The 144,179-nt window shown below is 43.9% G+C and overlaps 2 protein-coding genes across 2 annotated transcripts; one reads left to right on the plus strand and one right to left on the minus strand.

The window, feature by feature from the left end:
• Window positions 1-34,121: 34,121 nt before the first annotated feature.
• On the minus strand, window positions 34,122-88,009 carry MRPS9 (mitochondrial ribosomal protein S9). Its single transcript, XM_060117106.1, has 11 exons — window positions 87,855-88,009; window positions 82,831-83,010; window positions 64,909-64,971; window positions 64,790-64,820; window positions 54,567-54,646; window positions 45,160-45,245; window positions 44,210-44,285; window positions 41,706-41,874; window positions 40,659-40,767; window positions 36,787-36,956; window positions 34,122-35,094 (listed from the first exon to the last, which is right to left on the minus strand). Exons 1-11 carry the CDS (start codon window positions 87,987-87,989, stop codon window positions 35,003-35,005), a joined length of 1,191 nt encoding a protein of 396 aa, XP_059973089.1. The 5' UTR covers window positions 87,990-88,009; the 3' UTR covers window positions 34,122-35,002.
• Window positions 88,010-92,833: 4,824 nt separating this feature from the next.
• LOC132501510 (60 kDa heat shock protein, mitochondrial-like) lies at window positions 92,834-94,584 on the plus strand. The gene has a single exon (XM_060117112.1). The coding sequence runs from the start codon at window positions 92,863-92,865 to the stop codon at window positions 94,582-94,584; it is 1,722 nt and encodes a 573-aa protein (XP_059973095.1). The 5' UTR covers window positions 92,834-92,862.
• Window positions 94,585-144,179: the final 49,595 nt, after the last annotated feature.

Consider the following 144,179-nt stretch of genomic DNA (forward strand, 5'->3'; position numbering starts at 1 on the left):
AACAACCAGAGGCATAAAGGTCCCTTAAGGAGCTAATTATTTCCCAAAGATCCAGAACTAAAAACATGGTGAAGTAATTCCTTAAGTCTTTGTTTTGGAATTGAGATTGTTTTACAGTGACAATGCCTTACTCAGAGTTGAGGCGCTGAAGTATTTTCAAGGAAAGAAATTATTTCAAAGTCATTCTCTACAGAATCACATAGACTATTTAAAACCCCATTTCCAAATTGAGTTAATGAAGTATAGTTACATTCCAATGTGTGAGAAATCTTTACGGTAATGACAACAGCTGCTCAGTGGGGTCGACAGTGTGCTTGATACGATCATTTCCTTCTTGAATTGTAGGAACAGGACACAGCGCAAACCACTACTGCCCTATTAAAAAGGAGCCCTGATATCCTGACTTTTGAGCAAGAGAAGTTTCCAAGCATATCAAGAAATGTAGAATTGTCTAGTTGTCTGTCTTGGACTAGAACACAAAACGCGGACATCCAAGGTTTGTCTCTAAGCAGTAGAAAATGAAGGGGACTTAGGTGCTTGTTTTCTGGAAGTTACTTTTCATTAGGAGGTGGTCCCTGCGCTTCTCACGCTGGGCTCCCTGACAGTCCCCATGGCTCTGGAGACGTGTGTTTATTCCAGCTGCTCCACGGTCCCTTGGACCAGGTAAAAGCCAGTGTTGAAACAGCAATTTAAACATTCTTCAGGTAGGGTGAAAAACACCCAAGGGACACTACATGCCTCCAAAGTAATGAGACTGAGAGGCACTACCCACTAAAGGGGCACTTTCTATACTTCAGATGGGGCTCATTGCCCTCTGCCCACTTGGGTGATTTTTCTACAAAGGAATCTTTTGCTCCTATTCTTGGTATTGTTTTAGTGAAAGTTTCATTTCCCTTATGTCTCCATTTACTGCTGGTATTTTCACACTCAAAAATTAAAGGAGAGAAAAATTTTAAACTCCTGATTATCTAATTTAGTGAGGCTATTACTTTATCATCATCATCATCAACATCATCATCATTACCAAGTGAGGGAGTTTTTTTTTTTTTTTTTAATTTACCAAACCGTTCCAGTACCAGAAACAGAAAAACTGAAAGCATCCCAGCCTGACTTCCCCTTTTCCTGATGGGAAAACGGAGGTAGCTAACGGACAGACGACGGACAGCCTGCCCCCGGCAGATGTGCTTACCCCTAATCTGAGGTACTCTGTCGCTTTTTCAAAGTACTACCCATGAAAAGGAAATAATCTGATAAAGTTGGCGTTACACAGGGGAGGGGAGGGGGGAGGGGGTATGAGCGACGGTCAGCGCTGGTGATGGTGGCGGATATGGTGATGGTGGTGACGGCGGTGGCTGATCGTGATGGTGACGCCGGCCCGGTCCTCTCCCGTTTCTTCATCACCGCCTGTCTTCTCTGCCTCCCGCCTCCCCGCGCGGCCTCTGCCCGGAGGAACACAGCCGACAGGATTCGCACCCAAGCCGCACGTCCACGGGCGCAAGGCTGCTGTGCCCAGCGAAGCGGCACCGCTCGGCTGGCCCCGCGCCCCTCTCGGCGCCCTCTCGGCTGCGGCCCCTCCGCGCCCCCCGCGCGCCGGCACCGCCTCGCGTGGCGCCCGCAGCCCGAGCCCCGGACGACCGGGCCGGCCCGCCCACCCGCAGGGAGCGCCCGCGACCCCGGCCCGCTCGCCGCCGAGCCCCCCGGACCGGCCACCGGTCACTTACGCCTGCGCTGGGCCCGCCGGCCGGCGGCCCCGAGACAAAGGCTGCGCGGCCGCTGCGCCGCCGGCTGCTCCCGGAGCTGCGGCTGCCGGGGACCGGGAGGAGGATGGGGCGGAGGGGACCGTGTGGGAGGGGCCGGCGCGCCGCGGTCCACCCGCTGGGGCCGCCGAGACCCGAGCCCTCCTCCCCCGCCCGCCGCCCTCCCGGGTCCTCGGCCGAAAACCTCCCCCCAGGGGCTGGGGTACCGCCCCTCGCGGGGGCGAGTGAGAGGAAGAGGATGGAGGGAGACGGAGAGAGGGCGGGGGGGGGGAGGGAGAGAGAGAGAGAGGGAGAGTGAGAGTTCTTCCTTCCTAATCACAGTCCTCTCCATCCACCCCCGCGTCCCCAGCAAGCTTCGGGAAAGGCCAGACTGCCTCACCTGGGCAACCCTGGAGACGCTCCCACCCACCCGCCTCCTTCCACCGCGCGCAGCTCTCCCAAGGATGGACGTCAGACCATTTCACGGAGAGCAAAGCCGAGGCCTGGGAGGTTAAGTGCGCCAAGACGCGGGGCCAGGAGGGGATGCTGCGGGAAGAAGGCCCCGGGCGCCAGGCCCACCTTTTACCTGTTTTCCTCCCCAAAGCCTGGCACGTGGCAGACCCGCAAGGTGGCAGGGTGGGGGCTGCGCACTCCCTCTCTGGGAGAAGTAACACTGCCGTTTGCCTCCGAGATTTACATCTTGTTATGAAGAGTAGGTTTGATTTATTTTTATTTTTAAAACTTTTTTATTGTGGCATTTAAAAGAATCAAAAGTAGAGGGAATAGTATCATGAACCCACAAGTACTCAGCTCCAGCCTGAAAGACTGTCAACATTTTCTCTTTTTCCCTTTCATCTGCTCCCCACTTCCCTATCCCTGGAGGCTAAGGACTTAAAAACAAACAAAACAAAAAAACAAAAAAAACATGGGGGACTTCCCTGGTGGTCCAGTGGTTAAGACTCCACCCACTCTGGTGGATCCCTGGTGGCGGAACTAAGATCCCACATGCCACGCAGCAGAAAAACAAAACAAACAAAACGTGATCACAATATCATTATCCCATGTTACGAAATTAAGAATAATTCCTTGATATCTTGTGACTATGATTTATTCACAGCTGATGGTTGTCATCTGCCTGGTCTGTGTTGCCTGGTTTGTGTTTAGTGCTTTACCTGTGCCGCTCAGCCTAGGTGGGCCCTGACTTCCACTAAAGCTCGTGGTAGAGGGGAGGTGAGCTGGTGGTTGCTGGCCCGCAGTCACCGATGGAGCAGGAATTGGTGAGCACTGACCCCCTCCAAGGCCCAGACACTCCTTAGTGGGCCCAAACCCCTTGAAAATTTTGATTGAAGGCCATCCTCCCAGAATAATGCACACATAGAATTTTGATTTAAATTCCAGGAGTTTCAAACCAGTTCTCACAGTCTGTCTGAGAATGGTGGAGCTGAGGCATGCCCCTCGGCCCCCGGCTTAGGGAGCATTGTTGAGAGGTGGCAGAGACAGCCAGAGTGCAGGCTCTGACTCAGACTGCCTGGCTTTGAACCCTACGTGTCTTGCTAGCCTAGTGGCCTTGGACCACTTACTTGACATCTCTGTGCCTGCTTCCTCATTGGGAAAAGATGGGGCTGTCATTCGAGGTTGTCTAGTTGGGCTGCCAGGGCGCTTTTATGCATGGACAGTGCCTGGCACAGGAAGCATGGGGAAACGCTCAGAGCATTCTCGCTTCTTGTACCCTCTGAGCGGTTAGACCCAGAAGGACCGCGGCTCCAAAGGATTCGCAGCCTTACTTGAAGCAGAGGGAAAGGGCCCATGCCTGCTTTCTGCTGCAGTAGAAGCAGCGTATACACATACATACGACAAAGACAAAGCGGCCCTTCTCTCTTTGACGGGGGTGGGAAGCGGTGGGGGGGGGTATGGATGTTTGCCTGATGGCCAACGTGGAGTTCTTAGAACTGTGCGGGTCACGTGTACCGACATGGCTCCAGGAAATGATCTTTGAGATGCTGAAAGGATGCAGTCATTCTCTATCACCCACGCCAGCCAAACTGGCCTCAGTTAATGGACTGAGACGTCCCCCAAGCCTCACCTCCTCTCCGAGGGGGCCCCTGACAGCCTCGGGCAGTGGGCAGTGTCCCCAGTCAGAGCTCCTGGCCACCGGCCTGCTTTAGTGACTAGGGCTGTGCGTCGCTGTGCGTGATGTGTCGGCCCATCTAGGCTGTAAACGTGCAGAGAGCTGCGATTGTAACGCAGGGTCTCAGCATCCCCCAAACATCTGTCCATCGTCCCTCCAGCATTGGTGCAAGGGGTATGCACAGAGACGTCAAGTAAGTGGTCCAAGGGCACTAGGCTAGCAAGACACATAGGGTTCAAAGCCAGGCAGCCTGAGTCAGAGCCTGCACCCTGGCTGTCTCTGCCACCTCTCAACAATGCTCCCTAAGCTAGGTACCTAGGGGGAAGGGACTCTCCCTGATTATGACCCCCTGGTTCAGCCTCTTCACCTCCGGGGTGCTCGGTATCCGCACTCCTGAAGTGGGAAGCACGGTCACTTCCCCCACGTGGCACTGGGCTCCAGGGACCTTCTGACGAGCGCCCACCTCTCTCTCTGCCCCGTGCTCCCCCGTTCTCTCCCACTTCCCTTCCCTTACTCCCGACTCTCTGTTTTCCTTTCCTATCTCAAAATATGGATTATATGATTTTTAAAACCGTTTGATGGAATTTGCTTGTATCAATGAAGGATGATGTAGGTGAATAAAATCAAGACTAAAGCTTTTGTTTTGTTTTGTTTTGCGGTATGTGGGCCTCCCACCGCTGCCGCCTCTCCCGTTGCAGAGCACAGGCTCCGGACACGCAGGCTCAGCGGCCATGGCTCACGGGCCCAGCCGCTCCGCGGCACGTGGGATCCTCCTGGACCGGGGCACGAACCCGTGTACCCTGCATCGGCAGGCGGACTCTCAACCACTGCGCCACCAGGGAAGCCCAAGACTAAAGCTTTTGTAGAGTGAGATGGACAAATGACAAACAGTGTCTACTTCTACTCAGGGGAGAACGACCCAACTGTAGGTATTCAAATAGAAGGGAGAATATTTGAGGGATACTCAGGCCTTATGGGTCTTCTTGGGAATAAATTTACCAAAGGACCCTGAAGTTAAGAGAAAACATAACAGAGAGTGTTACTGGCATCTACTTGCTCTTTGTGGACAATCTGACACTCTGGGCCAGCTCTAAGAAAGAACTACTACAATGACAAAGAACTTGAGTCATGGTAAAGAAATAGGGTTTGGTTTAGCTAAAGGAAGACCATATGAATGTGAAAGGACAGCTCTTGGTGATGAATGGATTTCGAGGCCCTAACAATCAACTTACAGAACATTAATAGAAGGAGAGCTGTATCTTATCTGGGCGTCCAGCTGTTGAGAAGCCTAAACTTACTGACACTAAAGATAAGCTTAGATAAAAGACCTTCAGTTCAAATGGAGACAAAAATACTTGAAAATAAGCCTAATGCTAGCAACTAAATGCAGGCAGTAAACGTATCTGTGATTCCAGCCCATCGACTGTTTTAGAGACTACAGATCATCGTGAGGAACAGCAGATTATTAACCACCAAGCGCTCTGTGCATCATGACGATGTGAGCCGCTCACTCTCCCACATCAAAGGAAATCGGTTGTCCTAACAAGGAAACTCACAGCCTAGTTGGAAACTAAGAAAATTGAGGAGATCGTAGGGGGTGAGGTGTGGTCTGCGTGGCCTCCTGTTGAATCTGGATGGGCTTGGGGCTGCTTCCACCAACAGAGAAGGGAGGGAGGGTCCATCTGTGGTCTCCTGGGACTAGATCATCAGAGGCATGTAGCTTCCATCTGAGTCGTTTGGAACACTCACCCTCCAGTGCTTCCTCTTGGGATAAGCCCACCAGGCTGGGAGAGGTCCAAGCCACATGGAGAGGTGCCCAGGTCAGTGGTCCCAGCCTTTGAGCGCCCTCAGCCAACGTACCAGACATATGAATGAAGATGGCTCCCTATGATTCCAGGGCCCAGCCTTCAAGTTCCCTCCAGTTTTCCATCCCAGACCTCAGACGTCACGGAGAAGAGATTAGTCATCCCCTCTGAGCTCTGTCCGAATTCCTGACCCAAAGAATTTGGACATAATAAAATGGTGTTTAATGCCACAGAGTTTGGGTAGTTGTTGTGTAGCAGCAGGTAACAGGAATATCAAACAATCTGCCAGATGCATGAGGCAGATTTTGCCTTCAAAGAGCTTAGTCTTAGCAGGGATGGGGGGTGGTATAAGCTGAGCAAGGTTGGGGGCTTCCAAGCTGGACCCTGCCCCTCTGGCTGCATGGCCCTGGGGAGTGATTGTCTCTGTGCTCCCTGTCCTTGTCTGTAAAATAAAGGTAACAATAGTACCTGCTTCACAGGCGAGGTGTGGAGAGAGAACATCCCTGAACCAGAGTGCAGTGAACACTGCCTTGGGGCATAATGTTGTCACGCCCCAGGCATGCGTACCTGTGACACCAGCAGGAGACAGCACTCTGGAAACCAGCCACAGCGTCAGGTGATCTCTGTGTCAAGGGAAGCAGATTCCTAGAATGGATTTGATCAGTAGGCTCTATGGTTTTTTTTTTTTTTTTTTCTTTTTGCGGTATGCGGGCCTCTCACTGTTGTGGCCTCTCCCGTTGCGGAGCACAGGCTCCGGATGCGCAGGCCCAGCGGCCATGGCTCACGGGCCCAGCCGCTCCGCGGCATATGGGATCCTCCCAGACCGGGGCACGAACCCGCATCCCCTGCATCGGCAGGCGGACTCTCAACCACTGCGCCACCAGGGAGGCCCGGCTCTATGGTTTTATAATGAGTTCACAATGGCTTCCTTGAAATCAGAGTTTTACAATCTTTTTTGGATTGTGACCCACAGTAAAAAAAATACATTTGCTATTGTGACCTAATACACACAAGTATCCACTGCTATAAAAACCACATTAAGGGACTTCCCTGGTGGTGCACTGGTTACGAGTCCACCTGCCAATGCAGGGGACACGGGTTCAAGTCCTGGCCTGGGAGGATCCTATATGCCACAGAGCAACTAAGCCCGTGCGCCACAACTACTGAGCCTGTGCTCTGGAACGTGTGAGCTACAACTACTGAGCCCTCAATGAGGAGTAGCCCCAACTCGACACAACTAGAAGGGCCTGCATGCAGCAACGAAAACCCAACGCAGCCAAAAGTAAATGAATAAATAATTAAATTAAAAAAAAGAAAATCGGAGAATATTAGAAACAATATTAAAAAAAAAACCACATCAAGATGTTCATGAAACAATACTTGCCCTTACTCTGTGCAATGCTCTCTGGTATTTTGTATTCTGTTCTATTTAATTTTGCAAAATCCACTAAATTGATTTTGTGACCTGCTAAATGGGTTGAAATTTACCATCTGAAAAGCAGTGTCTTAAATAATAATTTTTATAGTTTCCTTGTCCTAAATATTTCACTGTTTTTTCCTTTGTTCATCTAACTCATGCTCCACTTTCTGGAAGTGGCCCCCCTTCAGGACGCCCATCCACTGCCCCCCATCCTGACTGGCTCTGCTGGGTTCTGGCGGAGCCAGGGGTCTGTCCTACTTGGTGACGCCAGACCTCATGCTGTGTGCTGCCCCGCAGGCCCTGGCACCATGCTGGCACGTAGTGGGTGTCAGCAAGGATTTTTGAATTGGTCTTAGAACAGGGATACTAACTTTATTTTTCTGCTCATGTTTTATGTGTGCTAAGCACTTAGCTGGTTCTCAGATGATTTATAATTTGAGGTCATTATTTGGTGAGGATGCGATATGCCAGGGAGAAGAGACCTGGCCAGCATCCCTTTCCCGGGTATCCTAAACCAAAACGCACACAGTTCTTAGTCTTCACCCCAGTCACAATGCCATAAAGCTGTTGTCACTTTATAACCACAGGACATGGAAAATCAAATTCCAGAAAGTGCCTCACAAGTACAAATTTACACCGCCTGGTGCTGCAGACCAGCTTGGTGACTGCTTTTGGTCACTGCCCATCATAGACAATGACCCTGGCATGCGTTCTGCTACTATAGTCATTCCCCCAATGCATTGTCCTGCTCACAGGAAACAAGCAAGCAACTGCTAAGGTTTTGTTTTTTTCTATCTTGTTTTGCTTTTTCCTTCTGCAGAACCTCATGATAAAATGAGCCAGTGGAAATTTCAGAGAAACATGAATTAAGAGCCACAGATCCTTCAGGGGCATCTACATTTAGCTCACAGTGCAAAATATTTTTGTCCACTTGGGCTGCTGTGTCGGCAAAATGAGAGCGTATTTGCACAGGTGACACACCTTAATTCCACTGTATCTGTAGATAAAGGGGATTACCTTCTCTTCAAGGGGAGTCATGTGATGGAGTAAAAAGCGGTGGCCTTTGGTGGCCCACAGACGAGGGTGTTGAATCACAGCTCCAACATTCATCACCTGAGCGACTGGAAGCCAGGAGCTTCAGCTTTTTGAGCTTCAATTACCTCATCTGTAAAATGGGGATAATAATATACCTCTCAGGGTCATGGTGTTAGACAAAGGTCCATGCACACCACGGGGTCAGAAGCCGCTCCTTGTTCAGGCAGATGACACGTGTCTTGCGCCACGGCGTCCTGCCTTCCAGACCAACATGGGAGGGGCCAAGGACCGATGGCTGAGCCAAAAGCAGCCCCTGCAGGGGGGCCAGAGATGCCTCGGCCTAACTAGAAGGTCACTGGAGAGTGATCAACAGGCCCGATCAATTAACTTTTTAAAATAGCTTTATCCAAAGAAATGATTACCCAAAAGTCTGTTTAGTGGGTGTAGCAGACAGAACAATGGCTCCGTAAAGATATCTATGGTTCTAATCCCTGGCATTGTGAATACGTTCATGTTCCAAAAGGGGCTTCGCAGATGTGATTAAGTCAAGGGTCTTGAGATGGCGAGATGATCCTGGATTATCCAGGTGGCCTTACAAAAGGGAGGCCAGAGGGTCAGAGTCAGAGAAGGAGGTGTGAGGACAGACGCAGAAGTCGGCTAACGTGGGGTGACCAGAAGTGAAGTGTTGTGTGTGTGATGGTGTGAAAAGTAGGAGAGACGCGCAGGGGAAAAAGCACAGGAGGGAGGATGGGGTTCTTCTCTACTGAGAAGGAAAACTGGATTTTTCCAAGTCAGGAGGTAATTAGGTCATGAAGGTGGAGCCCTCATCATGGGATTCGTGCCCTTATGAAAAGAGACATGAGAACTTGCTTCCTCTCTGCGTCTTTGTCTCTTTCAGTCTCTCTGTCTCTGTCCCTATGTCTGTCTGTCTCTCCCCACCACGTGAGGACACGGTGAGAAGGCAGCTAGTTGTCTACAAGCCAGTGGATCTGCTGGCATCTTGATCTCAGACTTCCAGCCTCCAGACTGTGAGATATAAATATTTGTTGTTTGAACCACCCAGTCTTTGGTGTTTTTTGTCATAGCGGCCAGAACAGACTGACGCCCCCAGATAGCTCATGATGGAGGGAGATGGTGGTGGGTCTCAGCTGTGGCCCTGGGACCAAACGCAGCAGGGTGGTTTCTCCCTGACATCCTGCCTGTAAGTTCCCCTCAGGGATGCAGGTCCACTGGGACCTGAATACACAGGCAGCATGCAGCCGAGTGGGGCAAGGGGTGGACTGTGATGGGTGTGGAGATGAGCTGCCTGCTTCTTGGCAGCGCCTGTGCCCGGGGTGGGGAGCCTGGGGCGCAGACAAGCTCTGCTCGCCAGCTGCTCACGGGCCCACATCAGCTGTGAGAGCCACCTGGTGAGGTCACCCTACGAGGCAGGGCAGCCCTGCTCCGTGATGAGCAAGGCAGAGCTTGAGGGCAGGCTCCGGGCTGCTGTCCAGGGTAGCTGAGGCTCTGCGGGGCTCACACCATGTTTCAGCCTCTTTCTCTGCCCAGTCCTTTCTCCTCCCCTCATGGGTGCTCATCTCTGCAGGAGTCGGCTTGAGCTGTCATGACAACGTGCCACCACGGACCAGGGGTGCTTAACAGCAGAAACATATTCTCTCACAGTCCTGGAGGCTGGAAGTCCAAGGTGTCAGCAGAGTGGGTTTCTTCCATGGCATCTCTTCTCGGCTCACTGATGCCCACCTTCCTCCTGTGCCTTCGTGGTGTCCTCCCTCTGTGTCCTCATCCCCTTTTCTTACAAGGACACTGAGTCCTATTGGATAAGGTTCCACCCTAATAGCCTCATTTTAACTTTTTTAAAAAATTAATCTTTATTGGAGTATAGTTGCTTTACAATGCTGTGTTAGTTTCTGCTGTACAGCAAAGTGAATCAGCTCTATGTATACACATATCCCCTCTTTTTTGGATTTCCTTCCCATGTAGGTCAGCACAGAGCACCGAGTAGAGTTCCCTGTGCTCTACAGCAGGTTCTCACTAGTTATCTACCCTATACACAACAGTGCGATATGTCAGTCCCACTCTCCCAATTCATCACCCCCTTCCCCCGCACCAACTCATTTGAACTTAATCACATCTTTAAAGCTCCCGTCTCCAAATTCAGCTACACTCTGAGGGTGAGTTAGGGCTTCACCCTATGAATTTTGGGAGGACACAATTCAGCCCATAAAAATCTCTAATGAACATCTTGTACCCCGAGCTCCATAGCAGCATCTGCTTCTGGAGGATCCAGCCTGGACACCAAGCCAGCTGCCCTGGTGCCCAGTGTCAATAGGTTTAGCCTGATGGAGTCTCCCCTGTCTTCCCTTTGGTCCACTACCCTGACAATGCACCGGTCACGCCCCTGCACACGCCCTTTCACTTTCAGTGTAAAGGCTACATCCTCCTGGAGCAAACGACCACAGGTGAAGCCTTACCATCTGGACCTTAACACTAATGTCTTTTTTCTTGTTTTTTGGCTGCATTGGGTCTTTGTTGCTGTGCATGGGCTTTTCTTTAGTTGCGGCGAACGGGGGCTACTCTTCGTTGTGGTGTGCGGGCTTCTCATTGCGGTGGCTTCTCTTGTTGCGAGCACAAGCTCTAGGTGCACGGGCTTTGGTAGTTGTGGCTCGTGGGCTCGGTAGTTGTGGTTTGTGGGCTTAGTTACTCCGCGGCATGTGGGATCTTCCTGGACCACGGGTCGAACCCGTGTGCCCTGCATTGGCAGGCAGATGCTTAACCACTGCGCCAGCAGGGAAGCCCCAACACTAATGTCTTAATACTTCTTTAATGTGTCTCTCCCCTTCCGCCACCACCGCCTTAGTTAAATCCATTGTCTCCTGCCCCTGGGATTTTGTAACAGCATCGTAAGCGGCCCCGCTGTCTCCTGCCTCATCCGTGTTTAATTCACTTCCTGCAGGCGCAGTATTTGTGTGAGATTAGCTGATGTGGTTTTCCTTTCTTATAGGTGATGCAGGCTCCCCTTCCACTGAATCACTGGCATTCAGAGCTTTGGAAGGAGGCTGAAAAAAAACCTAGAACAGGGACATCTGCTCAGCTCTGCACGATCCATGAGATATTTTTAAGTCCATGGCAGGAATTTATTCGTACAAACCTGGCTGGAGCGAGAAAGAAAAGTGTTACTTGTTTTTTATTTCACTCTACGTTTCAGAATTATTTCCTTGCTCACCAAGAGGCAAGTTGAGGGTCCCGAGCCCAGAGCTGGCTTAGAACAGAGTAGCAGGCGATGAGGCTGTGAGGTAAGATTCCCCGCTGGGCGGACCCAGGGGAGCCCTCCTGGGTGGGAGGGGCCTGCAGGAGAGGGGGAGGGGCGAGCACAGGCGTGGGGACCCCGGGTAATCCCACCCACACCCACAAATGAACTTGTAGCCCGCGGGGTGGGAGGGCTCTTTCTGAGTCCCTGGGGCACACAGCCTGGTGAGCAGGGGTTCCATGATGGCAAGGGCGGCTCCCGTGTCCTGCCCATGGCACGCGGGGGAGGAGAGGGCTGAGAGGCCCGAGGCCCCGAAGAGCCTGGGCTCGGGTGAGAAGGTGTCCAGAGTGAGGGCCTCACGGGGAGGCCGAGCCAGGCTGTGAACTTGGGCGGCTGCTGCCGCCTGACGCCCAGAGCGCAGGGCAGAGAGGCCGGTCTCAGACTGGTGACCGCAGCCTGGGCCGCCCGGGACCAGAGGAGCGAGGGGCTGGTGGAGACTCAGAGGGGCGTGCGGGAACCCAGGCCCCTCCGCCCGGCCATGGGGGGTTGAGCTTCTGCTGTGCCCAGACCCCTCTCGGAGGAGAAGGGGTAAGGGGGGAGCCCTGAGAGGAGGGAAACCGCTAGAAGGGCATCTGCAACGTGGGCAGGGGCTGCCTGCTCCTTCCCTGCCTCACAGCCATTCCGTGGGGGAGAAGACGATGATGGGATCAGTTCCCAGAAACGCCCCCCGTGCCCCCTTTCCCTCCCTCTCTCTCTTTTCTTCTCCCTGTGTCTCTCTCCCTTCTTTTTCCTTCTTGTCTTTCCTTCCCCACCCCCCTCCCCGATAATTTTCGTTTGTGAAACTTGACTTGTCTCTGATACACATCCGATGATGTCACCTGCCTGCCACCACTCTCCAGTTCTCTCCTGGCGGTAAAACCCCAGCACAAACCTTTGTCACAAATAAACCTTTGCAGTTTCTAGAAGGGGAGGCGCGCGGGGCAGAAGGAAGCTGGGAAGGACCATGGTCTCTGCCACGGAGACGCTGGGTTACCGGCAGGACGAGGGTCCCGACATGGTTAGACTCCAGGTAGTGTGCGGGAGACGGAGGGCCTACGCGGAGCCAATCTCATGGCTGGACTGTGTGCACGGGCGTCTGTTCTACCTGATGAGCCCACTCTGGTGGACAGACTGCTTATAAACATAATAACTGTGATGCAAAACAGTATGGAGGTCCCTCAGAAAACCAAAAATAGGACTACCATATGATCCAGCCATCCCACTCCTGGGAATACACATGCACAAAGCTATAATTCAAAAAGATACACGCACCCCAGTGTTCACAGCAGCACTATTCACAATAGCCAAGACATGGAAACAACCTTAATGTCCATCGACAGAGGAATGAGTAAAGAAGATGTGGTCCGTATATACAATGGAATATTACTCAGCCATGAAAAGAACGAAATAATGCCACTTGCAGCAACATGGATGCAACTAGAGATGATCATACTAAGTGAAGTAAGTCAGAAAGAGAAAGACAAATACCATATGATACCACTTATATGTGGAATCTAAAATATGATAAAAATGAACTTATCTACAAAACAGAAACAGACTCACAGACACAGAGAACAGACTTGTGGCTGCCAAGAGGGAGGGGGTGGGAGAGGGATGGACTGGGAGGTTGGGGTTAGTAGGTGCAAACTATTACATTTAGGATGGATAAACAACAAGGTCCTACAGTATAGCACAGGGAACTATACTCAATGTCCTGTGGTAAACCATAATGGAAAAGAATATGAAAAAGAATGTCTATATGGGTATAACTGATTCACTCAGCTGCACAGCAGATACTGGCACAACCCTGTAAATCAACTATACTTCAATTATATATATATATAAAATATAGGGAGGACAGACTCCAGGGTGGCCCCTGTGATGCCCGCCCCCTCGGGTAGAATTTGCTCCCGAGTGTGGGTGGGACAGGAAGGAAAGACTAGATGACCGTTCTCTGGACACGTGCAAAGCAAGCATCTCGGTGGCCAAGCTCCCAGCCCAGACCTCAGCAGCACATACTGCACTTGCTCTAAGATGAAGAGTGGCACTGGGGGCGCAGAGCAACCAGGATACCCAGGAAGCGCTGGCTTCCCTCGCTGCCGGGAAGAGGGTGGGCTCAGAGGGTCTGTCTGTCTTCTGTCTGGAGTCCTGTTTCCTGTCCCCCGGGCTGTCAGTGAGCTCGGGAGTGTGGTCGGGACCCGGGGAGCAGCTCACACTTTTCCAGTTAGATGCTTATCCTGCGACTCGTTTATTTTGTCTGAAGTGAATCCCCAGAATATTAAATATACACATAATCAAATGTAAGTACAAGCCCACATTTGAAAGTCAAATATAAAGAGTTTCTCAATTTGTATCATTTTGCATTATCCAGGCTTCTGCTTTCATCCACGGGAATGAATAAATAAGAGTTGTCTGAGACCAAAATAATTTTCTGGGCAAAGAGGAATAAATGTGTTAAAATGAAGGGGAAAAAAACCCTCTGAAGATGAAAAGGTTTTCACCCAAGATGGATGTGGGAGAGATGGAATCTGCCTGTTACTTTCCATTTCAATCATCCAGACTTTTGTCATCAACATAATAATGGGGTAGCACAGAACATCCTGGAGGGAGAACCAAGGCCAAAACAGCAGCCGCCAATGAGCCCAGAGGCCTGGACACGAACCTCAGAAAACATGAGCCTCTAATCAGTTCTCCTCAAGGTCCTAATCAAATTCCTTTTTATGAAAATCAAACTTCCTTTGATAACATTAATATTTTCAGAGGAAGCCTGAGAAAGCCACCTACTTAAGACCCTAAGTTAGCTGGATATTAATTCAAATGAAGGAGATTCTGCAATCCGTTTCCTCTTTCCATTTTTAGAAAGGAGTAGACATTTTCTAGCTCAAGGAATTTTTGAAGCCTTCTAAATTGAGGAGACAAAAATTAAATTATTAGAAAACTGTTACTCTTCTGACAATTTGGTATTTCTCATCCTGGCTTATCTAAGAAGCCCTATCTGTTATTTTAAAAAACGGTTTTCTGGATAACATTTATGTAAGAATTAGTTCTATTTTAAATTACATAGGCATTTCCCCTTGTCAAATACAGTAGACGCTTTGATTAGTGAAATGAAATCAGTGGATTGAAATAGCATTTCTACATGGGCTACTTGCATTTTTGATGCTTCTCTGAACACGGGAGGGGCACTTTTTATTGTGAGATACATCCGTACAGGCATGTGCGGATGAACGGATAGTTCTAGAGGGAACACTGGGTGTAATCGCCACCGAGACCAAGAAAGAGAACTTTATCAGCACCCAAAGCCCACGCTGGGCTGGCTCCCCACCCACTCTTAGCCAATAGTCCTTCACTTGCTTTTCTTTGTGTGTGTACTTCCTGCTTAAGGATCCCCAGATACGGACAAACTCCCCCCTCTCTCCTTACGGCTCCTAGATTTTTATGTATTCCTTATTTTATAGTCATTGTTCTGTTTGATGCTTAGACTGTCCCGACTGGGACCAGAGGAAGTCCATCAACGTGGCTTCTGGGTCCTTGGGAACCCCTCCCGCCACACCTTCAGTCTTTAAAACTCACTTTCATTGCAATATTATTTACAGAAGATAAAATGCACCCACAGTAACTGTGGAGGGTGGGACGTTTCACAAAGGTGCACACCTGCGTGACCACCGCCACTCATGCAGAACCTCCATCATCCCGCAAAGGTTTCCCCTGCCACTTCAGTCAGCTCTCCACCGCAGCAGCCCCGTCAATCAGTTTCAGCTTTCTCCGATTTCATATAAATGGAGTCAGACAGCATGCGTTCTTTTATGTCTGTTAGTTTTTCACTCAGCATGATGTGTTTGAGGTTTATCCATGTTGCCGGGTGCATCTGTGATCCTTTGTTATTTCTGGGTAGCACTGCCCTGCAGGCTAGACCACAACTTGTACATCTATTCACCTGTTGATGGACATTTAGGCTGTTTCCAGTATGGGGCTAGTGAGAGTAAAGCTGCTACAAAATTTGCCCACATACAAGTCTTTGTGTGGACGTAGTTTTCATTTCTCTTGGGTAAAAACCCAGGCTGGTACCGCTTGGCCATATGGTAAATGGATGGTTAAGTTTATAAGACACTGCACAAAGCCACCCAAGGTCGCCTCGTACATTCCCTGCCTTGGTCAAAGCAGTCACTTCTCCAACAAGCACTGATTCCTTTTTAGTACAAAACAGTACTTAGAAATCAGGGTTGGGTATGGTCATGCTCACGGCTGCGGGCAGTGGCCGTGTCTGCAAGCACTGCTTCTGGTGGGTCATTTTCGGAAAAGGTGAATCCCTGTCCCAGCACTGCAGGGCAGCCGGCATCCTGGCCTCTGTGCAGCAAATACCGCTGTCACCCCTCAATCGTTGAGAAACACATACACACCCCTAAAGCAACCACACATTTTCCATCCTGGAAAGACCCACTAGTCCACACAACTTTCCACCATCAAATGCATCTGTGGTCTGCATCTACACCAATGTGCTCTTGGTTCCCTGCTGTTTCAATGGAAAAAGGGAAGTTTCTCCTGTCTGGGGTTATTTCCTCGCCTATCCTTGCTTCCCTGGCATCCACAGGGCTTCTCTCCTCCACTTTCGCCTCCTTCCCTAACATCTTCATCTCCTCCTCCACTTTCACTTCTCCCCCATGTTCAATTCCTCCCCATCTTCACTTCCCCCACCTTCACCTCCTCCCCACCTTCACTTCCTCCTGCACGTTCACTTCCTCCCCATCTTCACTTCCTCCCCCACTTTCACCTCCTCCCCATCTTCACCTCCCCCCAACTTCACTTCCTCCCCATCTTCACTTCCCCCCACCTTCACTTCCTCCCCATCTTCACTTCCCCCCACCTTCACTTCCTCCCCATCTTCACCTCCCCCCACCTTCACTTCCTCCCCATCTTCACCTCCTTCCCACCTTCACTTCCCCCATCTTCATTTCCTCCCCATCTTCACTTCCCCCCTACCTTCACTTCCTCTCCCATCTTCACTTCCCCCATCTTCACTTCCCCCCACCTTCACTTCCCATCTTCACTTCTTCCCCCATCTTCACTCCCCCCATCTTCACTTCCCCCATCTTCACTTCCTCCATCTTCACTTCCCCCCATCTTCACTTCCCCCCAACTTTACTTCCCATCTTCACTTCTTCCCCCATCTTCACTCCCCATCTTCACTTCCCCCATCTTCACTTCCTCCATCTTCACTTCCCCCCATCTTTACTTCCTCCATCTTCACTTCCTCCCCCATCTTCACTTCCTCCCCCATTCCATTGGAATTTGTACACACTCCAGCCTCCTTATCTCAGAACAAAACCAAGCCTTCGGGGCCCAGGCCCTCCTTCAGCTACACCCCTTTGGTCCTCTCTGCCTGGCCCCACCCACATCCTCACCCCACTGCACTGTGGGTTCTGTTCCCACCACCCTACCGCACCCGCTTTACTAAGGTCACCAATGACCTCATTTGCGCCAAATCCAGAGGACACCCTTCAGCTTTCACCTGACATCTCTGCACAGTGTAGATTCCCCTCTCCCTTGCCAATGGTGAGATCGGTTTTCTTCATTTGTCCTGGCTCTGGCAGGAAGTGCACAGAAGTGGTCCAGGGTTTGAGAAATGGTCCTGGGGTGACTGCCTGGAAGGGCTCCACGTGCATTTGGAAGTGTCAGCTCCAGGTTTGTTAAAACTGTAATAGAACAGAGCTGACCTACTGCATTTCTAATACCATAGGCTCCCCTGGTACATAAACTCCCTCCACTGCCATCCCAGCATCTCATGGGAAACTCTGTATTGATAAAGGGAGAAAACAGAAGGGAAAATATACAACATTTGGTTCATCTAACCTTACATTCCTCCTCAGAAACAAATACTGCCGTGCATCTATTATCAAAAGATGAAACTATTTTTGAAAAAGTACCACAGCAATTCAGTGGAGGAAGACAGTCTTTTCAACAAATGATGCTGGAGCAACTGGACACCCCCAGGCAAAACATCCAACACCCTCGACCCAACACCACACCTTATTCAATGAAAATTATATCAAAATGAATCACAGACTTAAAAAAACATAAATGTAAAAAATGTAAAATTATAAAACATTTAGGGAAAAAGAAGGTCTTTGGGATCTAGGGCTCAAAGAAGAGTTCTTAGACTCGACACTAAAAGCAGCGTCCATAAAAGGAAAACAACCTCCTCTAAATGAAAAACCTTTGCTTAGTGAAATATCCTTTTAAAAGGATGAAAACACAAGATACCAAGTGTGAGAAAATGTTAACAAACCACATATCTGATAAAGGGCTTGCAAGTGGAACATATAAAGAACTCTTAACACTCAACAGTGAAAAGCAAACAATCCAGTTAGAAAATGGGCAAAAAACATGAATGGAGACAGGACATGTCTTCACGGAAGAAGGTACACAGCTGGCAAATAAGCACATGGAAACAGGGTCACTGTCGTTTGCTATCAGAGAAACGCAAATTAAATCCACACTGAGATAACACTACATACCTGTCAGAATGGCTACAATAAAAAATGGTGAAACACCAAATGCTCTCAAGGATGCAGAGACGCTGGGCCACTTACACATGGCTGGAGGGGATGTAAAACGGTTCAGCCACCCTAGCAAACGGTTCAGTAGTTTCTTATAAAACCAGACAGGCAACGACCACGTGACCTGCAGGCTTGGACCTCTGTCTAGAGAAATGAAGACTTAGGTTCACAAGAAAACATGTACACAGACACTCGTAGCAGTTTTATTTGATCTCAAACTAGAGTAAATATATTTTAAGTTAGAGAAAACTTAGCCATATTCATCAGTGCTTGCAAAAACACTGCCTCACCCCCGCCAGCCATTTAACGAAATAAAGTGAGCAGCTTAAAATGCCTTTTACGAAATTCTTTCCTGTTTTGTAGTTGATGCAAATCAGTGGATAATCAGGAGTTCCTGTATGTTAAAAGGGGAAGTTTTCAATTTAAATTATTAATATTCCAAGGCTTTCTAACCCCTGAAATGACTTTTGAGACACAGAAGTAGAGAGAAATCCCTCCGGTTTAAATGCAGAGGCTCCGCCAGACGCGCCAAGATCCTCACGCTTCCTCCTCGACACCATCCTAATGGCTCTTGTCATACAGATGAATCATCAGAAATTACCACTCAGCTTTATTTCTTGCCTTTCTCATTAGAAAAACTCATAAACTTTACATTTTACTTATGCTAATGTTTCTAAACAAACTTTGTTATCTTATTTGCATAATATCAAAATATTGTTTGAAATCTTACATTCATTCGTCTTAGTTAATTTCAAGCTCAGAGACACATGGGCCCCAAGATGAGCTAAAACCTCCCGTGACCCCACACTCCTCCACTCCGTGAAGCCCGGGCCTCTCTGCCCCACACTTGCACACCATCGTTACTGCTCATGATGCCAACGACAGTGGGAGAAGGGTCTCCAAAGGCCAGCCTGTGCATTACTTCTTCCAGAATTAGAGATATTCTCCCCTCAATTTAGTGCTGAATCGAAGACTCATATAACTTACTATGTGCCAGGCACCTTTCTAAGCATTTACACATTAATTAATTTATTCCTTATAACCACCTTATGAAGCAAGTAGTATGGTTATCCCATTTTACAGATAGGGAACGTGAGGCCCCGGGAGGCAAATCACCTGTTCATATCACACAAATAGGTGGCAGAGACAGGACTCAGACTAAGCAGTTCAGACCTGGACCCTTAGCTAGGCCACCTCCCAGAAAGAATGGATGGATGGGGCTTCCCTGGTGGCACAGTGGTTAAGAATCTGCCTGCCAATGCAGGGGACACGGGTGCGAGCCCTGGTCGAGGAAGATCCCACGTGCCGCGGAGCAACTAAGCCTATGTGCCACAACTACTGAGCCTGTGAGCCACAACTACTGAGCCCGTGAGCCACAACTACTGAGCCAGTGCACCTAGAGACGGTGCTCTGCAACAAGAGAAGCCACCGCAATGAGAAGCCCGCGCACCGCAACGAAGAGTAGCCCCCGCTTGCCGCAACTAGAGAAAGCCTGCACACAGCAACAAAGACCCAACACAGCCAAAAATAAATAAATAAACATACTAAAAAATTTAATAATAATAATAATAAAGAATGGATGGATGGATGGAGTGATGGATGGAGGAATGGATGGATGGATGGATGGAAGAATGGATGGACAGATGGATATACAAATGATTGAATGAACTAATGAAAAAGTTTGTCCTGTGTGGCCAATAAGGTGCAAATGGGATCCGCATTGACCTGGGAGCTCCCTGGTTCTTAGGGCCTGTCTGTGGCCTCCGCATGGCAGCATCTGGCCTCAATCCCAACTTAGGACTTGCTTCTTCATGAACACTGTGATTGCCAAAGTGTAATATCAGGAATGCAGAGCTGGGAGGTGGGAAACCTGCATTCTTATGTTGGCTGCAACACCAGCCTGTGTGCCCCCAGGTACATTGGGGACCTGTTTCCCCATCTGTCAATGAGGGGGTTCAACTAGAGTAATTTCTAGTATTTAACAAGTCTATGTTGTGATCTGTCCAAGTGAAAGTCCACTGGAAAGACCAGAAGCACAGGAAGTGGGCATGAATCAAGACACTGGAGCACCCGGCAGAGGCTGAGTGTGGTCCAAGCTCCTGGCCCAAGAGACGGCTGCAGTGCCATGGAGCTGCAGCTCAGAGAGAGGGAGGAGATGAGGCCAGAGAGGAAGAGCTGAGACGGAGCCTCAAGAGCTTGCGGCACACACTGTGATGCTGCAACTCTGCAGGCAACGGGGAGAAACTGAGGGCTTTTACTGATTTATTTTGATTGTGATACATACTACATACAATTCTATCCTGCTCATTTTTACATGCACAGCTCAGTGGCATTGAGGACATTCACGTTGCTGTGCAACCATCCCCACCATCCGTCTCCAGAACTTTCTCATCTTCCCAACCTGAAACTCCGTCCGTTAAACACTCACTCCCCTCCCCCGGTCCCTGGCCTCCCACACCTACTTTGGTCTCTCTGGATTTGATGACTCCAGGGCCTCAGAGCATTTGTCTCTTTGTGACAGGCTTATTTCACTGAGCATAACATCTGTCAGGTGCACAAATGCTGAGTCACGTGTCAGAATTTCCTTCCTTTTAGAGGCTGAATAGTACTCCATTGCATGTACGGATGACATTTTGCCTATCCATTCATCTGTCGATGGACACTTGGGTCGTGACCAGCTTCTAGCTACTGGGAATAGTGCTGCTTTGAATGTGGCTGTACTCAACCTGTCTGAACGGAAGGGTTCTGAGTAGGATACTGGTTGGACCAGAGTTTTCCTTTGGAAGGATCTCCCTGGTGGTGCAGAGACGACGATGATGATGATAGCAGTGACAATTAATGGGTGCTTTCTATGTGCCAGGTACTGTCCCAAGTACTGGACGTGTACTCACTCACGTAACCCCCATTCCATCCTCACACCTGCTCCTGCGAGGAAGGTGTTCTGTCTCCACCGTACATGTGGGCAAATGGAGAGAAGTTGAAAACTCTGCCCAAAGTTATGCAGACAGCAAGAGACAGAGTCCGTAACCGCACCCGGGAAGCATGCCTGCTCACACGGACCCCAGCGCCACTCAGGACGTGCGGGGAGGGGGGGCACTGAAGGATGGTGGCCCTTTGCGGGGCATTTGGAATTATCCAGGCAGGGGCTGACAAGGGCTGTGGACTCAGGCAGCAGAGAAGGACGGTCGTGAGGGGAGAGGTTTGAGAGTCTCGGGGTGCGACGGACAAGCTCCCCGTGCGTGAGTGACCATGGATGTGAGGAAGGGGAAGGGGGCTGAAGTGGTGGACAGCCTTTGAACTTGACTGCATACTGGAGAGAGGTGTCGTCACTAAGAGAACACGGGTAAACCTGAAGGGGGGTTAGGGCAGGGGCAATGGGCAATGATTCTATTCGGCACCTGCTGAATCTGAGATGTTATGGGCATTCAGACAGAGGCAGTTATATCAGAGACACACTCAAAGGAAACACCTCGGGGGCACAGACCGGGCACCTGTTAGGGTGGGAGGGTTAGAATCTTAGAAGCAGATGGGCTTGTTCATGGGTTGTGTGTCTAGAATAAAAGGGAGAGACCGAAACCCAGGGACTGGGGAGCCTCCAAGCCGGGTAGAGGGCGCACTTGGGTTTGTAAATTTTAGAACCCACACGACAGCATGGAGCGAGGGGGTGAGGCCCCGTTGCGTTGCCCCGTGAGCCATCTGTTCTATTCGGGGGACGCCAAAGGTCAGGAGCTGGGTCAGCAAAGAGGAGAGAGAGGACACTTACAGAGAAGCGTCAGAGGGTAGAAGGAGGCGGGATACAAGGCGGTGAGAAAGTTTCCAGAGGGACGGGGTCCAGTGCCTCACAGAGACCGAATGAAAGGGGCCTGAAAGATGGCCCTGACCTCTGCAGTTAACACTACTGGTGACCTTGGCGAGAGCTGATCGGTCAAGGTGGTGGATCCGCCCTGGGCTGGGCCTGGCAGAGTGGAGTGGATGTGGGGTACCGAAAGGTGTGGACAGGCGCCAGGATGAGGGGGAGAGGGCAGGGGCTGGTGAGGGGCCCTGGGGACGGCAGGCACATCCCCACCGAGGAAAGGAACTGTGCAGACATCCCAGGCCTGGGAGGCCGGAGGACGGGGTGACCAGACAAGACTCACCCCCAGCAGAGGGGGACACCTGAGAACAGACAGGGGCAGTAGGAACGGCTGGGCGTCCACCAGGCAGAGACCCTGGAAAAGCTGGAGCTCTTGAAAAGGGAAATGCTCGGTGCTGATCTTGGCTGTGGGGCTGGCACACGCACCCCGGAAATGGCAGAGGCTCTACGGAGTCACTGGCTACCGGTATAAAGTCAATTCGTGCCATTGACTTGATAAAGTTAGTTCTGGGAATTGACCCTAAGGACAAATGAAAGAAAAAGCGAATATGCTGGTGGTACATTATTTACGGTATTATTTTTTAAAAGCACACGTGGCTAACGGTATGGAAACTAGTTAAGTAAATTGGGAAACATATGCTTGATGGATGGAATATTCTGAGGTCATTAAAATGATGATTATGAAGCCCAAAGTGGTTATATGATAGTAAATGGAAATCAGTTTTAAAATGGTATGTATGTTCTAATTACCATGATGTAAAATATCCTTTCATGTGAAAATATACATGCTAGAATTCCTAAAAATGCTACTAGCTGTTGGTTGTGGATAATGGTAAGATTACGGTGGGTTGTTTTTTTTCTGCATTTGGTAAACTCACTCTGAATGCTACAGCGCTAGTTAGAACAACAGAAAAGCAGCCTTGAATTTTCTTAGTTATCAGCCTATTGAAAAGAGAACACAGCTGAATATTTCCCCTCCATCCTCTGACAGTACGGAGGTCTATGAAGATGGAGTTGGGACGTCCCTGGTGGCGCAGTGGTTAAGAATCCGCCTGCCAATGGAGGGGACACGGGTTTGATCTCTGGTCCAGGAAGATCCCACATGCCGCGGAGCAACTAAGCCCGTGAGCCACAACTACTGAGCCTGTGCTCTAGAACCCGCGAGACACAATTAGTGAGCCCGCGTGCCGCAACTACTGAAGCCCGCGCGCCTAGAGCCCGTGCTCCATAACAAGAGAAGCCACCGCAATCAGAAGCCCGTGTACTGCAACTAGAGAGAGCCCGGCCACAGCAATGAAGACCCAATGCAGCCAAAAATAAATAAATAAAATAAATAAATTTATATTAAAAAAAAAAGATGGAGTTTATGTGATACAGAGATTCCACTGGAACCCTTGCACTCCATGGCGTGGAGGCTGAGTGTTTACGACCAGGGTGGTCCCCCTGCCCCCGCGGCAGCCTGGGTCACCCCACAGGCCACAGCGCACCTGGATGCTGTTGACAGAAACGTGCTGGCTAAACTCAGCCTGCATGTCCTGCCAGGGTGGGGAAGGCGGGGAAGGGGAGAGAGGGCCGTCCTGGCCAAGTCCGTAGCCAGCACGTGGCCCACGCAGTGCCTGTGCCACCGGGCAGGTCCCTGGGCGCCACCCACACGCTCTCATCCGCTCCCACCTCCGGCACCTCAGTCTCAGGATGGAACGCCCGTCCCAAATGCGTTGGTTTTGCTTCTCAGTCTCTTAATAGTGGTCTTCCACTATTTTGAGTTAAATTCTCTCCACTTTTTCCCTTTTTTTGTAAACTAGCATTTAGAGAGTTTATTAATACTCAAAACACTGATGTAAATGTATGTTTTGAAATAGCAACTCGCAGTCAAAGGGGAGCCAGCCTATCCCAGGGGCAGCGGCTGGAGGAGGAAGCCGGGGTGTCCGGCCTCCTGTCTGCAGGAATCTTCCTTCCCTTCCTGCAGGACACTGCTGCCAAGTCCTATGACTCGGCTTCTGGTCTTTTCCAGCAATCCACCTTTCATAAGAGGACTCAAGTTATCCTCATCACGAGAAAAATAATTTTTCTGGTAACTATGCATGGTGACAGATGTGAACCAGACTTCTTACGGTGATCATTCTGCAATACACAGGCAGACCGCGGAGATACTGTGGGCTCGGTTCCAGACCCCCGCAGTGCAGCGAATATTGCAATAAAGCGAGTCACTCAAAATTTTTGGTTTTCCAGTGCATATAAAAGTTATGTTTATGCTATACTTTACTAAGTGTAGCATTATGTCTAAAAAATGCACATACCTTAATTAGAAAATACTTTATTGCTAAAAATTGCTAACCATCACCTGAGCCTTCAGCGAGCCCGATCGTTTTGCTGCTGGAGGGTGTGGTCTCGGTGCTGATGGCTGCTTACTGGTCAGGGGGGTGGCAGCAATAAGTCTGCCACATCGACTGATGACTCTTCCTTTCATGAACGATTTCTCTGCAGCCTTCAATGCTGTTTGATAGCATCTTCCCCCCAGTAGAACTTCTTTCAAAATTGGAGTCAATCCTCTCAAACCCTGCTGCTGCGTCATCAACTAAGTTTATGGAATATTCTAAATCCTTTGTTGTCACTTGAACAATCTTCATAGCATCTTCATCAGGAGTAGATTCCAACTCAGGAAACCACTTTCTCTGTTCATCCGTAAGCAGCAACTCCTCATCCGTTATTCTCATGAGACGGCAGCAATTCAGTCACATCTGCAGGCCCCACTTGTAATTCTAGTTCTCTTACTGTTTCCACCACATCTGCAGTTACTTTCTTCACTGAGGTCTCGAACTCCTCAAAGTCGTCCATGAGGGCTGGAATCAACTTCTTCCAAACTCCTGTTAATGTTGATATTTTCACCTCTTCCCATGAATCAGGAATGTTCTTAATGGCATCTGGAATGATGAATCCTTTCCAGAAGGCTTTCAGTTGACTTTGCCAGATCCATCAGAGGAATCCCTGTCTGTGGCACCTATAGGCTTATAAATGTATTTCTTAAATGATAAGACTCGAAAGTTAAAATTACTCCCTGAGTAATTTCATGGGCTGCAGAATGGATGCTGTGTTAGCAGCCTGAAGACAACATTATTCTCATTGTCCATCTCCATCAGAGCTCTGGGGTGACCAGGTGCATTGTCAACGAGCAGTAATATTTTGAAAGGAACCTTTTTTTTTCTGAGCAGTAGTTCTCAACAGCGGGCTTAAAATATCCAGTAAAGCATGTTGTGAACAGATGTGTTGTCATACAGACTTTCTTGTTCCACTTATAGAGCACAGGCAGAGTAGATTTAGCATAATTCTTAAAGGCCCTAGGATTTTCAGAATGGTAAGTGAGCACTGGCTTCAACTTAAGGTCACCAGCTGCGTTAGCCCCTAACAAGACAGTCAGCCTGTCCTTTGAAGCTTTGAATTCAGGAACTGAGTTCTCTTCTTTAGCTATGAAAGTCCTAGATGGCATCTTTTTCCAACAGAAGGCTGTTTCATCTACACTTAAAATCTGTTATTTACTGTAGCCACCTTTATTAGTTACTTAGCTAGATCTTCTGGATAACTTGCTGCAGCTTCTACATCAGCACTTGCTGCTTCACCTTGCCCTTTTTATTTTTTATTATTTTTTAAGATCTTTTGGCCTCGCTGCGTGACATGTGGGATCTTATTTCCCCGACCAGGAATCAAACCGTGCCCCCTGAACTGGAAGCGTGGAGTCGTAACCACTGGACTGCCAGGGAAGTCCCCACCTTGTACTTTTAAGTTATGGGGGCGGCTTCTTTCCTTAAACCTCATGAATACCTGCTCGCTTCAAACTTCTCTTCTGCAGCTTCTTCACCTGTCCCAGCCTTCATAGAATTAAAGAGAGTTAGGGCCTTGCTCTGGAGTAGGCTTTGGCTTAAGGGACTGTTGTGACTGTTAAAATTTTCTAGCCAGACACTACAACTTTCTCCACATCAGCAACAGGGCTGCTTGCTTTCTTATGTCTGTGTGTGTTTACTGGGGCAGCACTTTTAATTTCCTTCAAGGACCTTTCCTCTGCATACACAACTTGGCTAACCATCTGGCACAAGAACCCTAGCTTTCAGCCTGCCTTGGCTTGCGACATGCCTTCTTCATTAAGCTTCATCATTTCAAGTTTTTGATTTAAAGTGAGAGATGCGTGAACCTCCTCTCACCTGAACACTAGAAGCCACTGTAGGGTATTAATTGGCCGAATTTCAATACTGCTGTGTGTCAGGGAGTAGGGAGGCCCGAGCAGAGGGAGAGAGATGGGGAACAGCTGGTTGGTGGACAGTCAGAACACACACACATTTATCGATTAAGCTCACCATCTTATATGGGTGTGACTCGTGGGCCGCCCAAACAATTACAATATAGTAACGTCAAAGATCACTGATCACAGATAACCCTAACGAATATAGTAATAATGAAAAAGTTTGAAATACTGCAACAATTACTAAAATGTGACAGAAATACACAGAGAACAAATGCTTTGGGAAAATGGCACCAACAGCCTTGCTCAATGCAGGGTTGCCACAAACCTTCAATTTGTATACATATATAAAAAATGCACTATCTGTGAAGCACAATAAAAGGAGGTATGCCTGGGTACAAATATCAAATCATTATGTTGTGCACCTGAAACGCATATAATAAAAGGGAATCAATTTAATAAGTGAGATCATTATAAATTCACATGTAAGCATGTGAAAACTACATCAGAATTTAGAGATTCATCTGCAATAGATAGATTTAAAAATACAATTAATACGCCTGATGTTTCCAAGGGGCATGAATCACCTGGATGAAGTTAGGGAAGAGGGCGGCAATCTCACCCCCTTCGCCTTTTCTGCATTGAGTAGCCTATTCGGTTGTAAACTACGCCACCTTGTGGTTAAACCAGGGTACTAATCGCTAGAAATCTGGACACTTCAAGGCGAAATTCACTATTTTCTGTTATAAAAGTTATGAATGAGCTTTAAAAAGTTCAAACCACACATAAAAGAAAGTAAAAAATAATTTCACTGCATAAAGATATCTAGACACAAACAGATTTTATAAGTCAAATACGGGCGTAAAGATATCTAGACACAAATACATTTTATAAGTCAAATACAGGCATGTAATACATGAATATTCTTTGATAGGAGAAATAGTTACCACTTGCTTTTTTCACTGCAAATGAATCAACGTCTCAACACAATTCAGGAATGAGAGCTAGTCCATATCTGATCACGTTAGCAGGCTGGAATAAAAACTCGGAATCCTTTCACCCAGCAATTAGGGTAACCTCTGTGGACCTCTGTTGGGGGTGTGTGTGTGTGTGTCAGAGGTTGCACACCAATGGGACCCTGAGTCCGGCCCCTGACCCCTGGGGCCCGTGGTCTCTCACTGTCCAGCACGCGTGCGCGGCCTCCCTGTGGAAGCCTCTGGCTGGTGACAGCTGCAAGGAAAGAGCCCTAAGCTCCCCTCTGCTCGAGCCGCGTGATGATGCCGCCCCTTCCGGAGGACACTTCACACCTGGAGCAGGGCTTCCCTGTGTGTGGTCCCCGGACCAGCTGCAGCCGCATCGCCTGGAACTAGCTGGAAATGCAAACTCAGCTAGAAATGCCTGCTCTAGGCCTCCTGCAGAAACTTGGGGGGCGGGGGCGGGCCCGGATGGTGTCTTAAGTCCTCCAGACGACTCTGATGTCCGTCTGAGAACCATGGTCTAGAACACTGATGAAACATCCCATTCTTTCTTATTCACTTGTCTCTCACCTCATTATTAACCTTCGAAATGTTCCCTCCACACGGGATTGGGCTACTACAGTTCAACTGATCGCCACAGGGGTTACACTATTCACTGACCTGGTAGTTACGGGTCACCTTGACAAAGTAACGGGATGGGATGACATACAGTTTACATACATCACGAGTGACTTGATCTTGGACTTAAGCTTTCAAAACCCAGGGTCTGAGCCCTCTCCAGCTCTGCTGCTTGCACTCTGGTCCCAGCCATCAGCTACGTCACCTGACTCGGTGCACCACCTCCTGCCTGAATCCCCTGCTTCACCCGAGGCCCCGAGTGCCCCCTGAACACGAGGATGGTCGGATGCACACACAGGGCGCGCCAGCCTCCGCTCAGAACGTGCGGTGATTCCTGTCTGCCGCCAGGGAAACCATGGCCTTCAAGCCCTCCCCGTCACCCCGCCCGGCTCTGCCCTGTCCTCTCACTACCCTCCTCCCTCTGCTCCAGCCACACCTGCCAGCTCCCGGGGTTTGGCTTTAGGCCAGCCCCTCGACCGGGGCCCTCTGGTGCCAAGTGTAAGATGCTTGCTCCTTGCTGCCTTCACGGCTCCCTGCAACAGCTGCCCCCCCCCGCGCTGTGCCAGTCCCAACCCCCCTTCCCTGCTCCAGGGAACCCTCCACCACGCGCAAGGCCAGCCACGTAACACTTCATCGTCCCCCCAGCCGGCACGCAAGCTTTTGTTTCTGCTCCCTAAACCTCTTCAGCACTCACCGTGGGGCTGCGTATATCAGCATCTGTTGGGAAAATGGAAGAGCGCAGGGGTATGCGAGAGACCCCGCGCCTTCGCTCTGGAAGGCGTCAGCCCGCTTTGCACCTGGAAGCTAGGCTGGAAGTGCTACCAAGGCCCCAGGCAGGGCACATCCTGAAACCCAGCCGCCTCCAGGCAGCCACGCCCAGTCCAGCCGTCCAGGAGAGAGGCGCATAGAGTAACGTGTGTGGGAAAAGAAACTTTCATTTTTTGGTTTAAAATTCGCACATCCCAGAACACGTTTCCCAAAATAAGCAAGTCTTCGCTGGCAGAGCCGTTAGACGGTGTAAAATTGCCCGCACGGGTCTTCCCTCCAGCACTGGCTACAGAAACGTCCTAAGAGAAGGCTGTCCCCTGAGCTCCATCGGGGATTCAGTGCACAGATCTCTTCCAGAAGCCCTGCCTCCTGTGACTCGCTCGGGGACCTCTGAGTTCCTGCACCAGCCTCATCTCCGACAATAACCAAAGCTCACACCTGTTCTTTCTTTCTTTCTTTCGGCCGTGCCACGCGGCACGTGGGATCTTAGTTCCCCAACCAACCAGGGATCCATGCCCCCTGCATTGGAAGTGCAGTCCTAACCACTGGACCGCCAGGGAAGTCCCCTGTATTAGTTTTCTATGGCTGCTGTAACCAACCACAAGCATAATGGCTGAAAAACAGCACGAATTTACTGCCTTACGGTTCCGTGGGTTAGAGGTCCAACCCCGAGGGTTTACCTCACTGGGTTAAAACCAGGGTACGGGCAGGCAGCGCTCCTTTCTGGCGGCCCACAGCACCTTAACATTAAGGCTAGGGTTCACTCGCCTGATTAGATTAAAAGTATAGACTATTCAATGTTTAAATTTTTTAATTTCTCTAATTTAAAGGAAATAGATTTCCTAAGCCACAAGCAAGTTGTTACTCTATTGAGCTCTGAAGTAAATCATTGAATATTCTGAAAGACTTGGTACTACGATGAAATGAGTAGTAACAGCCACACACTAGATGTCTTAGAAATACCCATCCATTCCCTCCGAGCCACTCCTGTCATCTCTCAAACCGCCCTGTGTCATGCACTCTGCCCAGCAGGACATCTCACTTCTCATCTGCATAACCCACGAGAGGGTTCCACTCTGTGGGGACAGCTAAGTTTGTAACTTAAAGATCCGCTTTGGAGTTTGGGTGGCTTATTGCAGGTCTCCAAATTCTCCCCACAAACCCTTTGAGATAAAAAAGATCTTTTGAGATCCAAAAAGATCTCTCCCAACATGACGGGGAGTCTCTGAGGCAGTATGTGGACATGAGGGCAAGATGACGGTGGTGAGCTGGCCCCTTGCCCTATGGACCCCACAGATCCCAGTGCAGGGGGTGGACAGGGAGGGAGGAGGGGGAGGGAGGGCAGGAGGGTGGTCGGCAGGGGAGACCTCAGAGGGCGATGCCGCACAGGCAGTCAGAAACGCCCATCCCATCCCACACGATGATACTGGAGCTTATGTTTAGGAAGCCTATATATAAAGACCAAAACAAGCCCACTATGCTCTTTAAGCAAGTAATTTAAAGGTAGGAACAAGAAACACAGAAACTGAAATTAAGATGACCATAAAATTTTGAATTCGTCCCATCACTGTCAGGAACTGAATGGGCATTCTCAACGAGGCGCTGTGGAGACCCTCAGGCCAGGAACGGACTTCCGGGGTTCTGTGAACCCCTGAGCGTTACAGGATGGTACTCTCGTAAACACTGTCTTTCCAGGCTGAGGGGCCTTTGTTTTCATCTAATTCCATTGCTCCAACATGGATTAGAATTTTTATATAGTTTAAATTCACATCATCTTGAAAGAGAACCAGTGCTGATGATGTACGGGAGGCCCTCTAGCTTGAACAGTATTCGTGTGCAGAGATGTTTCTACAGAAAGCCTCCAGCACCCGGGTGTCAGGCTGCAGCTGGCTGACGCTCCTGTCACCACCTGTGGGCAGCCGGCTGGGGAGAAGCCAGATCCAGGAGGGCCCTCGGAAAAGGGAACGTCAACAGGAATTCCAGCCAGGCCGGCTGAGGCCAGCCCGTCTTAGGGATGTGGGGATGCCCACGGCGCAGCTCAGACAGTAACACAGCTGGCACTGCCTTCCTGTCACTTCTTCCCTCAGTAAGACAAGGCCCCGGGGGATGTGCAGGGGGGCGGCTACCAAGAGTAACTGGGGCGCAATCTCTGAATGCTGCCCGCCGGGCAGGGCCCACGTCCTCCTCGAGGCAGTTTTGACGTGTTTGGTCGACGCTGGCAACGGAAAGTCACCAGGACCTGCTGCATCGGAAACTGCCAGGTGTCTCACCCCAGTTCTGAGTGGTTCGCGGCGCCCTGGAAAGCAGGGATCCTGCCCCCATCTTTCAGACCAGAGGGCTGAGGCTCGGTGTGGGCGGAGGGCGGTGGTCTCCGGAGCACGTGTCACTCCAGGCCTCGCAGAAGCACCCGTCCTCAGCTCCGTGTCATTACTGCTCAGTCAACACTTCTCAGCAGGACCTAATTGCCCTTCTAATTGTTTTCTGTTTGTTGTTTTTCTAATTAGAGACGCAAATTCTAAGCTTTAAGGACAAAAACTGTTGACTACTTTTTGTAACCCCCTTCCTGGGGGATCCAGAGGAGCCACCAGTAAAGACGCCATGGACTGATGGAAGAATCCAGACGCGCACGGCAGATGGGCAGGCAGACCCCACCTCCCGAGCTATCGGAACGTTTGAGCAAGAGGTCGGTAGTGGCGTCCTTTCCCCGGGGGGAGTGTTGACTCCTGAGCCTGGCGTGAGGGGGCGCTGGGCGCAGACAGCAGAATTCCCCCCGCTGCCTCTGTTGCGGGGGGGGGGCGGGGGGGGGGAACGCGCACAGACCCGCACCGCCCGCCCGCGAGCTCGGGCGGGGGAGGAACAGACGGCAGGGGAGGAAAGGGTGCTGGGGACAGCGGCTGGGCACCAGGCAGCGGAGGGGCGGCGTGGCTGGGGGGGTCTGCAGGCAGGCCTGAGCCTGGGGAGGCGGGTGGAGGCCAGCGTTCCTTAGCGGTGAGGGGCCCCGACAGCTGCGGCGGCGACCACTCTGCACAGCCCTGCAGCGACCCAGGCCCGACCATGGGGGCACAAGTCCCACCTTCAGGGACTGCCCCTGCGCCCGCTCCACCACTGCTGCCGTAGGAGCTGCCCTTGGTCCGAAGTGGCCCCAGCTCCCTAGTCTGTCGGAAGAACCCCGAGAAGTGAGAGGCCAGGTTGGGAGCCGAGCGCCCGGGAGACCTGGGGCACGGCCCCCGTCCTGCAGGATGTCCGCCCAGCCCCTCCCTCAAAGTAGGTCAGAAACCCTGAGAGCCTCCCAATAAGTCCCTGTTTTCAGTGCAAAGACAGCCCAAGTCTGGGGCTCTCGCCACCTGCCACCGACAGGTCCTCATACAGCCGAACACAACCACCTACCGACGTGCAGTGTCCGGCTCCCTTTCCTTTATCTGCGAATCGCCGTGAAACACGCCTCTCCTCTACCACCCTCCCCTTACTTCAAGGCAATACTCTGAAATGACAGAAGAAAAAATTCAGTGTAATAGTGGGGGACCCCAAGCGGGAACAGTGACGAGGGTGTCCTCTGCGGAGGAGTTTACAGGGTTCGAAACGCCATCAGGAGAGTTTGTGTGAATCTTGCATTCTCGACTTGGAGAGAAGAACCTCACACTGTGAGGCTGGCTCCCCTGCGGAGGTTTCAATCTTTCTTAGGAGAAGTACAATCAAGTCTTGGGAAAATGAAAAAGGAATAAATTTGGAGTTCTCGTGAACAGTTTTCATAGAAGATCCAAAAGTGGTCCTAACTTTTGTTAAAGCTAAAGTAGCAGTGATTTCATGAAAAGTAACAGGAATTTACCACTTTATTAAAGGGGTCTCCTCCCATCCTTTAAAGAAAAGTTCCTAGAAGGAACCTGTCTGGTTTGTATTTATAACTTGTTAAATAAATGTCTGATGAATAAAAACTGAGTAAGAAAAAGCACTAACACAGCAAGACTAGGACCCCGTATTCTGCTACTGCAGGAACAGTGCCTGAAAGGCTGAGGCCCTGTGTAAAACCCAGGTTTTATCAGGATCAGGTATGAGGAGGCCAACAGGCCAGCAAGTGACTGCCTGAAAGGCACGTGGCAGGCATGTGGCTTACTGTCGCCAGGAATCCGCTAACCCTGGGAGGGGCCCTCCCTCCAGGCAGCAAGGCCCCAAGACGTCTGGCAACACATGGTTAAAGCAGGCCTTCACTCCAAAAATCAAGGCCTTTAAGTACCTTCTGATTCTAATGAAATACCTAATTCTACCTTATGGTTCCTTTTTTTGAAATATATATTATAAATGTTATTATTTAGTTTAGAAAGCTAATGGCCTGTGCTGAAGGAAGGAATACCCTGATATGACTTGAATTGTTTTTTCCCCACATTTTGCACCTCTGTAGTAATTTATATTTTCTGAGAAATGACAGAAAAAAATTCTGACAATATTTTGCTCAGTGTTGAAGCTCAGTAGTTTTTATAGCTTAGTGCTCAAAGATTACTGTCAATTTTCAGTAATGAGTTTATGGTGTCTTAACCAAAGGCTTACAATAAGAAGAAAATCTTCTGTAGCCCACGAAGTTGGTCACCAAAGAAGGTGGCAGTATTTCTGTGAGATGATGATGATTTTTATGGCTCCTCGACTGTTAATTTGGGGGAACGGGTCACAGGCTTCCTGGTAGAGGCGTTTGACATCAACGCCCGTGCAAACACAAGGTGCTGGCCCTCCCTGATAAACACTGAGAGCTCCTCGCCGGCTGCCACCTTCCGTGGTGTGTGAGGGCTGAGCATCTGTGTCTGTGGGGCTGCTGAATCGAGTGTAGCCTGGACGTCTTAACAGATACATGGAAACACTCGGTCTACAGCACTCAGCTGCCCCACGGACAGCATCGTGTTTGTTTCTTCTGAGGAGTCAAGGCAGTGAACTGTCATTCACTTTCAAGGAAACTGCCTGCTTACACCATGACCCCCACTCCTTCCCTCGTCCAACTGAGATCCTGTGCGCTTGGGTTTAACCAAATGACAGCGGTTAGGAGGGGCTTCTTGAGGAAAATCACAACCAACACTGACAGAGGACCTGCTCTGGGCTCCGCGGCTCCTGTGGATTTTACTGAACCCTCTAACCCTGGGACAGGGGCTGCTGTGCTCCCCTCCTCACGAGCGACCCCCCAGCTGTAAGGAGGTCAGCTGCCCAAGGTCACACATAAGCCCCGGAGACTGTTCTCGAGCTCCTACATCCCGAATGGTCTTCCATTCACTTTTATCATAAAATGGTTCATAATAAACATCACACGTATCACATCTGAAAGGTATAGTAAAGCGGACACTCATGTAACCCTCCTCCCAGCCAGATAAAAGATTCTGACCAGTACCCTTGACCCCTGCTCCCATCAGGTCAGGCCCGAGATCTCACCGTGGTGTCTGCTTCGCCTGCTGGATCTAGGGCCGCACACAAGGGGTGGACTTACTGTCCTTAAAACACCCCCCAGGGCCTCCCTGGTGGCGCAAGTGGTTGAGAGTCCGCCTGCCGATGCAGGGGATACGGGTTCGTGCCCCGGTCTGGGAGGATCCCATATGCCGCGGAGCGGCTGGGCCCGTGAGCCATGGCCGCTGAGCCTGCGCGTCCGGAGCCTGTGCTCCGCAACGGGAGAGGCCACAACAGTGAGAGGCCCGCATACCGCAAAAAAAAAAAAAAAAAAAAAAAAAACACCCCCCAAACCCTCCTCAAGCCCGTGGTTCTCAGCATCATAGGGAGGGGCCCCTCTGGGCATCTTGGGAGAGCAATGGGACTACTCAGCCCAGAAAAAGTGATGCGTGTATAGAACTCTGGAACTACTTCAAGGTTTCACAGACACGCTAAGGCCAGATCCTCAGAACTAGTTCATACTGTAACTGCAAGTCTGTACCCAGCTTGGAAGGTACTATGCTAAGTCAAATAAGCCAGAAAGAGAAAGGCAAACTCGGGCGCAGTACCACTTATACGTAGAATCTTTTAAAAAAAAAGGAGTCACACTCAGAAACAGAGAGTGGAATGGTGGTTGCCAGGGGTTGCGGGGGTGGGGGGACTGGCCTGTTGTCTTCTGCAGAGACTCGGCTGGGCTCCTGACAAAGACGCTCCATGGGCTTCACTCTTCTCAACAAGCACCCTCATCCCTCAGTTTTGAAAGATATGTTGTAACAACTGCTCTCTGGGAAAAAGACAGAGTTAGGGGGAGTGAGTCCAAGTCTGTCCTGTCATTAAGTCAGCAGTGCGGCTCTGCTGGGTCAGATCTGTGGGGCTGGGCCTTTCCGTCCGCAAAAGGCGGTCTCTTGATTGGATTTTGCTGAATGCTCCTTTCGGGTCGAATATGCCAAGATTCTGAGTTATGCTTCTAAAGCTCTCTTCTGAAAAAGCTTTAAAAGTAAAGCAGCAGAACAAAGCTAAACAGTTTTAAATAATGATTTTTAGAAGGTAACCTTTACGACATTGCATTGTAGAATAAGTCAGCTCACAGCTCCAACGTCCGATGGTGCCGCTTCACCCTGGCCAGCACCTGTGTCCTGTGCGTGCGCCGCGTGCCAGGTGCACAGCGCCCCTCCTTTCCCGCCCAGACACTCAGCGCTTCTTCCAGGTGAACTTCCTGCGGGCTCCCTCCTGGCCCGGCTTCTTCCGCTCTCTGACACGGGGATCAGCAGTAAGCAGTCCCGCTGCAGCATAAAAAGAGACGCCTTTATGAACCATGGAAAGCGCAGGAAAGCAGGAGAACCGCATGAACTGGCAGCTCGGCCCACAAGCAATTCCCAGCCTCATATACAACTCATGACAGCAGTCCGCCTTCACTCTCCTAAGCTATTTTCCCAATTTCTGAGACAAACACCAGGTACATGACTTGAGTCTGCTTTTCTTCTCCTATGAGAGACATGACTCCCTTCTGGTTTTTAAACTTGTTCAACTTAAGACAAAGCTGCTCTGGTGTGCCAGTCACTACTCACTGCCAGGGAACTTGCCCGGCACACTTACTATTACAGATGTGAAAGTTTCAAGAGGGAGAAAAGAAGAACTTCCTGGGTGGCGAAGTGTATGGAAGTATACAGTAACAGTGCCGTGAATATACCGACACATAATATATGACTTATCAAACATATCTGAGAAAAGAAACTTATTTTTCTAATTTGTGTGATAATAATATTTCTTGGTACTTTGTTTCAGAATCTAAAAAAGGTTTTAGAGTTGTGTTCTCAGCACAAGGCGCTGGTTCCAGAAGAGTACAGTCAGTTTAGACTGGAAGCTCCCGGTCTCCCACCATGAGGAGTAATTACAACTTCTGAGCAATAAACGAGCCACTCTCAGCATACGACTCCGATGTGCCCAGTGGTGGTCCAGACGTGGGACGTTGGTAACTACCACAGAACACCAGTGACGAGAAAACTCTTTAGCTGTGTTTATAAATATGTAAACAGACCGGAGTTTCTCACTGTCTTTTTCACCTTTCCAACACCAGCACTTCTCTTCACTGTATGCGAGGCTTCTGTATTTTATTAAGGTACTTTCAATGGCCACACAGCAAAGGCAAAATTCACATTTTACGCTTGTCATATACCCATAGCTCTTGCATTTACTTGTACTTAGGGGGCACAGAATAACACAACGTTTTGTGTGGAATGCAAACAAGACCTGTCTAAATTCTACTTTAAATGATAAGTAATGATGCTTTATTACTTTTCAATATGCACAGAAACTCAAACTAGCGGAATTGTTAAGTGAGGTCCTATCAAATGATTTTAATGACTAGATATGAATCCTACAAAATGGTGAACTGTTTATAAGCAAATGGATTTTTAGAGGTTTAAAAAAATTAACTTGCCTAAGCTACGGGTGGCCCTATCTGCAGCGTGGGATCAGAACCCCAGCGGCGCAGTGGGAGGGCAGGGGCAGGGCCCACGTCACTTGCCCAGAGGGGCTCCTGGACCCAGAGGCACCGGGGGCCTTGCTGAGGCCACACAGCTGGTCGGCAGTGCCCGCAGTGCTTTCCTCCTTCACAAATGGTGGGGAGACACTCCTCAGCGAGAGCTGCCCCGACTGACTGTGAAATGCGGACGCAGGGCCCCAACGAACGTATTGATCGTAGAACCCTTCTCCCCCTGTGCAGAGACTCCGGAATTCACGGCTAGGTGACAGGGTCACACAGAGTAAGGGAAATAAAATCCGAACTAATATCACAGTGGAAAAGGAATCTCCAATAACTTTGGAGAGAAACACCTTAGGGGTTCCATCATTAAATCGAATAACGATTACAAATTTCTGTGATAAAACAAAAGCCGCCGCTCACGTGCTCGACACAAAATGGAGTCGGATGAAGACTCGAGGGTGACACGCCACCCCCCCACCTGAACTCGCACCTTGGCGCATCCACTCGACCTCGTCCTCGGTGACAAAGCTGCACAAGGCTCTCGCCGTCGCCAAGCGGATGGCTCCCGCCTGCGCCGCCCGCCCGCCCCCTGACACCGTGCAGGTCACGTCGTGTTCTCCAAGCCGGTCGAGGAAGTGGAAAGGGAACATCAGCTGTTCTCTAAGGCACAGCACGAGAGGTGGAGTTAAGTTCACTGCGAAGATACACAATTTTACAGGCTGCTCACATTCTGGATGTCTGTGAGACCCACACTAGATGCAGAAACACTAGCGCCTCCGACACTCAGGTGCTCTGTGTGAGCAGGCTCAGGCCTCTTTTTCTCGGGCACAACAGCACACCCCAGCTGTTTGCTGATCCTGCTTGTCTCAGGAGAATTTTGCGAGGCTTGAACATAACCTCATAAAGAAGTCTGAAAGCTGGAAGAACTCCTTTAATCCACTGAATCCAACCTCTCTGGACGCAATGATCAGATGTAATATTAATAGGTCTTCCCAAGCAACTATCAAGTGCCATTTGGGTTCACTAAGTAAAGTGTACTATGCTGTATCTGTATAAGGTTTGTGCTTGTCCTGACACCATGAGTTTTAAAATCACTGAAACCACACTCGACATTTTCCCACTGAGACACGCACTCTGCCTGCAGTTCCCTCGGCTGCAGGGTCCTGCCATGTGACACCCCACAGACCAGTCAGGCCCACTTCCCTCCACAGCCAGTGAGCACTCATGCGGTCCAGGCAGGGCCAGAACCAGAGGCTGGAGCAGGCAGACTCCCCTGGACCACCTTGTCACTCACAAACAAGGGATTGCTTTTGCCTTGGTAGCTCTTATGAATTTTACTTAGAAAAGCTGATGAACATTGAATATTGCATTTGCTTGTTTGGTCTGACACTGTAGCTTTCTGGGCCCCCCAAGTAAAGGTTATCGTCACACAGTGATGCCGAGAGGTGGATGTTCCCCCTTGGACTACACTAGCGGAGCAAGCCCAGGCTGGTGTGGATGGACACAGCAAGAGCTCGGAAGGGCAGAGTTAACTGGAACCTGTAACAATACTGCTTCAACAGGGATGCGGTTCCAACAGGAATGAAACAAGTCCTACAGTAGAAAACAGGCATGAAATGACCTAAATCTAATATTGTTTTCTTCGAACAAATGTTCCAAAGCAACCAAATAAAAAACAGGGATGTTACAAAAGGAGTACTACAGTTGACCTTTGAACAACATGGGTTTGCACTGTGCAGGCCCGCTGACACGTGGATTTTTTTCAGCAGTAAATACTACAGACCTACACCATCCACAGCGGTCGAATCCCTCAATGAGGAAACTCGATGCAAAGAGCCAACGGTAAGGTTCTACTCAGGTTCTCCACGTGCTGGGAACATCCCAACCTCCACACTGTTCAAGGGTCAACGACATGATAAATAATAGCTATATTATAAGAGCTAAAGAAAATTTAGAGGCTGATAATCTAACCCCGCCATTTCCAGCAAGGACACTGAGGTCAGTATGGAACCTAAGGAACTGTCTTTGGCACATCACAGGCCCACGCTGCCTGACACGACTGTGCAGGTGACTGACGTGAGTGGTGATGTTACTAAGTGAAGCCCTGCTCACGTACTCATTCGGGAGCTTCAACATTTATCTGTTTTAATTCCTAAAACTTTAAGATTCCCTAACAGATGCTTATATAGATTAAAAATCTGAGACTAAAATTTGGGGAAAAAATTCAGGCTCTATGAGAGCACTTGAGTCAGGGTGGTCAAGGCGAGCAAGGACCTGAGGAAGAAGAGTCTGCACAGTCAGGAAGCTGGTGCACACTCAGCACGACACTAAGTCTATAAAGAGAGAAAGCAACACCCAAAGGGTACAGTTGAAAACGATTACAAAGCTATCGGTTTTAATTAATCTGGACTCACACTAGTACATGCAAAAACAGTTACACGGCATGAAAATATTTCACAAATCTCTCCTCTCAGCGATTTCAGATGAAATCCTGAGCTAAAAGAATCAATTTTATTTTGCTCTTTGTTATACAATCAAAGTTATTTTGAAAAAAAAAATTCCTCCTTTCAATCTTCTCTGAATGCCACTCCTACGGCACCAACTGTACAGCACGTAACCTGGTACATATATAAAATCACGTACTCTTATTTTTCTGTGACTGCTTAAGATGCTAACTTGTCTCTATTACACGGTTAGTGCCATGTGAGGAATGTACTCCCTTTGTACAGGTGATCAATTAAGAGTTGCTGCACTGGCTGAGTGACAGAGCAAAGGCCTTTCCAAATCAGAAAGCACTGCTCTGTGTACCCCACTCAGCACCAGGCGCATCGCGGTAAATGTCTGCTAAGTGAACGAAAAAACACAAAATTTCTGACAACGCGAGGAAGGAACACAGCCGACACTCCCAGTGACCTGTCTGCTATGTCTGTGTAAAAATAGCCTAAAGAAAGGACCCGGGGGGCCTCCCTGGTGGCGCAGTGGTTGAGAGTCCGCCTGCCGATGCAGGGGATACGGGTTCGTGCCCCGATCTGGGAGGATCCCATATGCCGGGGAGCGGCTGGGCCCGTGAGCCATGGCCGCTGGGCCTGCGCATCCGGAGCCTGTGCTCCGCAACGGGAGAGGCCACGACAGTGAGAGGCCCGCATACCGCAAAAAGAAAAAAAAAAAGAAAAAAAAAAAAAAAAGAAAGGACCCGGGAAAGAAAAGCAAGCAGTTCAAACTGACCTTCAGGCAAGCACCTCAGAGATCATCAAGTCCAACTCCCTCCTACCATTTAGGGAGGTGACCTTTAAGCATCTTGGCTGAGTTCACACAGCTGGAAAACAGACCCAGAATCAAGATCACCCCTTCCTGGCTCGGCCGTCTTCCTACTACTGGTCAGTGGTCACCTCCCTGCTCACCTGTAAGCTCGTGAGCCACTCGTGCAGGAGGAAAGGCCGGTCCCCGAGCAGCACGGCTGCCGTTAAATCCCGACAACTACTGAAAGACAGTGAGGCGGTCTGGGCGCCTATCCCACCAAGACTAGCCTCAGGCCTCCCAATCAGATAGGGAGTTTCTTGACAACAGAAACCGTATCTCACAGAGCTCTGGTATCTTCGCAATGCTGAGAACAAGACTGGGCACACAGACAACCCTTAGCAAACGCCCGCTGAATCAGACTGAAGAGTAAGTTCTAAGGGGGCAATTTAATTGTGAGATAAAGCCAAAATTGAGACTTGCTATTAAATCATCAGGAGTTATATCTGAAAACAAATTAACAGACGGTTATTGATCAAATGCCATTCCTTACAGCAGTCGTAATGCTGAAGTTATGGGTCTCTCTGGCTTTTGGTAAGACAAATAAGAGCTTCCTTCATCGGCTTCCCCGAGAGGATGATGGCAGAATTAGTTTAATTCCTACTAAACAGAGTTAAGAGTGACACACACACACACAAATAAAATAAACGTACATTTCCTGAAGTAATTATTCCGTCCAGAAGCTTACACTGCACTGGCACGGTCCTCTTTCCTGACATAAGCATTGGGATCATAAGAGCCTTAACCCTTCTGACCCTAAACACCACTATAGGAACCAGGAGAAGATTAGGAAGAGAGGAACTAACCATGCAGAACTGCTGTGACTTGTGGATAATGACAGTGACGACTGGGAAAATCATAACCATCTCAAGAAGAGGCCTTGTACAGTGACTCAGGAACATATCTCAGATGGGCATATTTAGTGGAGTTGGGCCGTAACACCTATTTATAATTAATGTCTGTAATCATGCAGACCAATATAATCAGAAAATCATAAGCTTTAGTTGATCGTGACATATTATAAAGTACATTTTTCAAAAAGCAAAACCAAAACAAAGACCTCACCTGTCCTGAGTCACCGGAAAGTAGAGCAGGTAGTCGACCCCATTTACTTCTATCCTCCCACTTCCACGGTCATAAACAGCCACTTCTGCCTTTGCAGTCTTTCTGTTACCTTTAAAAATATAAGACATCTATTAGTGAACATCTTGAGGACCAGTGCTTTGACAGAGGCAAAACTACATTAAAATTTTCCCCTCAGAATAACAATATGTAACACTCTATATAGGAAAGTTCTATAATTATTACAAGTCAAACAAAAATAGAACAGGCAAACTACACCATAATTGACGTAATAAAGCTTACTGTGGGGTGATTTTGTTCCTTAATCCCATTTTGGAAACACTACAATGATTTTAGGTTCAACAAAGTAATTCATATTTATTTATATTATTTAAAAAATCAATTTACATAGTGTTCTTTTTAAATTAATAAGAATATATCTCAATCGTATAATTTTTAAAATATATGAATAGTATAATAAAGTATAATTGGTAGAAATAAAAGGAATCCTTAGGAAAGGTCACACTTCTTTGAAAACTAACTGAAAATGATAAAGGAACGATGTAAAACTTTTTAAAGTTGCAGATATATCATTAAATAACTCAATTCTTTGAAGTTACATCATGTCAAATGTCTCTGTACACCTACAGGAAGATGTGAGTCGAGGAACTAAAGTTTTTAACGTTTTGTAGTTTCAGCATCTGACCTGCAGATTTACCGAAAATTTTCATTTAATATAAGAAACCTTTATTTAGAAACCTAAACCTTTATAAGAAACCTATATTTTGTTGTTTCTACCAGTTGAAAATATGAAAATACAAAGTGTTAATATGATTGTGTAGGTATGTGTCCACATTTTCTTGCAACATTATAAAGCTCAGTTTTTAAAAACGCCAACAGAACCTTAATATTCGGAAATCCAGCATAGCAGCGGCAAAAATAAACAAACAAAATGAACACCAAAGGGCAAGGGCAAGTAAACATCCGGCTACTTCCCAATCCTCGGCGGGGGGGGGGGGGGGGGGTGTTCTCTCTCCACGGGCGCGTTACCTTGGCCTGTGCTGAAGGCCATACCCTTCTCGTCATACTGCAAAGGCTCAATCAGCTGTTTTTTCGATTGAATGGTTACACTCCTGCGGAACCTGCCCACAAATTCTTCTTCAGCCGTGTCACACGGCAACGCCGATAACCTTTCCAGCAGCCGAATGAACTGTGCGTACTGCAGACAATAAAAATTCATTAGGAGATGCAAGTGTAATTGCATTTGCTAAATTTTTTCTATTTTTATATACTTGATCTTTCCAATGTTGCTTTTCTTGATGAATTTTGACAGGATGACACTTCCGCAACTTCATGCTGCTTTTAAAACAGCGTGCAGATGCAGCACTTCCCCTGTGTACCTTTAGTGCTCAATCTTTTCTTTCGAGAAACAAAGAGATTTATCATTCAAAGAAAAATCCATTTCTCTGTATCAGGATTACATGAAGGTGAAATTTAAATTCATTTTCAAAAAAATACTTAGATGATCTTTAAGTATAATCTCTACTCTTTTATTAGAACTGTATCAAGAGGCGCTTCATAAATAATTTCCAGCAAGTTTCGTACAGTAAAATGGGAAGAGTCTGATTTTGAGAAAACGTACCTCTTAAACTACATTTCATAATACATTTGGCAAATGTATCTTTAGCTGTTCAAGCTGTGTTACTTTAATGTTTATGATTTCCTTTAAAACTGAACAATCAAGCTATTTAAAAATTCAAGAGATACTTGACTTAAAGGGCAACCTCTTGAAATAAATTACCCTTGCTACTCAGTGCATTTTTTTTTAATAGTTCTTGAACATGTGATTAGAAAGTAAACAACTTGGTATTAACCCCTTAAAATTAGAAGCCAGAGTAATCACTCTAAAGTGTTTATGCAGAAGGAAACAACTGATACTTGAGATCCTTAGCATGGAGTGTGAAACCCAGTTTTTGATAACCTTATTTATGTTTTGCCAACCCTAAAAATCATACTCATCTTTGTTACCACTGCCTTTACAGTGAAAATCTGCCATTAATAATCTGAAATATATAAAAATCTCACAAGTAACATTAAAAGGGCCGCTTCAATTATTGCTTCCTGTGATGTTACAATACTAGAGAAGGCAATTGTCTGAGGAAGAGTGAACTACTAGCCACCTGCAGTACCCAGCCTGGTAAAGCTCCATCACCTTCATTCACAGGCCTGTCCTTCCTCAGCTGTTCTCAGTTCCTCTGCACCGGCTGTAATACCGTCGAACACACAAGGAGGCAACTACAGGTATGACACAGCCTTGCTTATGAACTGGGATCATGGTTCAAGACATCACTGACTACCCCTGCCTTCCTCATCTTGACACCAGCCATCAGCTTCAGGATTTCTTCCAACATCCAGCTGCCCAAGGTACAAAGATACCTATATATTTGGTTGTTTTGTTTTCATAGCTGCACACCTACAACAAAGCCCTTGGGATGTTTTCAAAATGAAAACAAACAAACCTGTATTATAAAAATAAAAGCAGCCAGAAAACAAGAAACACTGAAATGATTCATTCAATGAAGAAGCAAAGAGAGGTTTTTCAGTTGGATCCAAGTGCAATGATACTGACTTGGCAGTTAGGATATTAGAAATTAATTTCAGACCTTCAACTCACCAAATGCCTGACACCTTAGTTAAGCAAATTGCAACTTTTCCAAAACATTAATTTCTTCAATATGTTAAATGAAGAAAAGAGCAATTTAAGCATATGACTTGAAATCTACACGGCAGCAAGGTACTAACAATGTTACCCACTGCCATGGAAGGAAAAAACCTTTCTTGGAATATTTGTGAAATTTTTCTATACTCTAATCTTCCAGAAATAATCTAAATTCAGAACATCAACACATTTAAAACATCAAATTTCCTGTGATAATACTGGCATGTATTAGAACATTGAGCAAAAAAAGCATCAGACTAAGACCTAAAGCAGGGGTCACCACGTTCATAGGCTGTAACATCCACTGGGGGAGCCTCTGCTGAAACTGTGGATTCCTGGGTGACACCCATGGAAATTCTGCGTGAGGTCGGAACCTGGGGAACTGCATTTTGTAACCAGCATTCCTGGTGATTCTGATACAGGTGGTTTTGCCGATTCCAAGATGAAACATACTGGCCATGTGGATACTGCATTTGGTAAGCCAGGAAGGTAACCATGCGCTTCATTTCTCTTCTACTTAACCTGTCACAGCCCCTTACACTTATCATTAGCCTGTAAAATTAGCACCCGCTTTACTGAAGGAGGTGAAAAATGACACCTGCCATGCGCCCCTGAACAAGGGGCAGAGGATGCAAGCGCACTTGTGGAGGAGGGTCTGGGGACCAGGCACCTTCCTGACCCTCCCAGGGCAGAAATCAGCTCCACATGTTTTAAAAGGAAAACCGTCTTATGAACACCTGCCTCTGAGGAACGTTACTATTAGGATCCTAAATACAGCAAATGTCTACAATCTTACGGCACAGGTCCCCTTAAATTAAAAAGATTAGTTACTCACATCTTGATCTGACAGTTTTTCCACTAACATTTCTTCCAGTTCCTCCTTAATCATCCATCTGCTGCCAATCGGGTCTCTGTTAAAATATCACATTATATTCTCTTTTAAATTAACCATACAATGAGTTATATCACAAAAGATCCCACAAGTAGTAGCGATTCTTGATTGGGAAACACATTTTTGTATTATACAGCTGTAAAATTTCATCCAAGTAAATGATTGTTGAGACACATTATTTCATTTCCTCAATCTACTTTAGAAAAGATACCCAGTCTAGCAAATGTTCCATTCGCGGAGTTAGACATGGCACCGGGGAACCCATTTGATGATATTTAAGTCACTAGATGTCTCAAAAATTAAAACTGTGCTTGCTTTTCATAATTTACTTTGAAGGGTATGTTAACGGACACAGAGTTAATCTGTCAATGGACTAAAGTAGTAATGAAATCCAAATAAAAGGCTAGGGGTGGTATTTACAACTAAAACTAGGTATATTCAAAAACTTGTGCCTTTTGCATAGGAAGAAATATGTGAATAACCAGCCCCAAATTTAAAACTGGTTGGTCAGGTCGATGGATCTAATCTATCAGTGTTTGCTAAATGGAAGCACAAACCTTCAAATACAAAACACACACACACACACACACACACACACGTATATATACGGGCATATAAATGCACAGTTACATACACAAAAATTCTAAAGAAATAATATTCAAATACAGTAAGTGCCACTTAACATACAAATCTAGAATGAATATAAAAATAACAAACTTAATACTTACACCCTCCCAAACAAAAAGAAAACCACCTATTATTTGGAATTTTAATGATTAATGCTGAAATAATGAACAAATTTTTAGGCTTTAGGTATGCCTAAAATACACCAATGATAAGTGGTATGTTTTTAGTTAATTTTCTCATATACTGTAATGCAAAAAAGAACTTACTTGGCTTTCGTTTCTTCTGAAAACAGACCTTTGGCTCGCAGCTGGTCCTGACGGTTTTCTACATCTAGTAGCTTTCCGTATGCTCCCTGTGGCAAAGAACACACACATACACTGAACCAAGAGAGACGGCGAACCATTTCCTCCCTTTATGTCTCCCCTGAGCACCTCATCTCAGAAGCGCCCTCCTCAAGTCACAGCTGCACAGCAAGGATTACTGAAAATGTTTTTTAACAATGCTACTTCTCATTCAAACTAAAGAATGGTGGAGTAATTCAATGAGAATTTAGTATCATACATAGTAACACACTTAACTTCAAATGATTTTTCAAAAACTCTATAGAAGGTTTACAACTCAGTGAGGTTAGTAAAAATGAAATAAAGTTACAAGCTATTTATTTTCCTTAAGAGTTCCACAGAGAACCAAAACTTTTCCTTAGAAAAATCATACTTTATATAGCAATATGCATTTAAACTTAGACAATTACCAGTAAAAAATTTAAACATTTATATAAGATTTGTCTTTACCATGTAGTTTGTATCTTTAAAAGTTTTCTATTAATATTTATTTTTCATTATTTGATTTCTACTGATTTACTTTCTAACAAAGTCTGTGAATGTATGTCACCTGTTAAATCATAATGCAAGTAGGAGAAAATTTACCATTTTGTAAGCACTAACCTGGCAATAAAGGTTATCAATGAAATACGATTTCCAGGAACTGAGTTTACAATAAGCAGAATAATGCAACTGTCTCCCAGTTTTTTTTTTTTGTTTTTTTTTTTTTTTTTTTTTTTTTGCAGTACGCGGGCCTCTCACTACTGTGGCCTCTCCCGTTGTGGAGCACAGGCTCCGGACATGCAGGCTCAGTGGCCATGGCTCCCGGGCCCAGCTGCTCCGCGGCATGTGGGATCTTCCCAGACTGGGACACGAACCCGTGTCCCCTGCATCGGCAAACGGACTCTCAACCACTGCGCCACCAGGGAAGCCCTCTCCCAGTTTTTTTGACTGAGCAAACTTGAGGACTCAAATCCAATCTGTGTGTATTCATTTATAATGTACACATAACCTACCATACTAATACCTAAGGAACAGACGTTTTCAAAGGATGAGCTAGAGACGATATAAACATTTTTTCTTGCTTAATCATGACACCGTCCAATACCATCAGCTCATCTCAGAAGACACAACTTGTTACTCATAGAGATGTCTATCCGTATTTAAAACAGTCTTCATAATTTCCAGTTTTGGGGACAACCTCTTGTGGGTGCTGATTAGAGCCTCATATTATATCAAAATGTTGCTGATCAAGAGTCCGCTCTAAGAACACACGTGCCCCTCTGCTATTCCCTTTGTATTTACCGGTGCTTGCATTTTATTATCTTCTTTCTGCAACCTCTTTTCAGGAATCCATTTCTCTCGAGGGGAAAAAGAATGTAGGAAGGAAGGGAGGAAAAAGGATGTAAAGACTGAGCCTTTGAGTTTCATAAATATAGATGAGAAAAGCTGAGATTATGCTCCATGGGCCAGGACTTCTTGGTGAGAAAAGGAAAAGTTCATTTCCTGTAGTTGGGAGACTCGTAAGAGTGTGTTTTGTTTTGTTTTGTTTGTTTTCAGTAAGGGGTAGTAGGATTGATTAACTTAGAAAAGAATAAGAAAAGCAGCAGCACTTAGAAACAGTAAAACTGGGCCGAGCATCTCCGACAGAACGAAACTATCATTATCAATAGTTCAGTGATTCTAAAGCTAAGTTCCCAGCAGAAGCAGACAGCAGCAGCATCTAGGCCAAGCACTAGGTTAGATATGTAAATTCTCAGGCCCCAACCCAGACTTTCCCCAGAGGAACCCCTTGGGAGGGGGGCCCAGTGATCTGTTTGAACAATGCCCGCAAGTAACGCACCCTGAAGTTTGGATCTGAACACTGGAACTCTGGGGACAAATGAGGTTAATTCAATTTTAGGGTACAGATTAACTATCTCTACAACTATACTCAAAGTATAAATCCATCACCTGTAGCAGCAGAAAAATGTATCTGACAATTCAAAACAAACTGTCTACTCTAAAGAAAGCAAGAACTAACAGAAGCCATCCACATACAGAACGTGTCCCTGCTATGCAACTTAAAACCATACAATTTGTCTCCCGAGAATTGGTAAGCCGCATTTGACTGTAGTTCGGGTACCTGAAATTCATATTTAAAGGCTAAGATAGTGAGTTGTAAGCCCAACTGAATAGTGTATCAGAAAAATTTCTATGTACCTATTTCTGGAAAGCAATTCTGAAGTGCTCTGAACAGGTAAAATAGAGGGAAAATAAAAAAACCCACAAAATGAATCCTCCCGCCTTGTACGAAGGGGACAGACGTGTGCAAGCAGCATCTCGCCGTGCACCTGCACCGCCCGCCCTGCCCCCGCCCCCGCCCCCGGAAGCCTGCTCCAGCTGGCGGTCTGTGGGAGCAGGATGGCACCAGTCTCCACGTCTCCACGCTGGGCTGCTCCAGAGCCCTGAGATTCTGAGAGTCCTGAGTCAGAGATGTTGTATCTTTCAAATCTTCCTTAAAAATATGAATCCAAGAGAATACCAACAACAGTAGTAAGACACCCTACCTGGTTATAAGGGTCTATTTAATTTTCTGGAATAACCAAGGCAACTAAAACAAAAATAATTCATCTGCTTCATAGGTTAAGTTTCAAGTCAAAATTTGGGGTGCTAAATGTGTCATCATTTTCCAGTGATTCTGAGCAATTTTTAAGTCCATCTTTTTCTTAAAACTTTCTTGCACTCTGCTACTACCTTCCAGTAGCTCCATAATAATGTATAAATATTGTAAGTAAAATCACCAGAAAAAAATGTGGAATATGAGATGGTTTACCCATGAAGAGTACACGTCAAATTTCGAACATGGTAAGTTCTATTCATTTATGGCACATGCTTTGATGGTTGTAATTCATCAAGTTATATAATGCTCTTTAAGCTCCCTCAGTACTTAGCATACTGCCTGGCCTACAGTAGTGGTCAAGAAATGATACAGGGGTGAGGTATGGCATTCAGGAGTCAAACAATCGAAAAAGTTTTACTGGTGCACTATTTCTATTTTTCTTTCTTTTCTAGATAATAAAACCACTCCTGAGATTCTAAAGATTCTATCTTGGTTAGTCAGAGACACAGTCCTCTGGGAAGTACATTCTATAGCTTCAACTCCCTGAAGAGAGATGCATTAATTTACATCAAAAAATCCTTGAGGGTATAAAATATGCCAGGAACTGTCAATATCACAGATTATCAGTGCTAGCTTCTGGTATATTGTTAAATTTCCACTTAATTTTTAAGGGACCCTAGAGAATTAGCATGACCCCACCTACACTAAGTTTATATACTGTATTTAACAGTATAATTTTCAAATATGACAGGAATAACCCAGATGTGAAATGCTGAATCATTAATCAGAGCTATGATTAATATTTCATAAAATCAAAGCAAGCCTATCTACCCCTCATGTCATCAGATTTCCATAATGTATGAATCGAATTTAGAAGGTGCCTAATTTGGAAATACCAGATGCTCAGGGTACAGAAAAGAAATGCTTTAACTAAACTCTTCCAAGAGCATGAGCAATATCATTTTTAGTCTACCAAATTCTGTTTTGGTTGTATTAACCATGTTGAAATTCCAATTTTAGGAAGGGTAAACAAACAACATTTCTTAGGAGGGTGGTATAGAAAAAGTCAACTGTATTTTGATATACAAAATATATAATAACTAACAGTAATTATCATCTTAGATACTAGTTCAATACAGAAAAGTAAGCGACTTAAAATATGTGCTTGTTGAAAAAAAATCACAGAAAATAAATTTCCTAAATAACAATCTTCTCAATTTTTTGGCTACTGGCATATACAAAACCAACTGGAATAAATATACATATAATTCATTTATCATCGTTTGTTTTCTTTCTTTTTTTTTTTGCAGTACGTGGGCCTCTCTCACTGTTGGGGCCTCTCCCGTTGTAGAGCACAGGCTCCGGACGCGCAGGCTCAGCGGCCATGGCTCACGGGCCTAGCTACTCCGTGGCATGTGGGATCTTCCCAGACCGGGGCATGAACCCGTGTCCCCTGCATCGGCAGGCGGACTCTCAACCACTGTGCCACCAGGGAAGCCCTATCATGGTTTTTATCATGCTATTTATCTGAAGTTCCAAGTGACATACTTCTATGGTAGACCCTAGCTATCACTTTGTAAATACATTATGCTATACAGCGTATACTTTGTGTAATGCTACTCAATGTAAAAAAAAGGAAATAATCTCACATATAGGTCATGTTAGACAAGTACTCTGGGAAAGTACGTACCCAGGAGTAATTAAATAGAAGTGCTTGTGACTCAGATACCATGTATTTTTACTACTGAAAGCTCCATCATATATTATAAGAACAATTTTACCATTATAAAAGAAGTAATCTGATTAAAATCAACAGAGGCAATAAGTTGAATCAGTTTTTTAAAATTAATTTTCCCAATTGTTACACTTAGAACATATAAGATACACAATGGTAATTATTCATATATCAATATGAAGAAAATGTATATTAAAGATACTTCTAGAACAGCAGTTTGTTGCTGAATTAGTTACTGAATGAACTCCTGCTGTCAAGAAAGAACTTAAAACAGCACACAGACACATGTCAGCACTGGTCTGCAGCTTTCTAAGAAGAAGCACTTTACACAGTCATAAAGTAGTTATTTCGTAATACCTCACTGTGAGAAGGGTCACTACTTTAATTCCATTTTTAAAGAGCACTGCTTCAAAAGTTTTCAATATTCACCACCCAGTGACAAGGAGGATGCATAGAATTCTGTGATACTAAAAAGTCTCCAGAACTTTTGCTTGTTGACTCTGGAACCTCCATATACTGAGGCCTCAGACCCCTCCCTGGGCTACTGTGTGAACACAGAAGGTTTAAGTCGCTTAAAATAAACTGGAGAATTTCTAAATAAGCCAGGCAAATGAATCCTGTTTATACACACATTATTAGGATTAGAATTACTTCGTACTTTTTCATATTTTAAACTTTTCCCCCCAATTCAGCAGAATAGTTTAAGTACATAATGATCTACTTACTCCTTAATTTTATACTTTTTAGGGTAAAAATTTCATCTGTGGCCATATAATTCCTTCAATTTATAGAAACACTCTGAAAATACTCCAATGTTTACTGTACAACTAGCCCTAAAATATAAATGAGGTTTCTGTAAGATGCTCAATTCCCAATATACCTTTCAGACATGCAGAACCTCATCTTAAACGTTGGGGTAGGTGAGCTGATGAAAATGTCAATAGATGCTGAATGTTTCTGACAACTTACAGTGTTTCCAATGTTTTATACAGCTTTTCCCAAGCTCTGGTTTCACGGGATGTTAAAAGGTGTTTTGGGTAGAAATAGTTCCGTGATGCAACACATCTGAGCAGCAGTGTTTCTCTACTGAAGGGCGCCACGGAGCTTTTATCACGCTAAGTGTCTCCTTATTAGTTTCCTAGTGCTGTATACAATATGCAACATTCCCAAACGAGCTTAATTTCAGAGACCCTTCCTTGAAGCTTTTATAACCAGGGTTCCTCAGAAAGCACTGTGGGAAAGGCTATATTACAGCCATGCCCTGTCTTAATGAATCATATTTTACAAAAGGATTCCCACTTCAGAGTCAAATAATCACCTCCCACAACGAGTTTAAAACAATTTTCAACTCACTTTTAGTGAGTTTCAAGATATTCAGAAACCTAGGTGTTGATAGGAGGAGTGAACGGGAATTAACATTTGTCTTAGGATTAAAGGACCTGCACAACTGCCCAGGTTGCGACCGCCCCGTTCATGAACGCAGCCCCTCTGCCGGCCCTCCCCGCCTGGTCGCCTGGGCAGCTCCAGCTGTGGCAGGCAGGGGTGCCTGGGGCAGCTGCCCAAGGGCACAGCCATCGGCCTATCCCTTAGCTGCGCAGGCAGGCTTCCTCCCCGCCCCCGGACACGCAGCTCAGCTCTTCTCTGGTGCAGCACCTGCTCCACGTCAGACGCACACATCCTCTAAAACGTCTTCCCTCTCCTTTACATTTCGGTTCAGTTGTTTCTGGAAACTCCTTTTACTCTCTCTTTCTTCTTTCTGCTCCTGAAACGCTACGCTGAAACTCTAAATCATGTCTGAGAAGTACACTAGTTCCACTGGTTACGTGGCTAATAAGGAGATGGAAAGTCATCCATTTGGGGTAAAAAAGACGGATGAGCAGGGCCATCCAGCTCGGAGCCCCCTCAGTCCTCAACGATCCTTTGAAAAACTCCGTACAGCCCTTATTTCTTCTTAAACTACCTTCCACTGTTTAAGAATTTACTTGTTAGTACTGTTTCATACTTCATTCATTACATATGTACACCCTATTCGCTATTTTGTAAAATAAATGGTTTTTATTGACCTTCCCAGGAACCTGAAGACAGGTGTACGGTTGTGGCCACAGGAAGGTGGGAATTCCAGCCAACCTGATGACGAGCCCTTAGAACGTAACACACTCACAAAGTCTGCGACCCCAGCCCCCATGGATCGGCAAGTTTCCCTTCACCTTGTGCTTTCCCAGCAGCTTCACTTCTGGGCGGGAACAACGAACCGCTTCCTTCTTCTCATCCTCCTCTTCCCTCAAAATCCTCCCTCCTTCTCCACAAAAAAAACCTGGATGGACTAACTACGGGTTAACTGGAAACAGTGTTCACTTAAGCATTACACATTACCCTTAACTGGAAGCTGCAACAGGCCCATCTTTTATTTGCTGCTATAATGTAATATACAACTTTAACATGCAAGCAGTGACGAAATACTAAAAAGCAGCTTTGATGTTAACACCGAAGATAAAAAAGGTTAAGGGACATCACAAAGACCTCTGGGCAGAACTGCAAACATGCTTAGAGCTGTGCTTTTCTGACAAAAAGCACAGCCGTGACGGCCACAGCTCACACAATCACAGCCGGTCCAGGACATGGAAAACAGTTTGCCTTAGTGTCTTTCACCCTGTCACATGGGAAGAAACTGCATCAACAAAACGAAACAGTAGCAATAATGATTCACACTTCCTGCCCACCTGCCAGTCTTTGCGGGGCTGGTTCCCTTGCTGCAGTGGGATGGCGGTGGGGGGGATCACCCTCCCACAGAATGGAAAGGACCCCTCCCCGCACCAAGAGAGGGCAGAACAAAGGAGGGAGCCAACATGTGGAGCCGTTTCAAGTTTTACCGTCTTATTTTATATGCGATCCCTGATTCACTACGAAACCACTCTTATGAGCTGAACAGTGAATATTTAGTCACATACTATTTCAGAGTAACAAACAGCACCTAGCATGATGCTGACCTGCATCATCCAGGTAATGACCACAGCTGTGAGTAATAACATCTGCTGTACATGAGGCTCAAGTGATTGGTATATATTTAGGAAAACATTTATCCTTTTTCCATATGTGTAATTACTTTAAAGTTCCGTAAGATGCATTTTTGAAAATACAAGGGTTTATTAATTACCTGAATTAACATGCTCAAGTTAAACCAAAATATCTAATTTACACGTGTCAACTGTTCTGATGAACAATGAAACGAATACCAAACCCACAGTGTTTGGGGGTCAAACTACGCAACAAATGGACAGACCTAAACTAGTAAATTTAACTAACACACAGAAGCCCAAAGAACTCTCCTATATGCAAAGCAACTATATGACGCAAAAAGAAAGACTTTATAAACTGGATGTAATTTGACATTCTAGTCGAGAGTGAGATAGTATTTTATCCACCGAGAAACCGACCAATTTCTTGAGCAATCCCTTTTAAAACTCATGAAGTTAGGCCTCTTATACAATGTGTAATTTCTTCATTATGATGGAATGCAACAAAATATCTTGCCCTTGGGTTGCTCAGTTTCAGCCAAAACAAATGCAAATGCCTTGTCAGATGACAGCTGTTTGATAAGGCTCCTCTACAAGACCCGCATGCTGTACTTTTTTCCGTGAAACTTGGGATGAAAGGCAGAAGGCAGGAAGAGAATTAATGTAGCATACAGTCTAAAGGCAATGCTACAACCGTGATTAAGTAGAAAAGTTAAAAGGCACAGATTTTCCACAGCTTCGCTGCGTGCAACCCATCCGTGTAACAAGTTGACAGGCCTAGCGTGCCAGCTCCATCATCCACTCCGACAGCTAAAACGCAGCGCTGCATCCCTTTTCAGGGGAAATTTGCGTCTGCACCATGAAGCGTTGTACATTATTTCTCAGCACTGCAGGGGGCTCGAGTCCATATGGAACCTTCACAAATATTACCACAGATCAAACCAGCGGCGTCGTGAGGCAGATTTGACATACCTATTTAAATGAGCAGCAGGGGTCCCTGGGCAGCCCCCGGCTGTGCGCAGAGCCTGGGCGGAGAGCAGAGGCCCAGCTCCATTACTCAGCAAAGACACTCTCCGCATCCATCACTCATTTCATTTCTGCCAGGGCAAGAAGCTCATTTGCCCAAGGTCAACAAAAAGTGAAAAGAAGGTTTTCCTTTTTTCCCCCAAGAAATAAATGTACCTGACAAGTAGGGATTTTGTCCTTTGGGTTTGCGGAGCACAAATAAACACCAGCCAGCTCGACAGAGTACATGTGTGCACGCAAGCCAAGCCACCCGAGAGCTGACTGTGGATGGGAAGGCCCAGGGACAACGTCTGTAACTTGTAAAACTCACATATGAATAAAATAAAACTTGACACCATGTTCTAAAAATAGTGGGTTCTGTTGTTTAAAACCGGGCAACAGCATCCAGCCTCTTGTCACAGTGACTGCGGGGAACTCCCCAGCGTGGGCATCATCAGCCAACTTACAGCTCGGAAAGAAAGTAAGACCTGTTCCCAGTACACGCAAACGCAGTTGGAAGGCAACAAGTAATAAAATCACTTCCTTTTGAGCCCAAATTCTAGACTCATACACTACACTGACCTATGAAAAGCAAAAATCGCATAGAATAACTAAACGGTAGAGAGAAGGACTTGCCTCTCCCCCAAGGTGAGCACCCCATCGCCCTGACAGCCCCTTTCCTGATTCAGGTCCCGCCTTGATGCACACCCATGCATTGATACTGAGCTGAGCATCTATCTCCCAATATGACCTCAGTTTGCAAGTAAAAGCATTTTAAGGATAAACCATTCTGACATAAATTCTCTAATGCTTACCTTTAGCAAAGATGAATTAATAAAATATAAAGCCTTTCAACATACTGCCTTGTCTCTGGAAGTCTTATTTTTTGTCCATTATGAAACACACTAGGTAAATTCTGAAGCTGAGGGAAATCTCTGCTATCATTAGTTACTTAGCTTACAGTTCATATTATTTACCATAAATGTAATATACTTACATGCATTAATGAATAATATGACTGCTTGCCAGTATAAAAGAGAAAATGAAATGGGCGGCCATCTTCTCCCCACTGGATTGCTAATAAAAACCAAATGAAAACAAATAAACAAAAATAAAAATATACAGAGACCAAATAGCTTGTATTTAATTGCAATTCATAATTCTGCAATAAGACACAATTTTAATTCTGATTAACTTTTAAATAACAAAATAGCATTAATATTTAGAATTTAGTTTGGCAGGTTTAACATGTAAATATTTAGGATATTTAATATTTCATACCCATTAATACAAAGCAACGTTTGTATCTGAAAAAACACTCCTAAATATTTCACCATGAGAATTTCTGTAATATGTTTTAAATAAACACACAAAATACCAAAGACATCTTGCTAGAACAAAAAAATTTATGTTTGGCTGTAAATACAATGCATTCCCATATTCTTAAAAAGGAAAACTGATAAAGTCAATTATGTAATAGTTAGGAAATTAGAGACAGGAATACTATAAGAAAGAAAAAAACAAAATGGATTTTTCCGTGCCCAGTTATGTTTCAACTCTGTGGTGAGACACCTCTGAGAGTTTGAAACGTTTAAAACAGAAGGGGCCCCACAAAGATGCTTTCTGTAATTCCTTTTGAAATACAGATGGTCGTTCACATCTAATAACCACCCAACAAACCGGGAAACGGAGCTGCTGCAGTAAATAAAGCAAACACCAACTCCATGTGCTCTTCCCGTATCTGTACTGAGCTGTTCCTCTGTTAACAATGTGTGAGAACTCCAAACACGAAGGCTACACTCCTCTATTACATGAGTTGTAAACTCTTTTCTCCCAGTCTGTCACTTGCCTTTAAATTTTGTTTGTGGCGTCTTTCATAATCAAGATGTTTAAAGTGTATGTGTACAGTAGACTCTGTCACGTTTCCTCTATGGCAGTGCTTCTCAACTGTTTTTTCATTATCATTCCTACTAAGGCACCTTTTCAGACACTGTTCTCCCTAATTGCCTGCCTCCCCATGAAATCTTAATACCGCAGATACACTGCATATCTGCTGATGTATTCTGTGGCCCTCTGGAGGGCCACAAACATTGTAATAGCTAAGATTTTTTCACCTCCTGTGAACCAATTTACACCACCTTGGGGGCAATATCACCCCCATTGAAAAAACGTGCTTTAAGACTTTGGGCTTTCTAAAAACTATTTTCCCATATTTGCTTCTGGAATTTTTGTATGTTTTCATGATCAGAAATTTAATCAATCTGAAATTTATGTCTGTGAGGCAGAAATCCAAACACACATTATTTTGTCCAACAAAGAGAGTCATTACTCCATTACAGTTTTTTGAATACTACACTCTTTTCTTTTAAAACATCACCTGTACAATATGTAGGGTATCTTCCTCTTCTGGGGCAACTGGATTACACACAGAACACTTTAAGTGCATACATTTAAAATGAAGACCAAAATTTCATAACAAATGGTGAAAAATGTCTAGATACAGTGCTTGGTTTGAAAAATAAAAACGCATTTTTATTCGCCAATGGCTTACTGATGAATTAAATGGTTCTCCAACACCACTTTCAAAGATTTCATGAAATCTTGTATATTTTCCAGTATTTATAACTCTACTATGCAATTTTCAGTATTTTGTGAAAGTAGTCAGAGAGTGATCAAGAAAGACAAATATCATGGTTGCAGATAAGACTCTACTGAAAAGCTTGGAGGGATTTTGGAGTTGGGTCTCATTCCATGTGTGTGAATATGTGTGTACATGATTTTATAACATGCATTTACGTGTGTGTGTATATACGTGTGTATATATAATTTCATTCAATCTAAAATGTCACGGATTTTAAGATACTCCATCACATATCTTATACAAAGAGAGAAAGAAAAAAAGCAAATGGTATGCAATATAGTTTATATCAGTTGTAAAATGAATCCTGTTTGATAAAGGTGTTAAAATTTGAAAAACTGTGTCTTAGAATTCACAAAATATGGCAAAAACAAACATATGCTGATTGTGAATAATCTGGTCCACTAGTCTGTCTGTTTGCACCATTACCACCATTTAATTAAAATCAGTTTTTTGCTGCATTTTGATACTTGGTAGGGTAACTTCCTTCATTACTCTTATTTCTTTTAAAAATTTCTCGCTGCTTCTTGTACATTTACTCTTTCAAAATAAACTTTGAAAGTTTTTTCCAAAAGTCCTTCCTACGAGGACTTTGAAATTATATTAAATTTATTAATAATTTTTAAAGTAGCAACTCTGTAATACTATCTTTCCTTACATGAAAGTGAAATCTTTTTTCCAGCTATTCAGATTAACACTTATGATCTTTAAGTTTTACAATTTTCTATATAAATCCCTTACATACTTTGGGAGTTTCATTTGCATTTTAGTTTCTGTTGCTCTTGATACTGTCCCCTCAGTTATGTGTTTTCTGTAAAATCAACTTTAATTACACAATACACTTTTTTAAAAAAAATAGACTTTATTTTTTTTTTAGAGCAGTTTTAGGTTCACAGCAAAATTGAGAGCAAGGTGCAGAGATTTCCCACATACCTCTACCACCCCCATTATCAACATCCCCACCTAATGAACCTACACCGACACATCATAATCACCCGAAGTCCCTAGTTTACATTAGGGCTCACTCCTGTGGGCACTGTATGTGTTTGTACAGATGTATAATAACATTTATCCACTGCTCTAAAAAGCCTGAGCCCTGTCTATTCCTTCCTCCCTCCCCCACGACCCCTGGCAACCACTGACCTTTTCACTGGTTCCATAGTTCTGCCTTTTCCAGAATGTCACAGAATTGGGATCATGCAGTGTGTAGCCTTTTCAGGTTGGCTTCCTTCACTTAGTAATATGCATTTAAGTTTCCTCCATGCCTTTTCAGGGTGTGATAGCACCCTTCTTTTTAGTGCTCAACAATACTCCATTATCTGGATGGACCACAGTTTAATTATCCATTCACCAACTGAAGGACATCTTGGTTACTTTCATTTTGGCAATTCTGAATAAAGCTGCTATAAACAACTGCATACAGGTTTTTGCATGGACGTAAGTTTTCAACTTACCTGGGTAAATGCCAAGAAGCAAATACCAAACTGCTGGATCACACGGAAAGAGTAGGTTTCGTTTTGTAAGAAATCACCAAACCATCCCCCGAGTGGCTGTACCATATTCCCCTGTATCCCCATCGGTAAGGAACAGGAGCCCCTGTTGCTCCACATCCCCACCAGCATTTGCTATTGTCAGAGTTCTGGATTCTGGCCATTCTAATGGGTGTGTAGTGGCATCTCATTGTTGCTTTAATTTGTATTTCCATGGAGCGTCTTTTCAAATGCTTATTTTTCATCTGCGTATGTTCTTTGGTGATGTGTCTGTTAAAGTCTTTGGCTCATTTTTAAATCGGGTGGTTGTTTTCTTATTGTTGACTTCTAAGAGTTCTTTGTATATTTTGGATAACAGTCCTTTATCAGATATGTCTTTTCCAAGTATTTTTCTACCATCCTGTGGCTTGTCTTTTCATTTTCTTGACCATGTCTTTCACAGAGCAGAAAATTTTAATTTTAATGAAATCCAGCTTATCAACTCTTTCTTTCATGGATCATGACTTTGGTGTTTTATCTAAAAAGCTATGGTGAAACCCAAGTCTTCTAGGTTATTAATTATTGATTCAGTTTCTTTAATAGGTATAGGCCTATTCACAATGTCTACTTCTTGTATAAGTATCATACTATTCCATAGTATGATTCTCCAACAGTTCATCTAGCTACCCTACTGATGAACATTTAAATTGTTTCTAATTTTTTGCTGACACAGGCTATTCGCAATTTCCAGTCTGATGAGTGATTATGATCTCTTATCCTTAATTGACAGACATTATTTCTGATCTGATATTTTCCAATGTTTACTGGCTACTTTTATTTTCTTCATTTATGAATTACCTTCTTTCCCTTTTGCCCATTTTTCTATGAGGCTGTTTTCCTTGTTAATTTTAACAATAATTTATTCTAGACATTAGACCTCTATTGTGTTTCAAATTTTCTCCAGTCTGTTGCTTGTTTTTTAAATTTACTGTATCATTTTTTTCAGGGAGAAGTTTTACATTTTGAAATAGAAAATTTATTGATCTTTGTCTTCTTTGTTTGTGACTTAAGGGCATAATATTTGTTATTTAAAAATATTGATACTTGTATGATTATCTCTCAACTGGCTACTTTATCTGATTCTATTCTAGAGTTTCAATCTCTTAATTCCAAAATCATAACATACTTTTAAGTCATGACCCAACTCTGTCATCTTCTGGATACAATCTATTTTTTAATATTCCATTAAGTGGATTAAGAAATAGGAGATTTCTGTCCACAGAAATGCAGAAGCATGTTTCCACCAATTTTTCTTTAAGGTTGCCACAAATTTAAAACAGAAAATGAGAATAATCCAACTGTACCGCTGATGAAAATTCATCCTCACCAAAACCAGTGGCAGAACAGAAGAAACCGAAATACAACACTCCAAACTAAATTAAATACCCTCAAACAACCATTTGGAGTTTTTGGAGAACACTCTGAATCAAAAGTTCAAAACTGAGAACAAATGGACAAAAAGCTCAAAGAAATGAAACAACTTGATTAAATTCAGGGGAGAAACAAAAAAGTTGAAAGAATGTGAAATGTAGACTAACTTATAAGTAACCCAAAAAAGAACAGCCTAAAAACAAAATAAAGGACATTAAAAAAAAAGTAGGGAAACAACCAAAAAAAATGAAAATGACATAAAGAAGTTAAGAGTCAGAGAGATGGTGACTGACTTGGAAGACAATCAAGGAAGGAATAACATTTATATAATTGGAGTCCCAAGGAACAAAAACAAAAAGTGGAACAGAACTAATATTCATAACTTAAAACTATTTCTGGATGTAAAGACTTGAACCTACCTATTTAAAGAGCTCATTGTCACCACTGTAATCTAACCCTCAATAATCAACTTGATGCCATATTTTCATAAAGCTACTAGATAGCTTTAGATTAAGAATCCTTAGGATCACCAGGGGGAAAGATAACTAGACTAGCACGAAACTTCTCAAAAACTACAGACAAGGCAAGGCAACGATGGAGCAGCATTTTCAAGAAACTCAAGAAAAGAAAGTATGAACCAAAGATTTTCCCCTTCCAGACAAGCTGTCCTTCAAGTATCAAGGCTAGAAAAAAACAATTTTAAAAATATAAGAACTCAGGGAATTTATATCTATGAGCCCTTTCTGAAGAATCTACTAGAAAATGAACTCCATTCAATCAAGAGATGACCAGGGAGACCTTAGCAAAGGAGTTATGGACAGCATTTAATAAGCTAATTGTAGACTTAAAACTAAAACAAAGACGAGCAAGAAGTGCACAGAAGAGAATGTTAAAAAACCACAAGTATGTATGCGTGTATGTAGGTATATATTTGTAGAGTTGAAATTCAATGTTTTTAAAATGGTTCTTGTCCACCAAAATACATAAAGGCGGAGAAAGATCACAATTTGTTTGTAACCGAGGAGACCATCACGTTACTTAGGTCATCATTACACTCCATGCCACACTGATTTCTTTGTGTGGATTTGGCCACTATGCTGTCATCAGCTGGCAGGAGGCTCACAGGATCTCTGCATGACTAGCATTTCAGCTTCACCTATACTCTGGCATGTTTTTATAAGAGTATCATTTTAACAAATTTCAGAACAATTCAGTTTGAGTGTTTCCTGTATTCAGATATCTAAATAATGATATTCTACTGTAATGCTTATATAGTTTTTAGTTTATAGTTTTGTATTTTCTAAGTGGGCACTCATAACACCTGTGCATATTAAGTGATTTATTCCTAATTTCTTGCCTTTTTTAATCATACTGGTTAAGACTTTCAAAATAAAAATGAGTACTAGAGGCAAGTGTAGGCATACTTGTCCTTTCCTGAACTTCATGCAAAGGAATCCAATGATATGTTTTTTAATCTGATGTGTTTCTGTTTCTCATGATAGTCTTTCTCAAACTAAGAAAATTTCTTTCTATTTCTAGTTTAAGAGTTTTTACCAAAAAATAAATGCTGAATTTTGTTAAATAACTTTTTATTCATCTTCGGAAATATTTTTTCCCTGACTCAGTTAACACAGAGGACTACATTAATAAATTCCTAATGTTAAACCATCCTTATATTCCTGGGGTGTGGGGGGCAGAGATCCTATTCTCTATAATGCTGTATTTGGTTTGCTATCATTTAATTTAGTAAGAATAGAGTGTAGGTTTCTTTAAGGTGAGCTTAGAAGTTTATGTTATCCTTTTTCTGCTCTGCAGCAGTTCACATAATATAAAAGTTAGAAACTTTTTCAAGGTATAACAGACCTCACCGACAAAACTTTCCGGGCTGTGTGCCTCTTTGGTTAGGTCTTTGATTACCTTTGACTTCTTCTCCAGCTTTTAGTCTAACCAGCATCGCCTAATTAAGACAATTTTGGGAACTCTGTTTTTCTCTAAACTGTGTGAGTGGGGTTTGAGCAACACTCTGGATCCACGACTGCCTGGGCCCACCTACGTCCTCTGCCTCGGCCACTTCCCAGCTATGTGCCCTGGGTAAGCTTACCCCACACATCTGAAAAATGGGGAAAACATTATCTACTTACGAAAACTGCTGTGAAGATTATGAGTTAATGCATGCAAAGCACTGAGAACTGTGCCTGGCCTGCTCTAAGTTTTAATAAATACTAGTTACTGTATTATTTAGGATATTTTTCAGATTAATAAGAATCAAGTTACCCATAACAATCTTACACTTTTAAATATCCTCTGAATATTATTATGTAAAATTATTTACGTTGTCCTCTTATGTTTTCTCTCTTTTTCCATTAACCAGACTTGCTAGAATTTGATCAATTGCACTGGCTTTTTCAAAGAGTTAGTTGGTTTTATTGTCCTACCCCTTCTTTTAAAGATCTTTACTTCATTCATCCATTTCATTCTTTTTCTGCTTTTTTTTTTTTTTTTTGCGGTACGCGGGCCTCTCGCTGTTGTAGCCTCTCCCGTTGCAGAGCGCAGGCTCAGCGGCCATGGCTCACAGGCCCAGCCGCTCCGCGGCATGTGGGATCCTCCCAGACCGGGGCACGAACCCGCATCCCCTGCATCGGCAGGCAGACTCTCAACCACTGCGCCACCAGAGAAGCCCTTTTCTGCCTTCTTGAACTGAATACTGAACAGTTCATTTATTTCTAGTCTTTCTTAATAACTAATAAATATATGTTTGCCTCTGCATAAAACACTGTCCGTATCCCATAGGGTCTAATATGAACTGTCATATACTTCTAAATAGTCTAAAATCCCAATTTTGATTTCTCTTTAACCCAAAAGTTTTATGGTTCTATCAATTTTAATTCAGAATATCTCATCTACAAAATTTCTATTTTTATAATTTGTTAGGTTTTCTCTACAACCTATTACATCATGTTCTATTAATATTCCATTGGCATCCGCATAGAAAATGTATTCTTTGTACTTGTATCTGTAACTATAAAATCATGCTGTGTTATTCAAATTCTTTACAGCCTTAGTTAACAGCTTTTGCCTTAAACATTTCAACGCTAAATGCTTGGTGCAAAAAGGTTCATGGTCGTCAAATCCACTTAACGGATATTAGGTTTTATCAATATAGATTAACATTCTTGTCTCACTGAACCATTCCCGAACCTCCCTGAATTCCATTCTGTCTGGCATTAGGTGCTACTCCTTGTTTCTGTCATCAACTGGGTACATATCTTTGTTTTTCTCAATATTTTTATCACTTACTTTAAAAAGTAGAGCAGCTTTTTTATGTTAACTCAATCTGGAAGCTTCCATCTTTTAATAAGGGAAGCGGTAGCACATTACAAGTGCCATAATCTATTCAAATCTAAAGTTCACTGATTTTTTTAACATAAAAAATCAATTTGTCCTATTTACAAAGTACAGCAAAATTGGTAGGTAGATGGCAAAAAGTACTCTGCTGATTCTAAAGGCATACTGTTTAAACACAGTTAAATATACTTAACTGAAATGTAAGAAAATCCTATCAACACTGACATATTTCCAAAATAACACACAGGCATTTTGCAGGGGCACACGGACATTTCAGTTTTTACATTCCAGCTGATAGTAGTAACAACTTTCTAATATTCAGAAGCTGGTATGATCTGAAACAAAGAACCAGTCTCAGAGGGGCAGATATACAAGAAGAGATGCAACTAGTAGAGATATACAGAACAAAGAGAGGAAGAGACATAAGTGAGAAGACTGAGAGGTTGAAAAATGGGGGGAAGAAAAGTAATTTTTTTTCCCCACTAAAAAAGGGGAAAAAATCACTATCATTACAAACATTTCCAGAAAAGCCACTAAGTGTAAGTTACTTGGGCATAGTTTTATTTCTAGAAAACTGAACTGCATCTTTAAATTTGATGTGTACTTTTATTTATTTATTTATTTATTTTATTTTATTATTATTATTTTTTTTTTCTTTTTGCGGTATGCGGGCCTCTCACTGTTGTGGCCTCTCCCGTTGCGGAGCACAGGCTCCGGATGCGCAGGCCCAGCGGCCATGGCTCACGGGCCCAGCCGCTCCGCGGCATATGGGATCCTCCCAGACCGGGGCACGAACCCGTATCCCCTGCATCGGCAGGCGGACTCTTAACCACTGCGCCACCAGGGAGGCCCGATGTGTACTTTTAATATAGCCTTCATCTATTATCTTCCCAGAAGCTATTAATTGAATTGATGTCATAGTTTACTATCAACCACATCTAAGAATTCAGAAAATATAAAAGACAATATTTATTAAAAGATTCAAAATACTTATAACAAGATTCAAAATAAAAACTATCATGTAAAGAGAAGTAGAGAAAAATGACACAACGCCTAGCTTTGAACAAAGGTGACTCAGCAAAAACATCAATGCAAAACAAATACATTTTTAATAAAAATATCTGCTCTCTCACCAATCTCTATTTATCAGCTCTGAAACACCCTAATGCTGCCTGTAAACCGAGCATCTGTGGCCAGCAGGTGACCCTCTAATGTATCCACACATTTTCACTGTTGAGTTACACACCTACTAAGGGTCAACTGTGTTTATTTCCAAACCTGTTTATTAGAATTGTACTTATTTCTGTAATTACATGAATCAAGTATTCCATAAACAGATGAAACATGGGTGGAAACAGAAAAGACAGTTGATGCTTCTATCAAAACTAAGTTGAATGCTTTAGAAAGATTCAAAGGCAAGTTACTAAAAAAAAGTCTGTTCAACTTCTGTGTAAGTCGGTAGAAATATAAAAATATTCTGCACTCAGATTCCTTAGGAAGTTTAAGTTCTTCACTCCACTGTAAGGAAATCAAAACTAAAAACCTCTGATGATGTATCTCGGGGGCGGAGGCACGCAAAAGAAACGAGGAGGAACAGATACCAAAGAAAAACCCTCTAGGGCTATAGCAAAAGACTGATGAATATAAATTTATATTTGAGTGTTTTAAAGAAATGATTTCTGGCTTTAATACTTTTTAAAGTAACTGACAATGCCCCCCCAGCTTATCCAAGAAGCTTCTAATGTAAATTAGAAAATAGTAAATATGTTATTTTCTGGTGACCTTAAAGCTTGTCCTACGTTTTCAAGATTTTAGTTTACACATTTAAAAGGTAAAGAGAAAAATCTTAAAAGAAACCAGAGAAAACAGGGGGCCAGCTAAGAATGTTGGCTAACTGCTCATCAGGAACAACGCAAGGCAAGAAACAACAGAATCACATCAATAAAGTAATAAAAGTCAAAAAAGGGGGGAGGGAATCTATATTCAGTGAAAATATGCTTACAAATTGAAGAAAACTTTTAAATTTTCAAATTAAAAAAAGTTGAATTTGTCTCCAGCAGATCTGTACCCAGCTCTTCTTCAAAAAGGCATATTAGAATGCAAATAAACTGACATTAGTATAGGCATAAACTCTAACCTGATCTAATTTTAATATTATTTAATTAAAAAGAAACAGTTTGTAAACTCCATTCATTATTAGTTATAAAGTACTCCTGACTTATTTCACGACTGCCATGACATAGGAGGGCATCTCCATAACACCTGAGTGACTGCTGATATATAACATAGCACTGTAGGAAAGAAAGAACTATCTGTTTTATTCTTGAACAAACTTACCTCTTTGTTTTGGAAAAATCTCTTCAGGATGCTGTAAAATAAATGAAAAATGCATTAGGTAATTGCTGTAACATATAAACCTGAGTGAAATTTGTAAAAATATTAATGAAGATAACTACCTTCATTATTGGCCGGGCTCGCTTCTCAAACAAACCACTGGGAAAAAGGTAAGCAATCGCTCTCTGAAAATACACACAAAGGTTAATTAACAATTGTTATAAATCAAGTTCACATTATGACTAATAGTAACTGAGTGCTTACCATGTGCCAGATATTGAACCAAGAGTTCGACATACACTATCTCACCTTGTAATCTTCTAAATGGGATAACAAAATTACCACATATACATTCCCCAAAAGAAAAAAATTTGTAACTGTCAAACTAGTTATTAACAATTTTCAAGTGTCCGCTTCAAACATGAGTGTGCTGCCACAAATGACCCTTCTCTCTCCTTTTTAAAGGGAACTGGAGGAGCCCCTGTACGAGGGCTGGGCGAGGGCCCAGGAGCATCCTCCCAGCCCCAGGTGGTAGGTAGATGTCCACATACAGAAGACTGAAAAGGGCTGGCCCTACATCCCACCCACTGTGATACCTGGATGTTTTCAGCAGCTCTTTTGAACGTTTCCTAGAACTTGGGAGAGGTTTTTAAACTACGTTTCCAAACGTGTTCTCTTCATGTCTGTTTTGCAGTGGGGACGCTCTTGACATTCTGAATGTGATGCTCCCCTGTAGGCAACTTCCCCTATTCGGCGGGTCATTCAATATCCCTGGCCCTTTCCCCAAAGTCCGTGCCAGGAACAACCCCAGTGCTTGTGACAAATCTCACTCCCACACGTGTCCAAAGGCGCTTCACCTCCTGGGAGCAGGACTGCCCCCAACTTGCGTAGGCCCCTACAGCTTCCTCCTACACCCACCCACCCACCACCCCACCCACAATTAAAAGGAAAAAAAAAGGAAAAACAAACACAGAGGCCATGGGTTTTCATCTCTGTGGGACGCAGGCAGGCGAAAAGTCAATGGCCTTGGACCCTAGCCCCGCTCTGAACTCTAAATGACCCAGCAGCTCCTGCAGACCCAATGCTGCTCTTTTAGGGCCTGTTCTCTCCATGCAGCAAACGTGCTGGACCAGGTTCTGCTCCTGGAAGTAGGGGCCTATAATTTGGGGGTATATTCAATTATATTAGGGAGCCCAGCTGTGTCTCTGGGTCAAGCGTCATTCCTTCAGCCATTTGGCAATAAAATTGACACTAAAAACAAAAACAACAACAAAAAACTTGGCTCACACATCAGAATGCTAACTTTGTGAACTTTCTTTTCTTTTTGAAAAACTAGGGACTCCTCTCCCTTCCTTCTCTGAAGAAGAAAAGGTGGACTTTTTATTTAATAAGTGATGTTGAGACAACTGATTGCCATTTGAAAAAAGATAAAACTTGATCCAAACCTCACACCATACACCAGAGTAACTCCAAATGAGCCAAACTTGGAAAATGAAACCAAACAAGTACCAGAAGACATGTATGAATTCCTTTATAACCTAGACATGGGAAAGTCCTTCTTAACTACCATCCAAAATTCAGAAGGAAAGAAAAAAAAATTGACCAATTAAACTACAGAAAAAAAAGAGAAAATATGGCTCAAATATATTCAGAATAAAAAAGGAGCAATTAAAACTATTGAGATAACACTTTTCATCTAACAGGACTAACAAAAATTCGAAAGCTTCACAGCATACTGCTGGCAAGGTTACAGAAACACCCTGATGCCTTGCTGGTGGGAGTGTACAACCTCCAGGGTTGGCAGTTTGCTAATATCTAACAAGACTACATATACGTTTCCCGCAGCAATTCCACTTCTACAAATTTACCCTGAAGATACACCCCCATGAATATAAAACAACACAGAACAGGCTGTTAATTGATTTATAAGAACACAATACTAGAAACAACCAAATTATCATACACAAGAGGTTAGTTGAATAAATGAAGGTACATCTATGCCATCAAGTACTCTATAGCTGTAGCAGAAGACTGAGAAAAGCAAGATGCAAAAGAAATATACTTAGAATGTGGTCACTGGTGTAAGAAAGAGAAACAGAAGTCAGAAAATACATACTGGAGTAGGAAAAAAATATACATAGGTTTCTTTTTGCAAACATAAACACAGTCTTTTTTAAAGCAGTTTTCTGATATGTTATTCAGAAATATCTATATTAGAATGATTAAAAAAATGCAGAATTTAAATATTTCGCTAAGTGAAGTTAAGTCAACCAGAAAACCACTGGAGGAAGGTGGTGAATGAAATACCTGACTCTGCTAGCGTTAACCTCCCTGTCAACTGTTAGGTTCTAGGATTCCTGGTGTGTGTGTGGCACTTACCAGGCACCAGAGAACATGTACGAGCAGGAAATGGCCTATATCCTCTCGAGCATCTTAAAATTGGAGGAAAATTGGCATTCACGTCTGAATTGTGGTTTGGCCCACTTGGACCAAGTTTATCAACCATGACGGATTAACAGAAATGTCACAATTAACTGAAATAAGTACTTTTTCACTTCTGAACAATCTACATGAAAAACTATTATTTACACTAAGAAACACCCAGGCGCAGTGGTTAAGAGTCCGCCTGCCAATGCAGGGGACACGGGTTTGATCCCTGGTCCAGGAAGATCCCACATGCCGTGGAGCAACTAAGCCCGAGAGCCACAACTACTGAGCCCATGTGCCACAACTACTGAAACCTTCATGCCTAGAGCCTGTGCTCGGCCACAAGAGAAGCCACTGCAATGAGAAGCCCACACACCACAACAAAGAGTAGCCCCCGCTCACCACAACTAGAGAAAGCCCGTGCATAGCAACGAAGACCCAATGCAGCCAAAAATAAATAATTAATCAAAAATAATAATAAACTAAGAAACACCCAACCTTTCATAAAAACAAAAACCAAAAATACATGTATCAGTTGGGACTCAATTAATGATTCTTCAAGAAGCTTTAAAACAGTATTACTAGCCTAACATTTTCATTTGTTTCAGGCTTAGCATTTGTTTCAAGAGATCTATTCTCAGTTGAGGAACCAGACTTTGGATGTGGCCTGTAAGTAAACACACTGGTATTCAAACATCATCAATATCCATGAACATATACCTGAAATAGACACTAAACCTTGCCTTACTCTGATTTAAGGTTGTTGCTGCCTTAATCTTTCAGTTTTACATTCACTCAGAAGAAAATCTGAGCCACAGGAATAGAAAACAAAGGGCATTTTCCTACAGTAAGCTCTAGCTTAATATTTCCTATATTAAGTTCTGGAATCTGTATGGAATTCAACTTGGCAAAGTTCTCAAGTGTTTTAAAGTAATGTCACATTTGAAAAAATTTTTAGACATATGTATAGCTTAGGTTCAATGGTTGGTTGTCACAAAAACAAAAAAAACATAACACAAAAAACCTTGCTTCTCCCAGCGAGGAAAAAAGAAGTGGAGTATACATTTAGTGACAAGTATAGAACCCTTTAGAAATGTATTAGACTACGGCATGGTTTACTTGAATCCAAAACAAAAAAAGTACTGATTAAAAAAAAGAATGTAAACTAAAGAAAAAAATTAATCCAAGTAAGTCACAGAATAAAGTAATTCTCATTTGTAAACATGTTGCTTACATCTTTGGATTTTCACTAGAATACTGGCAATTCAAGTGTTCCCTAAAATGAGGGCAAAGTATTTAACTATATTCTTAGGCTTATGTCAAAGTATAAAAGAACTGCAAACTCAATCCAGGAGAAGGAAGCACTGGGTCAGGAATGCAATCTCTATTAATTAGGTATCCCAGCTGGGCAGTGGGTTTGCAGCTGTTAACTTGATCAATGACTTACCTAAATGTCATCTCTACTGATTCGCTTATAAATTACCAGCAAGTGAGACTAATGTACAGGTGCTAATTTATTTAAACTGTTCTCTACAGTTCTACACAGCTTTATAAACTGCATCTGGCACCTAATGTTAGCTGTCAGTTGTACTTAGACATGCCTGTCCTAACGACTCTGTTCATTAGAAGTGAGCACAAATTATGAAATATTGTGAAAAATGATACATCAAATGGAATGGGCACAGCAAATCAATTAGAGAAACTTCACACAGCATATTCACACTTTGGAGAACAAAACATTCAGGTTTCGGAAGGAGGTCTATAATACCAATTAAAAAGTAATTGGTAGACTTCAGCAGTATTGTATATCAATTTGCTGGCTTTCTTCCTGAAATTCTAGAGTAACGCAGAACTTAACTTTTAATTCCCAAATAAAGACATTAGTAAATGCAAGTGCAATTCTGTATCCATAATATTTAATATAACCAAAATGTCTCCAACTTAAAATTTATAAGCTTAATTCAAAAAGGAAAATGCAAATATCAGTGGTCCTTAACCTTTCTGTGTTTACAGCATGATTCTGAGAAAAAGAATTTTGATGGTACATGTGAAAGGATGAAAAGGGTGAGCAACACTACACAGATTTGTCTACTCCAGCACAGCGGTGTGTGACAATGTCTATGGAATTCCAGGGCCCTGACCACTGGCCAGCCTTGAGCCTTGGGTCAAGATTTGAGGAAAACATTTCTGCCCACCTCTGTTACACACTATGGGGCTATTTCTTACAGTTTCCATACACACAGACTCTTCTTTTGACCAAACTATAATTGCTTTACACTGCATTACAAACTCCATTCAGCTCAATGTTCATCAGACAGACTCCTCCATGGAGTAACATACACTGTCTCAGACAACAGTACTTTTCACACACTGATCAACATCTGGAAATCACCTGGGAAAGATTTATGGCACGGGAGTTGAGAAACACGGCATTAAGATCTATTTTCAAAATATTTAGCATGCATCTGAGTACTTTCAGCAAGACACCAAACACACATACACTACACTGCTTGTCAGAGGGACCTGTCTGTCCTCCTATCAGATCTTCTGGGGGTTACCAGCAGCACCAGTGATTCACAGGGAAAGAGCAGCAGGCGGTTCCTTTCTTTTCAACATAACTTAAGAAATTAGGCAAAAATTAAACTATTTTGAAATGGTGAAAATCTATACCTAATTTCTTTTTAGTTAATTTGCTATTTCACCAACTAAGAAGGATATTTTTTCATAAAAATTTCATGCCATGATTGAGCATTAAACATTTTGCAAAAAAAAAAAAAAATCTAGCAGATACACAACGCTGTAGCTTTAATAATAAAAAGAACTTCTAAATAATGTACCTTTAAATATCAACAGTGACAAGCAGAATTATTTTTATTTGTAAACTTTACCTGTCATATTTCTTTTTCTTTCACTAATCCACTCCAGTACTCTTTTTTAAAGGCTTATTAAATTAAGGGAGCACTAGCATAAAAGATTACCTGGGTGTAATTTTCATACATAAGTTGTATACACTTCACTCAGTGAGGCCAGAGGCCAGACTTCCATTCAAGCTCAACCTTCTGGAATAAAGTTGTAAACCTAGAAATCAATGAGAAAGGCCTATGAAGAACTGAAGTAGCTACTGTAAACTCATGATTTCCTCCTGCTGAGTCCAGTGGCTCCTAGTTTTAATCCACATGCCTAACAACCTTAGCTATGCCAGAAGGCCGGCAGGCAAAGGGAGAGGCAAGAGGCAAAGACAGACACCTTGACAGGAAAGCAGACAAGGCAGAGCCAGGCCCCTCAGTACACGGACAAACACACACCACGGGGCACCGCAGTTTAACAACCACTCTAAACAGGGACATCCCAAGGCTCTCAAAGGTTAAATTATACTCTCTATATTCTACTAAGTAAGGCTGGGGAGACCGCAATTTATCTTAGAAAATGTTACCAAAAAATTTAATCTTTGAAAATGTGGAAAAAACAGACTTTGGATAAGAAACACCGTGTACAGCTTTGATTTCCTCAACAATAAATACCTACTCTGTAGGTTTTTATGAAGATTAAATGTGCGAATGTATATCAGGGTCCCAGACAGCATCTTGCACATACATATGAGGTTTTCAGTAAGTGGTGGTATTTTTCTTTTCAAATAACAATTAAAAATAAGTTTCTCTCATCTAGGAAATTCCCTTTTGTAGAATATCTAATTTCCTGATATTATTAAGAGACAAATTACAATACCTAGTTTTAATTTATATATTAAAAGTCAACATATTATAAAAAGCATTCACCATATCTAAATACATAACAGCAACCATAATGTTCTTCTGAAGATTAACTGGAAGCTTAAAATATTTTCCTGATTTTGGATATCAAATTATTTATTTTTGTCTTTAGAAATAACCAAGCATTCTGTCAGTATGGAAATGTTAAATGGGACTTAGCTATACTGTCTCTCTTTCAGATTATATACACAGCCAAACCTGTTACAAAAATAATAGTTTCAAAAACATAAATGAAAACAGGAACTATAAAATGATGAATTCCCATATATTTTCAGTGCTTTGGTAACAGTTGGCTGTCACTGTCCTCTTTTGCTTTTACATCTACTCAGATGTCAAAGAAGGTCCCCTTAATTTAATAAAATGCCAGAAGAGGTAATTGACATAAAATGTGAGACTGAGTGAAGCACATCAATCATTTGCAGGAAAGTCGAGCACAGCAGAACCAAGTCTCCCACGTCAAGGAAAAGGGATCACACTTCCACACGGGCTTTCAGACATGAGCGAGGTGAGACAACACACCACCCTACAGTACAATACAAACTCTGGCTGAAGTGGCTTCTGATAAATTAATGTTCCCAAGAGGACTGCAGATTCTCCTCCCCAACATTCTGTCTCATGAAAGCCTCGTATGACCAAGGCAATTAGAAAACTAGTGACTGATTCAAGTCATGGTAGATTTTATTTACTACAATAAAATCTGCCATAAGAACAATAACATAACGCATTAATCTCATGCTCCTTAGTTATATTCTGAGGTAGGCGAGCAGGTATTATTATTTTAGAGATGAGGAAACCTAGTGACCACGCTGTGACCTGTTAGACATTACTATGCGAGTTAGTGATGCTGCAAGGACTCTCCTAATGCCAGGTTCTGCATCTTTCTACAACGTCACTTCAACTACAACAAATTTAGCTTTTAAAAGAAGATTAATTTAACCACAAAGTTCTACATGTTCTGCATCTATATTCCTCACAAGAAATCCAGCTTCATTTTAAAACATTTTACATATTTTAAAGAAGTGATTGGATTTTTTTCATAACAATTCATGATTTCATTACTTTATTGTCTAAATCTAAGGAAGATTTTTATTATGTTCTATTAGCACAATGACACAAAATAACATCAACTTACTTTCATTACACACACACACACACACACACACACACACACATATATACACATAGAGTTTTACAGAAAAGCTGCCACCCCTCACATTTACTGTGTGATGTTAAACACATCTTCTCTGGAAAACAACTCAATATTTTAAGGAGCACAACTAAAAATATTGTTTCTACCTGACTGAATGACAGAATCTTTTAGATTTCTCTAAATAATACAAAAAGGATCCTTTAGATGAAGACACCAATGTCTGTCTGTCTTAAACCCCTTAAAGAAAAAAAATTTTAAGTATTTTAATATACGAAAAAAACTGTTTTAGATCTTCAGTATTTTTGCCTAAATGCATTCCACAGATGACTGCAGCAATCATTATTTTAGCAATTGGTTAGCAGCAAGGAAAAACCAGTTTCTAAAATTCATAAAATAACGAATGGTTTAATCTGAATACAGTGGCACTTAGTTTACCTACATGAAAATTATACAGCAAGCCTAGACTTTTAACTAGGTAATTGAATTAAATTATAGGTCATGTCTACTCTGTAAAAATTAAAACTATTTTCATGAGGATTTAACATCTTAAACTAGCATTCTGATTAAACAGCCAAACAATGAACTCACACCACTCTAAACAACATAATTCATATGTAATACTTATGTTGTGAAAATGTTCATCCCTTCAGATAGATTTACAAAACTACTGAATGATTCTGTTTCTCTCAGTGAGCTAAATATATTCCATGTACACCTAAAAAGGTAGTAAAGAGATGCTCAAAAATGCCTTAGTGGTAAAGTCAGTTAGGTAGTGGGATCCTCTTCCTGAGAACAGTTACTCAGGGACACACAGGTCACAAGGAGAGAGGGGAGGACCATTTTTAAAAGCAGACAGTAATTATGAAAAATCAAAACCAGAAATACACACAGAAATCCCAGGCCCAGAGGCCTTCACTGATGAATTCAACCAAACATTTAAAGAAGAATTAATACCAATTCTTCACGAACAATTCCAAAAATAAAAGAGAATTTCCCAACTCATTCTGTGAGACCAGTATTACCCTGATATCAAAATCACAGACATTACAAGAAAAGAAAAATACAGATAAGTATTAATTAGATGCAAAAATCCTCAGCAAAACACTAGCAAAGCAATTCCAGAAACACATAAAAAAGATGACCCACCCTGACAAAGTGGGATTTATTACAGGAACACAAGGTTGGTTTAACATCTAAGTCAATTAATGCAAAAAATAATAAATAAATAACCCATATCCTTTCAAATGTAGTTAAAATCTCTGATTCTTGTGAGTCTTAACTGACATCTAACATTTTGTTTAAAAGGGTTGGCTGTGATACCAGTTAGATGAGGCCCGGAGGAAGATGGCGGAAGAGTAAGACGCGGAGATCACCTTCCTCCCCACAGATACATCAGAAATTCATCTACACGTGGAACAACTCCTACAGAACACCTACTGAACGCTGACAGAAGACCTCAGACCCCCTAAAAGGCAAGAAACTCCCCACATACCTGGGTAGGGCAAAAGAAAAAAAGAATAAACAGAGACAATAGGATAGGGACGGTACCTGCACCAGTGGGAGGGAGCCGTGAAGGAGGGAAGGTTTCTACACACTACAAGCCCCTTCGCGGGCGGAGACTGCAGGTGGAGGAGGGGAAAAGCTTCGGAGTAGCGGAGGAGAGCACAGCAACAGGGGTGTGGAGGGCAAAGCGGAGAGATTCCGGCACAGAGGATCGGTGCCCTCAGGCACACACCAGCCCGAGAGGCTTGTCTGCTCGGCCAACGTGGCGGGCGGGGCTGGGAGCTGAGGCTTGGGTATCGGCTTTCAGTCGGAGCGCAGGGAGAGGACTGGGGCTGGCGGCAGGAAGAGAGCCTGAAGGGGTTAGTGCACCACGGCTAGCCCGGAGGGAGTCCGGGGAAAGGGTCTGGAGTTGCTGAAGAGGCAAGTCTTTTTTCACTTTCACTTTTGTTTCCTGGTGTGCGAGGAGAGGGCATTAAAAGGGCTGCTTAGGGAAGCGCCGGAAACAGGCGCGAGCCGCGGGTAAGGCGTGGACCTCGGAGACGGGCGTGGGCCGCCGCCGCCCACCGCCGCCCGCCGCCGCCGCCCACCGCCCGCCGCCGCCCGCCGCCGCCGCCGCCGCCCCCGCGGCCCGCCACCGCCGCCGCCTGCCGCCGCCCGCCGCCGCCGCAGCCGCGGGGCCTGTGTGCGAGCGCGGGTCACTGTCCGCCCCGCCTTCCGGGGGACCTGTGCACCCCGCCACTGCCGGGGTCCCGAGACCCGGGGACGGCTTTCCCGGGAAAGCGCACGGAGCGCCACGGGCTGCTGCAACGTCACGCCGGCCTCTGCCGCCGCAGGCCCGCCCCACACTGCGCGCCCCTCCCTCCCCTCTGCATGAGTGAGCCAGAGCCCCCGAATCAGCGGCTCCTTTAAACCCGTCCTGCCTGAGCGAAGAACGGACGCCCTCCGGCGACCTACGCACAGAGACGGGGCCAGGTCCAAGGCTGAGACCCGGGAGCTGTGAGAGCAGAGTCAGGGAAATCTGTGCAGCCTCGGAGGCAGCGGATTAAAGCTCCACGGTCCATTTGATGTGCCCTGCGTCTGTGGAGTGCATGAATGGACAGCGAATCATCCCAAATTGAGGAAGTGGACTTTGAGGACAAGATTTAAGACTTTCCCCCCTTTTCCTCTTTTTACAACGAATTATTCCAAAGTAAGGAGGTGGACTTAGAGAGCAAGATTTCAGACTTCTTGCCCTTTTCCTCTTTTTACAACGAATTATCCCAAATTGAGGAGGTGGGCTTGGAGAGCAAGATTTTTGATTTTTCCCCCTGCTCTCTTTTTGTGAATGTGTATGTGTAATCTTCTGTGTAAGATTCTCTCTGTATAGCTTTGCTTCCACCATATGTCCCAGGGTTCTATCGGTCCGTTTTTTTTTTTTTTCAATAATTACTTTCTAATTTTAATAACGCTACTATATTTCATACTTTATTCTATTTTACTTAACCTGCTCTTTCTTTTTTTCCTACCTTCCCTTCCTCCCTCCCTCCCTCCGCTCTTCCTTTCCTTCTTTCTTTTTCTTTCCTCCCTCCCTCCCACCCTTCTTCTTTCCACTTTCTTTTTCTTTCCTTCCTCCCTCCCTCCCTCCTGTCTTTCTTTCTTTCTTTCCTTCCTCCCTCCCTCCCTCCCTTCTTCCATTCACTCTTCCTTTTGCTTTCATTGCTCCCTCCCTCCCTCCTTTCTTTCCTTCTTTCTTTCCATCCTTCCTCACTCCCTCCCTCCTTTCTTTCTTTCTTCCTTCCTTCCTTTCTTCCCTTCTTCCTTTCTTTCCCTCTCTCTTTCTTTCTTCTACTAATTCTTTCTTTCTGCTTTTTCTCCCTGTTATTCTGAGCCGGGTGGATGAAAGGCTCTTGGTGCTGCAGCCAGGAGTCAGTGCTGTGCCTCTGAAGTGGGAGAGCCAACTTCAGGACACCGGTCCACAAGAGACCTCCCAGCTCCACATAATATCAAGCAGCGAAAATCTCCCAGAGATCTCCATCCCAACACCAGCACCCAGCTTCAGTCAACGACCAGCAAGCTACAGTGCTGGTCACCCTATGCCAAGCAACTAGCAAGGCAGGAACACAACCCCACCCATTAGCAGAGAAGCTACCTAAAAACATAATAAGGCCATAGGCACCCCAAAACACACCACCAGACGTGGACCTGTCCACCAGAAAGACAAGATCGAGCCTCAACCACCAGAACACAGGCATTAGTCCCCCCCACCAGGAAGCCTACACAACCTACTGAAACAACCTTAGCCACTGGGGTCAGACACGAAAAACAACGGGAACTACGAATCTGCAGCCTGCAAAAAGGAGACCCCAAACACAGTAACATAAGCAAAATGAGAAGACAGAAAAACACACAGCAGGTGAAGGAGCAAGATAAAAACCTACCAGACCTAACAAATGAAGAGGTAATAGGCAGTCTACCTGAAAAAGAATTCAGAATAATGATGGTAAAGATGATCCAAAATCTTGGAAATAGAATAGACAAAATGCAAGAAACAGTTAACAAGGACCTAGAAGAACTAAAGATGAATCAAGCATCGATTAAAAACACAATACATGAAATAAAAAATACTCTAGATGGGATCAATAGCAGAATAACTGAGGCAGAAGAACGGATAAGTGAGGTGGAAGATAAAATAGTGGAAATAACTGATGCAGAGCAAAATAAAGAAAAAAGAATGAAAAGAACAGAGGACAGTCTCAGAGACCTCTGGGACAACATTAAACGCACCAACATTCGAATTATAGGGGTTCCAGAAGAAGAAGAGAAAAAGAAAGGGACTGAGAAAATATTTGAAGAGATTATAGTTGAAAACTTCCCCAATATGGGAAAGGAAATAGTTAATCAAGTCCAGGAGGCACAGAGAGTCCCATACAGAATAAATCCAAGGAGAAATACACCAAGACACATATTAATCAAACTGTCAAAAATTAAACACAAAGAAATCATATTAAAAGCAGCAAGGGAAAAACAACAAATAACACACAAGGGAATCCCCATCAGGTTAACAGCTGATCTCTCAGCAGAAACTCTACAAGCCAGAAGGGAGTGGCAGGACATAATTAAAGTGATGAAGGAGAGAAACCTGCAGCCAAGATTACTCTACCCAGCAAGGCTCTCATTCAGATTTGATGGAGAAATTAAAACCTTTACAGACAAGCAAAAGCTGAGAGAGTTCAGCACCACCAAACCAGCTTTACAACAAATGCTAAAGGAACTTCTCTAGGCAAGAAACACAACAGAAGGAATATACCTACAATAACGAACCCAAAGCAATTAAGGAAATGGGAATAGGAACATACATATCAATAATTACCTTAAATGTAAATGGACTAAATGCTCCCACCAAAAGACACAGAGTGGCTGAATGGATACAAAAACAAGACCCATATATATGCTGTCTACAAGAGACCCACTTCAGACCTAAAGACACATACAGATTGAAAGTAAGGGGATGGAAAAAGATATTCCATGCAAATGGAAATCAAAAGAAAGCTGGAGTAGCAATTCTTATATCAGACAAAATAGACTTTAAAATAAAGACTATTAGAAGAGACAAAGAAGGACACTACATAATGATCAAGGGATAGATCCAAGAAGAAGATATAACAATTGTAAATATTTATGCACCCAACATAGGAGCACCTCAACACATAAGGCAAATACTAACAGCCATAAAAGGGGAAATCGACAGTAACACAATCATAGTAGGGGACTTTAACACCCCACTTTCACCAATGGACAGATCGTCCAAAATGAAAATAAATAAGGAAACACAAGCTTTAAATGATACATTAAACAAGATGGACTTAGTTGATATTTATAGGACATTTCATCCAAAAACAACAGAATACACATTTTTCTCAAGTGCTCATGGAACATTCTCCAGGATAGATCATATCTTGGGTCACAAATCAAGCCTTGGTAAATTTAAGAAAATTGAAATTGTATCAAGTATCTTTTCCGACCACAATGCTATGAGACTAGACATCAATTACAGGAAAAGATCTGTAAAAAATACAAACACATGGAGGCTAAACAATACACTACTCAATAACGAAGTGATCACTGAAGAAATCAGAGAGGAAATTAAAAAATACCTAGAAACAAATGACAATGGAGACACGACGACCCAAAACCTATGGGATGCAGCAAAAGCAGTTCTAAGGGGGAAGTTTATAGCAATACAATCCCACCTTAAGAAACAGGAAACATTTCGAGTAAACAACCTGACCCTGCACCTAAAGCAATTAGAGAAAGAAGAACAAAAAACCCCCAAAGCTAGCAGAAGGAAAGAAATCATAAAGATCAGATCAGAAATAAATGAAAAAGAAATGAAGGAAACGATAGCAAAGATCAACCAAACTAAAAGCTGGTTCTTTGAGAAGATAAACAAAATTGACAAACCATTAGCCAGACTCATCAAGAAAAGAAGGGAGAAGACTCAAATCAATAGAATTAGAAATGAAAACGGAGAAGTAACAACTGACACTGCAGAAATACAGAAGATCATGAGAGATTACTACAAGCAACTCTATGCCAATAAAATGGACAACCTGGAAGAAATGGACAAATTCTTAGAAATGCACAACCTGCCAAGACTGACTCAGGAAGAAATAGAAAATATGAATAGACCAATCACAAGCACTGAAATTGAAACTGTGATTAAAAATCTTCCATCAAACAAAAGCCCAGGACCAGATGGCTTCACAGGCGAATTCTATCAAACATTTAGAGAAGAGCTAACACCCATCCTTCTCAAACTCTTCCAAACAATTTCAGAGGAAGGAACACTCCCAAACTCATTCTACGAGGCCACCATCACCTTGATACCAAAACCAGGCAAGGATGTCACAAAGAAAGAAAACTACAGGCCAATATCACTGATGAACATAGATGCAAAAATCCTCAACAAAATACTAGCAAACAGAATCCAACAGCACATTAAAAGGATCATACACCATGATCAAGTGGGGTTTATTCCAGGAATGCAAGGATTCTTCAATATACGCAAATCAATCAATGTGATACACCATATTAACAAGTTGAAGGAGAAAAACCATATGATCATCTCAATAGATGCAGAGAAAGCTTTCGACAAAATTCAACACCCATTTATGATAAAAACCCTGCAGAAAGTAGGCATAGAGGGATCTTTCCTCAACATAATAAAGGCCATATATGACAAACCCACAGCCAACATTGTCCTCAATGGTGAGAAACTGAAACCATTTCCACTAAGATCAGGAACAAGACAAGGCTGCCCACTCTCACCACTCTTATTCAACCTAGTTTTGGAAGTTTTAGCCACAGCAATCAGAGAAGAAAAGGAAATAAAAGGAATCCAAATCGGAAAAGAAGAAGTAAAGCTGTCATTGTTTGCAGATGACATGATACTATACATAGAGAATCCTAAAGATGCTACCGAAAAACTACTAGAGCTAATCAATGAATTTGGTAAAGTAGCAGGTTACAAAATTAATGTACAGACATCTCTGGCATTCCTGTACACTAATGATGAAAAATCTGAAAATGAAATCAAGAAAACACTCCCATTTACCATTGCAACAAAAAGAATAAAATATCTAGGAATAAACCTACCTAAGGAGACAAAAGACCTGTATGCAGAAAATTATAAGACACTGATGAAAGAAATTAAAGATGATACAAACAGATGGAGAGATATACCATGCTCCTGGATTGGAAGAATCAATATTGTGAAAATGACTCTACTACCCAAAGCAATCTACAGATTCAATGCAATCCCTATCAAACTACCACTGGCATTTTTCACAGAACTAGAAGAAAAAATTTCAAAATTTGTTTGGAAAAACAAAAGACCCCGAATAGCCAAAGCAATCTTGAGAACGAAAAAAGGAGCTGGAGGAATCAGGCTCCCTGACTTCAGACTATACTACAAAGCTACAGTAATTAAGACAGTGTGGTACTGGCATAAAAACAGAAAGATAGATCAGTGGATCAGGATAGAAAGCCCAGAGATAAACCCACGCACATATGGCCAACTTATCTTTGATAAAGGAGGCAGGAATGTACAGTGGAGAAAGGACAGCCTCTTCAATAAGTGGTGCTGGGAAAACTGGACAGGGACATGTAAAAGTATGAGATTAGATCATTCCCTAACACCATACACAAAAATAAGCTCAAAATGGATTAAGGACTTAAATGTAAGGCCAGAAACTATCAAACTCTTAGAGGAAAACATAGGTAGAACACTCTATGACATAAATCACAGCAAGATCCTTTCTGACCCACCTCCTAGAGAAATGGAAATAAAAACAAAGATAAACACATGGGACCTAATGAAACTTCAAAGCTTTTGCACAGCAAAGGAAACCATAAACAAGACCAAAAGACAACCCTCAGAATGGGAGAAAATATTTGCAAATGAAGCAACTGACAAAGGATTAATCTCCAAAATTTATAAACAGCTCATGCAGCTCAATAGCAAAAAAACAAACGACCCAATCCAAAAATGGGCAGAAGACTTAAATAGGCATTTCTCCAAAGAAGATATACAGACTGCCAACAAACACATGAAAGAATGCTCAACATCATTAATCATTAGAGAAATGCAAATCAAAACTACAATGAGATATCATCTCACACCAGTCAGAATGGCCATCATCAAGAAATCTAGAAACAATAAATGCTGGAGAGGGTGTGGAGAAAAGGGAACACTCTTGCACTGCTGGTGGGAATGTGAATTGGTACAGCCACTATGGAGAACAGTATGGAGGTTCCTTAAAAAACTAAAAATAGAACTACCATATGATCCAGCAATCCCACTACTAGGCATATACCCTGAGAAAACCATAATTCAAAAAGAGACATGTACCAAAATGTTCATTGCAGCTCTATTCACAATAGCCCGGAGCTGGAAACAACCTAAGTGTCCATCATCGGATGAATGGATAAAGAAGATGTGGCACATATATACAATGGAATATTACTCAGCCATAAAAAGAAACGAAACTGAGCTATTTGTAATGAGGTGGATAGACCTAGAGTCTGTCATACAGAGTGAAGTAAGTCAGAAAGAGAAAGACAAATACCGTATGCTAACACATATATATGGAATATAAGAAAAAAAATGTCATGAAGAACCTAGGGGTAAAATGGGAATAAAGACACAGACCTACTTGAGAATGGACTTGAGGATATGGGGAGGGGGAAGGGTAAGCTGTGACAAAGCGAAAGAGAGGCATGGACATATATACACTACCAAACGTAGGGTAGATAGATAGTGGGAAGCAGCCACAGAGCACAGGGAGATCAGCTCGGTGCTTTGTGACTGCCGGGAGGGGAGGGATGGGGAGGGTGGGAGGGAGGGAGATGCATGAGGGAGGGGATGTGGGAACAGATGTATATGTATGACTGATTCACTTTGTTATAAAGCAGAAACTAATTAAAAAAAAAAAAAAAAGGGTTGGCTGTTAAGAAGTAATGCTTCATTGAATAATGTTAAAAAAAAAAACAAACAAAAATCTTCATTTGCTTCCATGATTCCCAGAACAAATTACAGGTAAAACAAGTTTGTCCTTTATGATTGACTTTGTGATCTGTTATGTCATAAACTTTTTTGGGGGTTTGTATTTGCCTCCTCAGTCCTAAGAACAACATGGAGATAGTCATCCCTATTTTAATTTAGTAAATAAAGAAAGAAAAAAAAGATAAAGAAGATAAAGAAAACGAAAAAAAAATCAAGTAATGTGATATACTACACCAATAAAAGATATCATCTCAGTAAAAGCAAAAAAAAAAAAAAAACAAAAAACAACAAAAAAGTTGACAATATCCAAAACCCCTTTATGATAATAATGCTCAGCAAACTAGGTATGGAAAGGAATCTCCAGTCCCTGATAAAGAGCATCTATAAAAACCCATAGCTAACATCATTCCCGATGGTGAAAGACGAAGTTTTCCCTAAGATCAGGAACAAGGTGAGAATGTCCACTCACTATTTCTGTTCAGCTTTCCTGGAGGTCCTAGCCAGGGAAATTAGGCAAGAAAAAGAAATAAAAGGCATTCAGATTGGAAAGAAAGAACTAAAACTATTTCTATTTGTCAGTGGCAACATTTTATATGTAGAAAATCCTAAGAAATCCACCAAAAAACTACAAAACAATTCTATTTACAATAGAATAACTTTAAAAAGCAATTAATGATCTGAAATAAACTTAAAAGAAATGCCAAACAAACTCTGAAAGCTGGAAAACATCACAATAAGAAATTAAAGAAGATCTAAGTAAACAGAAAGACATCCCATGATCACAGATCAGAAGACTTAAGATGGCAATACTCCCAAAATAGATCTAGAGATCCAACATAATCCCTATCAAAATCCTAGCTGGCTCGCTGAAGAAACTGATAACCTCATTCTAAAATTCATATGGAAATTCAAAGGGCAGAGAATAGACAAAATGACCTTGAAAAAGAAGAACAAAGTAAGAGTACTAGCACTAGGTGGAAGAGGAATAGAATTTTAACCCTACTCTCAAATCACTTAGAACATGCCCTCACTTTGAAAATTCAAATATATAGTTAGGTTGATAAAAACTCTGGGCTAGGGGCTTCCCTAGTGGCGCAGTGGTTGAGAGTCCGCCTGCTGATGCAGGGGACACGGGTTCGTGCCCCGGGCTGGGAAGATCCCACGTGCTGCGGAGCGGCTGGGCCCGTGAGCCATGGCTGCTGAGCCTACGCGTCCGGAGCCTGTGCTCCGCAACGGGAGAGGCCAAGACAGTGAGAGACCCGCATATCAGGAAAAAAAAACAAAAAAAACCATCATACCTCTGGGCTTGGGTTTACTTATGGGATTTTCCCTATAAACTTACCATTTGTTTTATCATTTTGTAAGAAAGCTGAGTTTAAGACTACATCACAGGATAAATGTTTCTAAATCGTGTATAAACATTCACAGTGGCTCCTGTGACCTGGAATCAAGGAAAAGTACCCATTTCTGGTTAAAATCTAAACCTCACTGTACCTTATAATGCTTCAAATACAGAGTAGCATCTCTCTGAAACCACAGTTCCAACTTGCAAAAGAGTAGAGTGGCATTTTTCCTTATTCTGACAGTCTGACAGCTTTCGGTATTTAAAACTCTACAACAATTACTTTTCCAACAGAGTAACTGTACTTACATCAATATCCTCTTGGGTAAAAGTTTCTGGATCTTCTCCCATCATGTTGGCTAAGTGTCTCTTTCCTATGTTGAATTCTTCAATCTGCTTTTTAATAAAATCCACTGTGTAAGTTTCACGTCTTAAGGCTGCAACATTTTTCCTTGTTGTCACAGCTGTGGTGTGCCTTAACCTTAATATCTAGGAGAAAATACAAACGGAAAGAAAAGATTTTAAATTAAACAATGATCTTACAGGCCACTGTCTCTAAATAAAACAAGACATTCAAACAACTCTCTTTTTATTATGGTACTCAATTGGCAGGAGTCTGGAGACAAGGTAAAGGCTTGTTAAGACAAGTGTTCCCTGCTAGAAAGCTTGCTTTTAAAAGCTTCTGTTTACAAAGTAGTTGAAACTACTAGCATTTCAACACATTAAAAATAATAATAATAAAAATAACTGTGAGTGATATGTTACCTCCGTGTCTGCTACAAACGGCCACGTTTGATACCGACTGGTCAATGTCGGCTGCTGTGATATTTGACACACAACAAATGAAGAGTAAAACGCCACTCCCTTAAAAAGAGGCACGTGTACATGCAGACAGAAACTAGCAAACAGAAGACACAGACCTAGTGACTTGCTTCTAAAGAACAGAATACCACTAACATGGTAGAACGTCACTTCTTAGATCGGGTTAAAAAAAGACTGTCTTCCCCCTTTTTCATCCTCTCTTGACCAACCTGAGGGAAGCAAGATGTGGTAAGCTGCCCTCCAGAGCTCCACAGGGCAAGAACTGAGGGAGGCCCCGGCCAAGAGCCAGCCCATTAGCCGGCAAGGATGTGAATCCTGCTGACACCCACACTGAGTGTGCAGGCAGCGGACTCCCACCCCCGGCCCCGAGATGACCGTAGCCACTGCCAACACCTGGGCTGCTGCCTTATGGGAGACCCTGAGCAGAAGGCCCAGTGTAACCGTGCCTGGAATCCTGACCCACAGAAACCGTGAGATAAATATCTGTGGTTGTAAGCTGATAAATTTGAGGGTAATTTGTTATTCAGCACTAAATAACGCATCATTCAGCACCCCAATTACAACAAGAAAGCAGGGTACCAGAGAGTTTGCTTACCCAGTTTCACAAGCAAGGAGAGGTGGGAACGATGGGCGTAGCTACTATCAAGCTTTCTTTAAATAAGAACTTTTTAAACTACATAAGGAAAATACAGATTTTAATATCCCAGTATTTTCCATAATTAAAGCAACGAGGGACACACTAAATCTAACCTTAAAAGGACAGGATGAGATCTCAAAGGGTGTTATGCTACCAAAGGGATTACTGCTAATAAACTGCAATTTCTAAAAGTCAAAAATTATCTGGGGGAAAACACAACTAATTTACAGACCTGTATAGTATCTGATACAAACCCCAGTCAATTTTTAAATTTGCTTTTCAAAGAGTTTTAGCAATTGCCAGTAGTTTATTAAGACCCTACTGTAAAACCAATTGGATTCTGTGATAAATATAGAACATTATAATCTCCAGGAGCCCACAAGATGAGAGATGAAAAGAACAGATCCTTAAGACAGAGACAGCAATGTTTTTACAATAAAAGCAAAATAAGCAAGGGCTAGGGCATCAAATGTTATCCATCATCCTTCTCTGGCAGACAGTGCAATTCAACAAAGGCATATTGGCTCAGTAAAAACTGAACGTTTAAGCACTAAGAAAGTGCTTAGTAGAAAATAAAGAGGACATATTGATGTTTGTAATAATAGTTTTCAAAACAGAAATTGGTCTACTGCTTTTTCTTACTATGAAAGTCATAAATATTACAGAAAGTAAATTGGCATTCCTACATAAAATTATATTGACAGGCATTAAGAATTCATGGGTAACCTTTGTATCACACCACGACTGTCAAACTGCTTATAATAAAGCCAAACTACTTTCATTTGTGACAGTTAAAAAAAAAAAATTCAAGTATCTTCACATAGCCATACACTTTCTAATCCTGTCCCACCACTCTCTCACCAATTATTATACCAATTATAATTGCTATAACCAATTATTTGTTGTTGCCAGAATCCACTAACTCTGTACATCTCTGTCCCTTGTGGACCCATTACATGTTCCTAGAACAGAATACCTCTCTTTCCTCACGTAACTCCTGACTCTCCCAACACCTCCTCTGAGAAGCTGACCACCACTCTACCCATCACAACTCATTTGTATTAGGCACTGCACTTCTGTGCTTTTCTGTATTTACCTTTGTAAATCTCACAGTACACTGTGTGTAGTTCCTTGATATTCACGGGTTTAAAACCAGAAAAATTTGGCCATTCCCAAGTAATAGTCCCTCCTCCACCCCAAATTTGGGACACTCAGATATCTGCACTTGTACTGAGGTATTAACATGAAACATGTATGCCACAATTCTGGTATGCAGGAGAAAACCTGCTGGAGGGCTTCCCAACTGAGTAGCCAGGAGCCACAGCTTAACAGAACTTGTTTCTTTTTCCTTTTGCATCAGTGCCTCTCAAACATTTCTGACTGTAACCCACAGTAACAGCTACTGCTTATATCACCCCCTAGGACACACACACACACATATATACATAAACAAAAGGCAAAAATACCCTGTATAAGATGCACTTTGATTATTATTATAATTATTCTATTCTCTCCACTCCCTTCTTTAACCTCTTATGAGATTTCGTAACTAATGGGTTATGACCCAAACTAAACAAAAAACAGGTGTAGTGTTTCAGCAACTCATAAAGTGATTAAAAACTTTGTTGTTTTACGAAACATGGCCCCTAAAAGAAATATAATGATTAATATTGGAGACGCAAGTGAAGAAATGCTAATATTTAAGACAGATAAGCTCTGTGCCAGGAAATAAGCTTTATAAATGTCTTTAGCCATGTAGAAGGAACCATTAAGGGTCTGATGGGGTCAGTTAAGGCTTTCAGTTGTATCTGAGCTGTACTGCATGCGCCAACACATGTGCTGTGGAGGTATTCAGGAATGTGGGGATTCAGCATCTCAGGACCATCCCTTGAGAGCGCTAAGGGTGGATACCGCCTAGTAATTGTTTGACTTCGATGATTTGTTTACTTCGTAGTGCCTGGCTCAAGTGAAGTGCTCAGTAAACATCCGCCATATGGGTGAAAAAAAAGAAAAGCTTTATTTATTTCAGGAGTGCTCAGGGAGGTGAAATTAAAGTAACAAAGAAAAATCATTTTTCACCCACCTTATTGAAAAAAATAATAATACCTAACGCAGGTGGAAAGAAGTGCATGCTTTTACATCAACGATGGACTGTGAACCGCTACAGCCTTTCTGGAGAACTATGTGGAAACATCTATTAAATGCCTACTGAGAAGTCCACATCCTTTGCAGCCATCACCTCACAACTGGAACTCTCTCCTACAGAAATGAAAGCATCACATAGAAGATATCTGATGTAGTGAGAATTACACCAGGATGTTTACTGAACATTTTATTAGTGGGAAGAAAAAGGAAACAAAGCAAATGCCCATCAACTGTTAAATTAACTTTGATACATTCATACCACAGAATATTATGCAGCAGTTACACACGTAATAGGTGACTTGGAGAGATTTGTGCTATACATGTAAGTTAAAGAAGCAAAAAGTAGAACGGGATCCATTTTTTGAAAGTATGCATATGCATGCATGTCTATGATTAAATGAACATCGAGAAAGACACAGAAGGATACATACGTTCAAAGGTTTCGGAGTTCCAGGGATGGCGCAGAAGTTAACAACTCTCTGTCACCTCCTCCACTTTGCGTCAACAATAAGAACATTCTGTATGCTACAGCCCCTTTTATAGGAAATTATGCGTATACAGAAAGGATACACTCAAAAGAGAGGCATGAAAAAAATAAAAACTTCCAACCTATTTTCCAGCTAAAAAATAATAAAAACAAATGTTTGATGGATAACTGGATGGATGGATTGGTTGATCTGAGTTAAAATATAAAAGAAAGAAGATTTTTTAAAAAGATGGCACTCCTTTTTCAACAGTTTTTGATCACAGTACTTGACTTCTTTACAGTATTTGGTAGTGTCAGTCACTCTCCCTCCTTGGAACACTCTTCGGTTTTCTATGCCTCCACACTGCCTGGGTTTTCCCCTACTTCTCTGGCAGGTCATTCTCAATCTCTTTGGGTGGCTCTTCTTCCTCTGCTGTTTGTCCTTCAGGGTCCGATCGCTCTGCTTAGTCCTCATTCACTACAACCCTAGATGATCTAATTCATTTCCAAGACCTCAATTACCATCTACAAGGTAACAGAGGACTTGTAAATCAGCTTTCTTCTTTAACTTGCGTATCTGTGGGTTTACTGGAAATCTCCACTTGGACATCCCAGATATAACTATTTAATAAACACAATTATATCCAAAACTAAGCTCGTTTCCTTCCCTCTCAAATCTCGTTCCTCCTACTCAGATCCCATGTCAGTAAATCGCGTCATCATCCAATCGGCTGTGAAGCTAGAATCCTGGCTTCCCACTGCCCTCAGGATTAAATTTAATTTAGAAGTTGTGATCTCCATCTCTCAGAGACAAAGTACCGGGAAAATTAAGAAAACGGAAACTGCACAGATGCAAGACACTTTAAAATTGTCACTCTCTCTCCTCTCCACTGTGCGACTTTCTGCATTAAGTCTTCGGGTCCCTGCAGGGGTCCAGTTCTCATCCACCTCCGCCCTCTGGACCGCGGGGCTCACGGGCAGGGCGGGACCCATCACCCACCCGGCCGGCGGGTCAAGGCAGGGGTCGCTCTAGTTCCGTCTCAGATAACTTCCCCCTCACTGCACCCTGAGAAAACCAGCAACAACTTCCAGGGTGGGCACCAGAAGACGATCCCACTCCTCTCTCTATCTCAGATCGCTGCTAAGCACCTAAGACCCGAGGGGCCCCGTCTGAGGGCGCGGAGACGCCAGGGAACCGCGACGGCGCCGGCTCCACATCCGCGTGCTACAGGGACCAGCACTCCCACCTCTCTCAGGCCTTACCTGGCATCCGGGACTTCTCTGCAGCTTAGAAGCCGCGGCTTTCCAGAGGCCCTGTCCCCGAGCAAAGCTAACCCGACCCCCAAGAAAGAGCCGGTACGAAACAGCTGCGCCGCAGGACACACAGAGAGCCGCCATGTTGGCTGCGGGAGGCGCGGGCAGTAGGACGAAAAGGCGGGGCTTGCGGACTGCGCAGGCGCTGATGGGCTCCGGGTCCTCGAGGCTGCCGGGAAGAGGCGCTGGAGCAGGGGGCGTGTCCCGCGGCCAGAGGCGGCTCGTCGCTGATTGGGTGTGGGAGCCCGCGGGGCGTGTCCGACCGTGCGGAAGGTAGTGGGTCCGCGTTCTGCTCTCGCGCACGTTCTGTGCGTCTTGTAGTCGGTCGCTCCCCGAGTCTCCTTGGGACGACTGCCATGTGGCTGTCTCGCCAGCCCTTCCGCCCCACGTCCAGCCTGCCCTAGCGCCGGCTTCCCTGCGCAGCCCTGTCTTCACGTTCCATCATCACCCAGCTCCTCTCCCCGCTCAGTAGGACCGAGCTCCGTGCCTCTGCTCCCAGCAGACCCCTTCCTGGCATGGGTTTTACCTCCTCCTCCCTTCCCACGTGGATCGGGGTCCAGTGTCTCCACCCTCCTCCGGAAACTGGTTGTTTCCTAAGTGTATGAAGCGCGGGCTAACCCTTAAACCTGCGAGGACAGACACTTGTCTTTGCTTGTCACCCCCTTACTGTTAGTACTAAGCCTCCCTGGAAACTCAATCAGAACGAAATAAATGGGTATGAATATAGATGAGCATGGCTTGCCTTCTGGGGCTTTTTTGCTGTTTGCTCCAGACAGTAACTCTCAGGGCGCTTTCTACGAAATACATATTACAGGATGTAGTAAGCCGCTCTTAAAGGGTTTCCAAACCATTAGATTCGAAGGATCAGTAAAATTAATACGCAAATACACACATGCATATGAAAAATCTGAGGTCAAGTCAAGCAAGTAAATGTCATCTACCATCATTATTTCATAAAACACAGAACATGTTAATGTTAAGAAGGTAGAAGTGACATAATCTTGGAATGAAGTGTGGTCCTTCAAATGGAGTGTATTTATGTGTACGCAAAGCTCGCTCTCGTTCTTTTTGTTGTTACCTTTTAGGCTAGCGAGACTTTCATCAAAAGTTGGCAAAGACCCATGAGCTAGTATTCGGGAACCAAGACTTTATAACTTATTAAAATAGATGTCTTTAAACAGCAGTTCCTATACATTGTAAAAAAAAGTTTTTAAACTTAATTGTGGAAATTTCACCAAGACAATCAAATAAGTATGTAGAAGCAGAATTTATGTAATTTTTAAAAAATGACATGTTGGAGCATATGAAAAATACATTAAGTACTGAAATTAAGATTAGGAATTGTGGAAGTTTTTTTCTCTTTTTTTTTTCTCTAAGATTCGTGTTATGATCTTTTACTAGATCACAGTAAAGCAAATGTAATACATCTCCCACCTCTAGGGGCAACCCTTGGACTGCTGCTTTGAATTTCCTGTGTAACCTTTGAGTTTGGGAAGAAATATGTAACTGTAGGTTGACACTGGCTGCATAATTTGGAGACAGAAGGAAAGATTGGAATCAGGAATGTACTGATAAACATTTAAAATATGAAAAAAATGTAATTTTACCTAACAGCTACAGCTTAGATTCATTTAATTTTTCTCTCATTTACTGAGCACCTGTCATGTCAGAGGCAACAGGCATCCTTGGTCCCATACCAGGATCATAAAATCCCAACAGTCCAACATGGTGGAGTCATGTAAATGTGAGAATTTGGTTCTAAGAGCAGCTTCTAAGGTAAATATCAGGAGAGTCAAAATGTTGGACAAACAACACCAAGTGTTGCCGAGTTGTGAGAATGCAGGAAGTGTTAGATACTGGTGGTGAGGGTGTAAATTGATATAGTTTTCCTGAAATCAATGAATCAATGATCTAAAGTTAAGATGAGCACACCCTACAATCTATTGATTACATTCCTAGGTATATATACCCTGCAGGAATTCTTGAACAGTATATCAGGATACATGTATAAAAATGTTCATAGAATCAAATTCTTTTGTAACAACACAAAAAACCTACACACATTTTTAAAGGATTCCTAGAAAGCGTCCCTGGAACTGCAGAGCTTTGTCGATCAATATGGAAAACTTCAGTCTAGAAAAAACATGAAGGCTTGATAGGTCCCCAGACAACTGAGATCTTCAGAGAACTTTGAATCAAAGATGACCAAAGAATGAAATAATGCCATTTGCAGCAACATGGATGGAATTGGAGATGATCCTACTCAGTGAAGTAAGTCAGAAGGAGAAAGACAAATACCACATGATATCACTTATACGTGGAATCTAAAGTATAACGCAGATGAACTTACCTACCAAACAGAAACGGACTCACAGACATAGAGAACAGACTTGTGGTTGCCAAATGCGGGTGGGGGCAGGATGGAGTGGGAATTTGGGGTTAACAGATGCAAACAATTATATACAGAATGTATAGCAACAAGGTCCTACTGTACAGCACAGGAAAAAAAAAAAGATGACCAAACACCGTATGCTTCAGGGAAAGTGCATAAAATGTGGATCAAGAAATCAGAGTTCCCCTCTGAGCCCTGCCACGGACTCACTCTTGACACTTGGTGGTCATTTTGCTTACAGAAAACCTGCATTTCTCATCAGTGTAACAAGGGTGTATTAGTGTCAAGGGACACTTGAGTTGTTTTCGCCTCTGGGCTTGTGAATAATGGTGCTATGAACATGAGTGTACGGTATCTGTTCAGGTCGCTGCTTTTAATTCTTTGGGGTATATACCTAGAAATGGCATTGCAGGATTCTTGGTTTTGTTTTGTTTTGTTTTGTTTTGTTTGCGGTACGTGGGCCTCTCACTGTTGTGGCCTCTCCCATTGCGGAGCACAGGCTCTGGACGCGCAGGCTTAGCGGCCATGGCTCACGGGCCCAGCCGCTCCACGGCACGTGGGATCTTCCCGGACCAGGGCACGAACCCGTGTCCCCTGCATCGGCAGGCGGACTCTCATCCACTGTGCCACCAGGGAAGCCCAGGATTCTTGTTTTTAACGTGGCCAGATTTTTAACTTAATCTACACAGGCGGTTGCCCACAAAAGATAACTTGATAATTTAAATCTACAACATAAAAAGGCTCTAGTTATATAGATCACTCCCAGCTAAACAAACAGCATACATGGAGTATGAAAATGAGTAATGTAAATTTCACTGGCGTTTAAAAATATTTAGATGAGGTAATTTTAGTACATAATTACTATATATCAAGCTTCTCTAACAGTTTAAGAACTGAATCTGTCTCAGCCCACAAGTAAATCTATTCTCCCAAAGTTCATATATTTTATCATATTGATTGAATTTTAATAAATAAGAAATAGAACAAATATCTTCTTTGGCTTTTTACCCCACTGTGTTCAGTGTGAACCCCATCCATTTACATATGCTCTTTACCTACCAGCTGTCATTTATGTCTGCTATAAGAGAGACAGCACTTAGGGAGCTGTCAGTCAATGCTGTTATGATGCTTCAGGAATCATTTCTCCCGGCTTAGTTATCAAAAATAAAACAAATTTACATGGAACATAAATGTGGATTAATCGCACGATTTGCTGTGCATTGAAAATGACTTCAAAAGCACACAAGTTCATGCGGCAGTATGTTTGGGTCAGTGTCTCCTTGACCATGTTTGCAATTACTTTGCATAGATCAAGTCATTTTTAAAGTGAATTTAGACAGTAAAGGTAGTTATCCGGGTAGGGTGGTAGAATTTTAAGTGGTTTCCCTGCTTGAAATAATAGTGTGTAGAAAATGTTCTTTGACATTATGGGTGTCTCTTTCACCCATGTCCGAGGCATGAATTTGGGCTCAATCCAGGACTCCTTTGATGGATGCTGAGTGAAGGTATAGCAGATCTAGAAAAAAGGAACTAAATGAACAAGATTTTAGCCTGGATATAGTCAAGGGTCTAGGACTTGCAGAATGAAATAAAATTGGAATCAATAAAATCACTAAGGGCATGGTTAAAAGGAACAGGCTTAATAATCAAATTCCAGAAAACTAGAACTAAAGTGAACTTCTTGAGGCATAAAAGAGACTATTTTAGGCCCGACAGAAGAAGTACCACTTTACACAGCAGGGAGGCAACTTAAAAAGCGCATTGCTCCTCAGAGGTTGATGCAGTCTGAAAATGTAAATAAGTAGCAGATTGTGATCCAGACCTGAAAAATGCGAGTGTTCTCATTCAAAAACGTACTGAAATGTTATCTTACCCTTTTGCGGAAGTAAAGCTCAGAACAAATCTCTAGAGTCTGTGTCAGAGAAAGTGTATCGATTTAGGCAGACCGTGGAGTATGATTCTAAGAAATATAAAAAGAATTGTATAAATTATACACGCATGTACACATAAACACACACATGCACATGTAAGACATTACAAAGTGTAAAGAGAATTATATAACATGGCATGAGTTGAGCTCTGTTCTAAGTTTTTTCTCATGTAATCATAACACCCCTATGAGGGAGACGCTGTTATTACCCTCTTGTGAGACATAAGGAAGGTGCCTTTTGGACGTGTTAGATGCCTTGATCCGGTCCCACAACCAGGAAAGGAGGGAGCCGGACACAACGTGCACTGGAGCACGTGCTTCTCTTTATTATGCCCAGTCCTGGGCAGGACTGGCGTCTTTACCAAAGGTGTCTTGAGAACCTCATTCTTGCCTTTCTCCATTGTACCTGCTCCCTGGTACCATTCTCTTCTGGGACCCAGTCCGCTTATCCGCCTGCTTTAGCACCAACCCACTTAACTCCGTCTGCTGCTCTCATGGTCCTCACCCATCCCACCATCTATGTAAGGACACAAGGCTACATCTGCTAGGTTGCTCTTCACTGGTCAAAAACTGGCTGCCGCACTCGTTGCCGACGGCCTGTCTTGTTGCTCTCTAGCTGTGCCGCTGCCCCAGAAATGCTTCGATTGCCTGCAGTCCTTCGCCAGAGTAGGCCAGTGTCCAGGGCACTGGCTCCTCATCTCACTCAGGCTTATGCCAAAGATGTAAACTTTGGTGCAGATGCCCAAGGCTTAATGCTTCAAGGTGTAGACCTTTTAGCTGATGCTGTAGCCGTTACTGTGGGGCCAAAGGGAAGGATGGTGATTATTGAACAGAGTTGGGGAAGTCCCAAAGTGACAAAAGATGGTGTGACTGTTGCAAAGTCCATTGACTTAAAAGATAAATATAAAAATATTGGTGCGAAACTCGTTCAAGATGTTGCCAATAACACAAACGAAGAGGCTGGGGATGGCACCACTACTGCTACTGTACTGGCACGTTCCATTGCCAAGGAAGGCTTCGAGAAGATTAGCAAAGGTGCTAATCCAGTGGAAATCAGGAGAGGTGTGATGTTAGCTGTTGATGCTGTAATTGCTGAACTTAAGAAGCAGTCTAAACCTGTGACAACCCCGGAAGAGATCGCCCAGGTTGCTACGATTTCTGCAAATGGAGACAAAGAAATCGGCAACATCATTTCTGATGCGATGATAAAGGTTGGAAGAAAGGGCGTTATCACAGTAAAGGATGGAAAAACACTGAATGATGAATTAGAAATTATTGAAGGCATGAAGTTTGATAGAGGGTGTATCTCTCCATACTTTATTAATACATCAAAAGGTCAGAAATGTGAATTCCAAGATGCCTATGTTCTGTTAAGTGAAAAGAAATTTTCTAGTGTCCAGTTCATTGTTCCTGCTCTTGAAATTGCCAATGCTCACCATAAGCCCTTGGTCATAATTGCTGAAGATGTTGATGGAGAAGCTCTAAGTACACTCGTTTTGAATAGGCTGAAAGTTGGTCTTCAGGTTGTAGCAGTCAAAGCTCCAGGTTTTGGTGACAATAGAAAGAACCAGCTTAAAGACATGGCTATTGCTACTGGTGGTGCAGTATTTGGAGAAGAAGGACTAACTCTAAATCTTGAAGATGTTCAGCCTCATGACTTAGGAAAAGTTGGAGAGGTCATTGTGACCAAAGATGATGCCATGCTCTTGAAAGGAAAAGGTGATAAGGCTCAAATTGAAAAGCGTACTCAAGAAATCATCGAGCAGTTAGATATTACAACTAGTGAATATGAAAAGGAAAAATTGAATGAACGTCTGGCAAAACTCTCAGATGGTGTTGCTGTGCTAAAGGTTGGTGGGACAAGTGATGTTGAAGTGAATGAAAAGAAAGAGAGAGTTACAGATGCCCTTAATGCTACACGAGCTGCTGTTGAAGAAGGCATTATTTTGGGAGGGGGCTGTGCCCTGCTTCGGTGCCTTCCAGCCTTGGATTCAATAACTCCAGCTAATGAAGATCAAAAAATTGGTATAGAAATTATTAAAAAAACACTCAAAATTCCTGCAATGACCATTGCTAAGAATGCAGGTGTCGAAGGATCATTGATAGTTGAGAATATTTTGCAAAGTTCTTCAGAAGTTGGTTATGATGCTATGCTTGGAGAATTTGTGAATATGGTGGAAAAAGGAATCATCGATCCAACTAAGGTTGTAAGAACTGCATTACTGGATGCTGCCGGAGTGGCCTCTCTGTTAACTACAGCAGAAGTTGTAGTCACAGAAATTCCTAAAGAAGAGAAGGATCCTGGAATGGGCGGAATGGGTGGGATGGGAAGTGGGATGGGAGGTGGCATGTTCTAATTCCTAGAATAGGGCTTTACCATCATTCATGAGCTGTGAGAGGAAGCGCGAGGCGGTGTTCCTCACCAATAATTTTGAGAGGTCAGTTGAAGGAGGTGACTGAAGAAAAGGCTGGCTGAGGTTTATGAAAATCACTATAACCATCAGTTACTGGTTTCAGTTGACAACATAGAATGGTTTACTGCTGTCATTGTCCATGCCTACAGATAATTTATTTTGTATTTTTGAATAAAGACATTTGTACATTCCTGGTAAATGAGTATAAGAGCCATGCACCTATGTACTGCTTTCAACTTAAATCACTGAGGCATTTTTACTACTATTCTGTTAAAATCAGGATTTTAGTGATTGCCATCAACAGATGAGAAGTTAAGAAGCAGCCTTTCTGTGGAGAGTAAGAATAATTGTGTACAGAGTAGAGCAATATCCAATTATGTGACAACCTTTGTGTAATAAAAATTGTTTAAAGTTAAAAAAAAAAACCTGGCTACCCTTCAGACATGTTTCCTTTGGCCTGCACAGTGATGTGTGCGTGTGTATGTCTGTGTGTGTGTGACATTTAAATGTGGATGCCTTAGGTTGATACACACCCTCCTTCATGTCCCCACCACTCTCGGTGGCCTGCTTCGGGCTGTTCCCGTGTTCACGTTACAACCCTGCCTCCTACGGAGTACACTGTGAGTGCTACACACACGCCCTGATAAATGCTTCCCCATATAAACATGAACCCCCAAACTATTCAGATTTTGTCTACTCAAAGATAGCTAGGAATGTTCAGGCTCTAGGACCCAAAGGATTTTTCCAGAAAGGCCAACCTTTCTGGACATTGAATACTTTATGATTTGGAGACATTGGATAAACCTGCCCAGCATCTCTGCTGACTCTGCCGTCCAGCTGGAAAGTGGAGTCTTGGTACTTTAGGAATTAAAGTACGAAATTAATCTACACAAAGACTATTTTATCTTTAACACCCATTATTTAGTGATACATACTTTGCAAGGCTCTGTGATAGAACTATCTGGGTATTAAGATGATACCTGTCTTTCAGGAGCTTATAAACGTACAGGGAGAAAAAGATATTTACACAAATCTGATCATTCTAAAGAGACTGTGATATAGTCATGAAAGAATCGCAAAGTAATTTGGGAGTCTGAGAAAGAAAACATTACTTCCTGTCAAATGGATCAAGATGGTTATATTTCCTAAATGTTTTATGGAGCTGCAAATCAAAATAAGGAAACCATCAAACTCATTTCTTTACCATTATGCAGAACCACTTCTAAAACTCTCTCTGAAAGCAATTAAACTACCCCTTTTATAAATCTGACAAAGTGGAATTTTCTTTCTCAATTTATCAGATCAGGTGATTAAAAATTATTCTTCAAAATCCCTAAATGACTCTCAAGCATTTGCATGCCCCCTTTCTTATTTCCACTGAAGAAACATTCCTGGCCCATTTTCCAAGTGTTTTCCGAAATAAGTATCACATCTGAAATCTGAAATTGTGTCCAATTTCACTGAGCAGATCACAGCCTAGTGAATGACTAAACTATCACATCTCTTTATGAATAAAGTTTGCTGTGATTAGATTGTAAACACCTGCATGTTGTTATTTTAACTTTAGACTCAAAAGAACATTTTATCCTGGGAAATGTAGATACCTGAAATAAGCATGTCAGTTTTCAAACGAAGCTATTAGAGTTCCATTCTTAATGGAAGAAGCTTAGAAATAGCTCTGCTTATACGGTAAATCCATGATTTCTTGTTGTTTTATTTATGTGCCTGACACTCTTTAGATATAGGTTGCTGACCTCAGGGTACACACATGTCAAATATTCATGTTCTTTATGACTTCGTATCTAATCACAGCAATGTATTTCTTTATGCAGTCAGAACTCAAGAGTTCAATTTAATAATTCAACCACTTGTGAAGTTTATAACAGGGAAGATAAAATTGACAGTACAAGTCTGCGTGACTTCCAGATTTTATTTGTTATACATTTGATCTATTGTTGGAAAGAGAAGGCAGAAGGAAAGAAACAGGATTTTGGTTTTCATCTTCTGTTTTTTGTACCTGCACAATCAGTATTGTAGAATCACACTGGGAACAGCAGTGGAGAGGGATTCCTGCTAAACCACAGGCACAAGCATTGCGTTATTAACATTGTATCAGTCTGTGCTCAGCTGTGGCTGGGATTTATTACCTGGTATTCACTAACTTACAAAATTGTGGAAGCACCATCTCCCCCGGAACTACACGGATGATGCTGAGGCTACGTTGTGCACCAGCCAAGTGGACGCCTCATGCCCTGCCAATCCAGAGCCACTGAATCCAGTTACAAATCTAAGCCTTACATGGGGTCCTCTGATTGGCAGAAGCTAAATAATATCTGGAATTCTAGATGCAAGGAGTCTTTAAATTTCCAGCTGGAGCAGTACAGGAGGGATGTAATTTGTTTAACAGTTTTGCTTGCTGCTCTATTCCTAACAGTTTTCCAAACAGTACCCAGTACCTAGAACCTGGAACATAAGTGTCTGTTGAGGAAGGAAATTGGAAGTTAAGTCATGGTTTTCGACACAACCACTCAATGGGGATGTTGCAAAGGCAGCTTAAGCATCTACAGATACCTAGATGAGATGAATTTCAAGTCTTTTTCAAATCCCTTGAGGACAGAGTCCATGTCTGTTTTGTTCACATTGTACCCCAGCTCCACTGTGCCTGGCACAATACTAGGCAATCAATAAACTCTTGTTGGTTGAATGACTGATGATGTAAAATATAAGCTGTCACTTTCTCCTATCTCCATTATTCTTCAGGGGTCAAGATCCACATATTGACTATTCTCCAGTTTTTGTTTGCTATCATGTAGATATTATATTTGATAATGTTTTCATTTGATTTCCTTTGTATATTATTTGTTGCTTTTCCCTTTCTGCTTTTAATATTTCTTCTTTGTATTTAAATTTTGATAGTTTTTTTTGTGTGTGTGTGGTATGCAGGCCTCTCACTGTTGTGGCCTCTCCCATTGCAGAGCACAGGCTCCGGACGCTCAGGCTCAGCGGCCATGGCTCACGGGCCCAGCCGCTCCGCGGCATGTGGGATCTTCCCGGACCGGGACACGAACCCACGTCCCCCGCATCGGCAGGCAGACTCCCAACCACCGCACCACCAGGGAAGCCCCTAAATTTTGATAGTTTCATTAATATGTCTCTTGGCTTGTTTCTCCTTGGATTTATCCTATATGGGACTCTCTGTGCTTCCTGGACTTGGGTGACTATTTCCTTTCCCATGTTAGGGAAGTTTTCGACTATAATCTCTTCAAATATTTTCTCAGACCCTTTCTTTTTCTCTTCTTTTTCTGGGACCCCTATAATTCGAATGTTGGTGTATTTAATGTTGTCCCAGAGGTCTCTGAGACTGTCCTCAATTCTTTTCATTCTTTTTTCTTTATTCTGCTCTGCAGCAGTTATTTCTACTATTTTATCTTCCAGGTCACTTATCTGTTCTCCTGCCTCAGTTATTCTGCTATTGATTCCTTCTAGAGTATTTTTAATTTCATTTATTGTATTGTTCATCATTGTTTGTTTGCTCTTTAGTTCTTCTAGGTCCTTGTTAAACTTTTCTTGTATTTTCTCCATTCTATTTCCGAGATTTTGGATCACCTTTGCTATCATCACTCGGAATTCTTTTTCAGGTAGACTGTCTATTTCCTCTTCATTTGTTTGGTCTGGTGGGTTTTTTTTTTTTTTTGCGGTACGCGGGCCTCTCACTGTTGTGGCCTCTCCCGTTGCGGAGCACAGGCTCCGGACGCGCGGGCTCAGTGGCCATGGCTCACGGGCCCAGCCACTCTGTGGCATGTGGGATCTTCCCGGACCGGGGCACAAACCTGTATCCCCTGCATCGGCAGGTGGACTCTCAACCACTGCACCACCAGGGAAGTCCCTTTCCTTTATTTTTATGAGAGAAAAACTAAATTTCCTAGTATTTCTTGAAGTAATCCTCTTTTGTTTTAAAAATAAATTCGCTTATTTTAAAATTTATGGCTGCATTTGGTCTTTGTTGCTGTGTGTGGGCTTTCTCTAGTTGTGGCGAGCGGGGACTACTCTTCATTGCGGTGCGTGGGCTTCTCATTGCAGTGGCTTCTCTTATTGCCGAGCACAGGGTCTAGGTGTGCAGGCTTCAGTAGTTGCAGCTCACGAGCTCAGTAGTTGTGGCTTGCAGGCTCTAGAACGCAGGCTCAGTAGTTGTGGTGCACTGGCTTAGTTGCTCCGCGGCACGTGGGATCTTCCCAGACCAGGGCTCGAACCCGTGTCCCCTGCATTGGCAGGTGGATTCTCAAGCACTGTGCCACCAGGGAAGCCCTGTTTTGTATTTTTAAAACAATAGAAATTTCCCTGTCGATTTCTGCAAAACTGTTAATAGCTTGCACCTGTTAAAAAAGGTTTAAATAAATACCAAATAGTATATTAAGGGGAAAAAGGCTGATGTTTTTGCCAAAAGCAAGGCATTTTCCCAGTAACATGTTGTCGTATTGAGGTACAGAATGTTTTGTTTTACAGATTACAAACAAAAACCACTTTAAGAAAGGCAACTACAGGGACTTCCCTGGCACTCCAGTGGTTAAGAGTCCATGCTTCCACTGCAGGGGGTGCGGGCTTGATCCTTGGTTGGGGAACTAAGATCCTGCATGCTGTACCACACAGCCAAAAGAAAAAAAAGAAAGAAAGAAAAAGGCAACTACATTCTTTGCAAGTGCCATCAACACTGAGATCATGCTCTATCCCAAAGGTTCTTAACATTGGCTGGATGTTGAAAAAGCACTGATGCCTAGTCCCGGGCCCAGAGATTCTGATTGAATGGTCTGGGGTATGACCTGGACTTTGAGATTTGTAAAAGCCCCCCAGGTGATTCTCACGAGCATGGGAATCTCTGCTCTATGCCTTTGTCCTCTCATGGCAATGAACGTGCTACTCAAAATATGACTGCTGAGACACTTTAATATTCTTCAAAGGCCAGCTCACGATTTTGGAATGAGCATTTACCCTCACTTTACAATCCCAGGCATATTGTCTAACATTCCTACCTGTATTGTACCTGTTGGGGCTTGGCCAGGTTCACTGGATCTCTTTTATTTTTCTGCCCCCATCCCCTGGCTTCTATATGCTTTTGCTTCCACCTGTTCACATCTGTGCCTTTCTTTGGAGGTCTGCCACAGGGCTGGGGAAGCCACTGTGGCCACAAGTACAGAAAGCAGGAGAAGCCTGGGAGTTCACTCTTCCTCAGGGGAGACTTAGCCAACGGCTAACTGGTGGGACAAATGAAAGCCCAGCTCTCTTGCCTCCATTTGGGATAAACTGAGGTAAAACTTACAGTCCAGTTCTCCTGCTAGGTCAGGCTGGCTCTTCTCTCCAGCACACTTAGCCTGAGATCACACTCTTGCTTCCTTTTGCCCTTTCTGTCTTGCTCCCCACCCCTACCTCATCCCTGGTTGGTTCCCCCTGGGAGCACTTCCCGAAAAAATCATTCACACATACATTCTCGTCTCAGGATCTGCTTCTGGGAACCCAATGAAGTCACAGCTCCTTGGTGGCCCCATAGAGTAACTATCGGTACAAGAACGTGAGTTAAGAAATGAAAGAGAAAATAACACAGTGAAACATTAATTGGAAGAAAACGAATAAACGTATTCAGCAATGCTTGAAGAAGGCACAGGGTCACCAAAGAGGACTTCCTATTTTTAATCTTCATTTGAAAGTTAAAAGATTATTCTGTGTGTTTTTAAAAACTACCCAGAGATATCATGCCATGAGTGATATTTCCATCTCTTAAGGGACAGCAGCAACAGCAAACTAGTTTCATATATTTGATCATCAGTATCACATTTGCAGAGATGGGTGGGTATATGTGTTCTGCCAGGATGACTTAACCAGGCAGACTTGTGCAAACGGACACATCCTGATTAGATCCTTTGGCTACTGGCATGGAACAAATTATGACATGCCCATGCAGGAACATGGTTCCGTGAAAATTCAGAGCAGACAGGGTTTTTCTTCCATTCTTGGAAAGAAAATACTGGGTTACTTTTAAGTAAGTCATGGTGGTTCAAGAATCATTTTTGGACCACTTGAGAATGGAAAGACAGAGTGGATTCAATCCAATTTCAGACACATGAGGCTCCAGAAAGCACTGCTATAACAGACACTCATTTTTGCTCTTAAGGCTGCAACCTTGGCAAAGAAGCAAATGCTAGATCAAGGTCAAAAGTGACCCGAAGCTTCTCTTAAGCAGTCATTTCTCTAGCCTGGAATTGAGGCCAGAGCAGCATGAAAGCAGCTCCTTTCTGAACACACGGATTCTGAGGCTGAAGAAAAGGCTTCATTTTCCAGAGCTGTCAGTCTGATGCCTTTTTTGACAATGAGATTTACTAAAGAATTTTATAGAGAAAAAAAAAAGGAGAGAAATTAAGCAAAATGTCCAGATGTCATCTGTTAAAAATGTTTTATTGAGACAATAAACAAATAACATCAACAAGTACTAAAATTTTAATTAAAATATGATTTACAGTGCTGCTCTATACCACTAGAAGCATTCTTATTGTTGGGAAATAAGATTGCACTGCTTTGTGTCCTTAGGACACGCAAACATCACATCTGACTTTGCGGGTCTCCCCCAAGTCGTGTGATCTCATAATGTCTTTTCCACACCCATGAGCATGAAAATGTTCTATAACACTTGAAAACACAATGGCAGTATCAATCCTTTTCTTTCATGGCTGGCTACATCACTAAATAGATGTATATTATGTTCTCTTGCCTTCTGCTCAGAAAAATTTAAGTATTGCATTTCTGTCAATTCATTGATTGAAGAGCTTCCCCCTCAGAATGTTGACAGCTGCTTCCAATGTTTATGAAATAACTTGGGTAACAGCTGCCAGTAGATTGGCTAAAGAAGATCTGGAACCATGTAATTAGCATTCATCAAATGTGCACATTTCCTTTGAAAAACCTCTTCAGCCCAAAGTTGACTATCAGGAAGCTGATGATTCTTGTCAAGTTCAGAACAGGTCTTGCTAATGCTTAACTCTGCATTAGCTGATTTTACATGGAGCCTATTAATATAGTTACTATTGAATAAGTTAATATCGAATGCTATTTGTAACGAATACTGCTTTAATTTTTGTCCTTTAGCCAGCAAACATCCATGTGAGAACCGTCTCTTAATGATATAATGCACTGATTAGTCCGTTGTACTTGAGTGGATGTAATTCCTAGATTTAAAGTGGAAATAAACCCAGTCACCTAATTAATTACCCTTATGGACATACAAATATTCTTTGCAAGAAACAACATGGATATGTATTGTAGTCACTGCTGTGTTAAGGAGTGCATTAAAATCCTTGAAGTAAACACCAAAATATCAACGGTGGATGTTTAGTGTGGCATGCCTGTGAGAGATTTTTCCTTCTTCCTGTACATTGCAAATATTTTATTTGCACAAGCAATTCCTATATAATTGAAAAAATGAACTTTCTATTAAAATGCTTTGAGTGCTTAAAGGAAGCTACAAGGGTACCTTCACAGCCAAAGGGAACACTAGTCTTACTTAACTATATTGAAAGGACCTGGATTTAGAAAGAACTTCCCCAGGGACTATGTTCTTATAGCTATAGGAACAGATACTACAATGTTTGCAACATATACATAGCAGTGCCTATAAAAGGACTAGCATCCTACAAAGAATGAGGACACATAGGCTCATGTTAAAAAATAAATCAAAAATAAATATTTGATTAGTAATATGACTACAGATCTAAATGTCCCTAGAGCAAAGCTTATGCTATCTAGAGGACGGATACTGCTTTTAAACCCTTTCCTGAAAGCACATCCACACCTGTGCGTTTGTTCATATGGTCAGCCTATCAGGTATTCGTTCCTGATCTATTTCAATCTTCCAGGGTTCATTTCGAATGTTGCTTCTCCCCTGACCTCGCCCCTCATTCCAGGAAGACGGCTGCATTCTCCTCCTTGACCCTACTTCTTTTTTTTTTTTTGCTGTACGCGGGCCTCTCACTGCTGTGGCCTCTCCCGTTGCGGAGCACAGGCTCCGGACACACAGGCTCCGCGGCCATGGCTCGCGGGCCCAGCCGCTCCGCGGCATGTGGGATCTTCCGGGATCGGGGCACGAACCCGTGTCCCCTGCATCGGCAGGCGGACTCTCAACCACTGCGCCACCAGGGAAGCCCCTTGACCCTACTTCTGCTCTTTGACCTTCTCTAACACACTGACTTGCCTCTGGCTTCACCTGTCTTCTGGACTGGGAGCGTACCTCTCCTCTCGCCAAGTCCGTTCTCAAGGGAGAGATTTCACAGGCAAAATCAGCCTCCTTCATCACCCACCACAATGTGCTATAATCTTTTTAATTTTCATGCGTGATGCATGTATTTATTTTAATTTTTTACCCAAAGATAGTGACTAATAATTCTCTTTTTCTACAGTTTTGTTGAGGTATAATTGACATACATAAACTGCACATATTTAAAGCATGCATTTGATAAAATTTAACACATATGTCCATCTGTGAAACCATCACCACTATCACAATAATGAACAGTTCTATAATGACCAAAAGTTTCCTTGTGCTCTTTTTTTTTTTTTTTTTTTCTTTTTTTGCGGTATGTGGGCCTCTCACTGCTGTGGCCTCTCCCGTTGCGGAGCACAGGCTCCGGATGCGCAGGCCCAGCGGCCATGGCTCACGGGCCCAGCCGCTCCGCGGCATATGGGATCCCCCCAGACTGGGGCACGAACCCGTATCCCCTGCATCGGCAGGCGGACTCCTAACCACTTGCGCCACCAGGGAGGCCCCCCTTGTGCTCTTTTGTCACCCCTCCATCTAGCCCTGGCCCCAGGCAACCACGGAGCCGTTTTCTGTCCTTATGGATGATTTTGAATTTTCTAGAATTTTGTATAGATGGAATTATGTTGTATGTACCCTTTTGTTCCAAGGCAAGGTCCTGGTTGCTTTAATCCAGACAACTATCTAAAAATTCATCCATACACTTTTATATCAATAGTTCATTTGTTTTTATTTCTGAGTAACATTTCTTGGTATAGGTTAATCATAATTGATCTATCCATTCTCTAGTTAATGGGCACTTGGGTTGTTTCCAGTTTTTGGTCATTATGAATAAAGCTGCTATGAACACACGTGCAAGTTCTTGGGCAGACATGTGCTTTCATTTCCCCTCATTAGATAAACACCTAAGAGTGGAATGGCCTGGTTGTATGGTAGATGTACATTTAACTGTTTAAGAAACTGTCAAACTGTTTTCCAAAGTAGTGGTGACATTTTATACCTTTACCAGCAGTGCGTGAGATTTGCTGTGGAACTTTGCCAACACATGGTATAGTCCATCCTTTTAGTTTTAGCTGTTCTAGTGGGTATGTAGGGGTGCCTCATGGATTTAATTTGCAATTTCCCAATAACTAATGATGTTGAACATCTTTTTATGTGCTTATTTGCCATCTGTATATCTTCTTTGCCTAAGTATCTGTTCAATCTCTGTCCTGTTTAAATAATTGGTTTATCTTCTTATTCTTGAGTTGTAAGAGTTCTTTATACTTACAGGTCTTTATACATACATACAAGTCCTTTATACATGCAAGAATATGTTTGCAAATAATTTCTTCTAGTATGTGGCTTGCCTTTTCATTTTCTTAACATTGTCTTTTGAAGAGCAAAAGTTTTAACTTTGGATGAGGTCCCATTGTTTTTATTTTTCTTTTTATAGTTCATGCGTTCAATGTCACATTTAAGAACTCTTTGTTGAATCCAAGGTCACGAAGTTTTCTCTTATTTTTTTACTCCGGATGTTTTTGGGTTTTGTGCTTTTATGTATATACACGATCCATTTAAAGTCATTTTTATGTGGTGTGAAGTAAAGCTTGAGGTTATTTTTTGCATATCACTATCTAGTTGTTCTAGCACTGTTTGGAGAAAAGATTATCCTTTCCCTGATGAATTACCTTGACACTTGTGTTGAAAATTAATTTACCATGTATGTGTACGTCTATTCCTAGAATTTATTCCATTGATCTGTTTGTCTAACATCAATACCACACTATTTTGATTACTGTGGCTTAATTATTATAAAGCTGAAACCGTTTAAGTCCATCATCTTTGTTCTTCTTTCAATATCACATTCTAGGGCCCATGCATTTCCATATAAATTTTAAAATGAACTTTTTCTTTCTTTTTTTTTTAAATGAACTTTTTCAATTTCTACAACCAGTAGAAATGTTGACCATTTCATTGATTCTATAGATCAATGAAGTTTTTATTTATATCTTAATAATATTAACTATTTTGATCTATGAACAAAATATATTTTCTCATTAATTTAGGTATTCTTTGATTTCTCTAAGTGCACAGGCTTTAAAATCTCCCCCCCCCCACCTTGGAAATCTGGATGTCTTTCATTTCTTTTTCTTGAGTTACTTCATTGATTAGAACCTCACGTATGATACTGAATAGACGAGTTGATAGTGGACATTCTTGAATAGTTTCTGATATTGGGGGGAAGCACTTCATCATTCACAGTGTTAGCTGTAGGCTGTTCACAGATGTGTTGTATCAGGTTGAAGGAGTTCCCTTCTACCTCTAGATTGCAGAGAGTTTATCAGGAATGGGTGTGGATTCTTTCAAATCCTTTTCCTGCCTATGTGGAAATGTTCATATAACTTTCCATTCTCGTTGGATAGTATGGTAAATTACATTGACTTTTGACTTTTCAACCATCCTTGTTTTCCTGGGATAAAGGCCAGTTGGTCAAGAGATAGATAGGAAATTGTATTCGATTTTCTCAAAAATTGTGAAGAAGTTTTGACTCTGTGATCGTGAAGGATATTGATCTGTAATTTTCTTGTGATGTCTTTGTCTGGCTTTGGTATCAAGGTAATCCTGGCCTCATAGAATGAGGTGATAAGTATTCCTTCTTCTGTAGTTTCTGGAAGAAGTCATTTTAAATTGGTGTTATTTTGTCCCTAAATGTTTGGAAATTTTTGCCAAAATTTAAGCCACCTGGGCCTGGAGTTTTTAACTACAAATGTAATTTCTTTAGTAGAGAAAGAAATCATCCTTGGTATTGTTTATTTGTTTACATTTGTCTTCTGTCTTTTTGTCCTGATCAATCTGGCTAAAGATTTATCAATTTAATCAAAGAGCTCTCTTTGGCCTCTGGGTTAGGTATTGGTTACACTTTGCATTGAACAGTGTGATTGCATGGCAACTGATGGTGCTATTTCTGAAGTCAGGGGGTTAGGGAAGTTAGAGATCTCCCCTCAGACCTCATCCCAGTTTCTAACTGTATCCCTCTTATTATTTTGTGTGCCCTCTTCTGAAGAAATTTGGACAAATTCCTTTTGAATGGGTCTAAAAGAAATATAAGTGGTATTGCACACAAAAAAGTTTAGGCCTCCACACAAGATTGCCCTTACTTTTGATACCAGCTGCAAGTGTGGGAGTTTCCAAAACCATCCTCAGGTTTGATAATTCACTGAAAAGATTCACAGACCTCACCCAAAGCTTATACTCACAGTTAATTTACTACAGATTAAAATCAACCAAGGGAAAAAGCAGCATATAGGGCAGAGTCCAGGAAAAGTAGCAAACACAGAGCTTCTGTTATCTTCTCCCCATGGGTCAGGGGGCATTGTTTTCCAGCATCCATGAGAAACAGTATGTGAACAGCTTTGCCAACCAGAGGTACCAACAGAGCTTCAGTGTCCAGAGTCTTTATTAGGTCTTCATCACAAGGCATGGCTGATTGAATACCCATGTGGTTGACCCCACTCTTCAGGTCAACTGATACTGGGTGGCTGCAATCCAGAAGGAGGGAAGTAAAGATTTGAGAAGGAGGGGTAGATAAAAGGGATGCTGGTTGGATGGTAAAATCTGGGCTCTGCTTGGGATACAAAGACTTATTAAAGTCCACAGTGGCAGTATCATATAAATGGAATGATGCAATATGTAACATTTTGAGGGTTTTTTTCTTTCTTTCTTTTTTTTTTTAACTCAGCATAATTCCCTGGAGATTCATTCAATTTGTTTGTTCCTTGCTACTGCTGCATAGTACTCTGTGGACGGATGTTTATCTCTCACCACGGATGGTCATCTGGGTTGTTTCCAGTTTTCAGCTATTATGCTATGAACATCTGTGTACATATTTTTGAGTGGATATGAGTTTTCATTTCCCAGGAGTGTGATTACTGGTTGTATTAGTTGCAGGTTTAGTTTTATAGGAAACTGCCAAATTGTTTTCCAGAGCACCTGGACCATTTCACATCCTCACCAGCCATATATGAGTGATTCAGTTTCTCTGTATCCTCACCAGCATTTGGCATTAACACTATTGTTTATTTTAGCCACTCTGATAGGTGTGTAATAGTATTTCATTGTGATTTTAATTTGCATTTCCCTGATGACTGACAGATTTGAACAGTATTCCGTGTGTTTATTTGTCATCTCTGTCAAATGTTCATGTATTTCACCTATTTTCAAATAGGATATTTTTTCATGATGAATTTTGAGACTTATTTATATATTCCAGATATAAGTTGGCTATGTGGTTTTCAAATCTTTACTCCTATTATGTAGCTTGTCTTTTTATCTTCTTAATGGGGTCCTTAGAGCAAATGTTTCTAATTTTGTTGAGGTCTAATATATTAAATTTTCCTTTCGCAGATCACAGTTTTGGTGTCAAGTATAAAAAGTTGAAGATTTTGTCCTATGTTATCTTTTTTCTCAAAGCTTTATGGTTTTACTTTTCACATTTAAATCTGTGATTTATTTGTATCTCTTTCTAAAGATAAGTAGAATTGATGTTGAGTGAAGCCCAGCCCACCACTGGTCCTGCGAGTAGCACGTATTGGGTGTCATCCTATAATGTCTTCTTCCTCTTACGGCCTGGTTCTCTGACATATAGGACTGATGTGATGTCAGAAAACCTATAGCTCCTAGGAATATTTTCAAAATGACTAAGCTCAGAAATAGTTCACTGTCTCTGAGAGTCAGGTGATTCTTTGATTCTTTTAAAATTGCAGTTTTAGGACACCAAAAGCAAACGTTGAGCCAAAGTGGGTAGCACACCAGGGCATCCCATTTGGATGCAATACCTAAACCGCCCCCAGCCACTGCCTCACACTCTAACTCAGGAGCTCTGCCTGAAAGCAGAGGAACAGCTTCAGGCTGAGGACCAGATTCCTCAAATATGCCATCCTCGCTACAATAACCACCTTTGAAATTTTGAGTTAATTGAAAACCGGAGTCTTCTGCACGGAAGCTAAGGAAATGGAGCGCCAGCCTTTCCTCTCCTCTGAGCTCTGCTCTCCATTGCACCCGAAATCCGACGGAGCAGGAAGCAGAGTGTGGTGAGTCAGGGTTTGGGGGGAGGGGGGAGCAAAGTCTTCCTGGTCCTTTCCTAGGAGAGCCTTGTGCTCTCTGGTCCTGGCAGTGTTAAAACGTAGTCTTTATTTTGTGAGGCATTTCTGTTGATTCTTTGGAGATTCTTATTACTGGGGACCCTTAATCTGTAGTTCTTTCAACCCAGGAGAATGCTTTCCTTTTGGTTTAATCTGTAGAACAGACTAGAGTTAATTTTTTGTTGGCCAGCATACCTTATCTAGAGAAACCTTTGGATGATCACAATTAATCTTGTCTCCTTAAGGGAGATACAGCAGTTGCCGATATAATCACCTGTGGCAGATACGAACCTGTTAGAAACAGTCTCCCTCCAATGGAGAGGATGACTGAGGAGAGGGAATCACTGTAAGGGAGCTGGGCTGGGGCACCCCTGCTTTTTCTGATAGTGCTTGTAACAGTTATCTACTGCCAGGTACTAAGCTACCCCAAACTTAGGCAATTTGGGCAGAGCTCATTGGAGTACCCTCTGGGTCGTTCCCAGTCTGGCTTTTCTTGGCAAGGCTCACTCACATGTCTGGGGCCTCAGCTGGGAAGGCTGAGACAGCTGGGCCTCTCTCCATGTGGTGTTTCATCGTCCAGCAAGCCAGCCTGGGCTTGTCCACATGGTGGCAAAATTGTTCCTAGCGGCAGGAGAACAAGCAGCAAGGCACCTTGACACTGGGCTTGGAACACACACAACGCATTTCCACTGCCTTCTATTCTGCAAAGCAAGTCACAAACATCCCAAATTTAAGGGAGGAGAAATAGGCTCCACCTCTTGGTGAGTGGAGTTACAAATAATATGTGGCTACATTTAGTAATTGACCACAGTGCTTTAAGACATAAATGCATTTTTGTCAATTTCCTAAGCCAACAAGCTACTTAACAGAAGACAGAGGATCAGCCAACAGCCAAACCAGTCCACATAAGAGGTCATCAACATCACCTCTTTGACCACTTACAACCAAGAATGCCCAGATAATGACACTGCTGCTTTGGATGAGGAGAGTGAGAATAGAAAGATGGGCGATTAAATGCCACTTATATCTTTTCTTTTCAGTTCACAATATCAAATAATAAATAGGCCTTTTGTTTCCTTTCATAAGTACAGTATTCTAAAACTGTTTCACTTGAGCTCTGGAGAAGTGAAATAAGCTTTCTATAAACCCAAGCTGTTAGCAAGGACATTTTTTTGTGATAAAGTTTAAGTCCAAGTTCAACTACACATAGTGAATGCCAGGTGCTGTAATGCTTCACAGTTATGTGACACTCCAAGCGGGTAGAGGGGGCGTGTGTAGCATGATTACCATCTCCCATCCATGTTGTTTGAAATTTTTGAAATTCGTTGCCACAAAATCATTGTGCTTGAGTTTAAGAATATATTTGAGTTTTCCCTGGCCTTGCATCCACAGCAAGTGACATTTTGAAAAATGTACTGAAATGGATTAACCTAACCTTCATGTGTACCAGTGAAGGTTCAATGCAAAACAATCAGTATGACAAACATTTCAGCCTATTAGCCTAAGTATTTAGGGTTGTTTATTTTGAAATGTTTTCAGGGTTTCAAGAACATAAACATATCAGCTGGAAAAGATACATTTCTACCCATTTCCATCCACCCACTCATATGGAAAAGCCAGTATATTTTTATAGCTCAAAAAATCAGTTATTTTCCCAGGCAAATACACGGGTGGAATTTTCAAGGCATTCAATGTTACACCTGTGAATTGGAGAACAGAATCAGGCTCTTTGTGTCTCAGGAAGGGAAAAGCATCAAGGACCGAATACCTCTTGGCTTTGGCACAAAGACACTATTTACTATGATATGTGCTTACATTATAGATGTGAACCAGCATTTAGGCATGTAGCCAATATATAATCACTGACATTATGGCTGAAAGAGCCATATAATGTGGTATAATGTCATGATGGAAACTTGACCCTTTCCGCCTAGATTTTGGTACCCTACTGACTGAATATTGCCTATGCTAACTTCTCTGGGTAGATGACAGAATTGTGCAAATTGTTAAAAAAAAAACACAGCAAGGGCAAGCTTTACTCTTTCGGCTACTACTACTACACTACACTACTTCGGTAGTGATTTTAGAAGAGAACTGTTCAAATAGCTACACTGTTACTTGCTGAGTTCATAAAGTGTTTGAACATACCTCTTGTTGACCACTGTTTCTCCAACTTCTTTTGGGCTGTCTCATACTCTCCAGAATGAACAGAATGCTTTCAACACTGCAGATGCTGAACTACCGTTATCCATTTTCCTTTAAGTAGCATGATATTCTTTAGGTGAGCAATTCTTATTTTCCCAGGAAGATTTTTGTGAGTAGTGAATAGAAAGTCACTTATTTTTTTTTTCTTTTTTTTCTTTTCTTTTTCCCCCTTTCTTTTTTTACTTTCTTTTCCTTTTCTTTCTTTTCTTTCTTTCTTTGTTTTTTTTCTTTGTAAAGTATTAAGGTGCAAAGGGAAAAAACGTGGGCTTTGCTGTCAGATGCAATAATCCACCACGACCACTTTCTAGCTAGTTAGTTACAAACCTCCTTGAACTCAGTTTCAAGGTCCGCATAATCAGGGCAATAGCCCCAGCTATGCAGGTGGTTAGTGATAATGAGCAACATGGTATGTAAATTTCTGAGCAGATTGTAGGTATGTTATAAATAGTCAAAATTATCATTGTACTTTGCATAGTCAGGACATGTCTGTATTTATGTCTGTGGTTCATCTTTTAGTTATGCATGTTGAAATGTTCTTTTATTATATAAAACATTTCGTTTATACATCGACCTGGTTCCCGTATTCTTTTAGGCACATTTTATTACTATTCCTGATAACAGCTTAACCAGCAGTGTTTACATCAATTGGGCAAGAAGTGGATTCTGGGGGGACTGAGCTCTGAGGCACAGCTGGTCTGCACCCTGTGGTGTGTCATGGGGAAAGCACTGCCTTCCAGGGAGGACACTTGTACTTTTGTTCTTAAAATGAAAACCTCTAGTTGATAATATTTACCTTGACCAGCCCACACAGTAGTATAGGATAAACTATGACCGCTTTTTAAAATGTTAGTACTTAAAATGTGATCTTAAATTAGTTTTAAAATGCTGTTTTTAAGAATTTAAAAATGATACTTTAAAATATTATTATTTTAAATACCTCATATAAGTGGAATCATGCAGTCTTTGTCTTTTTGTAACTGCTTATTTCATTTAGCATAATGTCCTCAAAGTTCACCTGTATTGTCACCTGTAGCAGGATTCCCTTCTTTTTTAAAGCTGATAGTATTCCACTGTATGTATAGTCCGCATTTCTTTATCTATTCATCCATCAGGCAATATTTAGGTTGTATCCACACGTTAATTTTTATGAATAGTGCTGCAATGAACAGGGGAGTGCTAACAATCTTTTTGAGATCCTGATTTCCATATTTGGGGGATAAATACCCAGAAATGAGATTGCTGGATTATATGAAAATGTTCTTTTTAATTTTTTGAGAGCCCCCCCATACTATTTTCCATGGCAGCTGCAGCATTTTACACTCCTACCAACAGTGTACAAGGTTCCAATCTCTCCACGTCTTCCCCAATACTTAACATTCAGTTTCACCAGCTCGAACTGTGATCCCTGCCCCTCCCCCAGCGCTGCTCCAGTTCCCCTCTTCCCTGCCTTTCCAGAGCTCAGACCGAAAAACAGGGAGTCATCCTTGCCTTCTTGTCTCACACCCCGTATCCAACGCATCAGGAAATCCCACTGAGTCTACCTTACACATACGCCTGGAATGTACCCACTTCTCACCACCTCCCAGCCTGGTTCAAGACACTCTCTTATCTCACCTGGATTGTTGCAATAACCTCCCGGAGGGCTCTGCCTGCTTCCACTCTTGCTGCCTTGAAGTTCCAGTTGGCCTGCGTCATTCTACCCAAAACCTGCTGATGGCTCCCATCTCGCTCAGAGTAAAAGGAAAGTCTACAGTGACCTGCACAGGCCCTGCAGGACCTGCCCCCCTTCCCCACCCCCCAGTTCACTTACCTCCCTCTCACCTCACCTCCTGCCAGGTTCCCCTGCTCACTCTGCTCCAGTCACATTCACTCCTTTCTGCTTTTTCTCCAATATGGCAAAGACGCTCCCACGTAGGGCCTTCCCCCTTTGTCCTCCCTCTTTCTGTGGCCCCCTACCCTCCTCAAAATATTTGCAAATGTCCTTCTCACTGAGACTTCCCTCCACCACATTGTTTCCATTGCAGCCCCCAACATTATCCTCCTTCTCCACTTCTTTCTTCTCCAAAGACTTATCTCCTTCTTATCAATTCTGTTCTCATCTGTTTTGCTCATGGCCTGTCTCATGTAGAGCAGGAGGCTTGTAAATGTACATGATTTTCTCCCCACTGCTGTATCCTTAGTGCGTAGAACTAAGACCCTCCATGAATAGATGAGTGGATGGATCAGTGAATGGAAGCATGCATTTCCATTGACTAGAGTGACAGCTCTTCCTCATGCAGACGAGGGATAAGTATGTAACTGTGCTCTTGAAAACGCTTCCAATGTTAAAAAAAATTTAAGTCAGAATCTCTACAATGATTATTGCTGTAAATAGTACACTACAGCTTAAAATGTAAAGTAAATATTATTTTCATCAGAAAGAAAGCTGGTTATTTGTGTGAAGGCCTTGCTCACCTAGGTGTTGAAGGGTAATTAACAAGGCACATCCCGTGTGTCTGTGGCGCTTGAAAGGCAAGAAGTTGGATTTTTTTGTTTAATTTATTTAATTAATTTATTTTTGGCTGCATTGGGTCTTCGTTGCTGCATGTGGGCTTTCTCTACTTGTGGCAAGCAGAGGCTACTCTTTGTTGTGGTGTGCGGGCTTCTCACTGTGGTGGCTTCTCTTGTTGCGGAGCATGGGCTCTAGGCACGTGGGCTTCAGTAGTTGTGGCACGCAGGCTCAGTTGTTGTGGCTCACGGCTTTAGAGCACAGGCTCAGTAGTTGTGGAGCACGGGCTCAGCTGCTCTGCAGCATGTGGGATCTTCCCGGAGCAGGGCTTGAACCTGTGTCCCCTGCATTGGCAGGCGGATTCCCAACCACTGTGCCACCAGGGAAGCCCAAGAAGTCGGATTTTTGAGTCTATGGCTTGATGGTATGGATTTGTCATTCTTCTCCACTGCTCACCAAATGAAGAGTGAACTGAAACATTTTTTACAACAATTCCTTGCATTGAAGAAGTTTTAAAATGTAGAAAGAAACGTGTCTTCATTTTTCAAAGCTCTGCATAGTGGGGAATTCTTAATTTTTATGTTAACTTGAGCTCAGAATGGAATTTCAAGGATGCCATGCGGGTTGCAGGCAATGTGTTCTGGTGGAAAGGAATTTTTGTTTGTTTGCATTGTTTTTTTCCCCTTCTGTCTTTGCCAGTAATTGGCTCCGTAGTTTCAACGAACTCCCATCATGTTTCTGTTTTCAGGCTGCAAAACAGGAAGGAGAGAAATTACTGCCCTTTTATAACAATGCTGTCATGTTTTATAAACAAATGTTGGGAAAGGTAAAAATACTTTAAAATGTGAGGAAGAAATTTACAAGTTCGTGTAAAGTGCTATTTGTTCGTGTAAAGTGCTATTATGTATTCAACGTGAGCAGAGAGGTAGTGTTTAGGCCTAATAGTGTGAACCGGTGATTAAAGATTTCCCCAGGGAATTGCTCCACCAGGTGCAACCCTTGTCCACCTTGAAGGCCAGATCCACCTCTGTACTTGCACACTCTAAAAACTTTGTTATACAAATGCAAGGTACTATATTGTTACTAAATTAGGTATTCTTTTTACTTTAGAAGAACTCCTTGCTAGTCTGATGGGCCTGAAATTTACAAAGCACTTTCTAATATGTTAATCTGTGCTTGAGAGGATCAAGGGTTTTAATGAATCTACTGGTCTGAATTATATGTCAGCATTTTTAACGATGAAATTTGCACGTGTGTTGGATGTTGTTCTAATGCAATTGAGGCAGGAGATAGATGGCTCCAGGCTGAGCAGCTGAAGTTCATCCCCTGTGGACAGACCCTCCAAAACAGCAGGAGGGAGGAGAAGCTGAGTCCTGCCCATGTAAGAGGTAGAAGACCACATATTTCTCCTTCTCGAGGTCAAGGAGACCTTCCCGACTACACATGCACAGAAAAGCTCCTCGGAGGTCAAAAGGGAGAGGGCACCACCTCAGAGTAGGTGATGCCAACCTACCCATAGGCCTCTTGGCTGGAATCCATCCTGGCTGAAGGATGCATGTACACACAGGGGAGGACCCTGAGATAAACCAAATACAGACTCAGAACCAGGCAAAGCAAGATGACTGGCCAAAGGAAACCCGGAAGAAATGCCCCATATAAGTGATTCAAATTTACCACGAAGGCGCGGGACTCTCTTTCTGAGCACGACCCTGTGAGTCTATTCACACATACTGTACTCTTTTTCCTCCTAATAAACACTTTACTTGTTTCACTACTTTCTGTCTTTGTGGGAACTCTTTTCTGCAAAGCCAAAGTGCCAGGGCCTTGTCACTGACCACGGGTCTAGTAGCTAGGATTCTGTGCTCTCACTGCCCTGGCCTGACCTCAGTCTCTGGCTGGAATCAAAATCCTGCTTTGGGGCTTCCCTGGTGGCGCAGTGGTTGAGAGGCCGCATGCTGATGCTGGGGACACGGGTTCGTGCCCCGGTCCGGGAATATCCCACATGCCACGGAGCAGCTGGGCCCGTAAGCCCGCGCGTCTGGAGCCTGTGCTCTGCAGCGGGAGAGGCCACAACAGTGAGAAGCCCGCGTACCACATACACACACACAAAAAATCCTGCTTCAAGCTGCTGTATGCTGAGGCCACCCGAGACCACAGTGGTATTTCCATTTCCATATTTTACACAAGAATCTACAAGATTGGGATTTGCCCAAGGTCACATAGCTGGTAGTTGACAGAAAGGAGATTCTGATGCCGAGCAGGGCCCTGTGGGGCTCCCGGGCATGGAGGCCTCTTTGTCCCCCGTTTCTTGTCGGCAAGACTCCAGCCTCCATGACCTTCCCTGAGTTCCAAAGGGCAGATTCGAACAGCTGCTAATCCAGGGAGGAGCAGCCAGGAAACCACCTGAGACAAGATTAAAGGGACCAGAGAAGCCCATCAAGATTAGGAGACCCACCACCTGAGACCCTGCACACACCCCAGTCTTGTCAGCAACCCCACCCTTTTGAAACTTTGCAGAAGAAAGAAGAATGCGAGATTGTTACAGCCTTGATCCTGATCACATACCTCCGACCTTGAGTCTTGACTATATAACCTCTCCCTATTCCCCAGGGAGGGGGCCACCGTTCTTGAGGCGCTAGCCTACTGTGTTCCCTCTTTGCCCGGCAAAGAAATAAAGCCATTCTTCCTTTTCCTCCATAACTCTGTCTCCGTATTTCTGTTTGCCATTGGTGCACAGAGAGCCAGGATTCTGGCAACAATTCCAAATTAGATATCTTGACTCCTTCCCATTCTGTCGCTATTACTCACTGCGCGGATGGTCCAGGTGGCTGGCCATGGGACATGTTTACAGTTCTAGTCGCCCCGATTAGTATTATTCCATTGGGTTTTTTTTCTCATCAGCAATTAAATATTTCAAGAAAGGAAACCCAGTGGACTCAAGGTTCACTCATGGGTGTTCTTGAAAAACCACCTCTTCAAACCCTTCAAGAGAAATGAACCTAGATTTTATTTTACAAAGGTACCAATTCCAACTCAAATGTTTTAAAAGCACCTCGTGATTGTTAATAGAAAACATGATTATACTGTCAATGCTCTGATACTGTGTATCTTCAAATCCCCCACTGCTGACAGATCACAGGCACTCAATCACTGTTTTTGAAGGTACAAAGGCAGTATTTCTGTATTCGTTATTGGCACAGATGTATGTGTTCAGTGCGTTTGCCTATATTGTTAGTTATCTTCACGTAGGTGTGTATGTCGCCTTCCTTCCTTGAGGGCAGGACCACTGTCCTGTTCTTGTTTCCTGTTCTATCCTGCAAGCAACACCCACTTTCGGCATCCCCAAACCTTCAGTAGAGAATATTACACACAGCAGTTTTGGAGAGTAAAGGAGGAGGGGGCTGCATCTCTGAGGGAAGAGGTTCGGAGGGTGTTGTGGGGCCACGAGATGTGCACAAGTGAGAAGGAGAGGTAGGGAATTACACCCTTCCTTTCTCCAGAATCCTAGCCCTTAGGAGAGAGCCCTGGGTGTCTCACCATATATGAGATGGGGGTGATAGTCATCTTATTCACTTATTAAAGGACAAGGTGACCCTACTGGGCTGGAAGACTTGACTTCATTCAGGCTACATATTGGCCACTGCTTATTTGCGGTTATAACCCTTTTATAGGCAGCGTGACTAGTTCCGGAAACCCTCCTGCCCATTCGCGTTGCCTTCTACCTCAGCGCTTGTCACACACCTGTCGTATGACTTGGCTCTGGGTCCTTCTGCTCATTTACCTGGAAACTATGTCCTTCCCAGGGGAACCAGACCTAAACGACTTTTGAATAAACTGTAATGGAAAAGAATATGAGGAGAATATATATATGTATAACTGAGTCACTGCCATAAAGCGGAAATTAACACAACATTGTAACTCAACTATACTTCAATAAAATTAAAAAAAAAAGACAAAGGAAATCTTGTTTTGCTTTCACTTTGACTTGGCCCAAGGGTGAGTGGTGGACGTGGTGGCTAGTTTATCATGGCCCCCTGGGTTCAACGGGTGTCTGGCTCCACCCTTAAGGGCCGTTTTTTGGGGGTTTTTTTAAAGGGCCAGTTTTAAATGATGACTAAACAACATGAGAGCAAAACTCCTGGGTCTCAATATTCTGACATATTTTAGAAATGGGTAGGAAATTTAAATCCTCAGTAAAGGGAATGAACAAGAGGATTCTGAACCGTGGAGGCCTGTTTTACACTGACAGCAGCAGGCTGTTTTTCCCTCCTCATTCTTTTTTCTCTCTCTCTCTCCTTTTCTCCTTCTCATTTACCTAGTAATAAGAAAAACTGATGTCGATAAAAATTTTCCTCTATCTCATCTGATTGATCAGTATGTGTTCTCTCCTGATCAGTGAGTCTTGTGGGGTTTTTGCTGCAAAAACCTTTTTCCCATCAGTTTGTTCTAAAATGCTGCATTCTCCTGAGCTTAGGCCAGGATAGGGGTATTTTTCCAGTTTACATAGGCAGAGAAGTAGCGCTGATCTCATTTCGACAGTAAACAATTGATAACTTCAGAAGTACCTCTTTAAATCAAGACTCCTCCTAATAAAACATCCTTTAAAAATTCTTTTCAATTGCAGAATGGGGAATTAGCCAGCCTCTGTACCACTCAGGCCTATCCTGGGCTCAGCTCTGAAACACCACCTTTCTCCCCGCCAAATGCACAGAACTGGGGACGCAGGTGCATGGATGTGGCCAAGGTGTTTGCTCAGAGGTGAGAAGCCATGGACCCTGCCTTCAACGCAGTGTGGAACCAGATGACCTGGGAAGGACCTCGGATTTCCTCTCTGCTCCTGTTTCCTGCATGGAGCTCACCAGAGTACAACGAGAGTAAATAGCTTTGAAACTGAGGTGCTTACGGAAGTAAGTTCCAAGTGTGATGCCCCACGTGGAGTATATTTCCTAGAAAAGAAAGCCCAACTGCCTACCATTGGCCAGAGTGAAGAGCCCCAGCCTTTCTGTTGTGGCCGCACCAAATATTTCCATTTCCTGGTGGTTTAACGGTGGTGTATTCTTTCCGTTTCTAGGGCTGACGAATTCCGCCGCCGTCTTTGCTGCCTGCAGGATGGGGACCACAGCAGATTTCTCACAGGGGACAATTACCGTGAGTATGGGACTGTGTTCCGTTTAAGACAGAGTCTGACTGTGGTCAGAAGAGAAAAGCACACTTGATTCTTGTTGGAGGGATTGTTATTAGCTTAATACTAGTTAATAGTGAAGTGTGAGCTCTTCCTACACTATTAATCTATAAAGCCTTAAACTTGGGCTCCTTGAACTCTTTTTTTCGGACGTATAGTCACCCTGCCACTCAGAGAATCGGAGAAATTGTCATTGTTGTTAAGGTAAAGAAGGCTCTCTTGGGTATATGCGGTATATATATATATATATATATATATATATATATTTGGCTATGTTGGGTCTTCATTGCTGCGCGCAGGCTTTCTCTAGTTGCAGCGAGCAGGGGCTACTCTTCGTTGCGGTGCGTGGGCTTCTCATTGCGGTGGCTTCTCTTGTTGCGGAGCACCGGCTCTAGGCGCATGGGCTCAGTAGTTGCAGCACGCGGGCTCAGTAGTTGTGGCTCACGGGGCTTAGTTGCTCCGTGGCACGTGGGATCTTCCCAGACCAGGGCTCGAACCCGTGTCCCCTGCATTGGCAGGCGGATTCTTAACCACTGCGCCACCAGGGAAGCCCTATGCAGTATTTTTTTGTTATGTGTGTGTGTGTGTAAATGTAATCCTTCCTCATCTAGTGTAAAATATTTTCCATGGCATCTATGTAAGGCCCACAGCCCTTAATTTTAAAATATTGTGGCATATTTTAGTGGAGTCTAACAATGAGATCAGTTTCTTGCTGAAAATCAGAATTTCTTGCTGAAAATCAGAAAGGAAACCTTCCCTTTATTCCAGCACCCACTGGAATGCATGGTGCACGTGGCAACGGCCGGGTCTGTTTGGTGTCCCAGAATCGTGCTGGCTTTTTGAATAAGTGAACATAGACCCCAGCTTAAAATGCCTAAGCTTTTCTCAATTCAGGGGTAAAATTCTGGTCCTCTGACCAGTGTCTGGCTGCCTGGGTTCAGACACCACCCATAGACCACAGGTGTGATGGGAAGTAAAATTTTTCATGACTCCAAGAGGTTGCTCTGGAGATTGAACAAGGAAAAGAACTTAAAAACAAACAAACCCATTTCCCCTTTATTTATAGAAACTAGTGTTAGAGGAACCCTGGCTAAGGGCAAACGCTCAGTTGAGGGGTTTTCCAAGTGGTGTTAAAGGGTAGAAGCCAGAAGAGTGGGCTGATAATTGGGCAGACCACCGTAATAAAATTTGGGATGTGGAAAAGCAGGTCTGGTGCTTAGTTTGGGGTCCACGTGAGAGCAAAGCTCACCTGAGGCAGAGAATCAGTTAGGATGACTTTAGTGTCAGCAACCAGCAACCAGTGAGGAGAGGGAAAGTGCCTGAGAGGGAAGGTGGATTGAAAAGGTACCAACAAGTTGGGCCCAAAGGGATGAACTTGGCTTTCTCCATGTCAGGGGATGACACACCTTTGAGGACAGCTTTGTCAGTGGGTGTTATGGCCCCACTAATTCATCCAGTGGACACTAATTCAGCACCTACTGCATGCCAGGCTCCACGTTAGGCACCAAGACAAGAACCTTACCTTCCTAGGACTTACCTTGTAGTGGGGAGCAGGACATTGACTAAATACATGCACTTGGGTTGTGAGTTTTGATTAGAATCAGGAAGGAAATGGACACGGGGAGCTTCTCTGAATTGGGGAAAAGGGTAGGACAAAGGAATCTTTCCTGAGGAAGTGACGTCTGAGCTCAGGCCTGAAGAATGAGTAAGAGCAACTTGTGCAAGTCATGGAAGAAGGAACTCTTCAGAGAGATGGGTGTGGGGAAGAGCGTCCGGTGAGCGGCTGGAGCACAGCAAGTGGGCAGGGAGGATGCCAGATAGGGTCCTCAGGTTGCAGGGGGATGAGGTCACATGGGGCTTGTAAGTTCTGCTAAAATTCTGTGATTTCAGTCTATGTGAAATGGAAACTTCCAAAAGCTTTTTAAGAAGGGAGGGGCATGATCCAGCTTGAGTTTCTAAAAGCTTCCTCTGCTCTCTAAGGAGAATGCTTGGAAGGGACAAGAATAGGATGGGGTGACAGGCAGAGATGACGCTATAAGGACGGGGGTGGGGCTGAGGAGACAGGGTGATGGCTTAGGCTTAGGGCTACACACGTGTTCCTGCACGTCTGCCCTCACCTTGATTTAACTTCCTGCAGCACCTCTGCTCCGGGATTGCAATAGGGAAGAACTTTTTTACTCTGTTATGAGTTAATCACTAAAGGGATGTTGCCTATAAGCTTAAATTGCACACAATGGCCCATCTCGGACCCCTGCCTCCGAGAGATTAAGGTAAATGAGCATTCAGCTAAAATACCTGTGTTTAGCTCCCAGGAAACCTCCTGAGCAGGCCCACCTGTGAAAGACTGCAGGAGGGAGAAATTAACACCTCCCTTCCGGAGGCTGACCGGAAACAGGAAGTGCTTGGCTTTAAGCCCGCCCCTTTTGATATAAAAGGAGCCTGAATTCTGACTCAGCAAGATGGTTCTTTGGGTGTTTAGTGTGCTGTCTCGCTCTGCTGGCTTTCCAGATGAAGTCACTCTTCTTTGCCCCAGCAACTCGCCTCTCAGTTTATTAGCCTGTCGTGTGGCGAGCAGTACAAGTTGGACTTGTTAACAAATTTTGAAGAAGCCACCCAGGAGCCTTGCTGCTCGTGGCCTGCCAGCCCTGGTTGGGGAATTCTGGGCTAAGACCCTAGCAGCTGCCGGGACCCCGTGTCCTGAGGGTCTGCCCTTCAGAGTTCTCTGAAGCAGCACCGGCCGCCCCAGCACTTGGCCTTGGAAGGAAGGAATCGACGTTTGCGAGCCGACGGCCTCCATACGGTAGGGTAAGTGACTCCGGTGTGTACAGCCGGGAACTTTATTCCTCTCTGTTTGGGGCTTTTTCTCTGAAATAAGCCAGTTTGTTTCGTATTGGAGTGGGGTGTACCCTGTTGGAGAGAGGAAAGAGTTGTTGGACTTTCACCGATTTGTGAACTGGTTCGTTTGCTTCTCTGAAGGCTAGCACCTGTATGCGCTGTTTGTGTTTTATCTTGAATTTCTGTCTCCAAAAATGGGGAATGTTTACCACCAACTAAAGATTCTAAAGAATATTCATCGCCCCCGTTCAGTAGGAAATAGCCAGGGCAGTCTTTGTCCCTTTTCCCACAAGATTGTGGACTGGACGTTGACAGTGGGTTATGGTAATGGGGCAGAACCTCTGTATCCTGTTACCAGTTAATCACTAAAGCGATGCTGCCTAGAAGCTTAAATTCTCCATAACGGCCCATCTCTGGGACCCCTGCCTCTCAGGTAATGAGCATTAAGCTAAAATACCTGTGTTTAGCTCCCAGGAAACCTCCTGAGCAGGCCCACCTGCGAATGACTGCTGGAGGGAGGAATTAACACCTCCCCTCCGGAGTCTGAGGGGAACCAGGAAGTGCTTGGCTTTAGTCCCTCCCGTTTTAGTATAAAAGGAGCCTGAATTCTAACTCAGCAAGATGCTTCTTGAGGGCACGAGTCCACCATCTTCTCAGTCTGCTGGCTTTCTGGATAAAGTCACTACTCCTTTAACAGGTTCTGGAGGATGCAATATGCCAACCACCCACATGCTGAGTAGAGGAGAGACGACAGGCCCTGGTCCATCATCTGGGTGGCCAGTGAGTAAAGAGTTTCCTTCCTTTGTGCTGAGCCATTGCCCATGGGGATCACTGCCCTCTGGCCCACATTCCTTTTAGAACAGACGCACACAGAGAATGCCTTTGGATGGTGGATCCTTTCCACTGAGCACTGCTTGAGCTGCTTCTTGGCTTATTACACCTTTTTACCCATCACCTTTCCAGGAACCACCCACCGTTCACACCATTTTGCAGGCTAGCAGGTGTGTGTGTGGTTTCCCAGTGCCCAGAGTTTGCCCCCCAAATTCCACAGTAAGAACTTGGAGTTCAAGGCAGGGAGAAGACAGAGCAGGGCTGTGAAAATACCCTCTAATAGTAGGAGAAATGTAAATGAAAAACACCAGGAGATGCCTTTTATAGCATCTACATTATTACACTAACAGAAGTAAATTGTATTTTGATTGTGGCCGGTTGAAAACCACATCCTACACGTATGAGGTATATTATCAGGCTAATCAGTTGCTGATCCCAGGACAATTTCATCCCAGTGTGTACTGGGAGAGTGCAAATAACAGAGTTTATTCCATTCTTCTTAGTAATTTAAATGTCACTTTGTTAAATGAATTTGAAGACAGATTTGCATTACTTGAATGCAGTGTTTCCAATAATAATGTAACACTTTTTTTCTTCCGGTACGAAGGGAATGGCTTCATATAAAAAGTAAGTGGTTAAGTTCAAAACATTTTCCCACAGGAGTGTCTTTTCGTGCTATGATTTTTAAATTTTGGGAGGGTTTCTGGTGTCAGCTTTAAAGTCTCTGTATATGTGCCAATGACTAAGCTATTGTCTCTCAACCTACTTGTACGTGTGTTATTTTATGATCCCAGGGCTGGGACTCTGCAAAGCAGACTTGAGCTTTGCGGGCTGCTTCCCTGATAGACGCTGCCAGCAGGGGGTGCTTTGGAGGCGGAAGGGGGATGGCTCCCCTCCGCAGCCCGGCCTGCCTCTTCATTCAGGCAGCTAGGGTTCATCCAAGTAGTGGCAGTTGAATGTGGTTTGTCCAGCGCTCACAGAACCTGCTTTATCTCACCCCATCAGAGATGCAGCTGGGTTCCAGCTCAGCGGAGTCTCTTCTTTAAGCTCCCACATTTACGTCGTCTCAACCTCCAGTCCTGCAGTTGTTCCCTTCATGATATCTTAGTGTCCCTTTTTGCCTTTTCAGTTGCTCAATATCTAGGTAATGGTCGAATTATCTCCGTTAAATAGCCGATGTGGTTTCGGTGTCCTGGCGGTGCGGCCACTGCGAGGGACTGACCTCTGCAGGGCTTCCAGATCTCAGCCTCTTTCTGAGTTCAAGGCTGCGTTGATCAGGCTCGGGGTAGCTGGGATGTAAGCACCACAGTCCCATGAGTTGGAGGTGTACTTGCCCGCGGGGGGCCTCTGGTCCTGTCCGACTTTGCTTTACACTGAACAGGCTGACAAAGTCCACGCAATAGAAGCATTGGGGGCATGATAGAAATAGAAGCCATACAAGTAGCATTTGCCGATTTTTCCAGCTGGATGCTGCTGAGTATTCTTACATAGGAGAATAAAGAGATTTCTTTTCCTAAAGGGAGCTGCTAACAGAAAAGAAATTTAAGCTCTGGGTCTGAGGGACTGTGGCTCAAAGCCCTAAGATGGCTTTTAGAAGCTGTTGTGCTTCTTGTAGCCAGAGTTGCACCCTGGGACTCGGGGACTATTCTCAGCTGTAAAGTCTTCTTCTTCTTCATCTGTAAACACTCTGACAGCAGAGTGAGAAGAGGAGCTTATAAAAAACCACCTGAGGAAAAGAATCTGAGAAAGAATGGTTAGTGTATACGTATAACTGAATCACTTTGCTGCATACCTGAAACTAACACGACATTGTAAATCCACTAGACTTCGATATAAAATAAAAAATTAAAATCAATGACAACTTCTTAAATAAGTGATTAGTCTAAATAAAGAGATGTGGGTTAAAACAACAACAACAACAAAAAACACCTGACCTGCAGCAAGGAGGTGGGGTCAGAAAACCATGATTTCTGTTTCTGGCTCTACTATTTATACACTGGGTGATCATGGGCCAGGCATATCCCAGCTTCCTCATCTCAAAGCACACAAAGGTGACTCCTGCCCCGGATGGCGGTTTTGAGAATTAAACGAGATCACATTTGTAAAGAGGTGGGCCAGGGCTTGCACCCCATAAGTGGCGGTCTCCAGCCAGCATCCGCTCCCCTCCCCTCAGCCCTCACTGGGCTGACCCCTCCTCAAGACAAAGCCACCAGGCTGGGGCGAGGAGGGGTGCTGACTCGCCGTGTGAGAGGATTCCCGGTGGTCCTTGGCTTGCAGGGTGTAGCTTTGCCCCCTTCCCCAGTCACACATCCACACGGTCCTGTAACGGACAGAACCAAGACCTTCGTGTCACATCTTACAGAGCGCGTTTCACGTCCCACCTGGCTTGTGACACTTACGCATTTCTTTGCTTCCCCTGAGATGTGAGGAAGCTACAGGGCAGTGCGGCAGAGAATTTAATCAGCCCGAGCTTCCCCCTCCAGGCAGCCCTGACCGCCCTCTTCATGTGGGCTGAGACTCTGTGCTTTGGGACCATGGCACCTTCTCTGGGCATTTCAGAGATCTCCACGCCTCCCATGCATCCTTGGTGTCACCTGGAAACAGGTCATTCCCTCCTGCTCTGGTCCACAGAGTCCCTGAGCCAGTGTTTTAAAGAAAACTCAGATCAACTCCCTCTCCTGCTTAAAGCCTTCAATGACTCCCACTGTCTGTAAGATAGTAGTTAAGCTTCCGTCTAATCTTCAGAGGTGTCCCCACCATCGGTTGCATCTCTGGCAGCCATGCCCTTGTGTCGTTGACCCTGAGCTGACAGCAAGCCTTTCAAGGCTCAGACATGAGAATCTTTGCAGCTTTGGTCTTGTTCTCTTGGAACACCCACTCTGGCGGAAGACAGCTGCCACGTGAAAAGTCCAGCCACCCGACGCCACCGTCCTGTGGGGATGGCAGAGGTAGCCGCGTGGCAGGGCCCTGAGGCCACATGGAGAGGAAGGGAGACCACCCCGTGACCCTGCCAGGCCTTCAGGGGACTCCAGCCCCTGCTGCCTACTGACTGCCATGCATGAGGGACCCAGGGAGAAGAGCAGAAACCCCTGAAGCTGGAGCAGCAGGGCTGGGCAGCATCTCTCTCTGTGATGTCTGAGGGCTGCATCACGTGCTCTCCAGGTGGGCTGCCTTGGGCTTCCTCCAAACACGGAGTCAGCATCCGAGAGCAAGCCACCTAAGAGACCAGAAGTGAAGCTGCCCGTTCCTGAAGGCTTGGAAGCGGGCACAGGGTCACTTCTGCCATATTCTATTGGTCAAGCTGTCCCAGAGCCCAGGCTCCAGGGTTGGGGACACAGATCTCCTCTCTCGATAGGAGACATCTCCAAGGATTCAGGGGCCACGTTTATAAACTGCTATAGTCTGATAGCTGGCCACAGATTATTTCTGTTTCTCTCAGGTGCAAAATATACTTGCTGCTCCCCTCTTGCACACACTCCTACCATTGCAGGCATCACACCCTTTTAATTAATTGTTTACGTGTATGCCTGCCCTCGAACTTCCTTCAACAGAGACAGGGTGTCTCATTCTTCTCTGGATCCCTCATGGCTGATAGGCTTATGACCCCGCATATAACATATATCCAGTAAAGGCTGAACCACCGTAAATTACACTGTAGACACGTACAGTAAATGGATTGTAACCAACATAAATTTAGAAAGGAGAATATCAGCTAATGGTTGGATTAAATACTGTATTTAATTACATATTTCCCAGATAGATCTCTCCCTCTTTTCAATTCATTATGATCACCTTGAAAATTAAAAGTAAGTCTGAAAAAATTTGGAAGTAGAAATGGAACTAGCAGAAGGCTTAAGTCTTGCTAGGTGAGCAAATAATTATATTAATATTCATTATCTTGTCCCACCTGCTCATGTTTCGTCTTTATTTTTGCCTCCCTTTTCTGCTGAGCTGGGCCAGGGTGACAGCAAGAGTCAGAAAGGCCCACCCCCTGGTATGACCTTAACCACCAGCTTCTACATCACTCTTCATCCCTCATCAGAAGTATAGATTTGGGAGTAGCACACTACTATATATAAAATAGATAAACAACAAGGACCTACTGTAGAGCACAGGGAACTCTACTCAATATTTTGTAATAACCTATAGTGGAAAAGAATATGAAAAAGAATATATAGGAATTCCCTGGCAGTCCAGCGGTTAAGACTCCACACTTCCACTGCAGGGGGTTAGGGTTCGATCCCTGGTCAGGGAAGCTCCGCGTGCCACACGGTGAGGCCAAAAGAAAATTACTAAAAAAAAAAAAAAGTATATATAAACACACACACACACACACATATAACTGAATCACTTTGCTGTACACCTGACACACAACATTGTAAAGCAACTATACTTCAGTAAAAAATAAAAAATTCAGGCAGAAAAAAAGGAGTACTTTGACCTCACACGTAGGAGGTGCAAACGAAGGCAGAAGGTCAGTCTTGGCCCTCAGCCATCATGGACAAGGGGGAGGGAAGGGATATGGGGAGTAGAAGGAGCGGGGAAACTTTGGTTTAGGTTAAACAAAGCAAAACACAACCCGGGAGACATCCCACTGGCACTGGGTTTTTCCTAAACTGGCAGCAAAGGGGACTCAGCAGGGAGTTTTGAAACCTGGATGTTGTGATGCCAGCCTCATATTTATAACCTGGAGGGGGCATCCCACCTCAGTCCGTCCAAGCGGGACCTGGTACAGGGTGGTGTTCCAGGAGATGGCTCCTGCAGGGAGGCAAGGGTCCAGCGATGAGGACCCAGGGAGAGCCAAGGGAGAAAACCGTTCATTCATTCATTCTCTTACGAACAGGTATTTACGTGCAGCCCACTGTGTGCCAGGCTCAGGAATAGGATGGAGCAAAGACAGCCAGGCTTCCCATGCCTGGAGAACTTGCCTGGCAGTGAGGGGCACTTGATGAGGGTTTTAGTTAAAACCCACACACTGCTTGTGTTGTGGTGAGTTCTGCAGAGGAAACCCGCCAGAGCTCTCAGGGAGCTAAGTGGATGGGGCAGTGTTTTAGGCAAGGTGGTCGAGGAGAACCCTCCTGAGGAGGGACCACGTGAGATGGGGGAGGAGATGCAGCCTGCAGGCCCACAAGCTGCAGGAACCCCATGGTTTCCAGGGGCGGACGGAGATGGGCTGGGCCACACCCTGCAGCCCTTGTGAGCCAGGTTGGAGAATGTGGGGTTTCATTTTAGGTGCCATGGGAAATCACTAAAGGGTTTTTTTTTTTTTTAAATTGGACTAGAGTTGACTTACAATGTTGTGTTAGTTTCAGGTGTACAGCACAGTGATTCAGTTATACATATATTCATTCTTTTTCAGATTCTTTTTGCATAGCGGTTATCACAGAATATTTCCTGTGCTATATAATAGGTCCTTGTTGGTTCTCTATCTTATACATAGTAGTGTGTGTATGTTCATCCCAAGCTCCTGACTTATCCCTCCCCCCACGTTTCCCCTTTGGTGACCATAAGTTTGTTTTCGATATCTGTAAGTCTGTTTCTGTTTTGCTAATAAGTTCATTTGTGTCATTTTTAAAAATTAAATTCCACATATAAGTGATATCGTATGGTATTTGTCTTTCTCTGTCTGACTTACTTCACTTAGTGTGATAATCTCTAGGTCCATCCATGTTGCTGCAAATGGCATTGTTTCATTCTTTTTTATGGCTGAGTAATATTCCATTGTATATATATACCACATCTTCTTTATCCATTCCTCTGCCGATGGACATTTAGGTTGCTTCCATGTCTTGGCTATTGTAAATAGTGCTGCTATGAACATTTTGGTGCATGTATCTTTTCTAAGTAGAGTTTTCTCCAGATATATGCCCAGGAGTGGGATTGCTGGATCACATGGTAATTCTATTTTTAGTATTTTAAGGAACTTCTGTACTGTTCTCCATAGTGGTTGTACGCTAAAGGTGTTTAAACTGGGGAGTAAAATAATTATGCTTTAGGAATATCCGCCCGATGCCACGTGGAGTATAGAACCATCAGACTACTGCAGGGTCTTGAGAGGATAGATGCTTAGACACAAAGGTGGCGATGGGGATGGACTGGAGTGGATGTCTGGGAGTTGCATTCTGGCAGCAGGACCAACAGGACCGACTGAGAGATGGTTGGGGTGAGAGAGGGCGAGAGAGGGCTGAGGAAGACGTTCAGATTTCTTCAGAACTGGGTGGTCCTTCACAAGAGCCAGTTCAGGTGGGATAATCTTAAAATGCCGACAGACCTCCAAATGGAAATGTCAAGTCCGCAGTTGGATATGTGAGCCTGGAGCACAGAGGACAGTTCTGGAGATGCTATAGCACAGAGACGCAACCACGTGAGAGCACGGTGCTCACAGATGAGAGCACGTGGCCGAGGATGGGAGAGACCTCAGGACCAAGGGTGAGGCTGCCGATATTGGAGACAGTACAGAGGAGAAGACAATGACCGTGGTGAGTTTAGTCCACGTATCAGTCAGAATCCTGTCTGACGGCAGATTTAGGGCTGGGAAAGCGAGCAGAGCTTCATAAAGTGATTCTTTACAAAGATGTAGGTGAGGTTTAGGAAAAGCAATGAGGGATGCAGTTTTCACACCTGCAGTGAAGGGGGAGCCACTGCTGTGTGTGTGTGTGTGTGTGTGTGTGTGTGTGTGTGAGTGATGGGGCGGATGGGCTCGTGGAAAGCATGAGTGTGAGTGGCTGAATGGAGTGAGCTGTCTGATGGGAGTTGTGGTCATCGTGGGAGACACGGGCTTGGCCAGGAAGATGTTCCTTCACCCTCTGCCCTCCAGCCACGGTCCTCTACTGGCTGAGCCCTCAGGAGCCAGAGAACGATGGAGCCGGGGATGCAGTACCTAGAGGTCAGCCTCCCTGATCACCGGGCAGGTTGAAGGCTGAGGATCTGGAGGGACGAATGGAAGTTTCCCAGCCCAGACCGCACCGGATGCTGTCACGTCTGCAGGATTTTCACAGGCCGATCCCACGTGTGTTCTTTACCATAAAGACTCGGGGTCAAAAACACTACCTGCTCTTCTTGAGGCCCAGGACCTCGTGACAGAAAGGCACCCACGGTGTTGAGGTCTGTGCCTGCAAAGGCAGTCCTCTGGGAAGCGGGCAAGGGAAAAAAAGAGGGGGGGACTCATACTTTCAAAGACACTAAAGAGACATATCAGCTAGTTGCAACTTGGACCTGTTTCCATCCTGATCGAAACAAAGTAAGTTTTAATAAAAATTATGAGACCATGTGGAAAATTTTAATGATGCTTGGGAATTTGATAGTGTAAAGGAATTTTTGTTAACTTTGCTGCATGTATTTATTGTTATTATCTTTCAGGGACATATTTTGAAATACTTATGGACAAAATTATGTGATGTCCAGCATTTGCTTTCAAATACCCTGGTGCGGGTTGAGGGCTGATGAGTGAGTGGGGTACAGATTTTTGGCCTTGTGTAGATAATCACTGACGCTGGGTGACGGGTACAGGGGGGCTCATCACACTTCTTTTTCTACTTTTGTATATATTTGACTATTTCCATGGTAAAAACTTATACTTAGAAAAAAGAAATATTCTCCTACAAATATTCTTCCATCTACTGTCAGCAGGGCAGATGCATTGCAAGTGTGTTTTTTTTCTTAATAGCATCTGCAGGTCTGAATTTATGAATTGGCTGGCCTGAAAAAGGTGCAGTCCATCTAACAGTACTTTCTTTGTAGGAATTACTTGATTGTTGTGTAGATTTCATCATTTCCCCCCTCCCTTTTTTCATAGATTCATTCATTTGTTAAATAAATAGCTATTGAGCCTTTCCTATGTTCCAGTTAAGTACTTACCCCTAGGAATACAGGAGTGAGGCAACAGGCAAGGGCTGAGCCCTCTTAAAATCTATAGCTCTCGAGTAAGGAGGGCACCGCAGGGTCCAGGGTTGTGCTGGGAAGTTCAGGCTCCATCACTCTCCTGAAATAGGTCCATGATGTCTCTTCCTATCCAGAACTCAATCTCGACTCAATTGCCAGGTAGAAATGGACCATCAGATCTGAGCTTGCCCAAGTCACATCTCCAATGATGATCAGACAGGGGAGAATATAAAAACGTCCTTTTACAGTTCATCCTGAAACAGATGTTTTCCCACTCATTTCCCCTCACCAGACGCAGAAGGTTAACTCCTATCACATAAGAAAAGTTGCATCTTCTGCTAAAAGTTGTATCACTTGCTAATGTGCCAGGTAGTTTTAACAATCTGGTCACAGCGAGACCTGGAAATTCAATTACCAGCTTGTATCCTGTGGAAAGAGAACAGAACTGGGTATACAGAGCTTTCTGTTGAGAAACAAAGTACAGGCAAAATCAAAATGCCTTCTATATTTAAAATGGATAACCACCAAGGACCTACTGTATAGCACAGGGAACTCTCTCAATATTCTGGAACAACCTAAATGGGAAAAGAATTTGAAAAAGAATAGATACACGTATGTGTATAACTGAATCACTTTGCTGTACATCTGAAATTAACACAACATGGTTAACAACTATACTCCAATATAATAAAGTTTTCTAAAATGCCAGGCTCTACAACCTTTATGCTTGTGACAATGGATATTTCCATTAAGGTTCTGTGTCCAGTGTCACACACATATTCAAGCCTTTACTGCCAGATTAAGCACCTTTTCTTCCCTCTAGACTAGAGACTACAGTTTTTTTTTCTTGAGTACATAACTTTCTCTCTGCTCTTTTTCTCCCCACCCGGCCATCTCTCCCCATGCAGAGCCATCTATCAGGAAGTTTTGGTAGGAAAGCCTTGTGAATTTGGGAGACAAGGGTCTTCAGATACAGAAACCACAGGAGAGAAGGGGTTGGGGTGATGAAATTGAAGGGAGCTCATCAACAGCAAGAGAGCAAACGTCCAACCTGTTCCTTTTTCCTTCCACTCTCCGCCCTTCCCAGACCTCAAATGTCCAAAGCCTGGAGTGTCCGTTCATGGGCTTATCTGCACCCTGAGGTTTGAGATATATGTGTGTCCCAGGGCTTCATGTTGTTCAGCGGATTCAATAGAGAAAATAACTTTTAAAATACTTTTCTGTCTAAACAGTTCATGAGCCCTGGGGTGGGCGTCTAGGGAGTGTGCCTGGGGATAACCTGGATGGCACAGGCATGCAAATGACAACAGATTGTCACCCACATGGCCACATTCCCCTCCAGGAAGGTTTTTTACCACTGAGCAGGTTTAAATCACTTTTATTTGTAGTTACATACTGTGTAGAGAAAACTTGTATTTGGCCATTTGACTAGAAAGAGGAGTATCGGGGACATTGATACTGCAAAATAATTATTGATAAGAAGCACAAAATGGCAACGAGTCTGCAAATTCTTCTCAGCAGTATCTGAACTGATCTGCAGGTACCTCCTGTTACACCTGACTGTGTTACTAGTGCTTCAAAATTTAATGTTAAAAACATAAAATATATGAAATTTGGCTTTTACTTCACCAGGAATTAAACACATAAAACTATTTCTACAGTCAACGTGTTATTTGCAAAGTTTTTACAAATATTAGTGTGAAATGTTCTCCCTTATTTGTCATTGAGGGAAAAAAAAGCAAAGATTATAAAAACAAGTCAGTTAATTTTTTAAGAGCAATATGCAAGATTTCTAAATACCGGGCCATGAAATGAATTTTTAATATAAATGACACAGTAATGTGTGGTTAAATTTCAACCTGCATTTTAATATCCATTCAGTCTCCAAGGATGAGAAAATATACCATTTTAAAATTAATTCAATCAATTCTAAAATTGTTAACTTAAAGTGAATGAAATATCCTGTGTCATCTATATCTTGGTAAGATGAAGATGTGATGTTTTATAGGTAATAATTAAAGATTGTAAAATATGAACCAGAAGATATGGTTTTAAAAACAGTGATATAAAATAATTTTTACTTAAAAGTCACAAAGCAGTGAAATTATTTGCGGAAACGACTAAGAGCACACAAGGGGTTATTTATTACGATCACAAGACTTTGCAATAAAAAAGAAAAAGGCCTCTGCTTGGTACGATCCCCACTGAGTGCCCCTCCTCCAGGTCTTTCCTGGGGGTCTGAAGATCTCAGGGCATCGGGCACGCCACAGAACTGACTGATCACCAGGGGTGGCTTAGCCGCTGCTGCTTGGAGCTGGCTTTCTGGCCCTCTCGGTGCTCCAGGCATGGCTGAGCAGAAAACCTGTCCTCCTGAGAGATTCTGGGAAGGACGCAGGGTACACGTGGGACTCAGAGGCTCTGCTCGGCTTTGTGGGGAGTGGGCTTTGCACCACGATGAGCCCAGAGGTCAAGCAGGGCCATCAGGCTGCAAAATGGAATCAAGAATGACTTTCTCTGTTGATGAAAAATAACTCGCAGAATGAGTAGGGGAGACACATCGCTTTCAAAATGAATAAAGTGACCTTAGTGAAAGAACCGGAGAGAGCTGTATTTAGTCAACAGGACTGGACTGGTTTTACTTTCTTAGTTTTGACAAAGGTGCCACAGTACTGTGAGTCAGCAGCTTTAGGGGCAGGCAGGTGAAGGGTAGGTGAGGGTTCTCTGGATGACCTTTCTGTAGGTTTAAAATTATTTTAGGGAATTCCTGGTGGTGCAGTGGTTAAGAATCTGCCTGCCAGTGCAGGGGACACGGGTTCGATCTCTGGTCCGGGAAGATCCCACATGCCGCGGGGCAACTAAGCCCGTGTGCCGCAACTACTGAGCCTGCGCTCTAGAGCCCGTGAGCCACAACTACTGAAGCCCTCACACCTAGAGCCTATGCTCCGCAACAAGAGAAGCCACCGCAATGAGAAGCCCGCGCACCACAAAGACGAGTAACCCCCGCTCGCCGCAACTAGAGAAAGCCCGCGTGCGGCAATGAAGACCGAACGCAGCCAAAAATAATTAATTAATTAAAAAAATATGTTAAAATAAAAGGTTATAAAATAAAGTGCTGAAAATATCCCTTTTACAAGGAGTGCTAGAGATTTTGATGCGGCATGGAGAGTGTTTGCCCAGCTCAAATCCAGCGCCTTGCCTGAAACATTTAGTGTGGAAGCACCTTGAAAACTGCACTCGGATGCGGGGCACACGCAGCTTACTCTTTGCGGGGTGGGGGAACGTTCTCGGCCCTGGATCAGGGTGTCCTCATGTAGCCCGTTTGCACCTGGAGCTGCTGGGGCAGTGCCTGCCCCATCTCTTTTATGTCCTAATAATGCCGCCTTTCCGGCCACCCATTGAATCGGGTTCCTACTGCATTTCACACTTGGATTAACTCAATCATGCAAATGATGTCAAGCCTAAAAGAAATCGGGCTGTGGGCAAATAAGAAATGCTAATAAACACTGAAAATACGGCTCAGAGCGGGATGCTCCTTTGTGGCACTGCAGCCCGCGGTCCTTAGATTCCTGTGCTCAGGCCGAGCCGGGGTTGGGAGCTGTAAACAGGTTTGAGTTCTAACATAAATAAAAACCACAGGGCTAATTAGACTCCCAAATCTTGATTTCAGCTCTTTTGGTGGAATGAACTGCTTCCAACAAGATTAGCAGGATAAAGTTTCCCATGTAAAGCATTCCTTGGAATATTTTTGTCCTTAGCAAGCGGAGATTTCCAGGGGATGCTTTGTAGGTTTCCTCGGGTTCCTTCCTGTATACACACCATGATGTCTTGGCCCCAGGGCCCCGGTCTCTCTATTTGGAGGGCCCTCTATCAATCACACTTGTCCAGACCCTAATGGCCTTTGAAGGCCCAGTTAAAACAAAATCTCTTAACTCGGAAAGCTTTCCTGATGGCTTTCAAGAGAAGGGCTTCCTCCCTGCCCTGAGCTCTGCCCTGTTCTGCTGGGTTACCAACATTTACTGTCTTACATCTTAGGCTTTTGTGCACACGAAGCTCCTTTCTGCCTGAAATGCAGGTTCCCTGATGGAGCAGCTGTGCCATCAAGGTATCTCCTGCAGATATGCCATCACAGCTTATCCTCACCATTGTGGGTGGTCAGCAACTATTCTTAGAGGATTTACTGGGAGTTTAGGTGGTGGATGAAGAAAGGACCACAGTAGTGGAGGCCGATAGAGTCCCTCATCCTATTCCGCTCACATGATTTGGTTTCAATTCTCCCCAGGCAGAGAACATTAGGCAAAGAAAGGGACCCACTGTGTATGCTTCTAAGCAAAAACCAGGGACTTCCCTGGCGGTCCAGTGGTTAGGGCTCCAGGCTCTCACTGCAGGGGCCGGGGTTTGATCCCTGGTCGGGGAACTAGGGTCCTGCAAGCTGCGTAGTGCAGCCAAAAAAAACAAACAAACAAACAAACAAACAAACAAAAAACACCCTAAAGTTTTTTTTTAGTAATTTATTTTATTTATTTATTTATTTTTTGGCTGTGTTGGGTCTTCATTGCCCCATGCAGGCTTTCTCTAGTTGTGGTGAGCGGGGGCTACTCTTCATTGCAGTGCATGGGCTTCTCATTGCGGTGGCTTCTCTTGTGGCAGAGCACGGGCTCTAGGCTCGCAGGCTTCAGCAGTTGTGGCACAAGGCTCTGTAGTTGTGGCCCGCGGGCTCTAGGCTCACGGGCTTCAGTAGTTGTGGTGCACAGGCTTAGTTGCTCCGCAGCATGTGGCATCTTCCCAGACCAGGGCTCGAACCTGTGTCCCCTGCATTGGCAGATGGATTCTTAACCACGGCGCCACCAGGGAAGTCCACACACCAAATTTAAAAAGAACCAGATATGCACAAGGAGGCGCTGGGCCCCCCTGGAGACCCTCGGAGGCATGATTCCCGCTAATCCCGGTCTCCAGGGGGTGAACCCCACACGCAGCAGGTGCAAGGTGTGACCCCTGCTCCCTCCTGAACCCTCCCTCTGCTCAGCACCGGCCTCGCTCCAGGGTTCACCTACTTTGCTGTAAAGCTGTTGACCTAAGGCCGCCTTCACAGAAAACTTCCTGTGTCCAGGAACATGAAGTAGGTTTACACTTATTGAACACAGACACTTCACTTAAAACTTCTCTGTATCATTCACAGCACCCAGCCCAGAATGGAGCTCAAAATGATTAGTTGAAAAATTGCCCCAACCAGTGGAATAAGTTCACCTATCTCGACCTCTCTCCATCTTTTCTCCCTTACTTCACCTCACATGCCCATGACCTGTCGCTGGAGAACGCAGCGTGGAGAGAGCACAGCAGTGCTGTCCGTAAAGATGACACTGAGGTCACTAGTAACAATTTTTTAAAATTGAAATCTAGTTGATTTACAATGTTGTGTTAGTTTCAGGTATACAGCAAAGTAATTCTGTTATACACATGCATACATATTTATTCTTCCTTAGATTCTTTTCCACTATAGGTTATGAAAAGATATTGAATATAGTTCCCTGTGCTCTACAGTAGGTCCTTGTTGGTTATCTATTTACGTACATAGTAGTGTGTATATGTTAATCCCAAACTCTTAATTTATCCCCCCCTTCCCCTTTGGTTCCCCTTTGGTAACCATACATTTATTTTCTGTCAGTGAGTCTGTTTCAGTTTTGTAAATAAGTTCATTTCTGTCGTATTTTAGATTCCACATGTAAGTGATACCATATGATATTTACTTTTCTCTGTCTGACTTACTTCACCTAGTATGATAATCTCTAGGTCCATGCATGTTGCTGCAAATGGCATTATTTCATTTGTTTTTATGGCTGAGTAGTATTCCATCGTGTGTACATGGACCACATCTTCTTTGTCCATTCATCTGTCGATGGACATTTAGCTTGCTTCCATGTGTTAGCTATTGTGAATAATGCTGTTATGAACATAAGGGTGCATGTGTCTTTTCGAATTAGAGTTTACTAGCAACAACTTTGAGAATAACTTTTTTTTTTTTTTTTTTTTTTTTTTTTTTTTTTTTTTTTTTTTTTGCTGTACGCGGGCCTCTCACTGCTGTGGCCTCTCCCGTTGCGGAGCACAGGCTCCGGACACACAGGCTCCGCGGCCATGGCTCGCGGGCCCAGCCGCTCCGCGGCATGTGGGATCTTCCGGGATCGGGGCACGAACCCGTGTCCCCTGCATCGGCAGGCGGACTCTCAACCACTGCGCCACCAGGGAAGCCCCGAGAATAACTTTTACTGAGGGCTTCCTATGGGCCAGGCGCTGTGCTTAAGTGATTGACACGCATTATCTCATTTAATCCTTCTGACATCCTCTGGGGCAGGAGCTAAATTATTATCTTTATGCCTCGTACACACAAGGAATCTGGGAGAGTTGGAAGTGTGACTTCAGACCCCAAGCCCTAAATCAGCAGGAAAAACAGTGTTTCTCCTGGTCCCGTAGTCCTTCTCACCAGTAAGGCTGCATTGGGCACAGAGGCAAGGCTTTGAACATACATTTCCTTAAACATGATCATTGTTTTCGACAGGAAGACTGGACTGCCACCGGTCCCTTCCCCTGGCTTGATGTAAACAGCCTCACCTCCATCTCTGGGGAGGAGACTGATGCCTGGGGATTACTTCCTGGAGGACTGCGTTTCTGTGACCACATGCAGATGTCAGGAGTCTGCAGGGTTCATCCGAGGATCTATCTCCAAGAGCCGTGATTTTCATAAAAGAGCCATAATAGTAGACTTTATGCCACATTCATTTTTACCTTTCTGCCCCTCTGTGAGAAATACTGTCAATAAAACTCTCCACCATAATCCTTTGCATCTTAAACCCACTCACTTATACTTAATGTCCACCAAAGTAGGTGGGTTAAAAATAGCCTCTTGTTCTCTCCCCTTCAAGGTGATGGGCACCCCTTTCCATTCCAAATGAGAGAGAAAATCAGAGCTCAGCTGTGAACCCCTTCCAGAGGCTTGTTGGAGCCGCGCACACACCCCTGACAGATGCAACAGGGATTAATGAGCCATGACCAGAAGTTTGATTTTTCTGTCAAGTGCTCCCATCCGTTTTTAATAAACAGAAGAACAACATAAACTCCATTGCCTGCTCTGCACGGCTTCCACCGAGCGGGCTGCTCCTGGCACCATGAGTGTTGAGCTGAGTTGTGATTCTAAACAACCGACAAATGCTTTTACGAGCCCCTTTGGTCGGCTACTCTGGCGACTGGCTCTGCTCTCCCAGACCCACTTCTTTGCCTGTGTTCAACATGGGCCTCTCAGTGCTTTGCCAGGGGAAACCGTCAAGTGTAATATCACATTTACAACTAAATGGCTTCAATTTATTGTCACCGGTGTAAAAATGCCAAAATACCCACTGTTTTCCCTTTAAGCCACGCTGTGTGCTCTTTTGCAGAAGGCTGTCTCCTGCAAGTTTTGGATTTGGAGCCAAGGCACAGAGAGAACTTAAGTAGCAGATGGTGGGAACCAGGTACAGTGGCGGGGCGACATCTGACATCGTGGCACTCATCCTCTGTTTGGATGAAGCTGTATTTTGTGTCCGTGTGATATCTATTCTTACCAAAAATACTGCTTACCAGAACTTGCTTTTGTCCACATTCACCAAAAAATTGCGTTGCTCAAAAAAGGAGATGTCCGTTGTAAAAATGATTATGAGTTCAGCATGTAGTTCTTTCTTTTTCTTTTTGGTTTTGCAAAACACACTAGGATTTATGTGGGGCATTTGCTTCTTTATTCCCCAAGATAGTTGCTGAGAAAGACTGGCTGCCTTAAACCCAAGTGACCACAGGATGTCACCAGTGTTCCATGAAAATTCCACCGAAAGGGCATTTACCTGGTAATGCAAAACTTGTCTCTTAAAGAAGAAAGGTCAGAGCACACACGTGTGGTCACACCTACAGTTTCAAATAAAATCTGGGTTTGCAGAGGCAGGCTTGGCTTCATCACGTGAAATCAAAGCCAATCTGAACCTCGACTGTCCTTGAAGAAGACGTGCCACCTACTAGTAAACCAGTAAACTTAACAGCCCAGAGCTGCTATTTAATTGTCCCTGAAGAGAAGTCACCCTGAGGTGGAATTAATAACCAATACCAGATCTTTTCCCCCCCCCTCACTTTAATTTTCTTTGAAAGCTTCCTGCTCAAGCAATGTGGTGGCCAATAGCTAAAGTTATGGACAAGGTGTTAGCTGAGAGGTGAACACAGCGGGAAACCCAGGGCCCATCGGCCACTGAAAACGAGGAAGCAAAGTGAGGGACTCTACGGAAGACATGCAGGTGATGGGATGGGGGGAGTCAAGCCAGCAGGAGACCAAGGCACCTCCTCAGCTTCCCTCCTGGTGGGAAGGAACCTGGTTCAAGAAGATTCCTGTTGGTTTATGTTACCAGAGCTTCACTGAGTTGAGTCAACAAGTGTATCATCCTCGCTGGTTCCACGGGCGTCATCGTAGTCCTCACCGTTGTTTGGTCGTAACCGCCTACAGCCTGAGGGGGTCTGTTCTTTTCGGAGCAGCGGTCAGAAAACCCACACCACTTCATCCTAGGGATGGTCCATCAGGAGTCTGGATGGAGCGTGTCTCCCAGTCTTTCATTTGTGTATCCGTGTGTACAGGTCTGAACTGCTGTGATTTGTGAAAACTTAATGCAGGCAATGCTTCTATTGGTATGGAGGCTGCTATGGGCGGAGTGTGTCCCCCTGCCTGCCCTGCTCCCATACGTTCAATTTCTAACCCCCAGGGCCGCAGACCGGGACTGCGTTTGGAGACGGGGTCTTTCGGGAGGTAATTAAGTTAAGATGAGGTCACTAGGTAGGCCCTAGTCCAATAGGGCTGGTGTACTTATAAGGAGAGGTTAGGACGCAGACAGGCACAGGGAGAAGACCCTGTGAAGACACAGGGAGAAGACAGGAGAAACAGCTCCGCCCACACCTGGTCTCGGACTCCCAGCCTCCAGATCTGTGAGGACATACATTCCTGTGGTTTAATCTACCCTAGTCTGTGGTCATTTGTCATGGCAGCTGTAGCAAACCAATACAGGGGCTGAAATATCTCAGCTTGGCAACATTAGTTGTGTAATTCTGATCACAGTGTCTTTGGTTAAACACAAGCTGCTACTGTAATCACAATGGCCCACACCAGCTGAGAACTTGGTGAGTGCTGGGTAGTTTACCAAGGGGATTACACACGTCAATCGTGTAATCACCACGGCAGCCGTCGGAGGCTGTCATCCCCACTTTTCAGATGAGAACACTGAGGTGAGGAGTCCTGCCCCGTGGGGCTCCGGGGCCCACACCCCACCTCTACAAAAGGTGCTCCATCTTGCAAACCATGGGGAGGAAGGATCCCAGAAAGGGGGCTTGGGAGTAGGGAGGTTGCGGTGTTTTCTTCATAGTCCTGTCTTTGATCCACGAATTTCCAACAGACCATTTTAACCTTGTGTGGGGAGTTCTGAATAGGATACACCTGCCCCAGGAAGTGCGTGGGTTACCCAGAGTCAAGCTGGATGCCCATTCTTTTAATCACAGAATCACCTTCCTTCCCTTTTAGGGCACACTCACATCCACAGGTGGTACCTTCCAAATTACCTAACCCCACCAGTTCCCGTGAATTGCACTGAAAGGCCAGGCTGACAGGAGTGACAGGGCACAGGTGACGTTTAGTGAGTGGGATTGGACCCTGGGGCGCAGACTCAGATGCTGGTGAATCCAGGATTCACGTGGAATCAGAGCGTTGTGGAGCCTGATGGGCCCCGTAAGCCCTCGGGTCCATTTAATTGAATTCATGGCTCTGTTACAGCGTGGACTGTGGGTGCTGTTAAGGCCTCCACCTCCCCAGACAACAAGCTACCCCGCTGGGCCCTTGGGCTCCGTCTACACGGCAGATTCTTAGCGCCCTCCTTCAGCTGCCGTGGAAGCTGGGCCTGTAACTTGCCTGGGTTTGCACAGTGAGTGGCTGGACCAGGCCAGAGGCTGGCTTGTCTCGTGGTCAGTGCCTCATGCAAATATCCAGGTTTATTTTTAAAAAGAAAAAAAAAGATAAGCTGTTAAGTAATTGCTCTCACCACGGAGGAATTTGCTGCCTAAGAAGGGATTCACCGTGGAGGCTCCTTTAAATAGGAAGCTCCCTTGGTCCTGGAAATACGATTGGCTTTACAGAAATTCAGTTTACAAGCCTTTAAAACACACCTATTTTGTAAATAGACAGGGGCACCCAGGGACTCAGCACACACCAAGTGGGTTCAATAATCACCCCCGAGAGGGTAGCTGTGGGGAGGGGGCACGGGCACCTGGGGAAGGGCTGTGCTCCACGGCTCTTGAATCTGAGGGGAGCTGTGCTGAGCGCCCCACGTGCATCATGCCGCAAATCTTATCACAGCCTGGTGAGCTGAGAATGAAGACTGTCCCCATTTCACAGGTTGGGAAACTGAGGCACGGAAAGAATAGGTAACTGGCGTGGGATCAGGTCCTTCATGGACCCAAAGCACTATGAGCTTCAGAAGAAAAAAGGGACATGAGCTTAACTCTGAACTTGGAATTAAAAAAATAAAAAACCGGCAGCTAGACATTCACTGACTCAAAAATAGAGAACACATTGACCTTCTGCTTTTGAAATTGTTTAGTAATGGGAAGCTGGTTTCAAACTTGACTTGGCAGAGTTTGGAGGAAGACAGGCTTATTTTTAAAAGGCGCTCGAGGTGTTTTCAAGGCAATGCCATCAGTCTGACGTGGGAGGGAAGAGATGTGAAGGAGGTGTCTTTAAACATCTTATAACTAATTTGTGTAGAAAGTAAAATATCAAGAAAATCCACATCGTTTTGATAATTGTAGAGTATTACCCCCTTTTTAAGGATTAGGAAAAATATTCAGGCCATTATTTGTTCAACTCAACTATTTAATTATGTGAATGTCTTTTTCAAAATATCCTACTAGGGTCTCAGCGGATACGTGTGAGTGTTCTGTGCCATGACTTCTGTATAATAATAATAAGTGAAAAGTAAACACAATTTGGTGCTTAAATAGCTTTCCTCTTTTCCTCGGCCATCCGGGCCTTCACTTCATTTAATTACTCTGTTCGCTGCTGGGGCATCCCCCCTCTCTGTGATGCTTTGGGATGCTGGAGATGTCCCATGTGCAAAGGCACAGTCCGTGTGACACTGGACACTGGATCCTGAGGTTGAGGTGCAATCTTTCTGGACACATACTTCCTCATACCTGGGTGTGATAAGAGATTTGGTGAGTTGTTAGTGGCTTCTGCCTCTTTTAAGCATCCCTGGTGTATTTCTCTCTGTGCTGGATTCACCCGCTTAGAGAAAGCAAACGATTTACAAAAATCACAAAGCACAGCGCAAGGTACGGGTACGCGGCTGGATGTGTTCTGCAATTTGCCGCTGTGTTGGGTGTTAATTTCTGTAACTGAATATTTAAGCCTAGTAACTTGCTTGGGCTTCCGTGTTGTTCTTAATGCACCAAGCAGCTACACTCACTAGGTCCTTCCTCTCTCCCTTCAGCTCTGTGTGTGTGTGTGTGTGTGTTTGTGTATGTGTGTGTGTTTCCTCCCTGACCATCCCCTGGTAGGGAATCGTGGGGCTGGGGGCTGGGTAGAGGCCGAGGGGGCACAGGCCTACCTTTGATGCCCTTTCCAGCGTGGTGCTCTGACTAATGAACAGAGACTGGGTCTCCCCTTGTCCAGAGATGGAGCCCATCGGTCCCTGGGTCCCCACTAGCCCACGGGCACCCAGCCTGCGTCCCGAGTGGATGACTTCTGGCTCACTGTGCCCTCACAGTGCTGCTGCCAGTGGCCGTGAATAACCTTGCTTTTGTGTGTATTTATTTTATTTTGAATTTCTCCACCCTGCTTCTTTCCACCCACAGACACCCACCGCCCACCCCTGCTCACCGGCCCCATGTGGTGATTTCTTGAAATGTTAGATTCTTTCTTCCTCTGTCCCCCCCTTCCAGTTCTGGAAGCATTTTGTTTCTGTACTGCTTTGTGAAGCTGGTGCTGAGTCCAGATCCTTGGGGCTTTAAAGTTGAATTAATTATTAAACAGGAAGGGAGCAGTGCTTTCAGCAGACGCCAAGTAACTCTACTGCAACCTGGCACAGCTTTTCCCCACCCTTATGCTGTGGTTTGCTGAGGGCGACTGGCGATTTTTATTCTAGTTTTAATCAAGCATTTCTGTAAGTTTTCAGGCAGTTAAGATCTGGCAGCCAAGGGCTGGGGCTGGGGAGGGGTCAGTCCTCATCACCTTCTGAGCATTTTGGCCAAAACAGTTTTCTTTCTTTTTAAATCAGAAGCACTTTCCCAGTTTGGAAATCAATCTGAAATCGCCCACTCCCAACTGTTCACCTTTCCTGAGAACAGGGTGGGCTTTTTCTCAAGATACGTGTGTGTGTGTGTATAGATACACGTTTTGCCATACATACATCTACATATATAAGATGTGTTTATATTAGTTCCTATTTGTAGAGAATGTGCTTTTCAAATAAAACCATCAAAACACTGACTTCGTTGCCATGTGATTGTTATAATCATTGCTTTAATTTAGGGGTAAGTTGATGGTATCACACCCTGTATTTAAAAAAAATAATAAAGACACCTGCAGAATTTCTCAATTTCCTGAGTCTAGGCATTGATACTTTTCAGAAACTCACATCTCGTCCGCGTGGCTGGCCTGCTTGGCCCCGGTGCCGGGCATGGGCGTCCTCTCGGAGCTACAGGAATGAGACGGTGCCAGTGTTTCCCAGAGAAACCCAAGCTCATATCAAAGGATCAATGTAATCGCCTGAAAGGGCCAGCTGCCCTCATGCCGGGCTCCCCATTTCTTTCCACGGGGCCTTTCCCGGTCTCAGCCGACTGGCTTTCCACAGGAAGCCTCATAGGAAGTATGCTCAGCTCCACTGAGCTTGGCTCCGTGGCCGGGCGGACAGCAGTGCAGGCTGCAGGGTCAGGGGAGCAGGTCTGTCTCTAGGTGCAGCTGGGTGCGTAGGCAGCAATATGAAGCATCCTTTGGGAGGAAATGGAACAAAGATTTGGTTAAAAATCTCAACGTTCATGCATATAAATTTGGAACAGGGTTAAAAACAGTAAGCCCAACACACACTCCTGCAGCCCTCCCAGGAACCTTGGGTCAGGGCTGCCTGGGAGAATGCCAGGACATGAACCCTGCACGGCCAAACTCCCTCACGACGTGTCTGGGAAACTTGCGCCGTGCGTATCCTTTATAGTCTCAGAACTTTGTAAAAATGAAAGATGTCCTGTGAGCCTTGCTAGCCAATTATTATTTTGAAATGTTTCGTTTCCCTTTGGGGATTAAACAAAAAAGGATTCTTGCCGGCATTTCTTTATTTTTTTAAATATATAAAATGTTTTCCTCAAGTATATTGTCTACATCTTGACTGTATAATTTCCATCAATCAATACATTTAACTGCAATAAACCAATACATTTAATTACAATTAAATGCAAAAAAGTGTGATCCATTGGTTCCTTTGGAAAGGTGACTTAGAAGAAGCCAGATAAATGCACACTTCCACAAATTTAACTAAACTCAACATTTCAACAACCTCTCCTATATTTTCCCTGAATCGCCACCTTTTCCAGTGACTGACCCGCTCTCACCGTAACGCCCTCTGACTTCTGACCTCTGTGCTGTGGTGGATTCGGGGGCTCCCACCCCCAGAGTGTCCTGTTTGGTCGTATTATTTAGGATTGTGTAATGGCCACATCGTAGTCACTACGCTTCTAACCACAGTAAATAATTTAAAACCCAGATTAAAAATGACATATTCCTCATCAACCAATATTTGGAAAATATATGTATTAAATGAACAACTTGTGTCCCATTTCGATCTTTGTGTCCCATTTTCTTTCTGGAAAATATATAATGAGCTGGGTTTCAAAGTAAGTGATAATATTTCTGGTCTTTGACTAAGCAAAGATCCTCATCCTTTTTGTTTAAAAATGGGTGGACACATGAAACACCCACGGAGAGTGTGCAATACAAAAATTTCAAAAATAGTTTATTTAAAATAACCTCCCAGAATCTAAAAATGACTGGATATATGTATATGTATAACTGATTCACTTTGCTGTACGCCTGCAACTAACACAACATTGTAAATCAACTGTACTCCAATAAAAATTTTTAAAAATCAATCAATAAATAAAATAAGAACAAAAAAAACCTCCCAGGAGCCTAGCCTAAGTCTTCTGGTTTAGATATTACAGCACACTTGAAAAGAACTTGTACTTCGTTGGACCGTCAAAGTAGCCAATCAACACTGTCAACAAACAAAAAAACAAAGAAAGAATGCAGAGAATATTAAAGATGTGCATGGCTTTTCCAACACCTTTTATTCCCCCAGCTTTAAGGAGAACTCCAAGAATACCGTGTGTCCCAACCTACAGTTTCCTGAAGTCTCTCTCCCTTGACCTCCAGAAAGAAAGTTAGGAAATGTGTGTTTCTGTCAGATTTGTGTCAAATATGTTCCAAAAGAAAAATGAGGCATTCCCATCATTATGAGGACCATTTACTGGACAAGCTGTCACCCTGCCTTCCTTGCTATTCTGAGCTGGTGGCATGGCCGCTGTGCTGCGTGAAAGGCCGGATTCCGGGCAGAGTCCATCCTCCTGCCCTGACGCCGGTGGTCTCTGCAGGTGTATGGGCCACAG

Source organism: Mesoplodon densirostris, chromosome 14, assembly GCF_025265405.1.
Source record: "Mesoplodon densirostris isolate mMesDen1 chromosome 14, mMesDen1 primary haplotype, whole genome shotgun sequence".
NCBI classification, from domain to species: domain Eukaryota; kingdom Metazoa; phylum Chordata; class Mammalia; order Artiodactyla; family Ziphiidae; genus Mesoplodon; species Mesoplodon densirostris.

Coding starts and splice junctions, on each gene's coding strand:
- LOC132501510 (XM_060117112.1), top strand. CDS start 92,863: ATGCTTCGATTGCCTGCAGTCCTTCGCCAGAGTAGGCCAGTGTCCAGG.
- MRPS9 (XM_060117106.1), bottom strand. CDS start 87,989: ATGGCGGCTCTCTGTGTGTCCTGCGGCGCAGCTGTTTCGTACCGGCTC. Junction 64,972..82,830: donor TTACCCAAGAGGATATTGAT/GTAAGTACAGTT, acceptor GTGTATTTTCAG/AGAGCGATTGCTTACCTTTT. Junction 41,875..44,209: donor AAAAACTGTCAGATCAAGAT/GTGAGTAACTAA, acceptor TATTGTCTGCAG/TACGCACAGTTCATTCGGCT.